Source organism: Tenrec ecaudatus, chromosome 4, assembly GCF_050624435.1.
Source record: "Tenrec ecaudatus isolate mTenEca1 chromosome 4, mTenEca1.hap1, whole genome shotgun sequence".
Classification (NCBI taxonomy): Eukaryota; Metazoa; Chordata; class Mammalia; order Afrosoricida; family Tenrecidae; genus Tenrec; species Tenrec ecaudatus.
In genome coordinates, this window is record NC_134533.1 from 169,640,709 (window position 1) to 169,784,887 (window position 144,179).

General features: G+C 46.6%; 1 protein-coding gene and 1 pseudogene across 1 annotated transcript; both read right to left on the reverse strand.

Moving 5' to 3' along the window:
- Positions 1–24,903: 24,903 nt before the first annotated feature.
- Positions 24,904–25,912, reverse strand: LOC142446117 (ELAV-like protein 2 pseudogene; annotated as a pseudogene).
- An 11,950-nt stretch (positions 25,913–37,862) lies between these two features.
- Positions 37,863–109,142, reverse strand: SLC7A14 (solute carrier family 7 member 14). Its single transcript, XM_075548912.1, has 7 exons — positions 108,839–109,142; positions 77,385–77,621; positions 74,753–74,970; positions 62,495–62,641; positions 59,527–59,735; positions 56,636–57,513; positions 37,863–38,182 (listed from the first exon to the last, which is right to left on the reverse strand). Exons 1-7 carry the CDS (start codon positions 109,140–109,142, stop codon positions 37,863–37,865), a joined length of 2,313 nt encoding a protein of 770 aa, XP_075405027.1.
- Positions 109,143–144,179: the final 35,037 nt, after the last annotated feature.

Sequence of the window (144,179 nt, forward strand, 5' to 3'; positions counted from 1 at the left end):
CTCTGTAATCAATAGATGGCTTGTGTCTGGGGGGGTCTTAAAGGCTTGTCTTCAAACAAGCAGCCATTTAAGTGAGGCATCAACATGGAAGAAGCACACCAGCCTGTGTGATCCAAGGATTGTCAATAATAAAATCCAAATCCAAAGGAGAGAATGGTAGCAGAGCTTAAATTGTGAACCTCTGATTTGCAGAAGACTATGGATATTAGTGGAATCCCCAAATCCATTTACAGGCTCTACTCATAGATTAGGCCTCTGGCGAGTCCCCTCTGACGATAGACCAGGAACATGACGAGCCTTGCTAGCAAGCAGAATGCACTGGAAAGTGGATTAGTGCAATTAGGTTAACATTTAATACCTTATGATTTGATCTCCCCCTTTTTACTTTTTAAATCATTAAAAAAATCATTTTATTGGGAGCTCTTACAGATTGATTTCCCTTGTGATCCATTTAAAAGTTATTCTAGTTTTGAATATTTTCTTTTTTCTTTTTGATTGAGGTTTTCTCTGTTTTGTTTTGTCACTGATGTTACTTGTCTGTGGTTCTTTTAAAAGTGTTTTTCTGCATATGAAATCCAGGTTAGGCAAATCTATGCAGACAGTCATTGGATTAAGGTTTTTTTGAGGCCGGGGGCCGGGAGGTTGGAGAAGTTCGGACTGAATGACACGTACAAGCGAGAAGATCGTGTTCTAAATGGATTGTGGTGACGACTGCACAAGTCGACAACAACTCTCCTTAATACGACCCAACGACTGAATTGCATAGTCTGTGAATTACATGCCAATAAAACTGTTTGGAAAAAAAAAGGACACTTGTCTTAGTATAGTTAGGGTACCTTAAAAAAAAGCATTCTCTTTGCACCATGGGAAAAATAGTTTCGATGTCAGGGATAATATAAATTTTGAAGTAAAACTGAAGCGGACACCTGAAATCACTGAAGCTTTGCAACAAGTCTATGCGAATGCCGCACCGCATAAAGCGAGCTTTTAGATGCATCAAGCGTTTAAAAGAAGATTGGGAAAACTTCAGAAATTCAAGGCACTTACGAACTCTGTTTCATCATGACAATGCAAGGGCTGGGCAGGACAGAGTGGAGCTGCCCCTGTGGATTTCTGAGACTGTAACTCTATAGGAATAGAAAGCCTCATCTCTTCCCAGGACTGGCTGCTGGCGGCTTTGAACTGCCGACCTTGCAGTTAGTAGTCCAGTGTGTAACCCACTTAGATCTTCCTTCAGTTGACTCTAGTCCAGAAGATATGAGTGTTTCTCTCCAGATGGTGTGTGAGTATGAACCTCTGGTTCTAACAGCTCCTGGCTAGGAGCGGGAAGCTAAGCATTTCTTTTATTTGCTCCCCTCATAATCTACCAAGCACAATACACCAGCATAACCTAGTGACACAAAAACACTAGCATGGTGACAAAGAAACACTTGACATGTCCCGAGCCTTCTGGACACTGTTCCTGCACTTTAGTTCGAGCATTTCCCTGGTTCCCTTGTTGCCTGGGTTTATTACTATTTAGACAAAGGCTCAGCCAAAAGCAGGCAGGAGAGGGAACTGCTTGCATGCACCGAGCAGCTCAGAGCTTATAGTGCTTCAGCTGACTCTGCTCTGGCTTCCCTGAGAGCCCGGGGTGGGTTGTCCACCATGAAGAATCGCAGTCAACCGGGTGATGCGGGCCTCCCCCTTCCATTCAGGGATGTGCCAAGCAAGCCTCCTCTCACCCGCTGGCCTTCCCCAGACGGAGCAGACAGCTGAGGCTTGCTTATCATGGTGTGTTTAAACCAGTCGCTCAGCCATCTCTGAAGTATGATGCGGGGACCACCAGCACTCATGAGTCCCAGCCCAGACTGACAAAGATTGTGCCCAGGAGTGGATCCTGACCATCTGCACGTTCAAGGACTCCCAGGCACCATTGAGTTTGAGCACCTAGGAAAACACTTCATGACGTGCATGTGGAGAAGCCAGGAAGGCACTGTGAGTCACCAAAGACCATGGTCTAGGTAGGGAATCATCCCCTCTGCCCTAAACAAAAGAAACCAAAAGCGAGACCCCAAACCCACGGCCAAATCTTCCCTTGGGCCACAGAGTAGAGCTACCCTGTGGGTTTTTCTTGGCTGTAATTTTTAAAATCGTTTTATCAGGGGCTCATACAATTCTATCAGAATCCATACATGCATCAATTGTGTAAAGCACATTTGTACATTCATTGCCCTCATCATTCTCAAAACATCCACTCTCCACCCAAGCCCCTGGCATCAGCTTCTCATTTTTTCCCCTCCCTTCCCGGTCCCCCCTCACTCATCAACCCTTGATAATTTACAAATTATTATTTTGTCATATCTTGCCTTATCCGACGTCTCCCTTCACCCACTTTTCTGTTGTCCATCCCCTAGGGAGGAGGCTATAATGTAGATCCCTGTAATCAGTTCCCCCTTTCCTACCCTCCACCCTCCAGGTATCGCCACTCTCACCACTGGTCCTGAAGGGATCATCCGCCCTGGATTCCCTGTTTCCAGTTCCTATCTGTACCAGTGTACATCCTCTGGTCTAGCCAGACTTGTAAGTTAGACTTGGGATCATGATAGTAGGGGAGGAAGAAGCATTGAGAAACTCGAGGAAAGTTGTATGTTTCATCATTGCTACATTGCACCTTGACTGGCTCGTCTCCTCCCCAAGACCCTTCTGTAAGGGGATGTCCAGTGGCCTACAGATGGGCTTTAGGTCTCCACTCCACACTCCCCCCATTCACAATGATGTGTTTTTTTGTCCGAATGATTTTGGCTGCAATTTTTATTTGAGGTCCCAAGAGGCACGACTTGCTTCAGCTACTAACAAGAGGGTTGGCAGTCTAACTCCAGCCTGGTGATGTTCCCCAAGATGAAACCTCAATCACACCAACCTCCCCGGCGTTCAGCACAACCAAGAGAATCTCGTGGCACACACAGCTCTGCTCTGAAGCACATGGATTGTCACGCGTCAAAATCAACTTGCGTTTATGGAAGCCCATGAATGGGGCCACGGAATGGGTTCCACCCGCCAGCCTTAAAGTCAGTAGGTGAGCTGAATGATTTGTATCGCTCAGGGACCTCCCTTCACCTCGATCAAATGAAGAAGCTTGTGGTATGGGGAACTCACTCCTTTGAACTTGTAATTTCATCAGGATGGGAGTGGTCCTTGTTCTCTAAAACCCAGACTTCCTGGTCTTGGGGCAGGCATCTCAGTCAAACTGGGCCAGTTGTAGCACCTCCCTGCCCAGGTGGTCAACATGTCATTCTAATTGGGCCAGAGCCTGTGCTTTGCCATTTTCTTTCCCTTCCTCATGTTGGAGTGGTGAGCAGCATACAGTCTTTCCCAGGATTCAAACTGGGAGATCTAAACTAAGATGCTCCAGCTTTGTGGAAAAGTAAATCTGAAAAGATGAGACAAATTGAGGAAGGCAAAAGAATGAAGAAAGGGTCCTTATGGGATATGAGATCCATGGTTGCTAAGCCCAGCTTCCCAAATGCCCTTTTGTTACATACACCCATTTCCCTACGCCTTTCATTTTTCTCAACTAGCTCAAGGGGGGCTTGAGCAAACGCAGTGGAAAGGATTGTGACTAGGGAGAGGCTGTGTTTATAGACACAGTCCCCACTGTCTATGTCTGCTCTCCCCTTTTCCGTGGGGGTACTGCACTGTGGGATCTGAATGGAGCCTTCACCCCACTCCATGAGCCTTTTCCTTGGCCACAATGATGGGCCCAGAAGACAAATGGGTAACCCAAGCCAGGCCCATCATGAGAACGTCCAACACACACGTGGCTTATCTTCAGGAAGGCAGAGGAACAGCAGACATGAAAGAGGGGGTGACATGGAGCCAAACAACATTCAGGTCTCTACCTCAAGGTGACCCTGGAACCAGTGTCATCTTTTTGGGTCTAAGCTCACCTAAGCTGGATTGCTGTCACTTTCAATTTCTGAGAGAGGGCCCATTTGCTGTATGTAGACCTCCAGTCTGAAAAGCTCTCCTATTTGGGCCGTTGTCTGTGATTTTTGCAGAGCAGCGGGGTCAGGTGCCATGCCTATCGTTTGAGTGGATGAGTTTGGTAATCGCAGGAAATCACTACCAAGAGATGGCGAGTACACGGGAGGAACTGGCGCTGCTGTGACCTGGAAACTGAGGCCAACTCACAGGAGCTTCCTGGTGAGGGCTGAGGCCACAGAGGGAGGGGGCTGGCCTCCCATGGGAGTTGGGACTATGACTGCAGGCCCTGCTGAAGAAACCGTCCACCTGAGGACAGAAGATGGATAAATGCCTTGGTTTCTCCGTTTCTCAATCCTTGCAGTCTCTGTCAGTGCCTGCTGTTGATTGAACTACCCAGAAGCTAAGTGGAGGTCACAGACACTTGGGAAATGTAGATAGAGCAGAGGAAGAAGAGGGTAGGTGATGGATGGATCTCAGAACACAGGGGTAAGTTCTGAGGGTGATTGAGCAGATCCAAAGATTTAAACCCAAAGCAAACCCATAGCCATTGCGTTGATTCTGAAGGTCAGTGATCCTATAGGCCAGAGTAGACCTGCCTCTTGTGATCCCAACACCTTTGTGGAAGCAGACTGCCACATCTTTCTCCCATGGAGTGGCTCTGTGGTTGGGATCAATGATCCTTTTTGGTTGGCAGCTGAGCAACTAACAACTGCTTTACCAGCGCTCTTGTACTCAAGGAGTGTGGGCCTTCAGATTCTGTTTGTACTCAAGGAGTGTGGGCCTTCAGATTCTTCAAGTCACCAAGGCCTTACTGGGTTTAAGGAGGTGCTCTCTGAGAACTTTCTTACAAATACCTTATGAGGGGGAACCCACAACAAAACCAGAATTGTGCCGGGCAGAGTGGAGCTTTTGTAGTAAGCATTTTTCCAACTAGGCGAGCATGGAGCAACTCGCTCCGAGTCAGTGCACCCAGAGGCATCACCTGGGAAGGTTCTCTCTGGTCACAGTGAATTTTTTCGTTAATGTAGTTTTGCTGGAACCTCGTTTTCCTGTGATGACCAATTTAAGAGAACAGCGTGCAGCTGTGAAATTTTATTTCCTGCTCGAGAAAAATGCCGCAGAAACTGTTGAACACAGCTTACAAGGACAGTGCTATGGGAAAAACTCAAGTGTATGAGTGGTTTCAAAAGGTGAAATATCTCGTGAGGAAGGGTGGGCGGGGCAGGGAGGAGGGAGAAATGGGGAGCTGATATCAGGGGCTCAGGTGGGAAGAGAATGCTTTGAAAATGATGGCATATGTGCAAATGTGCTCAACACACTGGATGAATGTATGAATGGATAAGAGATGTAAGAGGCCCCAATAAAAGTATTAAAAAAAGGTGAAATATCGACAAACACTCTGGATGTCCATCAACTTCATGAATAGATAAAAATGTCGACTCATAGTGCATTTGGGGTTTGTTCCACCAGGTCACACTGATAATCGAGCTTTCTATTGAGAGGTTCTGAAAAGATTTCATAACAGTGTGCAGCAAAACAGGCCTGGGACTGGTTTTGCCAACACGAACATGACAATGCACCTGCTCACGCAGCCATCTCAGTGCGCCAGTTTTTGGACCAAACAGTATGCCTCCCTTGCCCCAGGCACCTGACTCATCTGACTTCACTCTGTGCAGCTGCTTTTTATTTCTGAGCACAAAGAGGAACCTGATAGCACCGTGATTGGATGACGTAGAAGAGGTGAAGAAAAAAACGAGGGAGGACCTGTCAGCCATCTAAACAGATGAGTTTGAAAAATGTTTCCAAGCAAGGAATTGCAGATTTGACAAATGTTATTAAGTGTAATGGAGAGTACTTTGAGGGTGATAAGGTTGTTTCGTAAGAAAAAAAATTAACTACATAATTAAAAAATAATTCCAGTTTTTTTTGAGGTACCCCTTATACAAACGAGGATGCCTGGACTTGTTTAAAACATTGATTCAAAACCGACTCCCAGATCAACCTTCCCTATTGTAACTAAGGATATATTTGGTAGTACTCAGGCAGTCTGGGCCTACAATTCTCTTCCACAGGTTTAGACATGTTGCCTGGAAAATACACTAGAGCCTGGGTTCTGAACCACACCTTTCCCGCTGATAGTTCCTTGTTTGTTTATCAGGGGGGTGTAGTGAGCTGCTCATTTAGCTCCTGACGAGGGTCAGCACTTCTAATCTACCAGCCATTCTGTGGGAGTCAATTCCCATAAAGATTCAAAGTTTGGGACGCTGCCCCCCGCCCCCCGCAGATCTACTCTTGGGTAGGGTGTCTGTGAAGGGACTTGAGGGCAGTGCGGGCTTTTGTTTTTGTTGGAGGTACTCCTTAAGACTCACGCCTGTCTGCGTTTCCATGGTATCCGTATCTCCTGGAGATACTGCAGAATCTTCTTGGAAGCAGTGAGTTTGGATTCCAATTTTTGGTAAAAAATGTACTTATGGCTCCTGAACAATTTTGAAATTGTTGTGAGGGGCAGGATCGGCTCTTCTGTCTCAGAACTTTGACACCCACCTCCCCTCCCACCAACCAGATCTAGAAGAACCAGGAACCTGTCCCTGAGTCCACTGATGTTTCTAGGGAAATCAGAGCAGGCTTGAGCCACATGCTCCATCTATTGGTTGCCCATGGAATAAAGGACGTTTTAGTGCGCTCACCAAGAAAAGGAGGCATGGATTTTGAGCTTTACATTCACCCCTGTCCATGCTTACCTGTGCTCTTCTCTTTAATTCAGTCATGAATATTCTTTTACATTGGCTCCCCCATTCCCACCCCATTGTCCCATTACCTCACGCAGTCTTCTGCAGGGAATTTTATCCCTAACAAAGGACACACTATAGGAACCATATCCTGGAGAATTAATTATTATAAATGTTAATATCTTTCCCTTAGGCTATTTGTATTTTCAGTAAATATAAAAATCTATTATTAATTAAAAATTTTGCATTCTGTCTTCTGCCCAGAATGGGACAGGATTTTGAATAGGTTGGCCTTCAGGACATGGTGGCAGCTATAAAATTTATGTGAGAAATAGGTTTTTATAGCTTAGGGCTTATTATATTAATATAAAAAGGTATGCATATTATTGAAAATTTCACAGACTTTAAATGTTGGTAGTCTTAAAATGGGTTTTATGAGCATTAGCTAAAATCAAATCATTCATTGGTTCTTTTACTAATAAAACCAACATGAATGAGCACTTACTGTGGTCTAGGCCATCCAGTAGCCATTTGATGTCAAGAGAAAAAGAAAAAGCACAAGGCAGCTCCCTAATAACTCAGTCTGGTGGTGACATTTGGTACCTGATGAATAGTGAAGCTATTAGTTCTTATCATTAGAGTCATCTTTAATCTACTTTGGAAAATTACACCCTAACTGAAAGGCAAAGATGAAATACTAACCAGAGTACATCATTACATAGATTAAAGATAAGAGACTGGGATATTTGATATAATAAAGGCATGTCCTCCTTATTTCCCACAGTCTTATACCTTTTATGGTAACAAGTCAGCCAGTCCCTAAATATCCCGAAGCCCCTTAATTTAGCTTTGAGTAATCGACAAGGAACTGGCTGAGAATTGTCTTCTTCGGGCTTCTGCAGATGGCCATGTAGAGGACTCAGTGTTTCTTCTTAGGGCTGGGTTCAGTTGAAGGCCTCAAACTTGCACTAGACGGTTTTCCAACCCCCTCTCCAGGTGGCAGAGCTCAGTTCCTGTTGTGACAGGTGCAACAGCGACGCAACTGAATTTGCTGGTGCTGACATGGGCAGAGGCTGCGTGCCCATGGAGGTTAGCAGATTCAAGTGGAAAATTAAAATACCAAGCTCTTGCTGGGGACGGCTGTACCTGGTCTGAGGATACTGAGCTCTCCAAAGACAAATAGGAATCATGATTGTGGTAGTTACAGAATCTCTTGCCAATTTGAGACCATTAAGAGCGAAGGGGTGGCGTTTAGCCTGTCAGTCAGGTTGCAGCTTGATGGCCTCATTTGGAGGCACAAAGGAGATAAATAGCTCGCTGGAGGCAGGACATACAGACACTCCCTGTGAGATATTTCTGTTGACAAGACACATGGAGTTAGGCTAGAGCCACATGGAAACCTCTGCCAGCACTGAGATGCTTCCACTGCCACTGGATCCAGAAGATTTTTCCAACTACTGGTCTGAGATCTTCCTGCACTTGGTGTCATTGTATGTGTTTTGTGAGGCTGAAGAGGAATTTATAGATTGGTATTGGACATATGGGCTAATAGCAGACTTATGACTTAGATCTGGATGGGCTAGGATATTTTCTTAATGTACAATTACTCTTTGATATAAAACTCTCTCTTATACGAGGCCCCCTGGCTTTGTTTCTCTAGTCTTCCTGGACTAACACAGTAGTATTTCTTGTTATAATTGAATTAAAAACAAATGAACGAACAACAACAAAAACCTAGGCAGTTATTGAGCGATTAATACAGGCTTTTACAAGTCCGAGTAGCTCAATGGTTAGCTAACTTGGCTGCTAATCAAAAGCTTGGTGGTTTGAACTTGCCCAAGGATCCACAGCAGAAAGACACGATGCTCTGCTGCTGCAGAGATCTCAGCCTAGGAAACCCCCTGGGACAGCTCTATTCTGTGCTATTATGTTGCCAGGATTCAGAATGGCCTCCATGGCACAGGATGACCACAGTGATATGGGCTAAGTCAGCAGTTCCAAACCACCATCTGCTCTACAGGAGAATGACGAGGCTTTCTACTCCCCTAAAGAGGGACCGTCTCAGAAACCCACCGAGGCAGTTCTATCCTGACCGATAGGGTCATGGTGAGCTGGAATACACCTGATGGCGTCGAGTTTGGTTTGGGGGTTGGCTGTCACATGAACCGTTTCATAAATCCATTGCATGACATGTAAGAGTCTGGAGATTCACAGTCCAGGCCTTTGTGGCTCTGCCTCACAAAGTCTTCGGGGACCCTCGCTCCTTCCAACCCACTGCTTCATCAATCCCAGGAAGGGGGGCTCTTACACTCTTGGTCCAAGATGGCAGCACCTACCTTGCAGTGGGAGAAAGGACTGAGGAAGAAGAGCAAATAACCTGCCCACGATTGCCTGGAAAAGTTCTCTGAAGCAAGCGAAGGACGCTGCTTGAAGTAAGACACATGGCCACACCTCGTTGAAGAAAGGTCAGTCAAGGTTTCAAGACAGTGACAGCAAAGCGTTGGACCCACGGCGGGGCCCTTCGGACAGTGGGCGCCTGTGAGACTGCACAATCCCACGTCCCTGAAGCCAGCCTCGACTTTCCTTCTAGCCAGCTCTGTGCTCAGTGAAAGTTTTGATGAAGTATGGAAGAAAATGCATCCGGAGGGACACTTGACTTAGGAGGGAGGGAAAGAGGGAAAGGTGCTGCTGTCCTGGCGGCTGTGGGGCCAGTCCCTAATTCATGGGGACAACGGAATCAGACACGCTGTGATCCCGAGGGATCGCACTGACTGAGTTTCAGCACTCTGTCACAAGGCGTTTCTCAGTCTACGAGCTCCGCTGACACCTACCCAGCGTCATAGCAACACTGGACACATGGCTGACAGATGAGTGGAGGCTGCACTTGAGTTGCATTGGCCACGAAGTGACCTCAGCCTTTCTTCACGGAAAGGAAAAATGACACAGCTGAGCCACCACTGTACTCACCTAAGAGATGCAGCAGCCTCTTCTCGAGGTGAAGAGAGTGGAGTTCACAGACATAAACGAGGTATTAAGTAGCAAGCCGAAGATTTGAACCCGGGTCTTCTAGTGAAGGCCCATTCTCATGTTGCTGCAGCACATGTGGAGTTTATGGAATGAACTATCTCTCACAAAGTCCAGTGAAGTGAAAATGTCAAAAATAGACATTTCCTCCCTGGGATACCAAAAGAAGTCATTTTAAGGTACTTGAAAGGAGAATAACTAAGGTAGAATGCACCGCACAGGTCACGGATTTCATTTCACAGCCGTGCTGCAAAGTTGGGGGTTCCAGCCTGGCAGGCGTCCAGTTGGAGAACGAGGAGGCGCTCTGAGTCCATACAGATCTGTGGCCTTGCGAACCCAACTGGACACCTCTATTCTGCACTGAGCGCCTTGGCCACAGACAAGGCCCCAGGAAGCGATGGCCCACCAGCTGAAATGGTTCCTGGAAGCTCTCACTCATCCATGCCAGGAAATGTGGAAGGACAGCTCCTTGGCCAGCTGACTGGAAGAGATTCGTGTTTGTACTCATTCCAAAGAAAGGTGACCCAGCAGAATGTGAACATTATGGAACATAGCCCTGATACATTGACCGGGAGCCGCCAGAGGTTCAGGCTGGATTCAGAAGAGGATGTGGAACAAGGGACAGCATTGGTGACGGGTCTTGGCTGAAAGCAGCGAATGCCAGAAGGATGTTTACTTGTGTTTTATTGACCAGCGATGATGTTTGGCCATGTGGACCATAATAAGCTCTGGATAGCTTGAATGGAACATCCCCTCACAGAAGGGTCACAAGGAAGGAATGAGTCATCCAGTGCACAGTAGAGCTCCGACGAAGTACAATGTTCCTCTGGTCCCTTGAGGCTTCCTCACCCCCCACTATCATGACCCCAGTCCTGCCTTTCAGTTCTGGCTAGACTGGAGCATGTACACAGGTAACAGACACACAGAATCCAGGTTGAGTAAACCCCTCAGGAACAGAAATGGGAGTACCGCTACCAGGCGGAAGGGGGAAAGTGGGGAGAGGAGGGGAAGAAGGGGGAACTGATTGCAATGATCGACACAATACTCTAACCACCCCCTCCCACCCCTTGGGGGACGAACAACAGAAACTGTGGGGGGAAAGGAGACAGCTGCTGGAGTAAGATGTGAAAATTATAATTTATCAAGAGGTCACAGGGGGGAAGGGGAAGGGAGGGAAAAAGAGAAGCTGATACCAAGGGCTCACATAGAAAGTAAATGTTTAGAAAATAATGATGGCAACATATGTACAAATATGCTTGATACAACTGACGTATGGATTGTTATAAGAGCTGTAAGAGCCCCCAATAACATGATCTTTAAAAAAACATCTTCATAACTGGACCAATAGTTAACATCCTGATAATTGACACAAAGATGAAAGTTGTCAGGGATTTCATCTGGCTTGACTCCACGGCCGTTGCTCACGGAAGCTGCAGTCAAGAGGCCAGATGGCACATAGCACCGGGGCGATTTGCTGCACAAAACCTCCTTAGAGTGTCGAAAAGCAAGACTGTTACTTTTAGGCTCGCCTTGACTCAAACCATGGCATTTTCCATCACCTCAGATGCATGCGATTGTTGAATATTGAGTGAGGAAGATAGGAGAAGAGTCGATGCGTTTGAACGACAGCACCAGTGAGCGGTATTGACAGCACCATGACTGCCAGGACAGACAAATCTCTCTGGAAAGAAGGAGGGCCCGAGTGCTCCTTTGTCTCACATACTTTGGACAGAGGAGCCCTGGTGGTGTGGTGGTTGTGCACTGGACTGTGAACTGAGGGTCAGCAACTGGAAACCACCAGCCCCTGGGAGAGAGAACGACAAGGCATTCTATTCCCGTAAATGGTTCCAGCCTCAGAATCTGAACGCACAGGGGTCGCTGGGAGGTGGCCTCGGCTCAATGGCAGTGACTCTGGTTTTGAATTACTTGGGACATGTTGTGAGGAGAGAGCAGTTCTTGGGTAAGAACACCATGCTTGGTAAAGTTGAGGGCCAGGGAAAAAGATGGATTGACACAGTGGCTGCAACTGGGAGCTCAAACATAAGAACAATGGTACGCCTGGTTTTGTTCTATTGGGCATTGGGTTGCTACGAGCCGGAACCAGCTTGATGGCATCTAACAAAAACAGCAACAACAACCAGTCCAGTCCAGTAGGGAAGTTATGAGTCAGAGTGGACTTGACAGCAGTGATTTAATGGAATCATTTTATAGAGAAGAAACAGAGACACGGGGAGCATCAATCAATGGCCCTAGGAGTCTAATTCTTGCAGTCTGGTGGTATTGACCATGACTTCCTCTTTCAAGTGAACAGATTCCCCGTGCAAGTGGATTGCATCCTATGGGAAACATTGAATAAAAGGACATTTTCAAAACGGGCATAACATTCTTTGAGATACTCTATTTAAAATTTTAGTGTATGGGTAACGTTATATTATGGACTTCTCTTCAAAACAGATATTCTTAGGGACCTTTGGTCTGTAGGCAATTGAGAAATAAAGGGAGCCCAGGATTCTCTGCTCTCATACGAGGGCTATGGGATCTTTCTCTTTGGAAAGGGGAGATGCAGACTCATGTTCCCCATTCCGCCAGGAGACAAAGCAGATTAGCTCCTGAAGGAAATAAAACTTCTTGTGGGCTTTGAAGTCCTAATGAATAGCAAACATCATAAGCCGGACATTTAAAATGTTATCCGTGTTAGCCCACCTAGGATCCACTGTGTTCATACCAGCCCATGCTGCTAAAGTGCGGGTGGACAGTGGTCCTGCAGCGGGTCTATTTAGTTTGCAAACAGAATGTCAAACAAGTGAAGGACATTTTGTTTTTAGCAAAGAAATCATTGGGCTGGAAAACCTTCAAGATATCAATCAAAGCACCCTTTGAGACAACCCTGTTATGATTTTTGCACAGACCCCCTTTGAAGTTGATCTGGTTGGGGATTAAAAAGGGAAAATAAAAGGAGAGGTTAGCACGCTAGGTCAGCAGGTCTCTCTGACGGGCCCTCAGCAGCAAGGTAGGGCCTGGCTTTTGTTGACCACAGAGGTTGGGCTTCAGGATGGAAAGGAAACGGAGCCGGGGCACTTTCTGATTTCCTCGTCCTGTACTTTCCCTCCTGGCCCATGCCGAGTGGGCAGTGCCAACGTCTGGGAGGCTCTCGCAGACGCCCTCTGTGTGCTCGGCTTTGGAATTGATTTCTGATGTCATGGGAAGAACAAAAGACTCTCACACCGTGTCGGGCCTGGTAGCTGCAGTGTTCTGATGGGGACCCGGATCTTCCAGGAGCTCGGTCTCCAAAGCCGCGGGTGGTCCCCAAACAGAGCGAACTTGCATTTAATAACCCAGAGAGAGAGAGATTATTTCCTAAACCCCCGAACCCTCTTTTTTTATATGAAAACAATAATTTATCAGGGGTCCATGAAGGTTCCCCGAACCCTCTTGCACCTGCTGTATTTATGTTGCAGCCAGCACAGTCACTTGGAGTAAATGAGTTGTCGCCCACAGCAGAAGGATGTTTCCCTCATTAAAAAGAAGAGTCATTTAATTGGGGCCTCATATGTCTTATAACAATCCATACATCTATTGTAGCAAGCCCACTTGTACGTTGGATGCCATCAACCCTTTCAAAACATTTTCTTTGTACCTGGGCCCTTGGTATCAGCTCCTCATATTTTTTCTCCCCCACACCCCCCTCCTCCATGAACCCTTACTTGATCATTTATAAATTATCATTATTTTCATATCTTGAACTGACTACTGTCTCCCTTCACCTACATTTCTGTTGTTCGTCCCCCTTGGGGGGCATGTTATACATCGATCATTGTGATCGGTTCCCCTTTGTGCCCCCACCTTCCCCCTATCCTCATGGTACCGCCACTCCCATTATTGTTCCTGAGGGGTCTATCTGTCTGTTCTCAGCTTGTCTCCTGTCATTTGGTTGCTTTGCCCTAATTAGTAGTTTCTTCGACGCCACTAGATTTGCGCACTCACCTCATGAGATCACTAGAAGGATTTCCAGGGCCTAAAAAAGAGCAGGTCTTGAGAGACAAGGTTTGCCCAAGGAGGTTGGTCACGTGTGCTGCAGGTGGTGGGAGACCCAGCAAAAGGTGGATTAACTTCACGTGCATCCATCTTTGAGTCTGTTACACAGAATTGGTTGGAAGAAAACAACACGTTGTAATCTCCCTGTCACAGCACTCATTTACTATGCAATGGTAAGTGATTAAAAATGTCTCTAATTTTCTTCAGTATTTTTTTCCTAGCTGGCAGGGCATTTTCTAGAACGCAGGTGAATTCATCATCTTCATGAACTACACGTAGTGTGCTCTCAGGGAAGATACGCTAATGTGGTTTTGTTTGGCCAGGTGAATTTATTTAACAGTCAGAGCTTGAGCGTTTGCCAGAAAAAGCCACTAAACTTCAAGATGTAATTCTTCTCTAATACATTTTCTTCGCAGGAAACAGAGTTCCACATTGTTATCTTTTACTCAGTGGTGTAGCTTAACTGCGAGGTCATCACAAAATCTTCCTCTCCTTTTGATTATTAGAAAATAAACAGACCTAGAACGTTTACCTTTTCCACCTCTTCTTTCACATGCTGGGCACAGGCTTCTTGGCAAGTTTTAGGCCTGTCCGATTAAAGCTTGCCATGAGATGTTCACTTTGTGCACTTTTCATCTTCCTTCTCGGGCGTCAAATGTTTGCGTGTGTTCAGTTACATGTGCAACTGTCTTAATGTGCTATGTGCATTAGAAAGGATCACAGACATGAAAAGCATTTAAATGAGGAAATGTGAACTGTATTTTAAATGTTTGACATGCACTAGCATTAAAATGCTATTTATGAATGGTGCAGATGCCCTTTCTTCTCATTATACGAGTAATAACATTTTTGAGAAAGCTATGCGTTTGGGAAGACTTTCATATTTGGGATGAAAACATTAAAAGTCTGATTCTTAGCTCAGCTTATTTTACTAGTTAGTTTGAATGGAGGTTTGTTTGAAATATGGAGACCAGATCAAGGATGCACGTGGTTGATTTTCTTCTTAAATCACGGAATATGCTTCTGTGCCCACTTCCTTCACCAGCTTTGCCAAGATGGCTATTTAAAGCTGCCATGTGTTAAACTGTTCCTTCTCTCTCGATGTCTTTCTGTTGTTCTTGCCAACTCATCAGGATATGTTGCATTTAAAATTTTTCTAATAAGTGGCTTAAAAACCCAGGAAGGCTCATCATTTGTAAGGTTTCTTAGTCAGATTTTTAAAGATTCAAAAATTTCTGCATCTATGTTCTAAAAGTCTTTATATTTGACCCACATTATTTTCATCAAGAAAAATCACACACAATTCCAAATTTCTTTCATCATGGTCTCTGCATAGCATACATCTCCTGTGAAAAGCAATTTGATTTCTTACTGCTCGTTACAGCGTCACAGGTGAATAGTGTTTATAACGTTTTAAAACTCACTGGTCAGCACAGGTGGGAGAACGACAGGCCCTTCCTGTGAAGAGTTACGTTCTTGGAAACTCAGAGGGGCAGATCCATCCTGTCCTACAGGGTCGCGCAGAGTTGGAATCAACTCAGTGGCAGTGAGTTTGGATTTGGATTCTGGGCAGCACAGACAAGGTCGGCTAATTTGGAACACTTTCCCTTTCATACAAGAGTGAGGTATAACTCATGTTTCGGCGGAGGGCTTGGCTGTGAGCTAGATGGCAAGTCCTTGAATCGTACCACAGATTTCCAGTCACTCCCTAACTCTTTCCCAAGGTTGATTCAATTTGTATCGAACAGAATTATACTTTCACGCAAATAGCTTAAATTTTTATCAAAGTTAAAAAAATTTCTTAACAAGATGTTGGTTTCATTTCTTGGGCTGGGTAATATGCATAATGCTTCTTTTAAAGAAATGCTCGCGGGCTACTTACCCCTCAAGGGCCTTGAGTAGCTGTGGGGAAAAAAGAAAAAGAAAGCAGAGGAAAAGGAAAACTGATGTGGATTTGGAGTCTTTAGTGACGAATAAGTTCATCTAAAAAATCATATCAACCCTATTCAGGCCATGTTTAACACTTTTGGCTTCACTATTTTTGAAGCACCTTCAGGTTTCTTGGCATGAATCTTTTACACTCTGCTATTTTTGGTGGAGTTGTGGTGAGGGGTGGACAAATCCTTTCGGACTTTCAGCAACTCTACGTGCAGCAGAAGGACACACGGCCCAGGTCTGGGCCGCCTCCACGGTGGCACGGTGGTGATGTCTGAACCTGTTGATGCAGCCAGCCACTGCGTGAAGGCATCTCCGCGAGAGGCTTCGCTCTGGCCGGCTCTCTGCTCTGCTTGACCAAGCATGATGTTCTTTTTCAGGAACTGAGCTCTCCTGGTGACATGTCTGACGTCTGTGAGGCAAAGTCTCGCCCTCCTCCTCTCTTCTCAGGAGTGTTCTGACTATACCTCTTCCGAGACGGATTGCTTGCTCTTCCGGCAGTCCCTAGCACGTTCAATATTCTTTGCCAGCAGCGCAATTCAAGGGCATGCCTTCTTCTGCACTTTTCCTTAGTCCTCATTCCACTTTCACCTGCACATCAGACTGCCGAAAACGCCGTGGCTTGCATCAGGCGCATCTTAGTCCTTAAAGTGACATCCATGCTCTTCAACATTTAAGAGGCCTGGTGAGGCAGATTCGCACAGTGCAATGCGTTTGCGTCCTTGATTGTGGCTTCCATGAGCACTGATTGTAGGTTCAACCTTCTCTCCATAAGGTACAACGCCAACTGGTACTGGGATGAGGATTTGCCACGGAGTCAAGTCCAACTCGCGACAACCCTCCTATGCATCAGGGCAGAACTGGGCTCCACAGGGTTTAGACGGCTTCGTGTTCAGAAGTAGCTCTCCAGGCCTTTCCTCCGCAGCGCGCCTGGATGTTTTCCCGAAGAATCGTGAGTAGCCATGCTGCGTCAAGACTGCACCAGCTGGGATTCCACAGTATAATTTACGCCTCACATAGTCAACCTAAGATTTGGGTGCAGTAGAGCACTGACGAAGCACACAACATTCCTCTAGGTCAGTGGTTCCTGACCTTCCTCATGCCTCGACCCTTTAATACAGTTCCTCATGTGATGGTAACCCCCAAGACCATAAAATTATTTCCCTTCTACTTCATCACTGTAATTTTGCTACTGTGATGAATTGGGCGATGACTGTGAATGGGGTCATGACCCACAGGTTGAGAATTGGTGCTCTAGTTCCTGAATGCTTCCTCCCCCTGACTACCATGACCTAGTTCTACCTTACAAATTTGACTAGACTGGAGAACACACATTGATACAGATAAGACCTCTGGACACATGGGATTCGGGACAGATAAAACTCTAAGGAACAGTAGTGGCAGTAGTGATATCCTAAGGGTAGGGGATGGTGGGGGGATGCAGGGGCTGTGGGGGAAAAAAGGGAGGGCCTATCACAAGGCTGGCTAGATAGTGCCCCCTGCCAGGGGGACAAATAACAGAAATGTGTGTGAAAGGAGATGATGGACAGTGTAAGATATGAAATAACCATAATAATATATAATTGATCAGGGATTCCTGAGGGTGGGAAGGTAGGAGAGGGAGGGAGGGGGAAATGAGGAGCTGATACCAAGGGCTCAAGTAGAAAGCTAATGTTTTGAGAATAATGATGGCAACAAATGTGCTTGACACAATGGATGGATGTACAGATTGTGTAAGAGTTGTACGAGCTCCTAATAAAAGGATTAAACAAATTAAAAGAGGAGCTGATACCAAGGACTCAAGTAGAAAGTAAATGTTTTGGAAATGTTGATGGCAACATATGTACAAGGATGCTTAATACTATTGAATGATGGATTGTTAAGAGATTTGTAAGAGCCCCCAATAAAATGATTAATTAAAAAATAAGTTGATAAATGGAGAAAAGATGAAAAAATAAACCAACCAGACTTTTGTGATTCCTTTTTAGATGAAGAACATTTTAGGAAAACTGGAGTTCTACTTCGTACATATAGATTTGTCCATTACTCTGGAGGCTTCTGACCAATAGTCGGAGAGCAAGACACATAAAGAGGCGCTACATTCAGCGGGAGCTGTGGACAACACGTACCTTGCTGTATATATTTTAAAAAGAATGCTGGCGGAGCACGTGGCTGAAGAACAGAGAGTGAGACAGAGGGCACAGCCAGACAGTGCAGAGCTGTCATGCACGTGAGAAGTCCTTGAAGGACGAGCGGGGTTTGCTGAGTAGACAGGCGGTCAAGGCGCGCAGCAAAGAAAGAAGATGCAGGGACAAGAGCAGGTGCTTCGTAAGCCCTGAGGGGTTTGCCTGTTTGAACATAGGCTTAGACACGTGATGGAGAGCTGGGTGGCATGTGGCCGCCTCGGGCTTTGTTCCTCTGGCAGGAGGGAACCTGTGGACGTTTCCAGCAGAGGAGTGCCCTGAGGGAAGGGTGTGTTTCATTGATAAATAATGAATAATAGGTCCATTTTGAAAATAAGTACATTTTTGACAGGTGTGCTTGTACTTCTGTTCAAGCTTACTTAACAAAGAATTAGTGTGACCCCCAGGAACCCCAAGGCTGCCCAGAGTTTAAGTGGTAGAAGCATTAAGCTGCGCATTTACAACTCGATGCGCAGATGCTTGCATTTTTCCTTCAAAACTGCGATGCCGCTTTGAGGCCCTCGACATCCGCAACAGATTAATCCTGTTCCTCACTGCCATCTGGTTGATGCCGACTCATAGTGACCTTTTAGGACAGAGGACACCTGTCTCCGTGGCATAGAGGGTTACATGTTAGGTTGAACGTGTGGTTCAAACCCACCAGCCGTTCCTCGGGAGAAAAACGAAGCTTTTATGCTCCTGTAAAATTTTTACAGCCTAGGAAGCCCACAGGGGGCGGTTTCACTCGGCCCTTCAGGGTCTGTCTGAGTCAGAATTGACTCGGTGGTAGTGAGAAAGTGAGTCTTTATGGAGGCAACTTCAAAGAGCAGCTGGTAGGTTTGAATGAATGACCTTTCCATTGGCAGTTAACTACTGCCCCATCTTACACGTCCTTAAAGAACTTCACACCAGGACTTACTATTTAACTGTCTGTGTGCCCAACTCCCGGGCTCTGAGTCTGGCTCTTCTCTCTTGCAGGAATGTGAGCATTCTGCCCGCGGAGGTGCCCTTGTGGAGATCTTCTGTTTCTTGTGTCACTGCTTGGGCAGAGGCGGCAGAATGCCCTCTTGGTTTGATGCTGAGGGCATGGCGAGCATTTCCAGAGGTCCTTACATCATAGGAAGTCAGGACGATCACATTTTCTTCTCACTGTAGAGGTGAAGTCTGCTTTGAAGAGCATGTGGGAAAAACAGAATAGTAAAAAGAGCAAATTGGGAAACTATCTCAAATTGTACTTCTCAAAGGTAAAAAGGTCAACCCTTGATCTCTCTCTTAAAAATTTTTTTTGATATATCTTTTTCTACATCCTTTTCTTGTTACTAAAAATTTATTGCCATTGAGTTGATTTCGACTCCTAGTGACCCTTTAGGACAGGATAGATCTGTGGGTTCCCAAAACCATTGGATTCCCGAGATGGTAACTCCACAGGAGTAGAAATGCCTCAACTCTTTCCTGTGGAATGGCTGGTGGTTTCAAACTGCTGACCTTGTGGTTTGAAGCCCAATGCGTAACCCACAGCACCACCGGGGCTCTTTTCTTAATGTGAGGTGTTGTCAAACCCGTCTGACTCATGGCGGTCCTTTGTGTAACCGTGCTCAGCATGGCCCAGACCGGCACCACCATCACAATTGCTCCCGCCCCAGCAGCCATGTCAGTCCATCTCATTGGAAGCATCCCTCTTTTTCGCTGAAGCATCATGTCCTTCTCCAGAGACCGGTCCCTCGTGATAGCACATCCAAATTAGATGAGATGACAATCTTGCTTCTAAGGAGAATCCTGGTTGTACTTCTCCTGTAGCATATTTGTTTGTTTTTCTGGAGTTTATGGTAATTTCAGTACTCTTTGCCAATCCCATAATTCACAGGCATTACGTTTTCTCTGGTTCTCCTCATTCACTGTACAGCTTTCATGTGCACTATGAGGTCAATGCCAAATGCCAATGCCAGGTTGGGGTCAGGTCCACTTGAGTTCTCAAAGTTCTGTCTTTGCTCTTCAACATCTCTTCCATGCCTATGTAAAATCCATCTGCTTTAAAAAGCGAATGACATGATATTTAATTTTCATATCTTAATTTGAACATTTAACATCAATTAATGGAGACTTCCCATGTCATTAAACATTCATTGAAAACATGCTTTGAAATGGCAATTTAATATCGGTTCCCATAGTTACATCCTAATTTACTTAACCAACCTCAAGCCTGAAGTGTTAAGGTTATTTAAAACATTTTTTTGGTATTTTCTCCTGTAATTATATAGATCTATAGCTTTACATAAAGCTCTCCCCGTATCTCCATTTATTGTCATATCTCTTATTTACTTTGTTAAGAACCATCTAAAAGAGTAAGGGGGAACTTCAGCTACTCATTCGTTCCTTCAACAGATAGTTGTTGAGTACCCCTGCGGTGCAGACTGCATTAGGCGGTGGGGCTCAGCAGGAAATGTGTTCACAAGAGAGATACCTTATTACCCTGATGGTAGTGATCTGGGGAGTGAGGAATCATATGTCAACTTCTTGTTTGTAGACAAGAAAACAGAGGAAGTGGCTTGTCCATGTTGATGTCTGTTTGCAGCCCACCAACCATGTCTCCCCTCCGAGTTCCCCTTAGGGACTTCACATTGGGGCAGGCTGTCACTTGTTGCATGTAGAGCTCGCTCTAGGAAGGCCTAGATGGAGCCACTACAGGCTGGCATTCACCCCACAGCAGTGCGTTTTGCTTTTGGTTGAGGTCAATGAGGCCAACTGCATCTTTGGTTCCCAAGCCTCCCTTCTGCATTCCCTTTTTCCTCCTGGAGCACCCTGTAAACTCCTCTCAGGCTCTCCACAGACCTGACGTGGACTCATGAGGACCGTGTGTCTCCAGAGAACTAGGCTCCCTGAGGTTTCCAGGGGCTGGTTTTTTGAAAGTAGATCACTAGAACTTTCTTCATAGATGGCTATGGGTGGACTTGAACCTTAAACCTTCCAGTTAGCAGCAGAGAGCGTTACTGCTGGCACTCCCCAGGCACTCGCTCAGCCACTCAGGGACCTCATCTTCCCTCATGACTTGTTAAAACTGCCTTTCTCGGAGCAACAGACCTTAGTCAAGGCTATCTCCGTCCAGATGAGGAGCGGGGGCTGAGTTCCTTCTCCCAGGGGGAGTTAACTCTGAAGGCCCTTCCAGCCCTCCTTCTTACTGAGCAATGCCACTTTGTTTCCAGTGGGGGACTTTCAGGCACCAGGGAGGAGATAGGGCCGAGGCGCCCTTCCTCCGCCAGCTCTCAAGGTTCACTGCTGACTTAGTCTCCCACCACCATGGTTGGTTAATCCAATCTCCACTTGCAAGTTGGACAAGGCCGAGTGAGGCAGTTGCGGACATTGTATCCACCCCTCGCAGTTATTTCCAGTAGTTTAGAGGGGATGCTTTGGAAGCCCCTTCAGAGAACAGGGGAGGGTCATTATTAGAACAAAGTCTTTTCTCCTCCTCCCCACCCCTGCCCGATGAGCAGTGTCGCCACTCTAAAGGAAATTCAGTCAGAGTTTGCAAGCCACCGGAATTGAATTTGGATGGACTATTTCCTCTTTGGAATTTGTTCCAAATTGCATTCCTGTTGCTGTGTTTGAAGTTAATTAGAGTCACAAATCATTTGTATTTTCCTTCTCTGAAAGAACGCCTGCCACAGTACTTATCTCATTGGGCTAATTGAATTATAGGGAGTTCATCCCTTCCTCGGGGGAGGGGGGGCGAGGGAGGAAAGAAAAAGCCAAAATGGAAAAACCCTGTAGATGGCCCTAATGGGACATAGGAAATCAGGCACACATACATACAGCAAAAGTTTAGAGCAGTCAAAGCACCAGGCCAGAGAAATGTGAATTTGCAGTTTTGTCTCTGAGTTTGATAGCCCAGAACTGTGCTGCGCTAGATTTGAGGGAGGCCAACGTGAGACGGGAAGAACCCAGGGGACGTCAAGGAAGAGACACAGAAGAGCCGGACAGGGCTGCCAGTCAGCGGCCACTGAGAGCTGACGCAGAATCCATTTAATGTTTGCACTATGGGCTCTTCTTCCCTCTCTCCTGGGTCTGAGTTTTCCAGCTGGGTTTGATGATGACCGAAGTAGAAGGCACCTCTAAAGGAACTGAATCACTTTGTACTTCTTCTTTCTTTCTTTTTAATGAAAAGAATCATTTTAGTGGGGGCTCTTACAACTCTTATCACAATCCAACCATCAATTGAATCAAGCATATTTGTATATACGCTGCCATCATTCTTTTCTAAACATTTACTTTCTATTGAACCCTTGGTATCAATTCCTCCTCCCCCCTCTCCTTGTGACCCCTTGATAAATTATTTTCATATCTCACGCCGACTGCTGTCTCCCCATGGTTTCTGTTGTTCTTCTTCCCCCTGGAGGGTTGTGTGTGGTTAATAATTTCCTTCCCCCTACCCTTCTGGTATGGCTAGTCCCTTTCCTATTCCTGGAATCCGTGTGTCGTAAGCTCTTGTCTCATATCTAGACCTGTGTACATGCTCCAGTCTAGCCTGAAATGAGAGGCAGCACTGGGGTCCTGATAGTGGGTGGTGAGGAAGCCTCAAGGAACCAGAGGAGTATTGTGTGCTTCCTCTGTGCTTTACTCATCCTTCCCCATAGCCCTCTGTAGGGAATGTCCCATTGTCTACAGATGGGCTTTGGGTCTCTGCTCTGACCCTCTCATTCTCAACAATATTGGTTTTGTTTGTTTGTTATGGTTCTTCTGATTCCTGTTACCCAGTCCTGGTGTGCTTCTTTCATGTGGGATTGTTGCTTCTCTGCTAGATGGCCACTTGTTTAACTTCAAGCCTTTAAGACCCCAGACACTGTATCTTTTAATAGCCGGGCACCATCAGCTTTCTTCGCCACATTTGCTTATACACACATTTTGTCTTCAGCAATTATGTTGGGAGGGTGAGCACCACAGAATGCCAGTTTGATAGAACAAAGTGTTTTTTATATCTTTTAAAAGTATATATTTATTTATTTAAAAATATATTTATTTATTTTTGTTCTGGTATCTTTTTAAATACAAAGCTTAACTGATTTCTTAATTTTGTGCATGTGTGTGTGTTTGAAACTTTCATTGTGAATTAGGTGAAGGTTTATGGAGCGGATCATCAGTTTTGCATTCAACTGTTCATACACATTTTGTTTCCACTCCTTGGTTACAATACTCTTAAAGTGCGATCATTCATGTCATTTCCTCCCTGTGTTTCCTGTCCCTATTCCCCCCTTTCTCTCTTTCTTTTCTCCCCTTCAACCTTCTTTCTTGATGCACTGAATATGAGAAAGTACAGAGAATCCAAACCCCAAATAAAATATGGACAGCCTCTTAAATGCCTAACAGAATGTATATTCTATTCCAACAAATGGGAATTAGGTCATACTGTACAACTGTAGGTAACTACCAGCCTTACGCTTTATTATGTGCTCTGATTAGCACTGGTTCTCAACCTTCCTCATGCCGTGACCCTGATTTGTGGCCTGTTTTGCCACCATAGCAATGCACCTGCTCACAAATCCATCTCAGTGCACCAGTTTTTGGCAAAAAACCCCAGCATGCCTCCCTTTCCCCATGCACCTTACTCACCTGACCTTGCTTAGTTTCTGAGAACGAAGAGGAACATGAAAGTACATGACTAGGTAGACAGGCGACGAAAAAATGAGGGAGGTGCTGTCTTCATCCGAATAGATGAGTTTGAAAACTGTTTCCAGGAATGGAATAGCAGATTTGACCAATGTATTAAGTGTAATAGAGAGTACTTTGAAGGTGATAAGGTCGTTTTGTAAAAATTTTTTAAATATATAGCTTTGAAAAAAATTCTGTTTTTTTGTATCCCCTTGTACAACTCAGATCAGTCTTGCTGATCTGCTGCAGTATAAAAATCATGTGCAACATTGTTATTTTCCCCTTAAGACAAAACAATTCTTCAAACAAAACTGCAAGTACATCACCAAGCACCATGAGCTCTATCTGAGAGGATTTCTTTAGGAAGAACAGATGTTCACTCCGCCTTCATCTCATGTTAATTTAAATTGCTTGCTCTTATATATTCTTTTGTAAATTTAAAAAAATTGTTTAAAAATCACAAATCAAGGTGAGCCACCTATCACAGGATAGCCGGGATGATTAGACACTCCACTGGTGATTACAGAAATGAAACCAGCAGTGTTTCTCCCACGGGTTCCATTCCATCCATACAAAGATCTCTAAAGTGTTCTTTATTGCAGATATCTTTCTAAATTTCACAACCACTGCAAATTCCCTGGTGAATTTTGAAAGCTCACTAGGTGTCCCAGGAAAAGATTGCTCAAAGCATTCAAGTCAAAATATGTGTTTCAGGACCAACAAAAAGCTTCTCCAAATTAAAAAAAAAATAGATGTTTTTAAAAAACCCACATCAAAGTGACTTATCTCTTTGGCATGTTATTGCTTTATGAGAAGTTCTCCAGTACTCTTACAAGAAGCATTTGTAATGTAGTTTCCCCACCCCCTCTTCCCTAACCCCAACCATAGTGATAAAATAAATACTGTTTTTAACTTTATACATAAAAATAGTTTTCTTAAACAGACATGACAGCAATGCTTAAATGTAAACCAAACACAAGGCTAATCAGAGAAAGTGAAAAAAAAAAAGGGTAAAAAAGACCACCAAACAAAGCCTCAATAATATTTACTCAAAGGCAGTTAGGTTTCATTAAAAAAAAAGAAGAAAGAAGAAAAGTCTTCCGTTAACTGAAACATTTTTAAAGGCCCCACTTTCTTCAAGAAAGCTAGAGAATGCAATCTGACAGGTAAAAACCGCTGTACCCCTTGTCCATATTCAAAGAAGAAATTTAAGAAGTTTTAATTCAAATACTAGCAATAAAAATTTTCACATATTTCTTAGGATGCTACGTCATCATTTTATCCCCATCTCAACACTGACATACAGAGACATTTACGAATGTATAATGTTTTCCTTAACTTGCCTTTGTTGAGTAGTTTTCCTATATAAATGGACCAAGGACAAGAGCTCATTAGTCTTTGTGTGTTTTGTTTGTTTTCAAGGAAACCTGCGGTACAATGTCTCCCAGACAGTGTCCACTGAGGCTAGCTATTGCCATGGTAGCCTCATCATAGTTTGGCATAGTCACAAATCCCAGACCTTTGCATTTATTGGTGTTAAAGTCATGGATGATCTTCAAGTTGGTGACAGCTCCAAAGGGCCCAAACATTTGCCACAGGATACCCTCACTGCGTCAGGAGCTGTTCCTGGGTGCCCAGGGATATTCATTCCAGCCAAACTGGTCATTCTATCAATGGAGAAAACCTAAAACGCTGTGCCTGCTGAGCTCATGGTCCTGGATACTTTCTACTTGGAGACTGGCATAGCTGGGAGAGGACGGCCTGATTGGGTTTTTGACTTGGATTATTAAGCAAGCTTTATAGGGATTGGGTCTGTGGCACCTGGAGGTTTCTGGCCATTTAGGCCCTTGATAACTTTTTCTGCATCAACCCGCTGATGAAATAGAATAAATTCCACATCCCTTGAGATGCCCGTGACCTGGTCAACAAGAATACCGAAGTAATCATGTGTCTGTATTGTGAAAAAAGCTGTACCATCTTCTTCTAGGTCATTGTCTTTGGAAGTCCAGTGACATACAAATTTGCATCTCTGATAGAGATGAACTAGGGCGAGCATAGGAAACGTTTATTGTTTTGGTTTGAAGTCTCAATCCATTCAGCGTGTTGTTAACTTTCCCAGCATCCTTAGGGCCAATGTAGTTCACAAAGTCATATCCCAATCTTTGTCCTGTAATTCTATCTCTTACAAGCTGCCAGAACTCTGTCTCACCAGTGCTTCCAAAAAGACTTTACTTCCTTCTGGGTCATGTTCTGAGAAAGGTAATTGACTATGAAGTTGGTCTTGCTGTCCTCTGTGTTCCCAGAGTCAACCAGTGATGAGTAGTTGTTTGTGGTGGTTGGGCCATTGGCTATGTTGTTGAAAGTTAACCCACAGGACAGTTGTGTTTCCATGGAAGCAATGACCTGCTGCTTGGACTCAGAGGCACATCTACTAAGGCTCATGCCTCTTCCCATCAGAACAGTTGCAGTGGAGTCCCTTGGGTGTCCCCAGTGGCTCAAAGGTGGTTGTAACCTGGTGGAACCACCACTGCATGCCTGCTGTGCCAATGACTGCCCTCCTCACCTGGCCAGCTTCTGCCTCAATCTCTTTCTTATTTTCTAACCTTCTGCACCTTGTTCTTGGGTAAATGCTGCCTTTAAAATTTTTAAATGATTGATGATTCTAACACAGGGATGAATTTGGTTTCAGTCCTGAAGAATGACTAGGTTTCTATCTGATGAAGCCTGGTTTCTTTTATGGTTTTGGATTATGTCCCACATTTTCCTGCTACTTTATCTGAAAACTAAAATCAAACGTACTGACACTGAGTTGATTGCAAGTCATAGTGACCCTCTATAGACTTTCCAAGCTTGTAAAACTTCATGGAAGCAGACGGCCTCATTTTGGCCATCAGAGTGCTTGGTGGCTTTGAATTGCCAACCTTGTGGTTAGCAGCACAATGCTTATCTGACAGTGCTATGAGGGCCATCTATCCACTCTATGCAGACTATTTAAATGGGACCCTTTGCAAAGCAGTTGGTAGTGGTAGTCAGGCACCATCTAGTTCTTTAGGTCTCAGGGTTGTGAAGCTGATGTCTGCATGGTCCATTGGACTGGATATTTTCACATGCCTTTCAACTTTCTTCATTCTTTCTTCCAGATGAGGAGAAATCAATATCATCCTCTAATTTTGAAATTTAAGTAGTAAGCTTGTGTTTTGTAATATTAATCCAATTATTTTTGACTCTGAGATGGTCTACATGGAATCGGTAGCTCCAAGCACTAATGAGGGATAAGAGTGCCTTCCGAAATATCAAAAAGGTGACGCCTCTACCAGTAAGACTGAATCATGAGGCTTACTGCCTCCCAGGGAAGAGGATAGTATGCATGGAGAATCTTGTTGCCCAGGAAGAAGGGTGCTAAGGCAGCCCCAGGTGGTCCCGCTGGATGGTCAGAAGTGAAAAGAAAGGATGATGGAGGGGGCAAAAATGAATGTCTATGCTTTCCCCATTCCGTGGTAGGATATGATGGATGTTGTTTTATTTTCCTTTCTTATCCTTCTGCTAGGACTTCCAATATCATACTCAATAATAGTGATAGCATCTTTTCCTGGTTCCCATTCACAAGGGGAATGTTTTCAATTTCTCTCCAATGAGAGTAACGTTTGCTGTTGGTTTTGTGCACATGCCTTAATGACATTGAAGATTTCTTCCTATATTTTGAGCATTTTTATCAAGAATGAGTGTTGGATTTTGTCAACAGTCTTTTATGAATTTCTTGTTATAATCATGTGGTTCTTTCCTTTGCTTTTTTTAGGCGATGGTCTACATGGAATGTTTTTCTAATATGGAACTGTCTTTGCATACCTGGTATGAATCTCATTTGGTCATGACTATATCAATATATGTATGTTTATATATCAATATCTATCTATCTATCTATCTATCTATCTATCTATCTATCTATCTATGCTGTGAGGCCTATTGGCAAAGATTTTGTAGAAAATTTTACTTCTGTGTTCATTAGTGATCTTGGTCTCTCTCTATTTTTTAGATATGGTTTTGCCTGGTTTGGGTGTCAGGGTTAGCCTAGTTTCATAAATGAGCTCAGAAGTAGTCCATCCTTTTCTAAGTAAGTGCTGGAGTAGCTGGAATACAATTGGTGTCACTCTTCCAGATTCTATAGAGGTCTTTTGCAGCCGATTTTCCTCAAAGTTGGATAGTTTAACTATTATGTGCCTTGGTGACTTCTTGGGATTTAGTCTAGCTGGTGTTCTTTCAGCCTCCTAAATGGTTGTCTGGTTTTCATTCATTAAACTGGGAAAGTTTTCCTCCAAGAATTCTCTCACTATTGTTGCAGATGACTTCTTTGTTGTGTCTTCCTCCGGTAATCCAAATAATTCTAATGTTGTTCCTCTTCATAGCATCAGAAATCACTCTTAGGTTTTCTTCAGCTTCTTTGATGATCTTATTAGATTTTTGTTCATGTTTGTTAAAGTCTGCTTGGCTGTCCTCCAAGTCACTGGTGCGGTTCTCTGCTTCCTCCAGTCAACTCTCGAGGTCCGTGAGTCTGCTACTGGTTTTTGTTATCTCCTCCCTAAGCTCCTGTATTTCCCTTTGGCGTATGGACTTCATCTCCTCTATTATTTCCATCCTTTTTTGGTATTGTATCCCTCATATCCTGTATGACTCCAAGCAGCATTCTGAAAATTTCTCTCTGTGGCAGATCAATGTCTGTTTCTTCTATGCACATCGTTAGGTTCAGAACATCTTTTTCATTGAGGTCGTTGGGCCTGCTGGCTGTTTGCATTGCATTATTTTAGAGGAGCCAGGTGTCATTTTCCAGGGAGTTGAAGAGCACTGGCTCTCTCTGGGAGACTAGTAGGAATGCTTCTTCAAACTGCCTACAGCTAATTTCACTATGGAATTAGCCAACCACTTTATCCTCCTGTGATTTCCCTCTCAAGGGAGTGCCCAGGAGGCTGGTGGGTTGCTTGCTTTGGTGTTGAACACAGCGAATGGTGGGCGGAATAGCCTTGGTCACATAGATCACTGTGGAGATTGGGCAGAGGTTCCTACAGCAGCTTGGAATGTTGGTGAGTGTGGGCTGGGCTGCCTTCGCCATGTGAGGCATTAAGGTAGGTGGGAGGAAGTTCCCTCAGTCACATGGGACAACATAGGAAACATAGGGCTCCCCCAGCCACACAGGCAGGAATTCCCTGTAAGAAGTTGGGCAGAGTATCCCCTGGTGAAGGTCGGCAGGGCTTTCCCCAGCCTCGGAGCTGTGCTGCACAGTGTGGAGCTCACCTAACTAGGTGGGTGGCAGGCATAAATGCCCTTGGCTAAGGGGTGTGTCCTGGAGGTCAGCAGTGGAGTGTAAGAGAACAAGGAATAGACAAAGAGGAGAAAAAAACAAAACAAAAACTAAGCCCACTGAGACTGTGGGGGGGGGATAGAGGGGGGGGGATAGAGAGCAGAGAGGAAAACAAAAGTAACAATAAAGCTGAACCCTGATCCCTGCCCGTGGGGCTGCAAGGGTTTAATCTCTGCCCGGAGGCAGCAGCTGATTTTCCCAATGCAGTATGTCATGTGATATTTTGACTGTTGCTTCTATGGGTGCTGATTGTGTAACCAAGTAAAATAAAATTCTTGACAACTCTAATATTTTTTCTATTTATCATGGTGTTGCTCATCTAGTTGTGAGGAGTTTTGAGTGTTTATTAACTTACAAAGTATGATCGATTTAAGTATAAATGAATCAAAGCTAATTTTTAGTAGGCATCATGTTTGATCACAAAGACCCTGGTAGCACAGTGGCTACATGGTCAGCTGCTAGTCAGAAAATCAGTGGTTTGAATCCACTTGGGGCTCCATGGGAGGAAAGATGTGGCCATCCTATTCCATGACCATCACAGCCTTGAAAACCCCATGGACAGTTCTACTCTGTCCTAGAGGGCAGGCACTATGAGCTGGAATTGACTTGACAGCACCTAGCAAGAACACATTTAACAACAGGTTCACAAAACTCCTGAAAATAAGCAGTCATTATCGAAAGCAGTTGTCACCACCATGGTCAATGAGCAGTGCCCAGCAATGATAGTGTATTATTACTGCAGGCAGTGGGTGGATAATTGAACCTGAGGTGGTGCCTCTTATTTCCCAAGTCTCCGGGTGACATGCAGTGAATTCTAAAGTACAAGTGGAAGGGGACAGTGGACCAGCAAAGGCCTGGAGGGGGAAGAAAGCAGTGTCATGGAATTGGCCCTTCGTGGCTGGAGGGAAAGCTAGACCTGCAGATGTTAGATGTGATTGTCATCGTGAACTCAGTGGTTTGATGGACCAGCCCCTTTCAGTGACCACCCATCCAGGGAGCACACCAGGCAGCGATGGTGCAGTAACACTTGTTAGGGACCCACAGCACCCTAGTCTCACCGGATACCTAGCTTCCCCTGTGCCAGCTCCCCTTTCCAGCCACACACAATGTGAGGTCACAGATGCCATTTTAGATGGCAGCAGGATGAGGAGGAGGAAATGTAAAAACATTTGTCCAAAAGAAAGTCAAGAATCCAGAAGAGACAAAGCCAGAAGACAGCCCTGGTTCTGCCAGTGAACTCAGCGGGAGTTTGTTTCTCTCTCGTGCTACCCTGGCAGATGGGTGGCCCTTTGCAGGGAGATCGGAGTTGTAGAAAATAAAGATGTGACAGATCTTTGTGTTTCATAAAGCATGCACAATAGGAGACCTGCTACACTCTTTCCTCCAGTTGTCACTTGAACTGTCATCAAAAAGGGGATGAAATTAAATGAGCATGCATAACATTGCCATTGGTTTTGAGACTGTAGGCAGGCACGTTCCTTCGACTTGTCCTAAAAATGAATGGGGGCAGTGAATGGAATGCCCTTGTGTTTAAGTTTGCTTGTGTGGGGGCATCAGCAGCAAATTTGGTTGTGTGGTGTAGACTAGAGAAGGGGTGTGGCCGAGAGCTGGTCCAGGCAGCCGGGTAACTCCTGAGACAGTGTAGGGAACAAGGGCAGACGTAACCCTGCAGCCTGGTTAGAGGGAACTGGTGAGAGGTTGAGTAGTTTCCGAGGCCCCTGAAAGACCATCCAGGAGAACTTTTATGTTCTCCCTACAAGGTCGGATGGCACTGCTTTCTTCACATTTAAATTGTAATAGTCGATGACCTGTCATTTACAAAATAATTTTATTCTGAAAACAAATTTTCCACAATAATGCGAGGTGTTCCAAGATGAGCTCATTTATCTGGCTTTTCTACAAACGACGATGGAAGCACTTGAGGCAAGTTCCACTCATTCATCTCCATTTTAGAATGGAGCAAAAGCACTAGAGTACAGGTGCTAGTTAAGGGTAACAAAATGTATACGGGAAAGCTCTTTTTAAAATTTTTTCATTTTTAATGGTAGTCTCCTCTGTAAAAGCTTTACATTACTATGAATATTTTATAGTAAGACACTTTTGTTTCTGACTTTCTTTATAAACCCATTTTTAAATGTAAAGGCACACAATAAAGCTTTATGCATTTATTAAAATATACACATTTTGGTAAATTTAGTTTCCCCCCCCCTTGATAGATCGGTATATTGTCAACACCACAGTTGTTTGAAAATAAAACACACGCCATAACATAACTGCATATTATTTCTTTCTTCAGAATACACCACAACAGCCCATTGTATAGTGCACCAATGGGTATTAAAACCACAAAACGAACACATTTTAACAAATACAGCAAGTTCATACCAAGAATAAGAAACAGCCGAGAATTACACTAGAAATGACCACCTGCAAAAAGCCAGTTGTACTTCTCAAGGACCAGACACAAAAGAAACAAGTGAGTAAAATTTACAAGCTCGACTTAGAACTTTGGAACCATGACATTTGCTTTCCACAGTGAGAAGAGCTAGCGTGTGGTGCCCGGTCATCAGGTGGTGGCTACCAAACGGGAGGGATCAGGCCTCCCGCTGCTCTACGGACCCCACGCCTCCTGCCATCAGCCCAAACTGTTGAGGTATTTATGCATCTTCAACACATTAACAGTGTCTTTGTTTTGGGAAATGGTGGGTGGTGGGGTGGGAGATTAGGGTTGCCAGAGTAAAGTCTCACTTCCAGGAATGTGATTGAGACAGCTGGGTCAGCAACTGCTAAGCCCAATCAGTAGGAGTTGTGTGTGGAATCGTCTTCTCTTCATCCTATCAAAATGGACAGAATCCTTCCAAGACCAAACTTCCCCGGGAAATTCTCACAGCCCACATTAGGAAAACCAGACGGGGGTGGGAGGGCCCAGCGGGATTCCCTCGTGTAAAAACCCAAACTGACTTTTTTTGTAATCCTAATACAAGGCCACGTTCTCTCCATGGTGTTCTGCCATGCATTAAATGTTCTCAACGAGAAAGAAATGCGAGCCACCTGCTTTCTGAAGCCCTAACACCTACAGCGGTCTTTGTAATTCCATGCACGTGGGGTGTCTGCTCAATGATTTCTATTCTCTTTTAGTTGATGCTGCAGAATATGTATTTACTTTTGACGGGCTTCAAAGGTTCACTCACCCCCCTTGGGCCTTGCTGTCCTGGGGTATGGGCGGGATGGGCATTATTTTCTTAGACAAGTCATTTTGGCACAAGGCAGTTGCCTAGGCATTTCAGAAAGGTGAGCATGCCACTCAAGCAGAGGAAGAACGGGACACTTTTTAGAAAGGAAGCTGCTCCCAGGAGGACAGACTGGTGAAGACAGCCTTTTCTACAAAGTCCCAGGGAAAACAAAAGCAGGCCGCAAGAAGAATAATTCTGAGAACAAAAGGGACTTGTTGCTATCAATCACCACTCCCACAGAGGAATACGAAGTAAGCTCTTGGTGAACCAGCTCCTGCCCCTGGCTGACAGGTTGGGGAGCTGGTCTGTGGCCCATGGTTTCATCCTAAACACGGACTCCCTCTGTGGCCACCAGCCCAGCCTTGTCTCCCTGCTATGAGACTCCAAGGGCCTCTAGATGGAAGGATGGGTCTGCACCAGCAGGAGAAGCAGAGGCTCAGGGACAGTTCAGATCCAAACATCCCCCTAGCAAGTCCCATTTCACACCGCATGCATGCGAAGTGCTGGGACTGAGCCCCAGGAGTGCGTGTGGGAGTCCTGTGTTTCCTCTGCACCTCCTCCTCTCCCCCGAGTCGAGGAAATTAGGTTCTCTCTGCACAACTCAGGAGTGGCCCATTGACTGTAACCAGACCCCGTTCTGTCTTCCTATGCCATTGTCATCCAAGGAGACATTCGAATTGGAGAGCCACAATATGTGACTCTGTGGCTGCCCTGACATCTTGTTCCCCGGGCAAAACTTGGTGGGAAAGAGGACAGAAATTTCCTATAGTGTGTAGGCAGTCGTCAAGGTTGTATAACTTTGGGTTATAATTCAGAGAAGCCCCTTGTGATGCAGATTTCTAAGAAGTGTGATTTAAAGCATGTCCTATCTCAGCCTTTCTCAGGAGGATAGGAGGAAGACATTTGTTTGAAGGAACTTCTTTTTCTTTTTCCCCCTCAAATAGTTCTTGGGTCTGTGTCTGGATGGACCCATAGATTCCAGAGAAGGGCGGATCTGAAACTCAACAACGTTCCCCTGCTTCTTTAAACAGGCTCCTCACCACCATCACCGACACATTCATGAGCGCTTAGCGTGTGCCTAAACAAGAGGAAGCAGAATTTCATCCTTACCACAATTCATTCAGCTCCTTGCATGGGCTTAAAATGACCCTGATCTAAGTAAAACTTCAGATTGAGGTTCCACTGTTTAGATTTCTTTACAAAGTTGTTGGATTCGGTTGGTGTTTAAACTTCTTGTTGAAAATTTAACAGTTGCTGGAAAGGACTTTGTGTGGTTTGCCCGCGTGTTAAATGAATGCATCTTTCTCTGTTAACGATCATATCAGACAGAAGACTCGAAGGAAGAGTCATGCATTTTAAGTCTGTTTTAAGTAGGTGTGATTTTCCCTTAAAATGGTATGTCAGTGTGGAATGTGTGTGTGTGTGTGTGTAATGGTTTGTTAGCTCCTTGCACAGGCAGACAAAGTCACTGCCTAGCTTGCTTCAAGTCTAGTCGTTCCTGATATATGTCTATCATTTATCATTTTCCCAATGTGTCCTCAAGGAAAACCAGCTAGAGTTTGACATCAAAAGTTACTTATGAATGGGCCCTAACCGACCTTCCCAACATGATTCTCTTGTGTTATAAATCATGCCTACAGCATGAACTCCAACCAATGAGTTTCTTGCTTTCCCCTGAAGAAGCACAACACACACACACAAAAAGGACGGGACTTAGACCCAGCCTCAGTGCAGATCTTACACACGCCGATCCCTCTACTTGGTCTCCCTGGCCCCCGTCTCTTCCTGACAGAAGTCTGCTCAACCCATCAGCTCAACCCAGTGCTGTCTCTTCTACGCTGAAGGAGGTGGGAGGAGGTGTCTTTCCACAGCTGAACGCCCACAGCCCATTGATGGCTCCCACCTCGCCTTCACCTGCACCATTCTGCTTTATCTAGTCTTTGCTCCTATTTCTTAGAGGGCTGGGGTCGGTCTGTTATGGTGTCGTTGGATACCATGCCACATGACAGCCACTCCACAAAGCATCGAATGAATATGATTTCCTTTTTTTCCCTAGCCCCAGCCAAGAGGTCACCCACTCATCCGATATTCATTGAACACCTCCTGTAGCCAGACCCATGCCCGCTGGTAACAACGGGTTGAGTGCTTGCCTGTGGGTTCCACCGACCTGTGCTGTCGCTGCCTTCCTGTCTCATGGGGAAAGATTTATGCCCAGAAGTAGCTCTTTGCTGTATTTGCCAATTCCTCCTTTCTCAGGATGTCCCTTCCTCTTGGGCACATGTCACAACGCATAGGGACATTTATGCATCTTGTACACCGACCACCTGTTTAGATTTGTTTATTCTTTCTATTTTTATCAAGTTGCTGCCTTAAATTTTTGATTTGTATGATGAGCATTTTTAGCGACTCCCTTGAGTCCCTTTGAATGGAAGCTCAGCACCAGGAGTCGGGAATCCCAGGGGTGCGGAGGGTAAGCACGGATCTGCTCGCTGAAAGGTGGGGGGTTTGGGACCCGCCAGCTGCCCCTGAGGAGAATGACTTGGTCTTGGAAACCCCACGGCACAGTTCTACGATGCCCTGTAGGATCACCATGGATCGCAATGGCCTCAATGGGGTTGGTTTTCTTTTTCTTAACTGACAAAAAAATAGAATAGACTTAAAAAAATAAAATAAAACAGTTATCTCCCAAGTACAGATTCACACCATGAAGTTGCTGAAGAGCCCTTGCTATGGAGAAGAATGACGTGAGGCTCTTCCTGGGGCCCTGTCCAAGGAGACCCCGAAGGGGTTATGATTACTTACAAGATGGTCTTATGTCTCGTGTGGCCTCAGAGAAAACGGTATAGGGGATGCTGCTCTATTCCTTCCAGCGGGGGATGACCTTCGAAAACAAAACTGCCTTGTGAGATCTGGACAAAGTTTCGCATCTGATAGCGAGGCTCCCTGGGAGACATGGTTCCTGAAATGAGAGTGCTTTGTAGAACTGTGCACCCACGCACATGTGTATTCTTGGACGCTACAGAAGGACACTAACCTGCCAACTGGCCACTCTTCAGCGAGTACCTAGGCCTCACCACTAAAAGATTGGACCGTTTTGAACGACTGCGTGCTCTTTGACGATTTCTAATGAATTCAGTCTAACCTATGTCTGCAGGGCTTCTCAAACTCGGGGTGCTGTGAGCCAATCTGACTCACACGGGCCCTGCAGGACAGAGCGGAACTGCCTGATAATGGTCCCAAGGTTGCAGCCTTATGGAAACACATCTCTGGCCCTTTCTCCTGATGAGCTGCTGGGGGGTTCGAGCTACTGACTCGTGGGCAGGCCGCTCACTTCTAGGTGGGGCGGGTTCTATTTAAACCAGGCAGATTTGTTGAGTCCTAAGACCAGTTCTAATGTTCCCCCGGGAGACGACTAAGAATGAATTGAAATTAATTCCAAAAGATAGATTTCCTAGGCTAGGCTCTGCGTCTTTATGGTGAAATGTAGGAAGCAGAAAACACAATCGCCAATCATGACATTCCAACGGCAAACTCCCGGTCACAAACAAAAACAAAAACAAAACTCAAATGTACTGCCATCAGGTTGAATCTGACTCATAGTTTCTGAGGCTGCAAACCTTTATGAGAGCAGAAAGCTTCTCCTTTCTCCCAAAGAGCAGCTGATGGATTTGAACCCTTGAGTTTGTGGAGCATAGTATAACTCATAATACACTGTGCCACCAGGGATCCTTAAAATCAGCTTTCTAAAGAATCTGAATCCACCACAAGCAGTGTTGGGGCCTGGCCTCCGACCATGGTACCTGGAAGTGCCAGTAGAGCGCTGGGCTCCAGAACATAGCCAAGGGCCGATTTTTCAGAAGTAGATCCTGAGACTTTTCATGCAAGGCACCCCTGGGTGGCCTTGAACCCCCAATCTTTCAGTTAGCAGCTGAAGACATTAACCGTTCACACCACTGAGGCCGTCCAAACAACTGATAAAGAGGAATAAAAAAAAGATCTATAAAAAAGTAGTTATAGGAAGTTAACCGTGTACCTTGGCTATGGGTGTGATATGCAGTTTAGTTAAAAGCATATATTAAGCAAACAAACAAACAACCAGTTTCCATGGGTGGTGTTGTAGTAGGTTAAGCTCCAGTGTGTCTGCTGTGAGGATTTGTCAAGCTTGGTTGTTTCGTTCACACTAACCAGGCGCTAGGGCTGCACCACTCCTGGGCAGTGAATTCTCCAGGGCAGATGCTGCTCACCTTCATATTCCCACCACTTAACCCAGGACAGGTGCTCAGCGTCTGTTGACTGAAAGGACGGACCCTTCCCTACTCTCCATCGTCCTAAAGTCTGCCCAGGTGTCTGATGTGATACTAGATCTAGGAGAGAGAAGGCAAGCGATTTGCTATTTTGCTCCCCTTTCAGGAATTTCTCACAAAGTTGAGCTTGATCTGAATTATGCCTTCCCATACATGCCTACCTCTGGAATCCCTGTAGTCCAAGGATAGCTAGACAACGTGTTTTCCCCCTCATCTACCTGTTTCTGAGAATATTTCTCTTGAAGAGCCCCACCCACGATTTAGCCCTTACCAGGTAGACGTTAGCCTGGGGCTTCACTGAGTGGCTCTGAAGCTGCCGCAGAGGACAAGCGCTCTTGGTGAAATTCAATCTCATGGAATGCAATGACCTCATGAGCTGGCCTCCTGTCTCTTTGTTTTCTGAACAGCACCCACCTATTGCTTGCCTAGCCTTAAAAAACTCCAGGATTTATAATTTCAGCAATATGAAATAAAATTTGCAATGTGATCTGTGTGGCTGGGTCACTTCTCCTGTTAAAGATTTTTTTTTATTGGATTATAGAACAAATGGCCTACTTCTTCCAGGCATATTAGGCCCATGAAATCATGCTCCCCCTTTGCCCCCTGTCATCGTTATCAGCAGGAGCTTAGAGTCTGGATAAGAGAAGGCACGGCAGAGAGGCAACGTCTGCCAATGCCCTTCTGGCCTTCCCGGTAAGAAGTGACCATTTCATCTTTCCTAGGCATTGAAGCTGAGCGTTGTTGGTGCTTTTGGCCACGTTACTGGATTTGCTTCTCCGTGTGTCTGAAACCTTTGGGGACAGTGCATGGAGAGAAGCATGTATCTTCTCCATGAATTTGTCTTTTTGGGGGATTGAGACCAAATGTTGCTTGCTGAGGAAGTGCCCACTCCAACTTGGGCCTAGGGGAGCAGCTCCCAGTCCCCAATACTGGGACCAGAGCTTGGCTCTTGTGGTCACAGGTGGTGGGGATGCTGTCTGCACATGCCATGTATGCGTTCTTTCTCTCTCTCTCTCTTACACACACACACACACACACACACACACACACACACACACACACACACGATTCCCAGAGGAGCTGCAGCCTCAGTGTGATCCAGGATACCTGCTTCTTGCATCTTGGGAGCCTCAGTAAGAAGCAGAAAGATCCAACCAGCAAAGCTAAGAGCTAGGGAACATTTGCTACCATCAGCTCTGATGGTTGCATCTAAGAGAATTACCTGTAGCCTCTTGTTTAGTTTTTCGTAAGGGAACCAATTATGGAAGCCAGGGCCCACCCTTCAACCCAACCCTCCTAAAGAGCAGCCAGTAGCAAATGACAGGCTAGGCCAGGGGCCTGCTTTGAGGGGAGGCTGGGTTTGTGAAATGAGAGCCACAACAAAGGTTTCACATTCTAGCCCACAGACTAAATGACTGAAAAGAAATCGCCATCATCTCCACTCTCCTGTGCGTTTACTCTTATTCTGGAGAGTAATCTAACTCATCATTTTCAATCAGGGCCTCTGAGTTCTGTTTGTGCTTGCTTTTGCTCTTCGCTTTGCTACTTGTCCAGCTGTTTGCCTTCGCATGTGACATCTGTTGGGAAGAGAAGCCTTTATCTTCGGCTGGCCTGCCCCAGTCCTCCTGGCCGTCGCCCTCTGTGGCGTAGGAGAAGGGGTCCCCTGAGAAGGGGTCATCCACATCGTAGCGCTGGTACGTGCTTTGGTGCAGGGCCTCTTCTCGCGCACTGATTTCTAGGGTGCTGTTCCAGATGCCGTACCCAAAGTAAATGAGCATACCTGCAGGGGAGGAAGGGCACAGGTGAGTGGGAGGGAGCTTTGGGGCCTGGGGCTCAGCGGGGAGGTCATTGTCAATGGTGAGCGGGACGTAGGTGTGCTTACTTGGTCTACATGCGTTCTGAAAAGGCTGCTTCGATGCATGTAAGAGCGGGGAGATCTTGGGGTAAACAACCCATTCCTTCCGGCTTGCCCTAAAGAAAGCCACAGGCTCTGACAACATGGCACCACACACCTATGTCACAGTGATGGGGTGGAGGTGAGAGGAACTGACCCTTTAGCGAGGATGGCGCTCTCTTGGTTGCCACAGTCCCCACCTCCCCTATTGACATTGGTGCATGACACTTCTGCAGAGACAGCCGGAGGCTGCATTCACTAATCAGCTGCCCAGAGTCAGCTCTGAATCACGGAGACCTCCTGTGTGCGGCAGAGTAGAACTGAGTTCCACAGGGCCTTTGATGCTGGCATTTCAGAAGTGGATCACCAGGCCTTTCTTCCAAGGTACCTCTGGGTCACTTGAACCCTCACACTTTTGGTTAGCAGCCCAAGTGCATTAATTTCTTCTAACACCTAGGGCCTCCTTGCATTTTTCCTAACCTTGGGTTACATATTTGCAGGTGGCTAACGGTGTATTCCCAACGTTCTCCCATGGCTTTATCATTACATTTCTCCACTTAGGGGTGCCTGCCTCTCATAGGCACCAAGCAACACACATTTGTAGTTGATGGTTTTTCCTTGTCATTTTTCACTCACGCTTGCCCGCCTGCTTCTTCCGGTGATCTCCAAGTGCACGCTACAGTTAAGGCTCTTAGCACATCTGACCTGGGGCGATCTGTTTACCTGTCTCTGCAAATCACAAAATAACTGCAGACGACCGGTCCTTACCCAGTTTGTTCAATGAATAAATAAGGACCCCTAATGAGCATGGAAAGACCAATGCAATCTTTTCCGGGTCGATGTTATTATTACTATTGTTAAAACAGCTCTCATACCCAAGCCTCATCCCTGATGATTTGCTTTCATCGGTCTGCAGTCAGAGTCAAGGATAGGTGTATTTTTGAAGCTTCTTCGGAGAATCCAGTGGTCAGCCTAGGCCGAGAACCCCTGAGATCAGGAACATAAAGGACCTGCTTCCTGTGCACCTGCTGGGGATGCCTGGACCGGCTCACCGACTAGACTGCACTCCTCCCAGGCCCCCGACTCTCCTTCCTGAATGCCATCAGTCTCTGGCTTTGCTAAACTGGCAGGCATCTGTGGGACTGTGGGCTTAGAACCACAAGTCCAGCCTGCTTCGCTAGATGCCCTGCTTGTTTCTGAATTCAAAGTGTGTCTTTTTAAGCTTTCGTTAGAAGGGTCTCACATGGGACCCTTCTAACCCTAACCACCCCACCCTGACCCAGGGAGATCAACTTTCCAGGAGCCAAAGTAAGCAGAGCTGTATAGCCTTATTGGTAATAAATCCTAGAGTTAATCATTTGCAGCTGTAGTGATTACGTCTCAAACGGTGACTTCATCTTTTTGAGCCTTTGCTCTGTCTTATCTGGGGGTGGGAGGGGGAGCTTGGCCATGGGGGATCATTTGGACCTCTGTGTAGAATCAAGCATCAAGTCAGGGATTTTTTGCCCCCTAAAAGGGCCGGAATGCTGGTTGGTGGAGCATGTCGGTGTCGCAGCATGTTTGGGACCTGAGAATGGATTTCAGGTGGCCTAGGGCGTCTGCAGACACATTTCCTTTGGCCAGCCCAGCCTTATCTTGGGGATCGGGCCTCCTCAACTTGCAGGCAGGGGCCGAGTCTTGCCTCCTTCCTCCTCCAGCTTTGGTGTCTACCAAGCCAAGTGTTTCCTCTCGGATTCTCTGCTTGGCGCCTATTAATCAGTGGCCTATTTCCCAATAGAATGCAATTCTCCATTCCCCTTCCTCCCTTTTATCCCCAACTCTCCTCCTTTGCCACCACACGGGTCATTGCTCAAGCTCTGCTATGACATCTGTTCTAACACACCTTCCCCGGCCGCCCTAACCAGGTATTGGGGTATCAGAGAGAGTCACAGTGATGGACCTTCTCAGAACCGTGGATGTTAGGAGCTGGGAAAGGCTCTATTGATTATCATCTGTTCCAATCTCTCCATGACACTGAGGAAGAATGAGAAGCTGTTCTATATGCAGAGAGGACAATCTCTTCTGGATGGAATCCATCATTCTCCCTCCAGCAGGCTAGTTTATAGCCCAAACCAAATCCGTTGTCCCTGGGTCTCTTCTGCGTCACAGTGACCCTGTGGGTCAGAGGGGAACTGCCCTAAAGGGGCCCTAAGCTTTGAATCTTTACAGACGCTGACGGCCACAGCTTTCTCCTGCAGGGAGACTGGCACCTGAGATCGAAACCACTGCTCCACCAGGGCTCTTTGGCTGGGTTGTAGGTGATGCTGAGTGCAGTATATATTCAGTAAGCGGCTGGGTTTCTGTTTGTTTTTTGGGCATGGCCAGGCCTGGAATGCGAGTGAGTGTGTGCACATCAACTATGATGACCTTGGGCGAGGAAGCAATGGAAACCGGCCACATCAATATTTATGGGCCCTTGCATATTTGCTTTGAGCCCCCTGCTGTTTCAAAGGTGTGGCAGGCACCCCATCTTCAAAAACACATTTCCACTCTGGATGCTGTGAACCAAGAAGCGATTGTGTGCACGCAGCCGGGGGAACAGCCAGCTCGTACGGCAGCCTTCTCTCAGGTCTTGGCACTCTGCTTTGCGTTTGTTCTTTCTGCTGGCCCTTGAGTCCACTCTGGAAAAGTGGAGCTGGGCAGAGGAGGAGCAGGGAAAGGAGAAATAGAGGGAGACAAAGAGCCAGAGAGAGACAAAGGAAGGGAGGCAGGGAGCGAGGAGAATCAGGTCCTCCCATCTGTCACACATACACAAGGGCTTTGTGCCGGAGGAGTAAACAGAGCTGCTCAAAGCCTCCTGTGTCGAAGAAGGGCAGCCTGTCTCTGCCCCCTCTCTCAGTTGGCTGCGAGAACCAAGTATGAGGTAGTTTCTGAGAAATCTGCGGGATTCTGGGAATCCTGAACCCTCTAAAGGAGCCTTCACACAACCCCACGCACGGTGGGGCGGGGTCCTAACAGAATGCTTCTTTCCTGGTGCACCCCTCCTCTGAGGGGCTCAGAATGCCATGCACCTGTGGTCTGGCTTAGGCCCCCTCTTAGCCTGCTTGGGTAGCTTGGGGAGGAGTGTGCGTGTGTGTGTGTGTATTATGAGACTATGTTTTTCACAGAAAGGCAATTCGCCCATGGTAACACAGATAACGGTTGGCCAGAGAACCTTCTAGGTCTCTCCACACCCTTCTCCGGGGCTTTCCCACTCCTCTCATGTGTGAGGGATGGCTACGAGGGACAGGCTGATTTGGAAACTTTTTGCCTCCCTTTTCCTTTATCATGAGCGCTTCGATCTTGCTCCAGGTGGACGTGTTTCAGCATGGATTTCTAAGACGGTGTGAGAGCCTGTGCAGTGGAGGCCGACTCACGGCGCCCCTTGTGTGCACGTAGCACTGCGCCATCAGGTTTTCAAGGCTCCGAGCTCCCTGTTTGTCCTCAGAGCAGACAGCCTGGCCGTCCTTAGTGCACCTTTGGGTGGGTTTGGATCATTGACCTTTTGGTTAATTAGCCACGTGGCTAATAACCACGTGTGCTAATAACCCAAGAAAGGTCCCTTAGGACCCACAGGAGTCACTTGACTGACTACTAGCTGAGAGGTGGGCTGTTTGCACCCACCTAGAGGAGCCTCCAAAGGCAGGCTGCGTGATTTGTTTCTGAAAGGTCATAGACTTGACAGCCCCGAGGAGCAGTTCTTCTTGGCATACCCGGGTGGCCATGAGTCAGGGTCCATTCAGGGGCAGCCACCACCAGCGCATTTCTAACATCAAGGCTCCCGTGAGAAATGTAGCCTAGCGTGTCACAAGTAAAGGTTAGCAATAGTTCCTCAATGCCATCTGATATCTTAACAACAACAACAACAACAACAAACAACCCTCTGAATTCACTGCTACTGTGTCAACGTGACTCACAGTGACCCTGCAGGAGAGGGCAGAGCTGCGCCTGTGGGTTTCCGGGACTGTAATCGTCTCTCTCCTGCAGGGCAGCTGGTGGTCTCAAACCACTTACCTTCCAGCCAGCAGTCCAACCTGTGATCGCCATGCCATCTGATATCCGTCAGTATTAAACATTTCTGTGTCATTGCTCAGGTGGGGGAACGTTCTCAAAAGTGGTCACAACAGGAGACTACATTTTATTCCAATGAGGATACATGGCTTGCAATCATTCTTTCAGAGAATGTTATTTAAAATTATAATGGGTGGCCAACCGTGTGTCAAGCTTTATAGATGGCTAAGTTTAATCTCCAGAGGGGAATTGACTTTGGCATAAGCCTAAAGTCCTTTTGAAGCAGGCCTCAAGAGTAAGCTCGCCACCCCATGTTCAATGCAAACAGACATCAACCAAGTAAGAAATCAATCTGTACAAGTAACGACTCCGGGATCACAGCTGGTGGAAGGACTATTCTCAAATAAATTTCTCACATCAGCAGTACCTTAAATTCTATAACACTGGATAAATTACTGATGGATGTTATCAATGCAATTGCCTTATAACCCATGGGGATGATTGACAATATTTTTCTTGTTTGTTTCTTTTGTTTTGTTAGGGTGTTTTTTTCCCCTTTTCTGTTTGTTTTTGTTTTCTTTGACTGTTATGGTTTTTGTTTTTGCTGTAATATGACCACCAAAGTAAACCAGACTTGCTCATAACACATGGGCAAGCAGATGGAGTCTGGGATCCCACTTACTTTGAGCCCCAATCCAAGAACAGTCAGCTCTTAATAACATGGCTCTGCTCGATGCTCACCTTCATAAAGACATCACTGAAGTTAAAGGGTGTGACAATAAAGGAGGGTGAAGAAAACTGATGGTGCCCAGCTATCAACAGGAATACTGTCTGGGGTCTTAGGGGCTTGTATTCAAACAAGGAGCCATTGAAATGAACCATCAACTAAGTCCACACTGAAGAAGCACTTCAGCCCATGTGAGCCAAAGATGACGATAACAACATCCAGATACCATGAAGGGAAAAGTTCTGAAGCTTAAATTGTGAACACCCGATTTGAGGAAGGATAGGGAGGGCAGCGGTAGCCCCCAATCCATCTGCAGAGTACCTAGTTAGACGAAACCGCAGACAGATCCCCTTTGGCCACAGGCAAGGGTCTCGAACAGCTTTCTTATCAGAGCTTACTACTGTAAGCTTAATTATGGTGGATTGAACCATGGCATAATATGACACGTGGTCAGTTGATATCTCTCTACCAACCTGGATTTGTTCTAAGCTTAAATACTGTCGCTTATTCCACGGCAGAATTTCTTCCCCGACTTTTAAACAATGTTCTTTTACTTATTACTCTTTATTTTATTTTAATCTTTACATTATTCATATTTTCTTCTTTTTTATTGCTTATGTTGAGTGTCCCGGTTTTTATGAAGCATAGAAGGAGTGGGTGCAGAGAGACAGTAACTGATGTGATTGGTTATCAGGGATGGGGATGGGGTTAGGGGGACGGGGAGCAAACAATGAGGGGGAGGGAGCACTAGAACTGCTTGTGATGATGTAAATACAGCTGCTTTTCTGTGGTGTGTGAATTTTATATCAAGTAAACGACTAAGCAAGAGAACGTTCACTGATGCTACCATGGGCGAAGGAAAGCATCTTTACTCAGCAGGCACTGGGTCTGGGTTAGTGGTGGGGAAGGATAACTGGTCTGGGTGAGTGGTGGGGGAGGATAACTGGGTCTGGGTGAGTGGTGGGGGAGGATAACTGGTCTGGGTGAGTGGTGGGGAAGGATAACTGGGTCTGGGTGAGTGGTGGGGGAGGATAACTTGGTCTGGGTGAGTGGTGGGGGAGGATAACTTGGTCTGGGTGAGTGGTGGGGGAGGATAACTTGGTCTGGGTGAGTGGTGGGGGAGGATAACTGGGTCTGGGTGAGTGGTGGGGGAGGATAACTGGGAAAAGGGCATCTACACCAGCTGCACAGCAGAGTGTCATCCCTGGCACAGAAGCGCACACAGAGAAGGGTTGAATTAGAGAATGTTTTGCTGTGTATACCTTTCTGTGCACAATTAATTAGCTTTAATTGTGCTGTGTCACAGCTTAAAAAACCTTACACATAACAAACACAAGAAAGAAGAAAATGTTCTGAAATGGACTGTGGTTGATGACTGTACAACTCTTCTTGAGGTGGTTCAACTATTGAACTGTACGGTATGTGGAAGAAGCGCCAATCAAACTGGAAAAGAAAAATGAAAAACTAAAACAAAACCACACACACACACACACACACACAAACATAAGAGTCGGCTCTCTAATGAGTAAAGAGATACCGTGGATTCTATGTGGACTATCAATTCTGCCAGCCCACAGGCACTTCGTTCCATGGCTTTGCAGTCACACACCATGTATCTGTGGCAGATTAGTTAGAGACTGCTGTGAGCGTCTACACCGCCAGGCACTTGGAGGCCCCAGCTGGGCCGTGCTGGAGTGGTGAGGGGCACTAGGACACAGGTGGCATGTGGCCAGGGGAGTAGGGGACACTGTGGGGGTTGGGTTGGGCAGCGATTTAGGCACAGAAGCATCACTAGGTTCCTAACAGCTATGGCTGTGCATGGGAGAAGGATGGGGCTTTCTGCTCCCGGAGGAGTTGCAGGCTCAGAGCCCCCGGGGCAGTTCTGTCCCATCTTATAGGATGACTATGAGTTAGAATCGCCTTGACGGCAGTGAGCTTGATCTCCAGCTGTACAATGGAGGCACGTGCTGGGGAAGCTGGTTCTCGGGAAATGCTCACAAGGGGAGGATCTAGCTTCTTTTCCGGACAGACGGTTCCCCGGGGCAGAACATGCCTACGGCAGTTCTGACAGAACGGGATGGGGACTCACGCCTTTAGCACCTGACAAGGCTCTCTTGCATCACAAACCACCATGCGGCCGTCCACTCGTTTACACCAAGGGCGCGACCTCAGCCATCATCCTGCAGAACTGAAGGAACGGGGCAGTCAAGTCATGATGAGAGTGGTCACACGAACTCGAAACCGGGGCAATTCCCATGCCACCCGGGGTACCCAGGGAAGGCTCAGACACACCACTCCTGCTTCTGCCTCTGAAAAAACACCCGCCCACTCATTGAAAATTAAGCAAATGGCCCCAAATGTAGAAGCGGGAGGGGTGGGGAGAGGTGGGTATCTGATCATATGAGAGCAAAGCAGGAATGAACTCTTCCTGGGACTCAACTCCCTGGGGCGACCCCATGGCTGGTGGGTGCCTGGGAGCAGACTTCCAGCCCTCAGGCGCCAACCGTGGGTGAGGAGCAGGCTGCTAATCTGTAGGGTCCCCTGCATTTCCTGTCCTCTGCGTGCAGCGCCAAACTGGGCCAAGGGCACGAGCCCCCTGACCTCAGTCAGGTGGAGCTGCTGCTTCCGGGGGCACCCTTTCCAGCAGGAAGCCCTGCCCGCTGCAGATAACTGAGGCTCTTTGTTATGCTCAGGGCCTCTTTGATTTTTATTACTCTGGGACCAAATTTCCGAAACAGCTGCTGGCTGACGCAGAAATGGAGACTGGATGGCATTGAGATGTCCCCTCTCCGCCCACTGCAAACACTGCCAACTCCCACTTTTATGAGTGATTATTGTTCGTATCACCACAAGCCACTTAACCATGATGACACTCAGGTTCGTTGCGTGTGGTGTGGCTGGGAAGGACAGGGGTAGGCTGGAAGGTGGGGAGCTTCTCTCGCTGGCCAGGCAACGCATCGAATGTGAAGGCACTTCCGTTTATGCCTCGGTTTCCCATGTGTGAAATGGAGTTGGGGGCCATTTATTGGAGAATGGCCATGGATGTAATTCAATCTCCCTGAGGAAGTTTGAAACAATCGAGTGTCCTCCCAAATTTAGCAATTCCACCTTCAACTTCACGGCCAGCCAACAGAAACATTGTCTGGGTGTCCACCCCGAAATAGGCATGCAAAGTTCACAACCGCTCTATTTGTCATAGAAATAGCCCAAGGGAAGCAACCCAGACGCCAATGGGCAATGCAGGGGCTGCCTCCCGCGGGGCATGGATGTCGTTTCGTGCCAGGCAGCAAAGAGGAGAAACAAAGTAAAGCTCTAAGCAATGGCACGATGGGTTTTCCCAAATATTAAGAAGACCCAATGCCAAGGCCGTAATTCTGTTCAATGGGGTTCTTCTTCGTTGGGCTGCCTTTTTGATGGAAGCAGATCTTCAGGCCTTTTGGCATGATGCTTATGGGAGGGTGCCCTGCACTGAGCTCTGTGGCCTTCCTTTTGGTGGTAACCCCCCCCTGCTCTCTGAATTCTGAACTGTTCAGAAGGGGACCTTCAGGTAAGGCTGTGGGCTAGCTGGTCTACCAAGTGATTCATTTGTAATGAACGCCCCAAGGGAACAGCAGACCTGGACCAAAAACCTGGCCTGGGAATGATCATGGGACGGCGTTCTCACCGCGTCCTTCTATCATGATCCTGACTCCCCCCCCCCCCCCCCCGGGCCTAACTCCTGGAAATGAGCTGTTATACAAATGTATCCATAAAGGGAGAAGAAATATGAAGGATGCCTTGTGCTTATCTTGTTGGGCTGAATTTGGCTATTTGTATTCGTTCTCTTATCTGGAGGCAGAGAAACAAGTCCCAGATCATCTTGTTGCGACTGGTGTCTCATTTTTCTCTGTGAATTGTGTTCTTTTGAAGGTCAAAAGCTTAGCAAGGCATTGTGACAAAAATGTTTTACTTAAGATTTGTTTAGAGAAAGTTGGGTATAAAACTCTGCCTAAGACCCCCCTGCCTGACCCCATGCAGGGGGATGAACAACAGAAATGTGGGTGAAGGGAGACAGCAGATGGTGTAAGATATGAAAATAATAATAATTTATAAATTATCCAGGGTTCAAGAGGGTGGGAGGGTGGGCGATGGAGAGAAGGAGAAAAGGAGCTGATTCCTAGGGCTCAAGTAGAAAGAAAATGTTTTGAAAATGATGGTTCCAATCCTTAGAAACAGAGACGTGGGGTATTGATTTTACTTGCTCTATCATTATGACATCATATTATAAGTCAAGTTGGAGTTTTGGGATGGTTTGGATATAGAAGATAGGAATTCTACTTGATGTTTCTTGAAAAAAACAACCCTATTTTTCCCACGAACTTTTCGAAGCTGCCTTGTGTTTACGCGACATTAAGCCATGTGTCCTGCTTGTGCACCACTCGTCTGTCAGTCGGTTGTGCCATGGTGGCTTGTGCATTGCTGTGCTGGTGGCATAGCTGCCACCAGCACTTCAAATGGCAGCCAGGGCACTGCAGGGAATTCAAGCAGATTCAGAAGAGGCGATGAAACAAGAGGTATCACCGCTGATGTCAGATGGATTTTGGAGGAAATCAGAGAGGCTGCCAGAATGATGATGACCTATGTTCACTGTGCAAACACATCCGACCTCTGTGGAGTAGAACAAATTAGCAACAGCACTGCAAAGGATGGGAATCCCAGAACACTTAGTTGTGTTCATGTGAACTCTGTAAATAAACCAGGAGGCGGTTGTTTGAACAGAACAAGGGGATACCGCCTGGTTTAAAATCAGGAGAAGTGTGTGTTCAGTTTGCATCCTGTCACCATACTCATTCAATCTGTGTGCCGAGTGAATAGTCCAAGAAGCTGAAAGATACAAGGAAGAACCTGGCATCAAGATGACAGGAAGGCTCATCAACAACCTTCGAGAAACAGACAACACAGCCTTCCTTGCTGACTGGGAAGCGGACTTGAAGCAGTTGTTGATGAAGATCAAAGACTACAGTCTTCAGGACATACTCCATTTCAATATAAAGACAGCAAAAATCCTCACAACTGGACCAATAAGCAACACCATGAGAAACAGAAAAAGGATGGACGTTGTCAATGGCCATATTGTATTGGGCAAATCTGCTGCAAAAGAGCTCTTTGAAATGTTTAAAAACCAAGAGGCCATTTTGAAGACTAAAGTACCTCTGACCAAAGCCTAGGTTGTTTGCTTTTTAAAATTTTTAACAGTTTTATTGACATATAATTCACCTATCATACAATTCAATAGTTGTATACATGCAAAACTTGGACAAAGAATATGGAAGATTAGATGCCTTCGAATTATGGCATTGGCAAAGAATATTGAGTCAGACTCTCAGAAGAATGAATGAATTTGTCTTGGAAGAAGTGCAGCCAATGTTCTCTTTAGAAGGGAAGATGTGAGTCTTACATACACTGGAATCAATATCAGTAGGGACCAGTCTTTGAAGAAGGACATCATGCTTGGTCGAATAGTTGTTGTTAGGGGCCACTGAGTTGGTTCTGGCCCATAGCGACTCTCTGCACAACAGAACAAAACAGAGCCCGGTCCTGCCCCATCCTCACAATTGTTACGCTTCAGCCCATTGTTGCATCCTCTGTGTCCATCCATCTCACTGAGAGCTTTTCTCTCTTCTACTGTCCCACTATTTTACCAAGCATGATGTCCTTCTTCAGGGACTGGTCTCTTCTGAAAACATACCCAAAGTAGGCAAGACAAGGTCTTGCCATCCTTGCCTTAAGGAGCGCTCTAGTCTTACTTCTTCCAACACAGATTTCTTTGTCCTTTTAGAAGTTCTTGATACTCAATATTCTTCTCCAGCGCCACAATTCAAAGGCATCAATTTTCCTTTGGTCTTCCTTATTCAATGTCCAACTTTCACAGGCATATGAAGTGATAGGAAATACCATGGCTTGGCTCAGGTGCATCATTGTCTTCAAAATAACACTCTTGCATTTCAATACTCTAAAGAGGTCTGTGCAGACGTTTGCCCAATGTAGAGTCACCCAATCCTTGAAGTTGTCAGTCAATACTCACGGAAGCAGCAGTCAAGAGATCAAAAGATATGTTGCATTGGTAAAACAGGGATGAGCAAAAAGATGAAGATCCTCAATGATGATTGACATAGTGGCTGCAACATGAGCTCAACTAGAGCGACCGTTGTGAGGATGCTGTAGGACTAGGCAGTGTCTCATTATATTGTACTTAGAGTCACTATCAATTGGCAGTGACTGGAAGGTACCTAACAACAACAGCCCTGCTTGTTAATCTCTTATCTTCCTCTCTAAATTAGTAGAACAATTATGTATCAGGATGATACGGAGGGTTTGTTAAAAACATAAATTGCTCTTAGAGACTGAGTTGGTTGGTCTAGGCATCTTAGAAACCCTGGTAGCATAGTGAGCTATGTGGTGGGTTAATCAGAAGGTCAGTGGTTCAAACCCACCAGTGGCTCCAAGAGAGAAAGGCGAGGCTTGCTGCTCTGATGAAGATTTAGAGCTTTAGAAATTCACAGGGGGGCAGCTCTACTCTACTCAATTGGGTCACTATGAGTTGGCATCAACTTGATGACTGTGAGTTTTGAATACGGGTTCCAAAATTGCCATCCAATTACTTCTCAGGTGACACTGATTCTGCTGGTCCAAGGACTGCACTTTGATAACCCGAATAAATGTAAACCTGGAGGTATATTGGGATTTCCTAGGCAGGGGAGCTTTCAAATCTACGAAGTGCTTGACCACATCAGGTCCAGTGACTCAGAAAATCTTTGGTTTTCTGGGGTCTAGGTCTTGTGAAAGGTACCCTGCTGGCACAGTGGCTCAAGCATTGGTCAGCTAACAGCCAAGTTGGAGGTTCAAATTCACCAGTCTCTGTGGGAGAATGATGAGGCTGCTTGGTCCTATAATTCTACTTTGTCCTATAGGGTTGAATGATTTGAATCATTCAAATGAGTTGAATTAATTCAATGGCAGTGGGTTTGCCAGGTTTGAGCACAGCATGTTTCAGAAGCAACACCTACTGCCATTGAGTCAATTCTGATTTATAGTAGTCCTATAGGAAAAATAGGACTTCCCTTTTGGGTTTTCAAGATGATAAACTTTTATGGGAGCAGAAGCCTCATCTTATCCCCAACTGAGTGCCAGGTGGGTTCACACTGCTGGCCCTGTGGTGCATAGGCCAACGCGTAACCCACCCCTCCACCAGGGCACCCTCAGGAGCAACCCAGGTGAGTTGCATGTGCAGCTGGCATTGAGAATCTGGCCATTTAAATGAGACCTGCACCGATCAGGTTGCAGTTAGCGGTAGCCGCCAGACATCCTCGCCATCCTTCTCAAGTGTGGCCTGAGGGCTGCACACTGAGGTCACCTGAGTGCTCACCGAGTCACAGGCCCTTCTGCCTTCTGCTCTGGGCTTCTTGGGGCTGCAGGCTGGCACCTCCCGTGCCAGCGAGTGGCAGTTCTCGAGAGGAGTGTGGAATGTGTGCTATCAGCAAGGTTACAAAAGGTTCTCAGGGAGTTTCCTGCTGCTTGATAACTGGAAGGGCAGCCTGAATCAGAGCAGGTTCACATCATCGTTTGGCATGTAAGAGTTGGCTTGTTCATCCTGGACGAAGCTGAGGACAAGAAGTCTAATTGTTTTTCTTCACTTTTCAAAAGAATGGCAGAAAACACATCGCTCACATTGATTCCTCCAAAATTCCTTGAATCCATAAAGAGCAGTCAGTTTAAGGCTGGGCCCTGGCTGGTGTGAGTGGTTAAGCACTACACTCCTATTGTAAAGGCTGGAGTCTACTCAGAAGGCACCTGGGAAGAAAGGCCTGCTGGTGAGTGTACTTCCAATAAAGGAGCCATTGGAAACGTCACGGGGAACAGCTCTCTCCATGGGGTTGCCGTGAGCTGGACTCAACTCTGTGGCAATTGGTTTTTGATTTCACAGAACAGTCAATTGAAGCCCAAATGAAGCTGAACACCTTTCCTAAGGTTTAAGACATGGAGGTGGCAGAACTGTGACTTGAACTTGGTAGCTGCTTCACTTCACAGGTGAAGGCTCCAGCTGTTCCCCCCTCCCCCCGTCCTGTCCCCCACCTTGGCACTGCACAAATGATACAGGCTGCCCAACTTACAGGGCCCCGAGGACACCACCAATGTGGGGTGAAGCATTATGAAAACATTAAGAATTTCAAGATGGCAACAGCAGAACATAATACCAAGTGGGGGGTGGGGCACACAGGGTCCTGTGCGATGGCACAGGAGGTGCACCCAGAACGCAAGGTGAATACTATGTGTTAGTCCACACCAAACGGTTTGATCAAACATGACACGCTGCTCGGAGGCATGAGGAGCTCCAGGCCTAGACCTGGGTGTTTGGTTTCTAGCAACAGCTCTGAAACTTCCTGTTGACCTTGAGCATATACTTAACATTTCAGAAGTCCAGCTTTCCTCCTCGGAGAAATTTAGAGAGGGAGGAGTGGGGAGAGTGTAGAACATGCCAATGTCTCCTGAACTCTACGGATTTGCTTATCAGTTTCCTAATAGAGTAGCTACACGTCATGGATTCTAGACTCACACTACCGGAGTTCTCATCTTGGCTCGGCTATATCCCAGCGATGTGACCTCGGGAAAGCTACTTAACCTTTCTGTGCTTTGGTTTCCTTTTACACGAAATGAAAATTGCTGTGTCGGTTAAGTAAATCATTGTAAGCAAGCCCTTGGAATCATGGCTGACACGTGGCGAGTGCTATACAGGTGTTAGTGATTGCAATGAATCAGCCATGTTTTTTCTTTCATTTGGCTTACTTTAAAGCTAACACGTTATGTATGGTCTCTTCCCAAGCATGTAGAGGCCGGTGACATGGTGTGGGTGTGCGTTTTCCTTCTAATACAAGTGAGAGAATATAATGACAATATGGTATTACCACTCCTTGCCTCCCAGCTTCTCCTATCTCGGTGGCTCATCATAAAACAAAACAAAATAACGAAAAACAAAAACAAAACGAGCAGGAAAGAAAAGACCAAAATGAATTTCAGAAGAGACTCTGAAACTCGCTCTTGAAGGGAGGGTGGCTAAAGCTAAGGGAAGCAGTGATGAATTCAGGGGACTGAAAAGGCAGGGTTCCAAGGGTGGCCTGAGGAGACAAAGCAGAGTCTTCTAATGAAAGGTGCCAAGAGCTGCAACTAGAAAACCCCAAGGGAAGAACAGGCTCAGCCTTTCTCAAGACGGAGGAAGTAAAGAAAAACCCCAGGCCTCGAGTGACGATGTTGAAGGACCCTGTGGGCACAATCCTGACTGATGTGAGGAACACCAAAAGAATGTGGAAAGCAGTATATCAGAGCCCCCGTCCCCAAAGAGGAGGTTGGCACCCAACTATTCCAGGAGGCAGCACATCACCAAGAAGGCCAAGCTGTTCTGCAGTCATTGGATAAAAACAACACTTCAAGAATCGATGAACTTGATGCTCACTTTCCCAGCACAACTGCTGAAGACAAACGGGTGCGTAAGCAAATGTGGTGAAGAAAGCTGATGGAGCCCGGCTATCAAAAGAGATAGCATCCGGGGTCTTAAAGGCTTGAAGGTATACAAGCGGCCATCTAGCTAGAAGCAACAAAGCCCACATGGAAGAAGCACACCAGCCTGTGTGACCATGAGGTGTCAAAGGGATCAGTTATCAGGCATCAAAGAACAAAGAATTATATCATTGTGAATGAGGCAGGGAATGCAGAGTGGGGACCCAAAGCCCATCTGTAGGCAACTGGACAACCCCTTACAGAAGGGTCACGTGCAGGAGATGAGCCAGTCAGGATACACTGTAGCAACAATGAAACATATAACTTTCTTCTAGTTCCTAAATACTTCCTCCCCCCCACTATCATGATCCCAATTCTACCATACAAATCTGGCTACACCAGAGGATGTACACTGGTATAGATAGGAATTGGAAACACAGGGAATCTAGGATGGATGATCCCTTCAGGACCAGTGGTAAGAGTGGCAATATCTGGTGGGTGGGGGGAGGGTGGGGTAGAAATGGGGAATAGATTACAAGGATCTACATATAACCTCCTCCCTGGGGGATAGACAGCAGAAAAGTGGGTGAAGGGAGACATTAGACAGTGTAATATGTGACAAAATAATAATTTATAAATTATCAAGGGTTCATGAAGGATAGGGAGCAGGGAGGGAGGGGGAAAATGAGGAGCTGATGCCAGGGGGTGGAGAGCAAATGTTTTGAGAATGATGAAGGTAATGAATGTACAAATGTGCTTTATACAATTGATGTGTGTATGGATTGTGATAAGAGTTGTATGAGCCCCCAACAAAATGATTAAAATAAAAGAATTGATGAAGTACCCACTGAGATGTTTTGAAAAATGGATGGAATGTTTTGGAAATAGCACTTCATCTTCTATGTGAAGAAATTTGCAAGATGGTTTCTTGGTCAGCTGCCTGGAAGAGATCCATATTTTATACGTGCCAAAGAAAGAGGATTAAAAAAGGCAGAAATTACTTTTAAACTATCACTAATATAACACGTCAGTAATATTTTGCTGAAGAGAACGGAAAGTGGGGTCGTGGCAGTACATTGGCAGGGAACTCCCAGAAAGTCAAGTCCGAATCTGAAGAGGAGGTAGAATGAGGGATATCATGGTCATTGTCAGATGGATCCTATCTGAAAGCAGTTCTTGTCTCCAACCAGAAAATCTCTCCCTGTGCTTGTTACTGGCCATGAAAAGACTATGTAGTTCATAGTAATTTATGGATAACATTGCAAAGAATAAGAATTCCATCACACTTGATTGTGTTTATGCAGAACCTGTACGTAGACCCAGAGACAATATACATGTGGTTTAGAGTCAGGACAGTTTTGTATCCAGGTTGTATTTTTCACCACACTTATCCAATTTGGATGCTGACCAAAGAATGAGAGAACCCAGAGTACCGGAAGGAAGCATGCAGCATTATGGGGGAGGAAGGCTCACTAGCAACCAGTGAGTGATAGGCAGATGACACACTTTGCTCGCGGAAAGTTGGGAGGCCTTGAAGAACTCACTGATGAAGATCAAAGGCCACAGCCTTTATGTAGTACGGGTTATATCTCAACCTAAAGAAGACAACAACCCTCAGTCGTGGACTCAAAGCAACACTATGATAAATGGAGAGAAGATGGAGATTGTCAAGGATTTCACTTCACTTGGCTCCACCCGCCATGGCCATCAACGTCGCAGTCAAGGACGCCAAGGGGCGGTCAGCCCCAAACAATGCAGGTACCGACACACTGGGAGGAACACAAGGACCATCGGCAACATGTGTAAGTGCTGAGATATTACCGTACACACAATCCTATTGCAACAGGAGCCCACAAGTGGGTGCGCAGATAGACATGGGAACTCATCAGGAGTGGGAGGGTGAGTGGATGCACATATATATCCATGAATATACAAGGGGCTTAAAGAAGTTTCCGAGGCATTTTTGAAGCACCTTGGTATATAAGTTTGCCAGAGGAAATGCCAACAGATGTACTTAATGTGTGTTTCAAATAAACCCACAAATGTTGTATCCCATACAGGGGCAAAACTCTGGAAACTTCTGAAGCATAAACAAACATTCAGAGGCAATGAGTCACTGAGCCTGGAGCTGAGGGCTATAATCTCAAGGGACACTAAGGTCAGTTGGCTTAACATAGGCCTCAAAGACGATATTCTACCCCTTCCTTTGGGGAGTAGCAACTGGGGTCTTCAAAGCTTGTGAACAGTCATCTGCGGTGCACCTAGTGGTCTCTTCCCATGCGGAGCAGAGGGAAGTGGAGACAATGAGAGGCATGCGAAAACACGTAGTTCAAGGTTAGGAAGCCAGTCATAAAACACCATGTACTGCATGACTCTGCAATGCCCATCACATTTTAAAATCAGAAAGTAGAGAAGTTGTTTCCTCGGGTGAGGGTGGGGAGGTGATTTACGAAGGGAGTGAATGCTAATGTGTAATTAAAATGTTATTTTAGTGATGCTGACCCGGTTCCGTGACTAGGCTAAACTCACCGGTATGTCCGCTGTAAGGAGGTAAGCTCTACGGTGTTCAAGGATCTCAGAGACGGTGTTATTTTTTAAAGGAGGGTGTGTTGCTGGTTACTAGCTCTGGTCACCGTGGTCTCCTCCTACAATCCACAGAGGTCTCGATTCACGCTGCAAACTGAATTTCAGTAGCACCCGGCACGTTCGGAAAGGCCTCTGTGTGTGACAGGAGGGTGCAGGGAGTAGGAGAGCTGGCTCTACCGTGGAAGAGAGTGCAGGTGCCAGCCTGCCCCTGTCGTTCACCCGCTCTGGGGCCTTGGCCCTGAGAGACGGCCTGAGAAACCACAGGAGCAGTTAGTTCCACCCTGTCCTACAGGGTCGCTATGGGTCAGCATAGACTCTGTGGCAGTGAGTTTGGCTTTGGTGATCGGGCACTTGGCTGAACCACTTCACTGCTTTTTTGTAAAAATGAGAACACAATACTTCCTCTCTGTGAGTTATTGCGACTCTGTAGTAAGCACATAATATATACTGCTTGTTATTAAAAAATTAATAAAACACCACAGCCCACAGGATTAATGGACTACGTGAACCCGAGTCTCGATGACCTGAAGACTTGAAGTAGGCCTCTGGGGCCGCTCTGAACGGCTCACCGCCAGAGTCCGAAATAGAGGGGGAGGAGAAGGTGGAATGAGACTCAACTTGTAATTCTAAATCTGGGAAAGGTTTGGGAACTGCTCGAAGTCAAAGGAAGTGAGAGCACACTCAAAGCGGCGGCACTGTGGGGCTCGGAGAGAGTCACAGCCGTCATTCGGGGAAGCAGAAGCGACCAGCACGGAGGCTGACATGACGCGGGTTCTTCAGAAGAGAAGGGAAAGCCCTTGGGAAAACAAACAAGGAACCAGGGAAACCCTGGACTTTTATGTCAATGGTGAAGGGAAGAGTGTTAAATGGTGCTGCGGTGCAGATTTGTCAGAAAAATATGCTGAACCCCCCCTACACACACACACACACACACACACACACACACACACACACACACACACCCTTTAGTCCTACTTTGCTCATTTTGTAAATGAGAGCGTGGTTGCAATTTTAATTGAATTTTGTCAAAAGCAACAATGATTTTTAAACATCATTTCCCAGAGAGATTGCCAATCAATTTCTCTCCCCTGCTCTGATTGTGCTGCTTTGGTTCCCTTTTTAAGTGGATTCACTTTAAGTGGTCTCCCTGCACCCCCCCCCCCCCCCGCCCCCGGCCGATTATCCTAGGACTAGTGATCCTAATGTCAGAAGAACTTCCAACAACAGCACTCAGTGAAGTGATGGATTGACCAGCATAATTCTTCCAGAGCCAGTGGCTGGGGCCCTACCGGGCAGAAAGGGGAACCTATTTCTTATTGATTCCAATGTAGAAAGCAAGGTCCACAGAACCAACCAGATTTCTCTTAGAACAGAGCTGCCTAGTCAGGCTGGGACCCAATTATTTGGGACCAGCCTGCCCAAGGCCTTGAAAGGGAAGTCCCAAGGTTCCAAAGGAAGTTGCTTACCCACAAAGCACCAGACCGCGAACCGGATCCATGTGATGGTGGAGAGCTTTAGCATGAGATAGATGTTCACCAGCATGGCAAAGGCAGGCACAAAGGGAAGGCAAGGGGCCATGTAGGGCAGCTTCTTGGGGTTCTCTGGCTGCTGCAGGATCACAAACACCAGAGCGCAGATCAGCAGCACCATCACAACAACCAGAAGGACGGCCCACCAGCTCTGCTCTGAGATGTATTCGGAGCCAAAGATGATGAAGGCGCAGAAGATGAACATGAGGACGAAGAGCAGGAGCACGCAGACGGTCACTGTGTGCCCTGTGGCCGCTGTGGGCCGGTCCATTTTGCCCGGGAGGCCCAGCCGGATCCTCATGGTGTAGTAACGGGGCCCGATCAATTTCTTCAACTTGATGAGATAAATGTTTTCGGATTCATCGGCTTCTATGCCCGTGGTCATGTCCACAGTGCCATAGTTGGGGTGGTTGACATTGTAGGCCGACTTGTCCGATTTCCCTATGAGCATCTCGTTGTCTCCCAAGGACGGCAAGTTCTTTGCCCCACACGTGTTGGTGGCTGGACCCGAACACTCTTCCCCTTCACTCACGGGAGAACAAACCTCCTTCTCACAGTCTGCCAGAACCCCCTCCTTCTTCTTCGCGTGCTCCTCAGACAGGAACTTGACAAAACCATCAATGTTACTCTCTGGCTGGTATCGGAGGAGCAGGACACAGACAGACACCAAGGTGTAGGCGAGGAGGGTGCCGATGGACATCATCTCGATCAAGTCTCTTAGACTGACCAACAGTGAAAGGAGCGCTGCCAGGAACCCCGACACAATGCAGGCCACCATGGGTGTCTCCGTGTAGGAGCTGACGTGAGCCAGGAACCTGGAGAGAGGCGCGAGAAGAAGGCAAATGGCAATTGATCCCAATATGGCTTAACTTGAGGTCCCTTCTCCAATTCACTTCTGAAGCCACTGCCTTCAATGCAGTAGCTTTCCTAGCCTAGGACTTGGTTCCTGGAAGGACACGAGGTTTAATAATATAATTTAAAGACAATATGCTGTTGTTCCCTGGCTTGGGGGCAAGCTTTTAAATGGATGCCCCTACGTCCCTAGGTGGTATGAAAGATGGATGAAATCTACGAGATATGTCAGCGATCTCAATGGAAGTCCCAGCTTTGCCATGAATAAGTGATGGCCCCCCAACCTGCGTGGGGGTCTGCTAGACACGTGCTGTCCAAAGAAGGCCAGCAGCATCGTCAACATCTGAGGGGGCTTGTTAGAATTATGGATTCTCTGCTTTCACCCCATGTGCACCACATCAGACAGACAGCAAGCTTTAGAAGAACTGCAGGGGATTCGGAGGCTTCTACAGCTTGAACATCACTGACCTACAGCAAAATTAAAATGATTTAGCTGACAAAATATCCCAGCCATAAAACAACAAAAAGCCATCTGCTTATAGAGGCAAGTTCAAGGCCAGTGAATTACCAAGGGAAGAAGAGACAACCGGTACAGATGATTACGTGGTAGGGACTTCTTAAAACAGTTCTAGGAGGCTGCAAGTACGCCCCGTCTCCTCCTGGCCTCTTCCTTTCTATTCATGGATTATTTTTCCTGATTCCCACAGGGTCACAAGCTCTGCTAAGAGCACCCGTATCTTTTCACATCATTTTCTTTGACAGCAGGAAGACCTTTTGGGTGTGTGTGAAATAGTCACACTTCCCGACGGTCACCTTTTTATGATCTGTCTACTTCCCCAAACAGAAGAGCTCTGGGCTGGTGGCGACTTCCGGGTGTGTGGGAATAATATTACCGCAGAGGAAACGGAGCAGAGGTGACAGTTCAGAGATAAATCCCTTGAATAGGCGCACTCTGCATCCTTAAGCCCATTGACGTCCATGGTTCACTTCTTGCTCTGGGCACTAACAGAATGCCTTTCCTGCAAGCCCTGCTCAAGATCGGAGGCCACATGCTCTGCATATCTCTCATGGGTACGTCGGTCACTTCTGCCTAATGCCGCGGGCTGGAACTGTTGATTTCGTGATATGGTTAAAATAGGGCCAGGAGCTTGGATCGTTGACTTGGTAAGAAGTTTAATCTTTGGAATCAGCCAGTTCTGGGTACAAATCTTGGCCTGCCATGCAGCAGTTGGGGGACTTGAAACAATTAAAAAAAATCTCCCTGAGCCCTAGTTTGCTCAGCTGCAAAATGGACCTACCATCAGGCCCAAGTGGAATTCTGTATACAAAGCACCCAGCACACACCAATGTTCAACAGATGGCGCCATCACGACAGTGGCACAGGATCAGGCGACGATTTGGTTGGCTTTACACAAAGTTCCCATGAGTCAAAGCTGACTCAATGACAGCTGGCAACAACACTGTTGCTACTACTATTACTTTCTGTTCAGGGACCCTTGTGTTTCATGGTTGCTTTGAGCAGTTCCATCCCAGAGAGGCCGGGCAAGTCTAAGGAATCCTGGGATGGGTCCTTTCATCCAGAGACCACGGTGCTGCTAAGCACAAGGTCAGCAGTTCAAAACCACTAATTGCACCTCGGGAGAAAGACGAGGCTTTCTGCTCCTGTAAAGCCTTTGAAATCCACAAGGCAGTTCTACTCTCTCCCCGAGATTTGTCAGGAGTTGGCATTGACTCAATGGTCCAGCAGGAGGAAAGGGAGCAGTTGGGGGAAGGATCAGTTTGTGTTGAACTGAGGGCAGTTGAGTCAAACCAAGGTGATATTGCAAGAATCTGAGCTCACTTCTCTCAAATGCTTTGGCAGGATAGAAAGAAACATGCCCAGTGGCCTAACAGGTGATTGTCAGACTACCAACAGGTGACGCCTCCATTGGAAGGAACCGCAGAGCAGAACAAATCCCACAGAGCACAGTTCTTACCTGAAAAGGAGCCCATCGCCAGCCATGGCATAAATGACCCTCGGCATGGGGAAGAGGGAGCCCAGCAAGCTGACTGTCAGTCCTGCCACCGACCCAATGGCCACCACAAATTTTGCAGCATAGAACCCATGCGCTACAAACATCTCCATGAGGGGGGATTCCGTGTCAATGGCATAATACGGCACCATCAGAGTTAAGATCATGCTCACCTGTTAAAACAAGAGAAGACATGGCTGGAGGAAAGGAGACCCACAGTGTGGAGGGGAGGACAGAGCTCTGGACCTGGAATCAGAGACCCACAGGGCGGCTTGAACCAAATACTTCCTGGTATTTGCTTTAATGTAGATCAGCTCTTTGGTCCCAGTATTTTCTTCCTGGGTGGGAATTTAATAGACTGGACCATGAAAATCTCTAGTACGCATCTCTTTCCTATCTGAGAACTAAATCGGAAGGCGCCTCAGTCCTGTAAAAGCAGAGCGAGGCTGACAGTTTGTAGGTGAGCTGAAAGTAGGTGGTCAAGGGAGCTGTCGCCAGTGACACCAGGGGCATGGCATAGCCTGGTAGTGCCACAAGCACCCCACTCACAGGGATGACACTGTCATTTGTCTTTCACTTTCAGGATCCCACCAGGTCTTAGCTGTCTGTATTCGTTCCCATTCTGAAGATCAGAGACCCAAAGTCCCCATCTCAGTGCTTCGGTGGCCCAAGGAATGGTGGTGGGGTCCAAATAAGGAACCCCATTTCCTTTTTATCCTGGAAGTTCCATCCAGGGAGCCAAGCAGGCTACCAAATAAATTATGGCTTCAGCTTGGAATCTAGTCCGACTCTGGGTAGAGTCGGCTAGAACTCTGTGGCTGTCTTCCACCAGAGTCACTGCTCCCAGCTCCCAGGATCTCTTCATACTTCATAGATCTAGTTCAATATCCCTCCCCTCAAACTTGGTCTAGATGAGTCATGGAAAAACCAGTCAGCTGGGGCTCCGCCAGGTCTTCGATGGCCATTCTTGGTCTTCTAATCAAGATGGACATCCAGAGCCTGAAGGGGAGAGGGTGGTGCCATCCTACAGCCCAATCTTGCTTATTTCTCAAGAGTCAAAATCCTCCAGTGAAGCTGTAGACTTCTAGTAAGAAGTGCCACCTCCCCAGCAACTGGGCTCTTCTCAGGAAGGCTCTTTTTGGAGCACCCAGTCCCTGAGGTTTGGGAATCTCAAGAGGAATGTCTCCCAGCAACTTTATCACTTGCAACTCCATTCTTGCAGGTGGTCTGGAGGAGGATGAGATGGAGTCTCACAGCACCCGGCCCACACGGGTTCAAGATGGGGAAAGGCTGCTGAGTACAGGGAAGCACCTTGCAGGCTAAAGGATCCTGTGCTGCTGTCAGTGAGGCCCTGGCCTGCTACCCCCAAGGTTAGTGGTTCAAATCACCAGCCACTGCTCTGAAGAAAGATAAGGCTGTCTGCTCCCCGATATATGTACAGCCTTAGGACCCTATAGGGGGTCAGAATAGGCTTGATGGCAGTGGATTTGGATTTGGAGGACTCTATAGTCTGTAAAACAGCATTTGAAGGAAGAATTTTGACCATGAGTTTTGTTGTGTGAGCAGAGAGGGTCACCTTCCTAGAAAAGCCAGGGGAAGGAGTCTTGGCCAAAGTGCCTCTGCTGCTCCTGGGCAGGCCCGCCTCCCTGCCGCCCCATCCCCACCCCCCACCACAGAGATGACCAGCTCTGGATGCGATGCGTCCTTCGCATGGAAGGACATAAAAGCTAAACTCACTGCCATCGAGTCGATTCTGACTCATAGTGACCTTATAAGACAGGGTAGAACTGCTCCTATGATTTCCGAGCTGGTAACTCTTCATGGCAGCAGAAAGCCTCGTCTTTCTCCGGCAGAGCCGACTCCTGCTTTCAAACTACTGACCTTGCGTTGAGCAGCACAATGCATACCCACTCTGCCACCAGGGCACCCATGGAGGTGCACAAAAATAACCGACTCTCAGCAGAAAGCTGGGAAGGCAACTGGATTTCTACAAACTACGCCTCAGGCTTTCCGCTGGCTTCTGGAACAGTCCTGCTTTGCAACTTGACTTAAAGAGCAGTTGGCCTATTTTCTTTAGGTGATGGTTAAAAATGCTTAAAAAAATTGGGTGGGAGGGGGAAGGAGTGGGGGTGGGGTGCCTCCACCCCCCCCCCCCCAGCTGCTGGCTCTTCCCTAATGATGGTGCCTGGATCAGAGGTGGGCCTTCAGGGTGTAGGGTTATTTGTGTAACCACAGGCCGGCCTACTAGTGGGTTCTCTCTACTGCCAGAGGCTGAGAGGGATGTCGGCCAGCCGTGGGTGGCTGAGTTATTTCTGAGACAGGGCTTGGAGAGTGGGGGATGTGAGATCAAAAGCGTGGGGGGTGCTTCAGGGGCACAACCCAGGGGAGACAAGCCAGAAGGCTTCCTTCTGAGGGTTCCTCTTAGAAGGGAAACCCGCAGAAGGGGTGAGTCTGGGCCCTGACAGCCAAAGGAGCAACAGCTGAGAGAAATTGCTCTTGTTCCCCTGACTCCCTGGAAGACAATGCAGTCTTCTCCCGCCTTTGCCAGAGCCCGGCCTCTGCCCGGCAGGCAGGGAGCGCTCAGAAGACAGAGGGGCATTGAGGAGGGCGCACAGAGACCCACACTGCCCCAGCTCGCACACCCACCCGTTACTGCCAGCCTATGAGCTGGGTGCCTTGGCCGGCGGCCCACTCTCTGCACTCTGGTCCCCAGGGCAGCAATGGACATTGAGATGGGGGCCTGGGCTTTTCCCAGGCTCCAGTCTGGGGTCCTCAGCCTGTGGCTGTAGAGAGCCTGAGACACATGTCTGCCAGCCCCCACAAGGACACAGCAAAGGACCAGTTCCTTAAGGAGACGGGAGCCGCATTTTAAGGTTAAGCGTAAAGTGTCCAGAGGCGGATCCTGGGTGGTTTCTAAGCCCTGGGTACTTACAGATACGTATGCTGTCAGGCAGATGACCAGGGAGGCGGTGATGGCGTAGGGGATGGACGTGTTGGGGTTCTTGGCTTCTTCTCCGGTGGTGGCAATGATGTCAAAGCCAATGAAAGCGTAGAAACACGTGGCTGCTCCTTGAAGCACCTGTATGGAGACAGCATTTGGCAGATTCCGAATGTCAGGACATCCTGAAATGTGGTCCCCACAATTGCCTGATGTCCCGCTGACCTGACTGGTGGCAGGGCGGTGCCACAGGCTAACACAGCACCACAGTGCCTAACGCCTCGGTTCTAGTTGCTTCAGCTGTCTAGCTATTAAAACACCCAACAGAGAAACCAAACTCAGGTCCTTCTAGTCACTTCCGACTTATCATAGCCCCACAGGACAGGCTAGAATGCCCCCCTAGGTTTCTGAGACTGGGACTCTTTACGGGAGTTTTGTAGCGGGTGGTTTTGAACGGCTGACCTTGAGGCTAGCAGCCCAATGAGTAACCACTATGGCAGCAGGGATACCTTTCTACCTCTGGCGCTGGATAACTCCCAGGTTTGTATAATGGCAATAAAAAGAATTATGCCCCAATCCAAACTGAGTCATTCAACAAAGCACTGCTCTACTCCGATTGGCCTCAGCGCCCCTCCCTTCCAGAGCTGCAGTGCAGTAAAAACTTCTAGCTCTTCAGAGGGTCCACTGTCTCTCAGGAGAACACAGGGGTTTGGTTTTCCCTGCTCTCTCGCAGTGGCTTATGCATTGGCCTCACCGTGAGGTCAGCAGTTTGAAACCATTTGAGTGAGGATGGGCTTGACGGGAGTGCCTTTGGTTGGGCTGGGTTGGTGCAGCAGGGAGGTCCAGCATCCAGTCACCTCTGCCTGCCTGTCTGTCTGTCTAACAAGGGTTAGACAGACGATTCCAGGCGTGGCTTGGACTTTAAAAGACATCTTTTGTTTTCCCTTTTAACTCATTCTTTTAAAAAATCATTTTATTGGGGACTCATACAACTCTTATCACAATCCATTAATTGTATAAAGCACATTTGTACATTCATCACCCTCATCATTCTCAAAACATTTGCTTTCCACGTAAGCCCGTGGCATCAGCTCATTTTCCCCTCCCTCCCTGCTCCCCGCTCCCTCATGAACCCTTGATAGTTTATAAATTATTATTTTGTCATATCTTGCTCTGTCCGACATCTTCCATCACCCACTTTTCTGTTGTCCGTCCCCCAGGGAGGAGGTTATATGTTGATCCCTGTAATCGGTTTCCCCTTTCCAACCCACCCTCCCTCCACCCTCCCAGTATCACCACTCTCACCACTGGTCCTGAAGGGATCATTTGTCCTAGATTCCCTGTGTTTCCAGTTCCTATCTGTACCAGTGTACATCCTCTGGTCTAGCCAGATTTGTAAGGTAGAATTGGAATCATGATAGTGGGGGTGGGTGGGAGGAAGTATTTTGGAACTAGAGGAAAGTTGTATGTTTCATCGTTGCTATACTGCACCCTGACTGGTTCATCTCTTCCCCAAGACCCGTAAGGGAGTGTCCAGTTGCCTACAGATGGGCTTTGGGTCCACACTCTCCCTCATTCACAGTGATAAGATTTTTTTGTCCTTTGATGCCTGATTCCTGATCCCTTCGACACCTCGTGATCGCACAGGCTGATGTGCTTCTTCCATGTGGGCGTTGTTGCTTCTCAGCTAGATGGCCAGTTGTTTACCTTCAAGCCTTTAAGATTCCTGATGCTACCTTTTAACCCATTCTTAATTTAAAAAAATTCTCTCATTTCTTTTAGATTGGAAAAAAAAGGAACCACAGTCCCTGAGCAAGTTGTATAGAGACTGTCTGACAACCTCTCTTCTGTGTCACGTTTCACCTAGAACACAATCAAACTGTATTTTAAAAATGTCAAAAACTCGGTGAAAACCTGGGATTGAGGGCTATATTGCTTTCTTCCCGAGAATGCACAGACATTTAAATGAGGTGTCTCCTCAGTGGCAGGCTCACCGGCCACTGAAAACTTGAAAAGGTGCCTCTTTGGCCATCTAGGGCAGGGGTTGGCAAACTTTTGAAGAGACAATCCTGTCCCTCCCAACAATTTAAAAGTCATTTGAGCGCTATAATTATATTTTTATAAACAAATGAAATCCTCATTGTCAGAATAATACCCTTTCCAATTTTCCTTCAGAACCACGCATACATACTAAAAGAACCCCATCTGGCTCAAGACACAGTTTGCCGTCCTGAACTGTAGGGGATGACGGAAGACACATTTGGGAACCTGAGCATGCTGGCTGAAGGAGCTCTCCCCCGGGGCCGGGCAGGGCTCATTGGAGAGTGTGGGCCCCGTTTTCTCCTTTCTCCCCACGACTGGTTTATAAATGAGGAAATTCAAAGCATGTAACCCCCAAATTTCACCCCCCCAAATTTCACTCTTACCATCCCCGCTGATTTAAATAATAATACCCACATAGGAAATATTAGAATCAGCAGAAGGCACCCTGGTAGCAGAGTGTCACTCACTGAGAATCCGCTGAGCTACGTACGACAAACTCAGAAATCCCAGAACTTCCAAAGCCGGTGAGCTCATCCGCCCAGTCCTGTTTCCTTGGGCTGCATTCCCTTCTGGCAGGGAGTCTGACAGGTGCCTTGAAAGCAGGCGCTCTGTGAAAGGTGCTAGGGAAACATTGTATCTTTAGGTTCTCTTCAGTTATGACCGTAGGTGACAGCTTCTGTGACTGTCATCTAGTTAGTTAGAGGCCCTCATGTCGTACCTTGCAGACATCTAGCAAGAACGATGCACATGGCTACTTCCAAATTAAAGTAGCAATTAGACATAGATCTTAATATTTGATAAACTAATGAAGAGGCACCCAATAGTGTGTTATATCACAATTTAAAATATTTTGCTAACTGTACTTCCATAGACTTGATTCCTTTGTAAATTCAGTTGTCTCCCAGTGCTTACTTAACCCCTCAGTTCTGGTCTCCTCTGCTGTCTAGCTATGGGCTGCATCATTCTTGTGTGCATCCCACGGCGATAAAAGAATTATGCTCAAATAAAAACGCAGTCCTCCACAGAACTGTACTGCCCCACAAGCCATTCACGCCCCTAACTTCCAGAGCTAGAATCATATAAAATCCTTTGAGATCTACAGATTGTCTATTGCCTTTAATGAGACATGATTTAATAATTAAGTTTTTCCATTAAAATATGGCTATCAAACGGGGGTCTCTAGGTTTGAGCCGATTGCCACGTGGCTCATCGTAGGAAACATTTAAGCCCTCGGGTCTGTTTTAGGAACTGGAGTGGAAAGGGATTCTCAAACAGAAGCAGCTCCTTCGGCTGTAGGCTGCGTTCACTCGTACAGAGCCCTTCATTTCAGGGCGTGGATGGGATGACTCGCCTACAGACGAGGAGACAAGACAGAGCGCACCTCAGTGCACCTGGAGGTTCAGGAAGCGTGTTTGTTTTTCACTTGGCTAGAAAATGCTTCTGGTCTTCAAGACTGGACAGATTGCTGGCACTTAACTGTCTTGATTAAGAAATGCCTTGCTTAAAGACAGATTCCAGAAAAGATGTTGTTTTTTCCTTGAAAGCGCGCCGCGCATGCGCGCACACACACCCCTCTTCTACATCATCCAGTGACCGGAATAAAGCCGTCTCACTGTCAATTTGAGATGACCCAGGGCTACAGCCCATACTGATTTGTTGAAGTTAGTGCTGCATGGAACTCACTGCCGAGGACAGGAGTGTCGGAGGGCTTTTCAGAAGCACTCCGAAGAAAATCTACCTTCAAAAAGGGGACATGTCTCTGAGCCATTCCATGTGAGGAACGGCTGGGACCTGGGGGTGTTTAATTGGAAGGAGAGAAGACGCAGTAGAGGCTGTGGAGGACACAGTCAGGCATCTGAGGGAGTGACCCTGGAAGTGGAGGCCCCCTGGGAGTGGCAGAGGGTATCCCAGAGCAGGTGTATACACGGGCCTGGTGGTGCTTGCGAGTGTAGACTTTGTGGCTTCATAGACCCAGGCTGCTTCTGCCATGCACTGGCTGGGTGACCCAGGACAAGGCCCTAACCTCTTGGATCCTCAGTTTAGTATTTAAAAGGAGATACTAATAACACTTAGCTTATAGGCTCTTATAGGGATCAGATGAAATCATACAGTAAACTGCAGCCCTTAGAATACAGGAGAGGTTCAGTAAGAGCTAGTTCTTGTCATAATGATGATGTGTTTTTCCAGGTTTGAAGAAGCAAAATTTCTTGCATATTATTCTTATTATTGAACCAACACATAGTTTCTAAGTGCTACCATGTGCCAGGAATTGTGCTTAACAATGTCGGAATTTATGACGAGCAAAGCTTGACCTCCTGGGGTTTGGAATCTGGAAACTATTGGAAAACCCCACATGTAAGCTGGACTGTGGTAATATGCAGCCCAAGATGATCCATGTCTGTATTGCCTGCAAAACCACCAATGGAGAGTCATTTTCTAAATGAGTAAAAGAAGAGACGGCAATTAGTGATAATGACTAGATACCAGAAAACGGACTGTGATCAAAGTGGAGAGAGAAAGACTAGTTTTGCAAAGAGAAAGCCTGCTAGCGGAATGTGGGGCTTGGCAAGCATTTATGGTTGGAGCAAGACTGGCGAGATCGAAGGCAGGCAGGCAGAGGTTCTGTGGTTCTACTCCATTCAGCAGGAAGCAGAATCCACTGAAACGATTTCAGTGAGGGTACGCTAGGCAGGGAGAGCGAGAGGGCTAGGCGAGAGTTCAGGGAGTCAAGGAAGGGACATGGGGGTGTGAGCAACTGGTACCAATGCCGAGTCACCTGAGTAGTCCCTGGCCTACAGGTAAAGCGTGGAATGGTTGAGTCCAGTGGGCCCTGGAAGTGTGGAGCAGGGCCTGCTCCGAAGGAGGTGCATTTGTAGAAGGATCTAGCTCGTGCCAGAGACTTGGTGTTGAGGCCAGTAGGGACAAAGAAGAAAGACTTTGACCTTTCTCTCGTCTTACTTTCTCATTTATTGTTAGTATCTCCTGTGAGCTCAGGCCACCAGGAAGGAAGCAGCTCTGGGTCTTTGAGAGACGAAAACAGGGCATAAAGATGCGGGGTAGAGGCAAGCGCAGAGTCACTACTGACCGCGGGCAAACGGAGCCCAGACTGGCAAGTCACGGATCAAACCAGCAGATCAAAGAGAAGATGATACAATTGGCAAAAGCAGTGAAACAAAGCCAAACCACCAGTCTGTTTGTGTGAGTTGGACAGTTTTCCCTCCTTGCAAGCAAATGATCCCCGATTGGCCATATTGCGAAAGAGCTACCAGGAGACACCATGGCTTTCCACTTCGGTCTAGCCAGCTCGCAGGTCCGGCCACTGGTATCTCTTGATCATGAGACTCTGCTGGCCATGGGAGCGTGTGCAAGGCGAGGATCTGTGAACGAGACTGCTGGCTAAAATGTGCTTGTGTGCCTGGTGTCTGCGTTCATTGTGCATGATGCTCATGGCCACTTACTGTCTCACAGTCGTCAAAAAAGAGCATTGCCTGTTTAATTTGGTGACGCAAGCAGAACTTCCTTCCCAAAGCAGTGCTGCTGCGGCTCCTCAAAGGAGTGGTCCGGCCCTTCCCTGCGTGAAGGGGCAGTGCTCCTCCGTGGCTCGAGGGCAGCTGCTTAATTAGTTGTCAAAAGCCATGTCCCTGGTGGCCTGCTCCTCAGTGTGTGAGGTCCCTACAAGCTGCCCTCCCCCCTTCCCCGTCCTTCCCACGGCTACTGATGTCTGAAAGGCATTTGGATGAAGCCGTTTGCCCGTGTTTTGCTTTGGCCAGCCTGCCAGATGCCTAGGAGATAATTAAGCCCTTTTATACAATTCGCTTCCAAGGTAACAAGACACAACTCCGACTTCAATAGACTTTTCTACCCGCCTCCTGTCCCAGCTCTCTTAGCAGCCCGTCCAGAGTGTCACAGACAGGGGAAGGTGCGAATGGCTTCCAACCAGTGGATTCAGATGTGGACAACATGAAAAACAACATTTTCCCTGGGAGGCTGTCGGCATTCCCTTCAAATGCTTGCGACAGTCCGTTTTCCCGGGGGCTATTTGTGCTGGTGGAGTATCATGTTTGGTTAGAGAAAAACCATAAGATATCATCAAGAACAAATAATATAAAGGGAGTACACATCCAACACCGCGCAGGGGCTGAGGCCCTGCAGATGGACGCCGGTTCAGCCGCGGGCCAGCAGTTACTTGATATAGGGGAGAATGCTTGTTTTTCTTAAGCTCTTGGAGACCAAAGAAATAGTTGACCCAGAACCTGTAAGTGAGTAAACCATTCCTTAAGACATTTTCTTTGGAAACAAAGGATTGGGACAGGGGGAAACGGAGGGCTTTTGAGAGGCCCACAGCCAGAGGACACGTTAACCCTTGCTTAAGACTCCAGAATTGTGCTTATAAATCACTCCCGAGATGTTCTCTCACTCACTGCCATCGAGTCAGTGCTGACTCAGAGCGGCCCATGGAGCATTTCTGATGCTGTCTCTGCTTACTCGAGTAGAAAGCCTAGTCTTTCTGAGGAGCTGATGGTGGTTTTGAACTGTCGACCATGCAGATAGCAGCCCAGTGTGTAACCAATACACCAGCAGGGCTTATAAAGCATCGCCAACAGTTAAAGGTCTACACAATGGGTTCCTCCACCCTATCTACTTAAAGGAGGCTAAAGAGTAAAGTGGATTTGAACTCCTTACTAGCCCCCTTGTTCAGGGGTAGGGGTCAAGTTCCCTACGGAGGGAAGCAATTCATGCCATGCCACCAAGGGGGCAGCATGCTTTTGTGGACTGTTGCTAGGTAACAGCGTGGGGAGTGTGTTTATGACCCGGATGGAGGACATGCTCATGGGAGGACATTAAAACAAGAGCTACACGCACAGTGACTGTGCTGTGCCAGACGGGGCAGGGGCCCTATAAACAAACTTGAGAAGGAACGGGCTCAGGCCAGTTCACTAGGGAGAGATGTACTGTTAGGCAGCTTAGCCTAGGGAAGTGGGAAGTCCATTGACGCATGCCCAGGAGAGCCAGCAAAGGACAAAAGCTGGATTTTCCCGCCGGTGGGTTTGGATGGGCGTTATACCTGGAGCAGCCCACCTGGACCGGGTGATTGCAGTTCAGCCAATGGGATCGACCTGGGGTCGTTCACCACGCCTCCCCCCCAGGAACCCTTGAAAAGGCAGGGACCGAGAGGGAGAGGGGTCTTTGTCTTGGCTTGCTTGTGCGGTCTGGTCGTCTTCGTGGGAGGGGAGAGATCCTTGTGTGTCCGGAGCAGTCTCTGCCAGGCCGCATGGTCAAAGGAATCCTATGGGTGCCGCGTAAAACCTGATACTTCTTTGAACTTTCATTAAATTCACTTGGATCACGAGCCCGGCTTCGGCGTGAAATCTTTCTCGCGTGGAGCCAAGGACTGAGGTTGGAATTTAGGCCGGAGAGCGAGACCTTACAGTACTATGCAGAAATCCAAGGCGTGTCAGGTAGAAAAAGAATAACTCAAACAAAAAATAATCTGCATCGTCACACTAGGCTCAGATGATACTTTGGGTCGCACCCACCAGGACACACATTTTGAGTTTACCGCAGTGATGCCAGGTCTATGACACGCACCTCCCCAAATGTTCAAAATCCCAGCTAAGCTGTCTTGACCAAAGACGAGCCTCCTCCGAGTGGTGGGTTTGGGTTGGAGGGAGGTCACTGGGCCCACTCTGACCCTGGGGAGCAGTAGAGTAAATACAGGCTTGGGCTCACTCAGGACCGGGGCTGGATTCTGGCTCTATTAAACAGGAGCTGGATCTGTGACCTTAATTTTCAGCTGTTTTGATGTCAATGTGGAGATCGCTGTAGTTATCCTGCAGTGCTGTTTGTGAGGATGACATGGAAAATACACGTGAAAGAGCACATCATCAGGGGAACGTGAAATACCAGTCAGGAGGGCAGCCTTCCTTTCTTCTCCTGTCTTTTCTATGAAAAGCTACTGAGAACTCGGGGTGGTGCAGAAACCAGGAATCCTTAGGGCTTCGCTGGTTTGCTCCTCCCTCTGTGAGGTGAACCCCTAACCGACAAGAGATGGGGAGCCCCCGAAGAGGAAGAGATCTGCAAAGACAACAGAGTCTTCAGAACAAAATACAAGGCGAGAGGCGATCAGTCTTGGGCAAGGTTTTCAGGACAGGTGAAGGACATAGCCCACGGCACACACGAACTCTTTCCTGTCTTGACGTGGGCCTACAGGGGAGAACATGCCATCAAGGTGAGCCGTTGGGAGGATTTTGGAAATGAAACAGGAACTGAGTCATTCTTAGAAGCTGTCACCTCGCTTCGACAGGATGTCTTATCAAAATCTACTCAGGCTAACCCATGTGTACTCCACTCGCGCTGGGCCAGGCACATTACACAACGGAGCTTCAAAATGTTCCTGGAAAATTGCCATTTTCTTTTTCTTTTCCTCCCTCATTATTTTTTAACCCCTTTTTCCCACGAAGCTGCCCCCTCTTTCCTTCTAAGGGAAAGAGAATAGACCAGCTCTTCCTGCTCCTCCAGCTATGAGGTACTCTGACTTGTTAAAAATGGAAACATCCTATCAATTACCCTGCTATTCTTTTTCCTTAAAAAAAGAAAGCCTCAAAAGGGATTGGTCGGGACACAAGGTACTCAGGGCAGGGGGAGCACCAGGTTACACTGCCCTGGGCAGGAATTTCAGCCTTGCCTTTGGCCAGCTGAGCGATGCCGATGCCGGGTACAATTATCCAACCCTCTGAATATTAGCTTCTCCTTTGTAAGTTGGGGATAACAACACTTGCCTTCAAATTTTATTATCAGAACTGAATGAGATGATTGCCATGAGGCAAGCAATTAATCAGCACCAGCTATTACCAACCATGACAACATGTACCGAAAAAGGCCACAAATGCATTGTTCTGTGCAAACATTTGGTGCAATTCGTTTTCCTACGTGATAGATGAGAAAACCGAAAAGCATAGAAGTTGACCAATGGCCGAAGTATTCACAGTAAGTTCATGACTCACTAGATTTTCATATTGTGAGGAAAATGGTGAGAATATTTTTGTGTACTCAGATGAAAACTCAGTTGAGTTTCGGGAAAATGTTCTTTTTTTTTCAGTCTGATAATTTGTTATTTTTCTGATGTGATAGGAAAGGAACAATTTGTATCACAAGAAACACAGACTTGCGGATTCAGAACGGGGTCAACAGTATTTCTTTGTCTCTTCTGGTTTGAACCAGTTTCAGCATTTATTTATTTCAAGGAGAAGGGATGAACTTGGTTCTATGGAATTCTTAACAGATAAGCAGAAGACTAGCAATCTTTGTGCTTATTTTTCTGCATTGAACAGTGTGGCTTGGTTCAGAATAAACAGAAGTTATTTTGAGTGTTCTCCAAGATTGATTTCTGATCCCTGGATATCTTGGAGGAAAACCAGTCTAAGCAAAAGCTAAAAATGCAGAACTGATTCAGTTTTGAACTTACTTTCTGCTACCAGTCTCCGCAGGCTCTCCTCTCTGGGCCTGCATGTCTTCATCTGTTAGTGAGGGGACAGGATAGATGACCTTGACTTCTAAGATCCCTCCCTGCTCTAATTATCTGATTTATGTTCTACCATTTAAAGAGAGAGAGAGAGAGAGAGAGAGAGAGAGAGAGAGAGAGAGAGAGAGAGAGAGAGAGAGAGAGAGAGAGAGAAAGGATGGGCTGATGAATTCTCGCAAGGATTTTTAGCTCTTGTAGAGGAAAAAAACAAAACAGGTGAAATTTAGACCCACTTTTCAGTGGAAGTGATTTGCACCCGTGGCTTCCCTGATTTTCTTCAGCATAAACGGCACCTCTGGGAGGGCTTCTCCACCGGTTCCTCTGGTCCCTCTCACTCTTTTGCCAACCCCTGGACCAGGGCTGGGCAACTTTTTAATTTAATTTTTTTTTCTGCCAAGAGCTGTTTGGATATTTATAGCATCATTTGTAGGTCAGACAAAACGGTCAACTTAAAAAATAGCACTGCTTCCCTTTGAGGAGGCACGTGACCTGAGCTGGCACTGATGGTTTCAAGGGCCCTCTCAGGTCCACAGGAGGCCTGTGGTGGAGTGGGTTACTCGTTGGGCTGCTAACCCCAAGGTCAGCAGTTTGAAACCACCAGGCTCTCCTCGAGAGAAAGAGGAAGCTTTCTACTTTCATCAAGAGCTACAGCTTGGGAAGTCCACGGGGCTGGTCTCTCCTATCGGGTTGCCATGAGTAGAAATCAACTCTAGGGCAGGGACTTGGAGTTTGGGTTATAAGGCCCCCAGGTTGGATGTTCCTCACCCTGGTACTCGACCCTGCGAGGCAGATTTCTCTGCCACTGATCATACCCTTAGAATGGGGTTTATGGCCAGCCCTCAACTCTGCCCACTCAACTGCCCGCAGACCTGGCAGCGCCAGGAACCTTGGTTCAAATGTTACAGTACAAAACAAACAGATAAACAAACAAACTCAGTGTCTTAGAGCGGATTCTTACTCATAGTGACCCTGTAGGGTAAGGTGGATCCGCTTCATTAAATTTCCCAGGCTATAAATCTTTAAGGAAGCAGACTGCCTCATCTTTCTGTGGCGGAGTGGCTGGTGGGTCCAAACTGCCGACCTTTCGAATGGCAGTCAACTGCTTCACCCATTGCACCACAAGGGCTCCTAACCACGAAACGTTGTTCTCTCCCTGCTTCCATATGCTGACACCACTCACCATTCCTCACTCACGTACTCTCCTGCCTCCTTTACAGTCTTGTCCATTAGCCTGTCTCTCCTGATGGACTATGGCGGCAGGCCTGGCTTTGGGCCCTGACTCCATCACTTATGTCGGGTGCTTCATAGCAAATCATCTGACCTCTCTGACTGTGAGCTTCTTCATCTGTAAAACTGGAGTGTAAATATCTTCCTCTCAAGGTTATTGGATGATTAGAGGAGATACAATTGACCCCAGCCAGGCCTCATGTATGTGGAGGTTGGGCATCGAAGAAGGAAGATCAAAGAAGACTCAATGCTTTTGAACGATGGCGTAGATAAGGAATATCGAAAGTACCATGGACGGCCGGAGAGACAAATCTGTTTTGGAAGAAGGCCGGCAAGACTTCACCTCATGTCTGAAGTACATGAGATTTCATCTCATGCAAAGTGCATGCACCCTCCTGCCTCCTTCAGGAGAGGCAAATCTCTGGAGAAGGACATCATGCTTGCGAAAGTAGAGGGACATCGAGAAAGAGAAATACCTTCAACAAGATGGATTGATGCAGTGACTGTAACAATGCGCTCAAACTTAGGGACAATTGTGAGGAGGGCACCGGACCGGGCAGGGTTTCGCTGTGTTGTACAAAGGGGTCGCCATGAGCCAGCACCTACTTGACGACACTCAACCACACCACAACAAAGGAGATGTTACACACAAAGCACTGAACTCAGCGTCCGGCTTATTGAACGTGGCCCAAACAATGAATTGATTATTGTTATTTGTACACAAAGGTTCTTGACAACTAGGGCCACTGTCCCAGAACATGCCGATGAAATTAACATCAAAGAATAACGAAGAGGAGGTTGCCATGGCGTTATGGGACAGAGTGGCCTTGTTGGAAACAATCACTTTCCTGTGACAAGGTGAACAACAGAGCAGACAACAGGTTGAACCAACCCAAACCAAAACTCACTGCTGGTCTGACTCACAGAATAGCACTGTACAGTTTTGAACCAGGGACCTTGAGGTTCCTAGTCCTGTGAGTAACCACTACGCAACCAGGGCTCTCTTGCACTGTACATTTCTATGGGAGCACAAAGCCTCCATCTCCCCTCCCCGCTGGACCTTGTAGTTAGCAGCCCAGCGTGTAACCCATGGTGCCACCAGGACTCCTAACAGCTAAAGCAGCAGGGGCGTCCTGGATACCTGGGCCATCTCTAAGTTGTGCCCTTCCCCATGGGATCGAGTTTCAAGATAAGTCCATGTTGTCAGTGGAGCCATGTCAGCAGAAAAGCCTCTCCCCTGTGGTCTGGCCACCCAACCAGGGGCCTTCAACATGTGGCACCTCTTGCCCTTGTTCATCCTTTCAGCTCCACCCTCGCTGTGCCTGTGGATGTCCCGGGCCAGGCCAGGTGAACAGGAGTTGCTCAGCAGCACCCTCCTCCCAGGTGACTTCCGGGGCACATGCCACAGCTGGCCTGCCTTAGCCCTACCTCTGTCTGCCAGGCTACAGGAAGGCACTCACCCCTGACCAGCCGTGGGGCAGGAACTGGCCCTCAGCCCAGTATTTCCCATTGATGAAGAAGAGGCCGGCGATCATGATGAACACCCACACTGCCAGGTTGAGCACGTTGAGGACGTTGTTGAAGCCCACGGAGTTCTTGACCCCCAGAGCGACGATGATGGTCACAATGACGGCGATCATCAGAGCCAGAAGGTCCGGGTATGACTCTTCCCCTTTCCCTAAGGGGACAGAGATAAGTTAATATTTCCCCGGGGGAAATCTCCCCCTCCCACATACAGTCCCCCCAATGAAAATGCCTCATTCTACTCTGAGAAGAGTAGTCAGCCAGTCATACAGAAGGGAGAAGCTAGTGTGTGTACGTGTGTGTATACATGCCTTTGTGGTGTGTGTGCACGGGGCATGCATGCGTATGCTGTAGTCCATGAACAGATAAAAGTGTGTCTTTTCAAATGGGGAGGTATTGCTACAAAGCCAAGGTGACCTGAGAGCCAGAGCCCAATGCTGGGCTAGATGATGCAACCAGGACAACCGTACCTATGGAACAAATTGACTTTGACATCAGGATTACCTGGGGACATTTGGTTGGCTATTTGAAAACCCCTTTATGCTTATGATGGTTAATTTTAAAATCAATGAAATGACCGTTTCATTTTAACAATCTTTTCTGTCTTAGAAATCTTAAGAATTTTTATCTCTGAAAACGATCACGAGGGGGGGGTTGTCTCCTCTTCCCCATTTAAGTCTCCTTGGTTGTGGAGAGAAAATGACTCGTGATTGCACCCCCTGGCCCCATCCCAGCTTGCTGGGTCTTGTTCATTGGCCAGTGGACTCCTGCCCTCTAGAGAGTGGAAAAGGCACTGCCTTGCTGTACTGAATCTCAGTTGTATTTTGCCAGGTGGCTCCCCTGGGCAAGTCTTCTTTCTCATAACTCTGGACCTTACCTGTGGAAGAAGTTGGGCTGCCTGACTCTGGACGACCCTTTAACACCTAAATTTTGATGGAATCAGCACCTGACTAGTGTGGGCTTCATATTTTTCATTTCATCATTGTGCCTGGGAGCTCAGTGTTTCTGCCAGTTCCTCTGAGAGAGGGACACGGGAGTCAGATGACTCGCACACAGTTAGAGAGGCAGAGCTTGGAAGTGGAGGGTGCAAGACTTCAAAGCTCCTTCAACTATCGTTTAGGGTCCCTGACGTCAAAGGATAAAGTCCGACGAGATGGCAAGTGGGTAGTAAATGATGGGTGCAGTCTGAAGCCTCATGGCACCAGCTTCTGATAGTTTAACATTCATTTAATATTGATTAATATTCATTTTGTTGTATTACCACTCCTCCACCTCTTAAGGATCCCCGATGGTACTGAGAGTGAGAGGTTGTGTTGCTAACTAGGTTGGTGGTTCTAAACCACCAGCCTCTTCCAGGGAGAGTGCTCTCTTCAACATTAACAGCCTCAGAAATGCTGTACAGGGTCGCAGTGAGAGGATGTTTGCTAAACTGACATTCATTTTGTTCATCTTAAAATACATCTATTTGAAAGTCAGCACAGTTCATGAATACCGATTTATGAAGAATGTAAAGCATCTTCTGATGAAACTGCCAGAGAAGTTTCATGTACTTTCTCCCTCTTGCACTGATTTTACTTCGCACAGTTAGCATGATGCCTATGTAAATTGTATCCTGTGCCACATGACAGTGCATCAAAAATAGTTCCCGTGTTTTTACATTAACCTCCCAAATCATCCTGTTCATTGCCAGCCACCTGACCCCAAACCAAATCCACAGTTGATTCCAACTCATAACCCCTGATAAGAGAGAGGAGAACTGCTCCACAGAGTTTCAATCCTCAGGATCTTTCTGGAAGCTGACCACTACATCTTTCTCCCGAGAAGTGGCTGATAGGTCCCAGCCACCCATCTATAGGAGCCACCAAGCCCTTTGACCAAAGCCTCATAGGGCCCCAGCTGCATAACGTGTCTACACAGTGGATCGTTTGCTCTGCTGTGGAATGCGTAGACAGCTTGCCATAAAGTGCGGTTCTACAGAAGGGTGTGACGACCATCCTTTGGATAAAACCTTGGGAGGAATGAGAATGCATCCCTTAGGGCAGAGGATGGACTTCGGTTAAAATGCAGTGCCTTATCCTTTGATCTTCTTTTGGGCCCATTTTAAAGTCATTTCCGTTTTTACTAGTTTTTCTGCTTTCTTTTTGATGGAGGGTGTTCTATGCTTTGTCTAGTCATCGCTGTGCGTGTTTTGTATGGCTTTTCTGGACATGAAATCCAGAACAGGTAGATCCATCTCTAGAGACAGTCCCTGGGTTGATTACTGCGTAGGGGCCTGGCAGGGCAGGCTGTGGGGGAAGGGGAAGCTAGCAATGGTGAGCAGGAGGAGAGAACACTCTGAACTTGATCGTGGCAACAACCAGACAACTCTGTGGAGTAGGACCGAGTGATTGAGTTGGATGATACGTGAAGCACATGCCAATAAAATGATCTTTTGGGGAAAGAACTGAAGACCTACAGAAAGACATTCCTGGCCTCTGGATGTCGATTCCCAAGCTGCCTGGTTGACAAGGAGGAGTCCCTTGATTTGGCTCGGCCGGTTTCCCTGTCAGGGCAAGAGGGTGGTCTCACCTAGGCCGCTGAGCGTCCCCACAGTGTCCACCATCCAGCGGCTGATGGTGTGGTTGGCCAGCGAGTCGAGCATGCTGCTCAGAGCACTGGCTCCAGCCGCAGTGCCGATCAGGTACTCCAGGATCAGGTTCCAGCCGATGACAAAGGCCACAAACTCCCCCACCGTGACGTAGCTGTAGGTGTAGGCCGAGCCTGTTGTCTTGGGGACACGGACTCCAAACTCCGCGTAGCAGACACCTGCATGGGACAAGCACACACAGGGGGTGGGGGTGTCAGGAGAGGCGTGAACCTCTTGGCGCCAACCACCTTGGGGAGAGAACACTGGGAATCTCTGGGATCTTAGGATAGATCCACAAAGATTCAGAGCCAATTCTCTCTTCCAAATCTCACTTCTGGAAAACCAGCAAACAAGCAAACAGACAACCTACACTTGGAATGCCTGGAAGACTATCAGAACCATGTCGACTGGGCGATCAGAAATGGATATGCCTCATTTCGGACACGGTCCACTTGTGCGTGGCTCAGCTTTATTGATTCCTCTTAGGTTTCAGGGACTCTGAGCGAGCTTGGGCCGAATTCAGGATGATCCTGCGCACGGGGAGGCCCGTGTAATCCAATACCCTAGTTTTCTTTGTCTTCACTTTTTAGGTAGTACGGAAGGTCCTTCTCATTTGAAAGGGATGTTTCCAAGTGACCCGTGCAAATGCCGTCTTGTATCTAGATCGTGAGATCATGCAAATATAAACACGTTATGGGTGAGTAACAAGGAAGCTTAGCATGTGCAAAAATAGCTTAATGAACAATTTTAGAGTGTTCTCAAGGCGCTTAATCGAGCTACTAAATGACAGGTTGCTAAATGCTGAGAATGAAACCAAACAAGACATGCCCCCCTGTAGTCAAGGGAAGAGACATCAGAAAATCAACGCCTAGAAGCTGCTCAGTGTAGAAATGTATCGGAGCTCTCACCAGCCGGGGCTGTGTGAAGACTGCATCAGGTAAAGAAGCTGGGGCGTCAGGCCAGGCACGATGGAGAGAGGCAGGAGGAAGCACCGGGGTGGAGGGGAGCAGGCAGGGGCTGGTAGGAGAGGAGGCCAGAGAGGTAAGCAGAAGCCAGGTACTTTGCAAGGTGGGTTCAAGGGCCCACTTCTATCTTCTTCCCCTGTCCTCCGCTCAGCGGGTGGGAACCAGGAATTCCATTTTTAACCAGCTTCTTGGATGAATGCTTATGCCCACTTATATTCGAAGGCACTGGTGTATTACTGCCTCATTCTTAGGAGATGGGGCATTTCCTCTCCGTGCTAAGAATGGTGGAGGGGGGAGCAATGGGTAAGGAGACCAGTGAGAGGACAGACGGAGGACAGCTTGGAGGAAGCACACTGGGAGGGAGGGGAAAGAATGGTGGAGGGAGCGCAAAGCCAAGCCTACTTTTAGTTCCCACCTTGTCAAGGGCCAACCCTGAGGTTCTCCCGCTACCACGTACTAGGGAACGACAGGTGCACTCCGGAGTGAAGAAAGAGAGCAGGTTTCTGCAGGGTGAAATCAGTGCAGGCAAGCTAAAAATAGAGATGCCCAAAGCGGCGACACAGCAGATGATTAAAAGTGATGCTCAATCTTGTTTCCTTCCCTTCAGTCGCTTCAGCAGCGAAGCTGTCTGTATGCAAAGCGGCTGGGCTCCTGCCGCAACACCCCCTCCAATTGGCCATGTAAAACTGGACAACCTGTGCTACATCTTTACGTCCAGTTTCCATGTTGAAAGACGTCAAGAACTTAGACTGGGTATCACGGGCATCGTCTGTTAGATTGCATTTTGTTGCTACAGAATCGATTCAGCACAGTGCAAGCTTTCATGTCCGTTACCACATTGTCCCGTAGTGTGAAGATGCTCCCAAGGGCTACGGAAGCCATCGGTGCCCGTGGCTCAGGTTAACACGTTCTTTTGAGTTCCTCCAGCCACACGCCCCCACTCGGTAAAATAGACTTCCGCCCCCCTCCTTGATATCAGACTGTCAGTTCCTGAGGCTGGCTGCTGTCCTGGCTTCTCTTGAGCAGAACACCTCTTGTCCTAAATTGTTGCCTCCGACTGCCGAGAAGTGGGCCCCACCCTGAGAAGGGATAGCCTCTGAAAGAAATCCTGAAGAGGTCTCCCTGAGGAGAATGGAGGGGTAACCCTTGAGGCTGCGGATCGGATCATGTTGCCTCCACGTGCTGAGGACTTCGGTGTTTTCCTCAGCGTTCTTGCCAGAATGTAGCAGGTTGCTCTTTGAACGCAGTGTGAGGGAGGATTACTGCGTTCACGTGTAGGCTCCACAGCTCTCATTTCATTAATTCCTCTGTTCCACGAGCTTCTCTTCATCCTTCTTTTGGCCCCTGATAGGGTAAGAGGTTTATAAGTAAAAGCTTTCCAAGCCAGGCTTTTGAAACAGGCATCCGTTTGATTGCAAACTTAATGTGGACAATCAATATCGTGGACACTGTGCAATTAAATCTTAAAGCAGCCAATTAAAACAAAAGACAAAACGAAATCCCCCAAGCCTAAAACTCAATTCCTCACCATTGTCCGCCAACTTGCCAAGGATAATGAGCAAATGGCTAAGTTTTCACTGCGTTTTGTGAAGGGACCAGCCCTTTGCTGTCCTGAGTCAGACAGAGGTCTCTGCTGTACATGGTGTTAAGAGCATGCAGAATCTTAGTAATTCATTCGTTTGGATCTTTATGACTGTAGTTTGGATAACCAGTGGGATAATCAATCAGCTACTAACCAACTACAAAATTACAATTTCTGACTACTGTTCCAAGATGTTCTTTGGGCTCCATTCTCCTTGCTGACCTATGGTATTCTTGCATTCTCTTGGTTTGCTTTTACACAGGAGTCCAGGATTTCATTGGGAACTAGAAAGTACCTAACCTGATACCGAGGCTAAAAGCCAAAACAAAACTGGAGGATGTGGCCAATAACCCAACTCTTTTCAAGCATCGCATTGTGTGTGAGAGACGCATTCTGGGTATCTTTCAGATGGTATCAATACAAAATAAGAACCATGGACTGGGGAATACCAGTTTTTATCCCAGATTATCTAGTAATGGAATGTGCACATCACTAACACTTGCAATGATAAAATGAGGAGATCAACTAGATAAGTACTAGTGTCCCTTCTAGGGATCATCCTTTGGTTTCAAAATCCAGCCATCTGCATCAAGGGGGAACAGATTACTATTAAAATGCCACAATCAAATGATTTTCAATCGAAACGGCACTCCCATTCAGCAGGCATTTTGGAAATCTGTGGAGGTGTCGAGGACCCTCACGATGATTTGGAGCATTGTGGTTTTGAATGGGTAGGAGCCTGGGAGAGTGGACATGCTGCAATGTGTGGGGATGGCCTACAAAATGCAGCACTGTCTGGGGCCTCTATGATGTCGGAAAGTCCCAGTGGGCATCGATGTAAGTAAAAATCTGTGTACAGTTTACCTAAACCTGAGTATGCTTTCACTTAATATAAAAACAAGAGCTTCTCCCTCCTCGCTCTCCCCAGCTCCTGGAATGGCTTTAAATACATTGAATCCCCAGGACTTCATTCAGTGGGTAAATTGAGGGATAATTGTATTTGTCTTGTTTGGAATTTACTACAAGTTGTTCATCATTTTGGAAAACCACGTTTTCAACACCAACCTCACTCATGCTCTTTGAGGCACCAAGAAGCATTTGTAGCTGCTGCATTTGCGGCGGGTCTATAGTTGGCTGCATAAGGTGGCAACCACATTCTGCTAACTCATTCCTTGCCCTCCAACATTCATCGCAATACCTGTTTTTTATTTAAAATCATCTTCCTTTTATTGATCTCTCATACTGTTCGGTAGTTTAGCTTAGGGACTGGGAAATCCATTACACATGCTCAGAGGTCTGAACTACTGGCCAAGAAGGAGTGGTACACTGAGCATGCTCAGAGGTTCAGGCTTCCGGCCAGGAAGTCTAGGGACACCTGGGTGGGCGCTGCACTTGGACTGGCCCACCTAGGACAGGTAAATTCAATTCACCAATGGGGTCGACCAGGGTCGTCCACCACACCTCCCACGGACTAATTGAAAAGGCAGGAGCCCAGAGCGGATTTCATAACTTTCGGAGCAGCTTCTAGGGAGGCTGCATGGGGTGAGGGGCCCTGTGGGTGACTGTGTAAACCTGAAATTTCTTCTAACTCTCACAAAACTCACTTGGATCACAAACCAGGCTTCCGCGTGAATTCTTTCTCATGTGGAGCCAAGGACCGAGGTAGATCTGTCCCCTGAGAGATCTAACAATACCACAACCTTTAAAAATATTAGATAAGTAGGAAGATGAGACTACTCTTGGCTTTCCCTTCAGAACAGTAAAGGAAACATTACAAAATACTATCAAATATTGATTTGGCTCTTGTGGCGTGTGGTATGGAAAAACCACTGCTTTGAATGAGTGGATTTATAGTTAATCTTGATTTAACTGTGCAATATCCTTAAAGAATTCTCACAGCAGCATTGCCTGGCTACTGCAGCGGCCTTAGGGTATCCAGGAGCGCTGTCTACACAGCGTGTTAAGCTCTGGGCCACCAGCCTCTTCCTGGGAGAAAGGTGAGGCTCTTTGCTCCTGTAAACATGTGTTGGTGTTAAGTGCTGTTGAGTCCATTCTAACCCATAGTGAGCCTGGACACAACAGAACGAACCACTGCCCCGTCTTGTGCTCTCCTCATAATTGCTGTTGTGTTTAGCCCATTGCTAAAACCACCATGTCAATCATCTCCTGAAGGGCCTTCCTTTATTTTTCAATGACTCTTTACTTTATCAAGCATGATGTCCTTTTCCAGAGACTAGTCCTTCTTGATAACATGTCCAAAGGATGTGAGACAAGGTCTCACCATCCTTGCTTGTAAGAAGCACCTGGTTATACTTCCTCTAAGACTGATGTGATGATGGTACTTTCCAAGTTCTTCACCAACGCCATAATTGTGATGTATCAACTCGTCTGCAGTCTTCTATTTATTGTCCACCTTTCACATGAATATGAGGTGATCAAAAGTTCTATGGCTTGAGCTAGCCACCTCTTAGTCTCAAAGTGGCACGTCTGATCTTTGACACTATAAAGCGGTCTGGTGCAGCAGATTTGCCCAATGTGCTATGTTTTATTTCTTAACTACTGATTCCATGAGTATTGGTTGTGGATGCAAGCAAAATGAAATCATTGACAATTTAATCATTTTTCTGTTTATCAGGTCCTGTTGGTTCCTTTACAGGGAGTTCTAATCCGTATGGAAGGCTGACGTCTTGGATCTTCACTCACCAGCAAATGCCTCAAGGCCTTCTCACTTTCAGCAAACACGTTTGTGTCTCCTTCATGTACAAGGTGGTTTTTGAGACTTCCTCCAGTCTGAATGTGTTGTTCTTCATCATAGAGTCCAGCGTACTGGATTATTTACTCAGTATAAAGTTTAAGTATAGGGTGTAGGGCTTCCACAAACCTAGTCCTCAGAATTTATGCTCTAATACAAAATAAACCATACAAGTAAATGTACCAAAATACTTATGCTCATATTTTATTTAGAAATGATTTTTGTCTTCCGTTAAGTCCATCTCCAAAGAAAACATGTCAACACTGAATCTTTTCATGAGCAACAAGCTTCAAAGATAATTTAATAAAATGTTTTAAGGAAAATGAATAAAATAAAGTTTATGGTAAAGGATACAACTCTGACACACATCTTTTTAAATTTTAAACCATTAAGTATTCCCTTGTTCCATTGAAACAACTGTTTTGTGTTAGTCTGGGTAGACTAGAGAAACAAATTCATAGACACACTCATATGTGTATAAGAAAGATATTTATATATAAGAGCAATTGAATATTGAGAAAACATCCCAGCCCAGGCCAGATCAAGTTCATAAGTTTGTCTGATACCAATCTATAAATTCCTCTTCAGACTCATGAAACAGAAGCAATGATGCCGAATGCAGGAAGATCACTGGCAGGAAGGCTGGTGGGTGGGAAGTCTTATGGATCCAGTGGCAGTGGAAGCATCTCAGTGCTGGCAGGGGTCTCCACGTGGCTTCTCTGGCTCCAGAGGTCTGGCTCCATAAGCCTCTCTCCATGTATCTTCTCCACAGGGATGTTTTGCAGAGAGTGAAACCATGTGCTGCCTCCAGTGAGCTATTTATCTCCTTAGTGCCTCCAAATGAGGTCATCAAGCTACTACCTGATTGACAGGCTGGACTCCATCCCTTCACTCTGACTCCTCAAATTGACACCAGATTATTTACCTACCACATGCCTCTTGGTCTAAGTATAGGTTCTGCATGAGCACAATTCAGTGTTCTGGAATGCTCTCTTCAAAATATTATCCATAGTATGTTATAATCCATACAGTCAAATGCTTCTGCAAAGTCAATAAAACAGAAGTTAACATCTTTTGGGAATTCTCTGCTTTCAGCCAGGATTAATCTGATATCAGTAATGGTAATCCTTCTTCTATATCCTCTTCTGAATCCAGCTTGAATTTTTGAGCTCCTTGTTGATGCACTGCTGCAACCATTTCTGAAGGATCTTAAATAAAATTTGACTTGCATGTGATATTGTTCAATAATTTTCACATTTTGTTGGGTCACCTTTCTTTTCAATGGGAATAAATATGGATTTCTTCCAGTGAGGTGCTCAGGGAGCCCTCTTCCAAATTCCTTAGCAGATACACACGAATTCTTCCAGAGCTGCGTCTGTTTGTTGACACATTTTAACTGACATTCCATCAATTCCTGCTTGTTTTTCACCAGTGCCGTCAGTGCAGTTTGGAATTCTCCCTTCAATACCATGAAGTCTTGAACTTCTAACAATTCTTTTTGGTATAAAGACTATGCGTATTTGTTCCATCATCTTTGGATGTTCCTGCGTTATTCAACACGTTGAGCATGGAGTCCTTCAATATTGCAATTGTAGACTTTAATTGCTTCTTCATTTATTTCGGCAGGAGAAATGCTGAGTGTGTTCTTTCTCTCTGACTCTCTAGCTGCAGGCCTCGACACCTTTCATCATACTACTTTACTTTGGCATCTCAAGCTGCCCTCGGAAGTGGTCTGGTCAGCTCTTTGACTTCATCATTTCTTCCATTCACGTTAGCTACTCTACTTTCCAGAGAACGTTTTAGAGTCTTTTTGTTGGACGTCCTCTAGCTTCTCTTCCTTGCCTGTCTTTCATGGATGATGCCCTAAAGATCATCCCCCCAGTCCGTTTGATCTCCGGTCCTTAGTGTTCATTGTGTCAAATCTGACCCTGATATGCTCTCTAACTTCAGATGGGATGTACTCAAGGTGGTATTTTGACTCTTGTGGATGGTTTTACCTTTTTTCACCTCCACCCTGAACTTACATATGAAAAACTGGTGATCTGTTCCACAGTTGTCTGCTAGTCTTGTTTTGACTGATGATATTAAACTTCATTATCTCTTCCCACTGATGTAGTCAATTTGATTCTTGTGTGTTCCATCTTTGAGATTCATGTGCATAGTCACTATTTCTATTGTGGAAAAAATCCATTTTCAAGGGAGAACTCATTGCTCTTGCAAAATTCTATCATGTGATCTCCAACTTTGTTTCTATCACCAAGACCATACTTTACAACTACTGATCCCTCCTCTATTTCTAATTTTGAATTCCAATGACTAGCCATTATAAATAGACCTTGAGTGCCTTCCAACCTGTGGGGCTCATCTCCCAGCTATAAGATTTCAGTGACTAATCTCTCAGAAGGGGATCTCCGATTCCTTCTTCCTAGGCTGTCTTAGTCTGTAAGTTCTGTTGAAACCTGTCCACCATGACTGACCATGCTGGTATTTGAAACACTCGTGGCTTAGCTTCCAGCTTTACAGCAACACACAAGCCACCAAAGTTTAGCAAACTGACAGCCAAGTGGTAGTCCACAAGATTCCCAGTTTCAGAAACCCTAAGGAGCTGTAGGAAATCAATAGAGTACAAAGGGTGGGGGCAGTCGGCCATCAGTGGTGAGTGTCGACTGTAGACCATAGGGTGGGTCTTTTCCCCACTAGAGCTATTCAGAGATGGAGAAGGTAGATCCCTGAGAAATACAAAGGGCTCATTTTAGCAGCACGTAGGGGAGTAGGAAGGAGCCTGGGTGGCAACATGGTTCATCTGAAAAGGTAGCAGTTCAAACCCACCTAGTAGCTCAGCAGGAGAAAGCGATGTGATCTGTTCCCTTACAGAGTACAGCCTAGGAAATACTATGGGTCTCCAAGAGTCAACATGGATGTGGTGGCTCATATCCACCCATCTGTTTCAGGATTGCTCCGATGCTCTTTATAACCATCCTTCTTCTGAGGGTATGATAAACAGATTCCTCCTTTAGTTTTGGCCTATTCTTGGTGCTTTATTTATACAGGAGCCACGAGTGGGTTCTGACCATAGTCACCCCACGCACAAGAGACAGACACACTGTATGGTCCTTCGCCATCCTTGCAACGGCTCCTGAAAGCGTTGATGCAGCCACGATGTCAATGCATCTCCTCAAGGGCCTTCCTCTTTTTCACTGCCCCTCCACTTTACCAAACCTGATGCCCTTCTCCAGGAGCTGGTCTCTCCTGACAATATGTTCAAAGTGTTTGTGATGGAGTCTTGCCGTCCTTCTCCCTAAGGAGCATTCTGGTTGCATTTCTTCAGACTGATGGGTTTGTCTTTTTAGCAGTCTACGGTGCTTTCAGAAGCACTGCAATTCAAATGCATCAATCCTTCTTTGTTCTTACTTACTGGATGCTCAACTTTGACATGCATATGAGGCAATGGAAAATTGCCTTGGCTGGGGTCAGGCACACCTTTGCCCTCAAAATAAGACCCTTGTTTTTCCATACTCTAAAGAGGGCTTGTGTGGAAGATTTACCTAACATAATGTGTCTTTTGATCTCTTGACTGATGCTTCAGTGAACATTGTTTGTGGATCCAAGCAAGACAAAATCCTAGATACCTTCACCCTGTTCTAGGGTGAGTTAAATTGATGAATTGCCAGCCTATCGAAAAGAGACCAGGATGAGGTGTCGGGAGAGTCTGTATTTGAAAGTGCTGTGTCAATGGACTCCCTAAACATGTCCCAGAGATGAGCATTTAGGATTCAGAAAAATACGGTCCTTTTCAATGTGAACTTATTTCCGACAGAGAGCCGCTGGCACTAGCACCTAGGCAGGAAGGGCTGGCTCTGGTTACATGTTCACAGACATGCATAATGTTGAGTTTGTCAAATTATGCCTAATCCAGTGTTGCTCGTAGCAGTAATCACTGATGCCCCACTTCCAAGTTCAAGTTTATCACCTCACTCACAGGCTTGCTTTGGCTCCCTGTTACCTTCTTAGAACAAGGTGGCAAAGCTTCTCCAAGCTAAGAGGGCACGGAGGAGGAAAACACAATCAGCATTAGCTGTACAGAGCAGAGTTTTAGCACTTAAGACATATGTGTTCCCTCCGTACTCCACCAAAGAAACCCAGCAGATCATCAAGGTTTTTTTTTTTTGTGTGTGTGTAGTTTCACCTGGAATAATTAAATCAAGTGCTCTCCTCAGATAAACAGAAGTCTTCCACTAACATGTAGTTTGCCTTACTACAACTCATTTCCTTACCTATTTATCAACTCATGGACCAATTTCAGAATTAACTTCTAGCTTAATTTCCTTCCTTGGTGGAGACAATGGTAAATTCCTGCTAAGTCAGACTCTGCACAGAATACCAGAGACTAAAGGTAAGGAAGGCAGGCTCCCTGATGGGGAAGCATCTAATCAGGAGGAATAAACAAACACATGGTCATTCCTCATTAATTATCGTCCTTAGGCAGTGCTTACCCGGGATGTGGGGTGTGGGGTGAACACAGCTCTTTGGGAAGGAAGAAGGGATGTGCTGGAGCTGGATCTAGAAGGGTGGGGAAGGCTTTGTCTGATAGTTTCAGGCGGATGGAGGAGCATATTTGGACTGGCCCAGGTGGGTTACCGGGGTAGTCGGAAGTCTGCAGAGGTGTGATCTCAAGCAAGTGATACAGGGGAGGGAGGGACCGTTATTGGTAGACTATCTCAAAAGGACTGTGCAGTTCATCTATTTCTATAGTTTTCAAGCTTTGTTTTGGTGGTTGACCCCGTTTTCCCGAACAAAGTCTTACTAGAGATCTTGGTACTTAAGTACATGGAGGCAGCAGCTGCTTCTGTTGGGAGAAAGGGTGGCCTGCTCAGACTCTGCCTCTCCTCCTCCAAGATCCCGGGCCCTCCTCTGTGAACCCCCAGGGCCAGACTGAGAAAGTGAGTGGGAGGGAGCTTCAGGTGGACCCCCACGGCTATCTGAGAACAAAGGTAGGACGGAGTATCATCTCATCAGAATCATCTCATCATCTCAGCCTTTATCCTTACTTCATACATAAGGTTCCTGAGTCTTAGACCTGAAATCACATATTCAAGTGATGGCCGAGCCAGGGGCTAGAACCAAAGTTTCCCAATCTCAGGAGTTTTCCAATTCCTTTATCCAAAAGCGTGTATAAGGCATCATCTCTGTACTGTGTACCCACTGCCGTCAGCCAATTCTGACTTAAAGGGATCCTCTGATAGGGTTTCTGAGACATCTTTACGTGAGCAGACAGCTGCATAGGTCATACAGTATGGTACAGGAGATGGACCTGAAAACCAAAGCCTGCAGTAAGACAAGAAAGGAGAAATCGGTTGAGGCCAGGGAGACGGCTACATTGGCTGCTTTAAGTAAGGCTGCCATTGAGTTTGGCAGTCTCAAGGCAGTACAGGCACGAGGAGCTGTGGAGGGAATCGAGGAGAGGGAAAGGCTGCTCAAGAAAACAGTTTGCCGGCTCTTCAGTTTTCTTCCGACGTTTGGGATCAGCAGCATCTTGAGCACCGCTCAGAGGGCTGGCCGTGCTGCCCTGGTGAAGGTCCACAGGCCCCTGGCAGCTGCCTGGTAGGTTGTTTTGAATCTACCGTATCTGTTCTACTCCACGCTGCAGAGGGAGGGAGGCTGGAGGGGCTGATGCAGGAAATAGACGAAGCCAGTGATTTCTTGTCCATGAATTGGTTCCTCCCTATCCTCCACCTCTCAGCCTCAGACTAGCATCAGCCCCGGGACTGTACACGTGTAAATCATCCTTTAAAGTCCTTGCCCAAGATAGCATATTTTTTTTTGTCCTTACTAACCTATGCTTATTCTCTTAGTTCTCTTAAACTGTCTCTGCTCCTGTCTGAATTCCCAGCAGGGCTAAGCCATCTCGACATTGCTATGGCAGCGAGACTGCTTAGATGTGGATTGGGGTGGGAAGCAAGGGGAATCACAGGGTGATGGAGAGAAATAGAGTGTGACTTCTCTGGGAAATGGTGCTTTCCTTTGTGACACCGAGTTCCAGGTGGCGGGTAATGAGATGTCCCTGTCACTGTTGCTTCCCTGGAGAAGTGGGTTGCTGGATTTAGAGGAACATCTATTCAGTGCCCTGTCATGTGTGACGGGATCCAGCGATCCTGCACTGATGCTCCCTTCCCAAGGCTCTTGGCTAAACAAACAAATTGCGGGGTTCTTTTTCAGGCCCGTCCTCTGTCTGCCTTGCACCTTACTGCTGCTCTTCCTTCTGCTCCAGCAACCTCGGCCACTCCGTCACCTGTCAGGGACGCCCAGCCAACTTTTACAAATGTGTCTGGAAGGGAAGCAATTTGTCTGGGAATGCCTATATTTCTTTGCGTCGAAGAAGAGACTTGTAATTTCTCTGCCAAAACGGGCCCCAGGTGGACAACGACAGCCCAGGTGAGGGCTTGGGCAGCAGCATCAGTCAGGGAGTGTGTGACACCATCAGCTACAGAACTGGACAGAGTTCCAGTTAAAGTTGGACCCCAGGGAGCAGAGCGAACCTCTGGACCACAGCACCCATCCATCAACACATAAACAGGAACAGAGGAAACTGTCCTCAGCAGAGTGCTGACCCCTCCGCAGGCCAACATTCTCGAATGATTTCCTGATTAAATGTCATCAGACTACCTGTCCCTATCTGCGTACCTTCATGTCTACAGCTCCCTCTCCGTGTTAGGCTGGGTAGACTAGAGAAACAAATCCAGAGACACTCTTGTATGTAAGAGAGAGCTTTATCTAAAAGCAATTGTACACTGGAGACTCAATGTCGGGACAGGCCCGGACTGACCCCACGACACCGAGGCAAAACACTAAAGGCCTGCGGCAGAGCAACCGGGGGAGCAGAGCAGGGAGCTCCCGGGGGAGTACAAAGGACAGACTCTGGGGCCAGAGCGTGGCACTCCATCGGACTTGACTGGAGGACACGCCTAGAGTTCAAAAATCAGACCTTGATCTATTTACAGGTTTTTTCCTTTAAAAATTTTTTCTTTTTCTTTTAATTAATTTATTCTTTTATGGGTCATTAATTTTCTTTTTTGTTGTCATTGCTGTGTTCTCATTTGTCACCTATCTTTCTATGCCTTGTTTTTTGGTGCATATTATCATCTCTACAGATCTATCTAGATAAGATAGGCTGGATGAACAGTCTGGAGGAGAAAACAACAGGACCAATGGTTCCGGGGGACATGGGAGATGGGAAAGCGGGAGTAAGGAAGTGGTGTTGACCAACCCAGGGACAGGGGAACAACAAGTGATCCAAAATTAGTGGCAAGGTGGGTGTGAGAGGCCTGGTAGGGATTCAGCAAGGGCAATGTAACTGAGAGAAATTACTGAAACCCGAATGAAGGCTGAGCATGATAGTGGGACAAGAGGAAAGTAAAAGGAAATAGAGGTAAGAACTAAGTAACAATGGGTATTTATAGAGGTCTAAATACAGACATGTAAATATGTAAATATATTTATATAGGATGGTGGGAAAATAGATCTACATGCATATATTTATAGGTTTAGTATTAAGGCAACAGATGGATATTGGACCTCCTCTCAAATACTTACTCAATGCAAGAAGACGTTGTTCTATTAAATTGGCATTCCATGATGCACACCTTCCCAACACGATTGCTGAAGATAAATGTGGGCATAAGCAAATGTGGTGAAGAAAGCTGATGGTGCCCGGCTATCAAAAAATATAGTGTCTGGGGTCTTAAAGACTTGCAGATAAACAAGTGGCTATCTAACTCAGAAGCATCAAAGCCCACATGGAAGAAGCACACCAGCCTGTGTGACCATGAAGTGTAGAAGGGACAAGGTATCAGACATCAAAGAACAAAAAATCATATCAGTGGGTGCCCACCTTCCCGATATGATCACTGAAGACAAATGTGGTGAAGAAAGCTGATGGTGCCTGGCTATCAAAAGATATAGTGTCTGGGGTCTTAAAAGATTGAAGATAAACAAGTAGCCAGCCATCTAGCTCAGAAGCAACAAAGCCCACATGGAAGAAGCACACCAGCCTGTGTGACTATGAGGTGTTGAAGGGATCAGGCATGAGGCATCAAAGAACAAAAAAATCATATCATTGTAAATAGGGGTGAGTGCAGAGTGGAGACTCAAAGCCCATTGGCAGGCAACTGGACACCCCCTTACTGAAGGGTTGTAGGGAGAAGATGAGCCAGTCAGGGTGCAGGGTAGCAACGATGAAATATATAAGTTTCCTCTAGTTCTTAAATGCTTCCTCCCTGCCTCCCCCCACACTGTCATGATCCCAATTCTACCTTACAAATCTGGCTAGACCAGAGGATGTACATTGCTACAGCAACTGGAAATACAGGGAACCCAGGACAGATGACCCCTTCAGGACCAGTGGTGAGAGTGGAAATGCCTGGAGGGTGAAGGGAATGTGGGGTGGAAAGGGGGAACTGATTATAAGAATCTATGTATAACCTCCTACCTGGGGGATGGACAACAGCGAAGTGGGTGAGGGTGGACTTCAGACAGTGTAAGATATGACAAAAATAATTTATGAATTATGAAGGGTTCATGAGGGAGGAGGGAGTGGGGAGGGAGAGGGAAAATGAGGAGCCGATATTAAGGGCTCAAGTAGAAGGCAAATTTTTTGAGAATGATGATGGCAACAAATATACATATGTGTTTGACACAATGGATGTATGTATGGATTGTGATACGAATTGTACGAGCCCCCAATAAAATGATTAAAAAAAAGCAATTGTATATTGAGAAAACATCCCAGCCCCGTCTATATCAAGTCCATAAGTTGATATTAACCCATATGTCTGATACTGGTCCACCAATCACTCTTCAGACTCAGGTAGTACATGCAATGATGCCGAATGCAGGAAGATCACAGGCTGGTGGATGAAAAGTCTTGTGGATCCAGTGGCGGTGGAAGAATCTCAGTGCTGCCGTGATGCTCCTCCAGCTCTCTGAGTGAGTCTCCTCAACAGAAAGGTGAAACAGAGAGAGAGAGACTGTGTCCCACCTCCCAGGGAGAAGGAGAGAAGTTCCCAGGATCCTCATGCGAAGGTCATGCCCACCAGGAGGCACCATCAGGCTGTGACCTGATTGATAGGCTTGACATGAAATTATGTAACCACTACACTCTTTGAAAACATTTGGAAGATAACCGGAACTCCAGGAACCCCTGGAGGTTCAAAACGATCAAGTGACAACTAGCTGGAAGGTTGGCAGTTGAAACCCACCTAAAGGCACCGAGCAAGATAAAGCTCGGGAAACCCTATGGAATCCTTCTACCCTACACACGTGGGGTGGCCACAAGTTGGGATCAGTTTGAAGACAACAATGTCCACAAATTCAAACAGTCTGGTCAGGTCAGTGCTAATTAATGACTGTGCATTATTTTACTTTATCAAATGATACTGACAATGATAAAAATAATGCCGATAATGCTTATGGGTTTGTTTTCAACTAAAGAATTCACAGGATTAACTCTTCCCTGAACCATTCTTCTGGCTCAGATGGATCCTCCGTTACTAGGGGAGAAGGGGCATGTGGGACGGAACTGCCCCCTTCCCTGTTCTTAGCATATACGTGCATGTAGGGGACCTCAGATGAACATCAAAGGCATCTTGGAGGAGAAGAGATGTTAAAAAGAGGAAGCTGAAGCCGCGCATCATCTTGGCATGTACCCGTGCTCTGCAGACAGCCCTTTGTTGATGGCTCCCCCTTTGGTGCTCGGCTAAGCTGTGAGGAGGGAATGGGGAGTTCGCCATTATCTTTCTCTCTTTGCTTTAAGAGAGGGATGAAGTGGTAAGAAGCCTGACCCAGAGAGTGGCTTGACCACTAAGTGAGCAAATGCCCATCTATCACTTTGCCTAGGGCCTGGCACATAGTAAGTGCTCAATAGATGGCCACTGAAATAGCTACTCATTGTGGCCATGAGCAAGTTATTCAATTCCCCGAGTCTCAGTTTCCCTGCTTGGAAAATGACAGTGATGATATCTACTGAGCATGGTGCTATGGAGATTGAATAGAAAAAAAGTACATTCGTGGCATGTACTAGGGACTCCATCAGTGGGTCCCTGGATATTATTCACAGGTCAGGAAAAGGAGTCTCCCGAGAGCCTTACTCAATACTAGGCTCTAGACTGTTTATACAAGGAACCGTTGTAAACGGGTTGGAAGCATGGCATCGGCAGGGATATTGAAATTGCTTACAGTATAGACCAATTCACTTCTGAAACAGGGCCTAGCAGGGTTTCTTCTGTGGTTTTCAAGTTTTAATCTATTGTTCTTTAACTTCAATTAGAAATTATGGAAGTACAAAAAAATTCCCACCTTCTTGCTCAACCTCTTCAGATGAAAGCCACTGTCTCTCTGCTAGGGGACTGACAAACAAGGGGGGTCAGACAAGCTCTGTGCAGAGGGGAGCGGGGGAGCAGGCGCCGAAGTGACAACCAGCTCTTCCCTCTCACCCTAGTGCTTTTCAGCTCACCACACTTAAGGAGCAGACAGTGCCCCGTTTCTGACATGGATAAATGAGGCACTGACAAATCTAAGACCCAACGAGCTCCTATGAGGGGACCTGACCAACAACCTCTCGACTCAAGAATGATAGGTGCTAGGAGGATGTCCCTTAGCTGGTAAGGTCCCACTGGGATGAGAGGCATTCTCGGCATATGACCGGGAGGGTGAAAGAGAGAATCCTTCTCTCAAGGATCTTCCCCAAGAGACACTGTGGTACTCACATGATCTGGTGTCAACTTGAGAAGGGGGTGGAGTCTAGCCTGTCAATCAGCTCGCAGCTTGATGACCTCATTTGGAGGTGCCATGGAGATAAATAGCTCACTGGAGACTAGATACAGTTAGACTCTCTGCTTCGTCTTCCTGATGACAAGAGCTGGAGGAGCCACATGGAGACCCATGCAAGCACTGAGGTGTTTCCACCACCACTGGATCCACAAGACTTTCCACCCACTGACCTGTGATCTTCCTGCATTCAGCGTCATTGCATGTGTTGGATGGGTCTGAAGAGGAAGTTACAGACTGGTATTGGACATACGGGCTAATATTGGACTTATGGACCTGATCTGGACTGGGATGTTTTCTTAATGTACACTTACTCTTTATATAAAGCTCTTTCCTATACACATATGAGTGTCAATGAAATTTGTTCTCTAGTCTACCTGGACTAATATACACACAAACCCTTCATAACAGGGACACCACCTTCCCTTTCTTCCAAATTGGACCAATGGACAGGATGGAGAAGATCAAGGTCAGAGACCCAAGCTTTAGGAAATGTGTTGGAAGGAACATGGTGATAGTTCCTAGCTTTTGTTTCTTCCCTCTGTGATCCAAACACCTGCCACATTCACCCTCTTCCTCCACCTCCCTCTTTCTACTTACCCTCAAACTCTAGGAGAACGTCCGTGGTGAATAATAAATTCAATAGTGTTAAATTGGCATTTTAAGGACTGTTTCTTCCACTTTGATGACGATAGGAGGGCGAAATGTGCTTATAAATAGAGGCCAGAGGACCTTCTGTGCACTGCAGACAGGACCTGCGGCTTCCTATCTGTGATAGCTATACTTATGTGTCAACTTGGCTTTACTGTAGTATGCCGATCTCTCACTTTTAGATATTTAATATCTAATATTAAATCACTAACCTAAGTGGTGCCGAGAGGCATTTTGTCAATGTACTTAACATCTAATATCAGTTAACTGTACATAGAGATTACCCTTGATTACGTAGCTGTACTTCATCCAATCAGTTGAAAGTATAGTGCAAACATGGCTTGGCTGGTGTCTGATTTGCTCAAGCTTCAGAAGGCGAATTCTAGATCAATCCAGGCTGATTTCTATAATGCAATGCAAAGCATGCCTCTTCTCTCCAAACTTTTACCAGTTTGGACACAAACCCACTTCTTCCACAGCACTCTCACTTCTCTGCTGGGTTCTAGAACTCGCAGACACCACTTATGATTACAGGGTTTATCAGAGAAGTGCCAGGGTATGATTTAAGATCAGGAAAGACTCAGGATACAGCTCTTCCATCAGGACAGTTTCTCAGCTGTGCCCAGAGACAGGCCTTTCCCTAACCCTTGGTCCCTTTTGTCTCTTGGACCAACCCTGTTTCTAACATGCTTGGGAAACACTCCACTCTGTCAATTAGCCTCCATTCTAAGATGCTCAGCTCTCTAGGTCTGTGGGTGAGTTGGTAAGGTTAATCCTGGCAAGCACCTGGAGACACCCTACTGTGTTGGTAAACCTCCTGTCTGAAGGTGCTCAGCTTTTCTGCTTCATAGACCAGGAAGCTCCGTGCTGCGCATGGCCTGTCTTCTGGTTCCCTGGTCTCTGCTGCTTCTTGTAAAACTCTTCCTCTCCTGGGACAGTCAAGTTTAAATGATGCATCCGGCCACAGTCTGTTTCTTGGGGTAAGGAGGTTCTTCATTTCCATAAGCCTAGTGGGATGGCAAAAGTGATTCACCAGTTCCTGCGTTAGGATCTCATACACCTGATTGGCATGGTCCCATCCCATCAGGGTGCCATGCGCCTTATTTATGAAAACATTAGCAGGCTTTGCAACCCTCTTGGTGAGCTCCAGCACCTTATTGGCACTGTCCCCTCCTGTCATTTGGTGAGGCTGCTGTTAAGAGCTATGGAGTTGGTCCTGACTCAGAAACCGATGTCCAGCAGAAAAGCGTCGGCTAGGGGGGCCAGATTAAGTACTTCACTGCGCTGCCCTTTAGGAGCTAAAACACGCTTCCTAAAGAAGAAACTCTGCCTCCATGCTCTAGCGTCAAATCCTTGCCTGACTTTCCAGCCTGCTGATTTGTCCGATAGATTTCAGCCTGCAGACTACAGCACCAGCTGGTCTGTGAGCATCTAGCCTGCTAGCCGGCCGTGTGAATTTTGGGTTTGCCAAGCCTCACAATCGTGGGAGCCAGCTTCTTAAAATGAATCCCTTCAGGTGGGTGTGTATGTTAGCTTCTGTGCAGCCACTTCCGGCTCCCCAGCCCCTGCCTGCCCTCCCCCCGCCCCTTCACACCCAGTTTGTTTCTGTTTCTCTAGAGAACACTGACTGGCACATTGTTTTCCCTAAGAGTCTCCCCTCAAGGGCCCTAAAGGACACCCTCTTCATGTCCGGGTATAAAAATTGTCCTTCCGTTGGTTCTCCTCCTACCTCTCCTTCTTCTTTATCTTATCCGCCATTGCTTCTTACTGCTCTGTCCAACCCGTGTGCAAGGCATCTCCCAGGGTTCTTCCACGAGCTCTTTCCTCCCCCGATCTCCTTGGCTTTGTTGACCCCCTTGCCAGGGGTCCTCTCATTTCCATAGGTAGATGTGGTTCCTTTGCACCAGCTTCTGTGCACTGGCAATGCAAGGGGTCGAAACGAGGTGGCCTGGTATGTACAGAGCTGCTAAGTGGCCTTGGCCAGCCAATGAGATGCTAGGCACCAGGTTCAGCTAGGCACCAGATGCTGCCTTCCACCAGGCTCCCCTACTGAGGGCTGGTGATTGGTATAACTCCTCTCCAGGCGTTTCCATCCGCACTCCCGTGTCAGGCCATTATCGCACGGTGGTCAGGAGGCATCGTGTCTTACCTGCCTCTGCACCTGCTGCGCCTCTTTCAGGGCATGGAGTGGAGGCTGTTGATGAAGGGATGGATCGATGAATCACATGTTAGCGACTAGTTCATCTCTGAGGCACTTCCTCATAGAGAACGCCTGTCTCTTCCCTCCAGATCCATTTCATGCCGCTCTTCAGCATGTACTGGGCACACGAGTCTCCTTTCAGTTCACAGCATGGCATTTTCCTCCTTACCACGGGCCTTTGCACATATGGTTCCTTCTCTTTTATCCACCACCCGGCTCTTCCGATGGCCGGTCCCTCTAATCGCTCTTGTCTCAGGTAAACATTGACTTGGTTACGGTGACATGTTTGTTTTCCTGCCAGCACGCGTCACAGTCGGTAGCCATTATATGTACGTATTTATGCTTATTTGGCTTTCGGGGCATAGCCTATCGGTGTATCTTGAAGCACGGCCTTTTGAAACAGGGTCCCCATAGACATAAAATCCCCTCTTCCTCTTGGAATTCTTCCTGGGCAAATGCCTTCAGAGCCAAAGCCTGCCGTGGCACCAGGTTCATCTGGAGAAAGGGTGAGTGCCAGGGAAGGATGCTGTCTCTTTCGCAGATCATGAACAGAAGGGGAGTCGGAATCGGAAGCAGAAGTATTTCTGCTCATTTGAATTCAGAAGGAACACAGGCTTGTTAGCTTGGAGATCATAGGGATAGTAGAGATGATGATCATAAGAAGGAAAATTACTAAGAGTTTATTATGGGCTGGTGGCTATCTAAATGTCTGATGTTCATAGCCTTAAGCCTCACAAGATAATTAAGATGTAGGCACAAAGATTATTTCCATTTACAGATGGTGAATCCAAGACCCGGACAGGTTATTAGGACTTTCCAAACTTTTTCCTCCATAGGAAATAATTCAAAAATGGTCATCTTTGGAGGGATATGGGAAGGAGGTGATGTGGATTGACGAGGCATCTGTGACTAGCCTGGTGACTCTACCACCTGCTCAGTGACCCCAAAGGGCTTTGGAATCCACACCTTGGCACCTCTGTAACTCTCAGTAGCCTCTTTGGGACGTTCGACATTAATGAAATCTCTTTTCACATAAGTATTACATGGCAGGGAAGGGCTTGAACCTAGTAAGTTCCGCCCCAGGTACACACTGAATCTGACGCTCTGATGTTAGCTGCTGTGTCCTGGGTAGTTGAGACACTGGACTTTGCTGTACGTCCTTTTCTTCTCTGGACTCTTTTTCATTCTAACTCGTGAAATAGACACTCGAATGGGGAGACAGGCATGGCTTGCCTAGGGCCCTGCCTCGCTGAGGGGCAGAGCTGAACACAGGCCTCCGGTTTGCTGACTTCTCATCGGGAGCTATTGGTTAATCAATTGGCTAATTGCAGTTTTCCCGAGTGTGAGTCCCAGGTCTATGCATGTCCACCTTTGCCTCGGAGTTCTCTGCTGTCTCTCTTGCCTCCACTGCTGCTGCCGTGCGGAGCCCAGTCCCTTCTCAGGGCCACTCTCTGGGCCCTTGGCCTGCATGTCCACTCTATAAGGCACTCACAAGGTGAAAAAGTTGCTCAGGTTTTCCTGGGTTTGCTGAGGGAACTCATTCTCTCAACCAGAAGTTTGAGAAACTTGCAAATCTGTGTTAAAGTGCACCCACCTTCTCTGAACTAGTAACTGACATCCTTCCTACGGGGCTGTCAATCTCACCCATATCTACCAGGGCGACATGCAGTTCAGGAGACTCTTCTCCTCACGGCTGACAGGTGACAGTCAGAGAGACACTTCCACGACCCGATTTACCTCGGGGTTGATCTAGGCAATGACTCTCATAATTAGTAAGATGGCTGGAGGTAAAGCTCTCCCCCAAATAAGGATGAAAATTGGCTTGATCTATTGTATTCTCTTGGGCAAGTCTTCTAATTTTGGGAGAGAACGTCTACACAAAGTGTCTTGGGGTCACAGGTCTTGGAGTTGGGCAGAATCAGACTTTGACTCGGCTTTTGCCTCATGGCCCTGGGCAAGCCAGCTCCAGTTTGTTATCTTTCAATGAGTATATAATAATGGCATCTACGAGGAGGGGTTTGTTGGGAGGATTATGCAAATAGTATTCAGCCAGTGCTAGGCACTTAGTAAGTCTTCATCCCCTTAGCCACTATGATTAGCCATGCAATGGGAACATCGATATTCCCCCTAGGAGGTGGTGGCCTTTGGAGCCCTGGTGGCTTAGTGGTAATGCGTTGGGTTGCCACTCACAAGGCCAGCAGTTTGAAACCACTCTATGGGAAAAAAGATGGACCTTCCTACTTCTGTCAACAGTCACAGTCTTGGGAACTCACAGGGGCAGTTCCACTCTGTCCCAAAGAGTCACTAGGAGTCGTCATTGACTGGAGGCCAAAAGTAAAAAAACAATGGGTGTGGTTAGGGTTGAATGCGGTGTGGATAATCACCTGGGCCTAATAACGAGACGGCATGGACTCGATGCCAGCGAGGGCTTGCGGTGGCTGTCGTTTGGAACAGTAATAGGAAGGATGACAGCCAACATGTACCAACTGCTACCAGTTTATATCGTATGCCTTTTATAAACATCAGGAGTTGCTATCATCATCATTCATATTTATATATAGACCTGAGCCCCCAGTACCTGTGAATGTGACCTGGTCTGGAAAGAAATAAGGTCTTTGAAGTTGTGAGGTCCTACTGGAGTAAGGTGGGCCCACCCCTAAAGAGAGAAGAGGAGACACAGAGAAGCCAAAGGATGCAGATGCTGTGCTATGGAAGACAGGGGTCAGCAGTATTATACTATACTATACTATACTATACTATACTATACTATACTATACTATACAAGAGATGCCTGAGGCTACTAGAAGCTGGAAAATTCAGGAAGGTTCTTCCTCCTAGAGTAAGGTGACTAGATTTTAACATTGGTAAAGCGGGACACCAGCGGGACACCATTGATAAAACTCATATCCTGGTGAAATAGCCACACGGCAGCTGAAAATCGTACACCCTAGCTTGTCGTGCATTCTTTAAAAAAATTGGGACTTTTAAAAATCGCCGTGGGACACGGGAAAAATTCTTAAAAATTGGAATTGTCCCGCCAAAAGCGGCATGTCTGGTCACTTTACCCTAGAGTGTTCAGTGGGCCCTGTTAACACCATGACTTAGGGAGTCTAGCCTTCTGGACTGACAGAGAGTCCATTTCTATTGTTAGGAGCCACCACATGGCGATATTTTGTTACAGAAGCCCCAGGAAACTGAAGCATTCTGTATTTGAACAAGGAATCCCGGTGTGGGGCAAAAGGTTACCATCTTCAGCTACTAACTGTGATTGGCAGTTCAAGTTTACCCAGCAGTGTCTTGGAAGAAAGGTCTGGCGAACTCCTTCCCAAACATTGGTCATTGGAAACCTTATACACGTTTCTACTCTGGCACACACGGGCCACCAGGAGTCAGCATTCTTTTACTGGCAACTGGTTGGTTGTGTTTGGGACCAGGATTTTGAGGAGAGGGGTGTATTTGTTTGTCTTGGCATTTCACCCCATCTTCTCAGCTTCCTTACTGCTCCCTCCCGCCCAGTTGCTGGTTGAGAGTAGTTCCAAAGGATGTGTAGGACAACAAATGAACCCATGTGGGTGCACTGAGTGACTCAGCATCTCGGAAAAGGGTTGCAAAAGATTCTACCCTCTTGTGATCACGCCTCATCTCATGCCTGGCTTTAGCTTGAGGAGGGAAAATGTTTTTGTTTTTTTAAAAAACAGAACAATGTCACATTGACTATGGCAACTCAGAAGGCTAAGCAGGAAACCTAGGGGGCACAAATTCAGGGCAGAGAGAGACTTTGGAGAAGGAACGGGGTTTAGGGAGGAAGTGCTGCTGTAACAGGCGTACTGCGAGTTGGAACTCCATGGACGACAGTGGAAATCCCCAATCCAGTTATGGGGCCGCACATGGATTAAGTCTCCCTTGGATGCCCTCTGACCACAGTCAGGGATGTGGCTAGCCTTACTGCCAACAGAGAGCATGTGAAGTGGAGTTTGACCAAATGTAACACCTTACCATTTGGTGTTCCTTTGGAACCATTTAAAATTTGTTCTGGTTTTTAAAGTGTTCTTTGCTTTGTTTTTGATCGAGGCTTGACTTGGCTTTTTGGTTCGGCCTTTGCTGTGTATGTTTTTCCGTATCGTAGGGCTAGGATAGATCAATCTTTAGAGACTGTTACTGGACTGATGGTTTCCCAGGGGCATGGCAGGGGAGGCTGGGGGAAAACGGGGAGCTAACAGTGAGTATGAGAAAGAAAAAAGTTCTGAAATGGATTGTGCTGATGATTGCAAACTCTTTAAAAAATATGATTGAACTATCAAATTGTATGATAGGTGAATTATATCGCAATGAAACTACTAAAATATACTGCAAGTGGGTGGCTTTAGCAAACGGATTTGTTAAAAGTTCAAATGCAGGGTATCAGTTTGTGGGAAGACTTTCTCTCTCCGTTGGCTCTGGGGAAAGGTCTTTGTCACCTCAGGAGCTGCAGATCAGACATTCCTTTGGAGATCTCCATGTATGTCAGTGTCAATCTTCTCCTGGGTCTAGGAGTTCTCGGCACAGGGACTCTGGGCCCCAGAGACACGTTCCACTTTCAGCTCGTCTTTCTTGGTGGTAGGCAGGCCTCTCTCCTCCCTGCTGACCTCTCATCCTTTTATCGCTTGCAAAATAAAAGGCATAGCTAGGAGTCAAAGGGCATTCATGGAGGTCTAGACAAAGACATGTACATGCAAATATATATAGGAGGATGGGGAAATAGATCTATGTGTCTATATTTATAGGTCAAGTATTAAGGTGGCGGAAGGACCTTGGGCCTCTACTCAAACACTCCCTCAATGCATGAATACCTTCTTTTATTAAATTGGAACTCTATGATGCTCACTCTCCCGACACAACGGCTGGAGCCAAAGTGGGTGAACAAGTAAATGTGGTGAAGAAAGCTGATGGCAGACCAGCTATCAAAAGAGATAGTGACTGGGGTCTTAAAGGCTTGAAGATAAACAAGCGGCCATCTAGCTCAGAAGCAACAAAGTCCACATGGAAGAACACACCAGCCTGTGTGATCGAGTGGTCCCAAAGGGATCAGTTACCAGGCATCAAAGAACAAAAAATCATATCATTGACTGCACACCTCCATGATAGGATCGCTGAAGACAAATGGGTGCATAAGCAAATGTGGTGAAGAAAGCCGATGGTGCCCGGCTATCAAAAGAGATAGTGTCTGGGGTCTTAAAGGCTTGAAGGTGAACAAGCGGCCATCTAGCTCAGAAGCAAATAAGCCCACATGGAAGAAGCACACGGGCCAGTGCGATCACGAGGTGCCCAAGGGACCAGATATAAGGCATCATGCAAAAAAAAAAAGATATAAGTGTGTGTATGTATGTGTATATATGTGTATATGTATATATGTATGTGTATATATGTATGCATATATCATATTAAATAAAGGGGGAAGTGCAGAGTGGAGACCCAAGGCCCAAGTGTTGGCCAATGGAGATCCCCTCATAGAGGGGTTTAGGAGAGGAGATGGGTTAATTAGGGTGTGAGGTATTATCGATGAAGAACACAGCTTTCCCCCAGATCCTGGATGCTTCCTCCCCCCAACTACCATGATCCGAATTCTACCTTGCAGGGCTGGATAGGACAGAGGCTGTACACTGGTACATATGAGGGTTGGAGGTACAGGGAATCCAGGGTGGATGATACCTTCAGGACCAAGGGTGTGAGGGACGATGCTGGGAGAGTGGAGGGTGAGTGGGTTGGAAAGGGGGAACTGATTACAAGGATCCACATGTGACCTCTTCCCTGGGAGAGGGACAGCAGAGAAGGGGGGAAGGGAGACTCCGGATAGGGCAAGATATGACAAAATAACGAGGTATAAATTACCAAGGGCATATGAGGGAGGGGGAAATGGGGAGGGAGGGGGGGGGAAAGAGGACCTGATGCAAGGGGCTTAAGTGGAGAGCAAATGCCTTGAGAATGATTGGGGCAGGGAATGTATGGATGTGCTTTATACAATTGATGTATGTATATGTATGGATTGTGGTAAGAGTTGTTTGAGTCCCTAATAAAATGTAAAAGAAGAAAAGAGAAAAAATGATTAGGGCAAAAAATGTACAGATGTGCTTTATACAATTGATGTATGTATATGTATGAACTGTGAAAAGAATTGTATCAGCCCCAATAAATTGTTAAAAAAAATTAAAAAAAAAAGGCATAGCGCAAGCAAGGGTGTTACGTAAATAAGGGAAGGACTTTAGGCCATAGCTTGTCATAAGGTTGTGACTGAAGATACTACTGACCCTAATCCCACCTCCTTCACACAAAGAGTAGAATTTATATCCCCAAACCAAACACAAACCACTGCCTTCAAGGGGATTCTGGCTCAGAGGGATCCAATAGGACTGAATAGAACTGCCCCATGGGGTCTCCAAAGCTACACACAGGATTTCCAAGGCTGAAAAAAAAATACCGACTTGGTGTGTGTTCTGCTCTGTATAGTCTCAACGAGAACAAAAATAAAATAGATGTAAAAACAAACAAACACACAAAGCAAAAGGAACTCATTAGAAGATTTAAATAGATTGAGAATTTGGGCAATCTTGCCCCAGTCAAGAAAACTGAACCCCAGATGGAAGCTAGAAAGCAGGTCCTCTGCCTGAGCTTCACCGAGGTCTCCAGACCCAGCCAGGGACGGGGCTTGGACCGTTTGTTTGTGGGAAAGGACTTGTGAGTGACAGACTGCTCCCCTTGTGCCTCCCCAGCGCTTCTGTCCCCCCAGGGTTGGCCTGACAGTAGGTCAGTGATGCTAAAGAGCAAAGCGTCTGCAGGAAGCACACATTCGAAGCCTCCCATGCGCAATCAAAAGCCAAGAGTGCTGAGAAAAAGCACTGCTCAGCAGGATGGCCCTGTATTGCCTTTTAGACCCTCTTGTTGATTGCAATTTATGAATACACATCTAATGAGACTGATTTGGGGCTTCAGTGATCTCAGAGGTGGCTGGCTAAGATGAGAGAGCATGAGTCTTGGCCTCCAACTGTCTGAAGATGTGCATTCTGGCTCCACTTTTAATTCTCTCTGTGCCTCTAGAAGTTGCTTTAATCTCTGTCTCTCTGGCTCCTCACCCATCAGAAAGGACTGAAGTCACCCTCTTCCTCCAGTGGGCGGGGAGGGCCCCCGAGAGGCTCTGCCTGGGGTCCTGCTGGAGCAGGCTGGTTCTGTGGCGGCTTCCTTGGTTAGGGTTTTCCCGTGTTTCTTTCTACTCTCACTTTCGGTCATCAGGATCGGGCGGGAAACTACATGGCTCTGATGACATTGCTCCCACATCATTCTCATGGACGACCTGTCCTCTCGTCCCGAAAGCCTTTTGCCCTGTCATCTCCTGTATGCCCAGGTCAAATCTTTTCTGCTTCAAGCTTTGTTCTGACCTCCACGCTCAGGGCCGAAATCCTCATCGTCCCTTGCCGGGTCTGGACACCGCGTGTGACCTATGTCCGCGTTCTCCTCCGTAATAGATTAATTATGGTGCCTATTGTGTAGGCTGTGGCCAGGACTAAATGAGATCCTATGCTAAAGCATGTAGCATCTGTTTGGTACCTACTCGGTGCTCAGTGAACGGCAGCGGCCGCTGCTGCCATGACTGCTCTCACCAACATGCTGCCTTTGACACAGGCACGCTATCGGATTTGATGTCTTCCTTCTTCAGTAAGCAACGAGTCCTTTAAAGTTATGTATGTTGGGTCTTGTCCCAGGATTGGCACGTGTGGAGGGCACACAATACATTTTTATTGAGCCACAAACAGTAAAACTCCCAAAAGAGAAACAAAGCAGGATAGAAAATTGGCAAGACTGCACCCTGTCAAAGGTGGAAAACCTGTGAGACCCAGAAAAAAGAAGGCAGTCCTGTTGGCTTCCTGCTCCTCACCAGTTTCACGGTACAATTAGATGGTTGCCAACCATTTCTTATGAAATGTAAAAAAAGAAAAAAGAAAGAAAGAAAATAATCACTGGTTCATGTACCAGGCAGAGGACTAATGTGTATGCTTACTGCCACCCCTAAACACAGCGGTTCTCAACCTGTGGGTCGCGACCCCTTTGGGGGGCTGTCAAATGATCCTTTCACAGGGTCGCTGATTCATAACAGTAGCAAAATTATAGTTATAAAGTAGCAACAAAAATAATTTTATAGTGTTGGGGTCACCACCACATGAGGAATTCTATGAGAGGGTCGCGGCATTAGGAAGGTTGAGAACCACTGACTTAACAAAACTATTTGAGATTTGGGGTTGAAGAATTACTATATAAAAAAAGTAGTATATGAGTAAGAGTCATTCATCGTACCAAACCTGTGGTCCTTCCCTCATTCAGGTTCCCAGGGCAGGTGGTGTACACTGGCCAGCTGCTGGTCCTAAGGCTTTGTTTGTCCCCAGATGAGTAAAAAAGTCACTGAAACCCATCCTTCCCTGGTCCCTCCATCTCAACAAAGCTGCATGTGAGCACCCAGGAAGAAGAACTGTTTTCCCATATTGGTGTATACAAAGCGGTTTCTAAGGTTTGGCAGGGGCACAAGGTCCGGCTGTGACCGATTGCATAATGAAAAAGAAGGTGTGACTTGTCAGGAGCAGGGGCAAAGCTGGCCGTGCAGCTTTTTCCTGTGAGAAGCCTCTCTCCATCTGAGATGGGGTGCTGGGCTGTTAGGGTATTGGGAGGAAGGGGTAGGAGGGCGTGGGGAAGTTTTTGTGACTTGTCAAATTGTAGAGAAAGTGGTTCTCTCTTCTGAGTCATATGTGTCTCACCAGCTGGTTTGCATGACTTTGGAGGATGCCAAAAGACCAAGAAAATCTCTCAAAATTCCGCTGGCCAGGTAGTTCCTATCTTAATGCGTGCTGGCTCTTCTTGCAGGCCAGGGGCAGCAGAAGGTCGATGCTAATTCTTTTCACACAGCAGTGATCAACTGTGGCTGTCTGTTGGAATCCCCTGGGAAATTAAAAGCAAAACAAGCAAACAAACAAAATTTGTCCCCTGGCTCCACCCTTGTCCAATTGTGTTAGAATCTATGAAGGTGGGACCTGGACAGCAAGACCTTTTCAAAAGAAATACACAGACATTAAAAGAAAAGAAAAGGCATGCCACAAATGGGAAGAAGAGATTTGAAAAACACCACAGGGGCTTGTATGCAGGATTTATAAAGAGCTCTTAACATTTTGATAGTATGGACACACAAAAAAATCCAATTCTTAAAATGGGCAAAATATCTGAACAGAGACTGCGAATACAAGATAAATGCATAAGAAGATAAGCAACATTGTTCGTGATTAGAAAAACACAAATTAAAACCACACTGAGCTCTAACTGTGTTCCTTTAGGAATGGAAAACAAACAAAACAGTGACAACAAATGCCGAACCACAACCCAAAGCAAACCCATTGCTGCCACGTGGAGTCCCACTCAGAGATCCGAACTCTGTAAAACAGACACGAAGGGCCTCACACGGGCTCCGAGGTTGTAAATCTTTAGGGAGGGAGACAAGGAACAGAGGACTGAACGTAACATGTGAGCCTCCATATTTAGCTGCTGAAAATGAAAGATGCTATAGCCACGTGGGAAACGTTTATCGTAAAGGGACGACACACTGAGTGCGAAAAGCCAGTCACAAAAGGAAAAGGAGTGTGTGGCCTCACTTACAGAAAGACGAGAAAAGACAAGTGTATCCAGAACAAAGCCGATCAGTCATTCCCAGGGGTGAGAGGAGGAGAAATGGGGAAGGGGTCCTACAGTGCAGGAAATAGTATGTTGACTAAGGGTAGGATTGCATTGCCTAATATTGTAATTTCTGTCAATAAGCTGAACACCTGAACTGGTTAAAGTTGTATGATAAGTACATTTGCAATGATTGAAAAAGGTTAGTAGCTGAGGCTGCTTAGATACAACCAAAAACCTCATGGGATTTGGTTTCTTGGTTTGGAGGTTTCAGGTCATAGCTTAACACGCATTCCAGTTAATTTGCCTAATAATATGTTTAGTGCCTCTGTTCTCCTTCCTAGTTTGTTGCGTAGTGTCTTACAAACAAACAGCCATCTAGGACACACCAACTTCTATTTGCCTTCAACCACAGACCAAGAAGGAGAGTCAGGAATAGGCGGGTATGGAATGACACCTAATTGCCTCCACGAGCAGCTGTCTCTTTTGCCATAAGACCAAAAGAATTGGATGGTGCCCGGGCTACCATTTCAAAACATTTCGATTAAAGATTACATAGAAACCTCTTGACCCAAAGGAGGGAAATATCGAGCAGAATTCCCAATTCCGATGTTCTCCAGACTTCCTGGATCACTGGAGGGAGAGGCCTGGATGAAGAAACGACCTCCAATAGCCCAACTGGCGCAGCTTCCTTTGGTCCTGGTCCTGGTGGGGTCTCCAGGCAGATTCTAGCAGATTCCTGTGTGGAGGAGAGTCAGCCCCAAGGTGTTGAGAATTGTCAAGGATGTGACCCCAAGGGGGGACATGGGGTCCACAATTCAGGTAAAAGCATAGTGGGGCACTCTTCTGGCTCAGGGGTGGAGCATTTGTCAATCCCCCTGGAGGAAATACTCCTACTGTAGCCAGTTGCAAGTAAACGATATGCACCTTCAGGGCTTTGGGCAGCTGGTGTGAGCTGATTCCGCCACAAAACTGGTTGAACTGTTCTTCGACCCTCCATCGGAGCAGCAGAAAAATCTAGATGATCTAATGGCCATGACACTGTGGTCATGGAGGTGGGACTCACAAATTTATCAGGAACAGTTCTGGGCCTTGTTCTGATTTTGAGATGTAACACAGACCTGTGGGTGATCCATTCATAGACTCACCGTGGTCTAGGAAACACAGTATAATGAGACGGGGCAAGAGGACACTGTGCAGTCTGCATCAAGGAGCAAGACCCTTAGGCATCTGCCCTACGGCCTCTGTGGGCGCCTTGGGTGATATGCATGCTTTGGTCCTACCTCTCCTATTCTGTTCTCTACGAGGAGAACATGTTTAGATTTACAAATGTTTGGTGAGCAAGAATCCGGCACTTCCCCCCAAGAAATTTCTTTGTCAAATACATTTGGAAATGGATGCAATCAGGTTAATAGAATTTCAAGTACCTAAGAAACTCACCCATGTGAATAATTTATTTTTATCTATAAGGAAAAAAAACCCCTTCTGTTCTGCAGGCACCTCAATTATTAGGCTATTTATGAATATGAGAAGACAACTTCAGGAAAAAAATAAAACCCACACACAGTGGTAAAACCAACCAGATGAGCCATGGCAGGAGATCAAGAAACTCAACCTGGAAATTCTGTCCTCATCAAATGAAAATGATGGTAAATATGCACCGAAGGGAAGTTCGTTGTGCACACCTGGTGTGTGCACCCACATGAATGAAGATGGTTTCATCTGCCTGTACTACATCAATGGATTCTTTCTTGTGATGGAATGCTTTAGCACCAGGATTCCCAAGGTGTTAGGCGGCCCCCTCCTGACACATTTGAGAAGATCAAGACCTTCATGGGTAGTAAGTGGGCTGACCCACACGGACTGCCATCAGAAGTCCCAGCAAAGCCTCACCGTAGGACACAGGCATCCAACAAGCAAACAAACCACACCGAGAGACACAGTGTTTTCTTTCTCTCTCAAATGGTCCAGTGTTCTATTCTCAGGAGATGCGGCGAATAACAACCCCAAGAAGGCAAGCCAACTTCCTCTACTGCTTTGGTGAACAAGAAAGAGTATGAGGAAATAGGAGAGCCACTACACAATTTATGACATACAATTTCTGATAGCTCATTTAAAAAATAGTTTATGACTCTTTCTCAAGGATAGAGAAGTAGCTCATTGAGCTAGCTCGGTGGAATATCAATCTGTTGAAGTGCTTGTGGCAGATGGTGACTCGTGATTCTCAGAATGGTCTTAAATCTCCTAGCCCGGCTCCCTCCTGCTTGGGGCTTACACTGCCAGCTTGAGGCTTGTCAAATCCCAATCATAGCAGATGTGTTGATTTGTCTGTTTGTTACTCTGCTGATTCTTTGTTTATTATTTATATCCTAGCGTCATCTACCCCTTGCACCCCACCCTCACCTGCATCCCCAACCCCCAAGAGTCTGAGCCATCTTCCAATGAAAGGAAGAGCGATAATAAAAACAGCACTATTAGAATATGGGTGGAGATGAGAAGATGGCAGAAGTAGGGGCACCAGAATATTACGTATATGAAAAAGTCAAAGAAAGGGGAAAGCTACTGTAACTGGGACAAAATTTAGCCTGAGATCCTTGGCAGCCAACACAACAAGGGAGCTGGCTGAGCCAGTCCTCTGTGACTCCACGTATTTCACCAGTAGCGACTCCAGAAGGGTAGGATGACCAGTAACGTGCCATTCGAGCACGCTTTCCTCGGGCCTTGCCCTGCCCCGAGTCACCTACCTGATAAGATGGATGCAACCGCTGCAATGATGAAGGACACGATGACCCCGGGGCCTGCCATTTCCTTGGCCACCAGTCCAGATACCACGTACATACCCGTGCCCACGCAGCTGCCAACACCAAGAGAGATGAGGTCCACGGTGGTGAGCACCTGGGCTAGCTTGGTGCCCTGTGCCGTGGTGGTCCCGGTTCCCTCCAGCATGGACTCCACTGGTTTGGTGCGCAGAATCCTGGAGTGCAGAGCATACCAGGCAGCCCCCCACTGCACCCGCCGGGGGTCCAGGGAAGTGAGGAAGCCACTCATCTTGAGTGATAGGGTGGTGTTGAAGGTCAGCTGAAGGAAGCGCTCTGTAGAAGTCTTAGTAGGTAGGTCTGGAATTCATCTAATGAACAGGGTTCTCTCTCTTAGGAAAGGTCCAGAGGGACCCACCGCAGCCTTGTCCTGGGCATGAACGCCTGCAGGTGAAACACAAGAAAGGAGAGGATGAGACTAAGTGGGAAACAAATCATGATCGGGCGGTCATACACCCAAACTAAACTTGCTGCCGTTGAGTCAGTGCGGATTCATAGTGACCCTATAGGACAGGGTAGAATTGCCCCTGCGGAGTTCCCAGACTGTCACTCTCTAACCAAACAAAGCACTCACTGCCATCGAGTCAATTCAGACAGGGGCAGTTCTACCTTGCCCTGTAGGGGCGCCACGAGTCATGAAATTCTTTACAGAAGCAGAAAGCCCTGTCTGTCTCCCAAGGAGTAGCTAGTGGCTTTGAACTGCTGACCTTGCAGTTGGCAGTCCAATGTGTCACCAATACGCCACCACAGCTAAGAGACTGAACTGGTAGAGGTCTATCTTATGTGTTTGTAACATGAGAAGGATATATTTTTAAAGTACTGTACAGCTGAATATTCCAAGTAGTGCTGATACGCTCAGGACATTTCTATGAAGCATTGCCCATGAAATCTAGTAATGTTATTAATTAATAGTGCTTAGCCCTTAATCTGACACTTGTCTGCCTCCAAAGGCTTTGGAAACATTAATGAGAGGACTCTGGTGAAATGTGGCAGGTTGGTTCAGAGGGGCTGGGTGGCAGTCCCACGGGCTGCCCTTCCTCCCCGATTTGACAGTGTCACCTTGGGCTGTGTTTTGATTCTTGACTCTGCTGAGTGGCACCACGGATGGATAGTGCCCCGGTACCTGCCAGAGCCACTCACAAGCCAATAGTGTCTGCCTTTATTTCCTATTCATATCTGTGAGAAAAATGGGCCACATGCAGGGATGAATGAACTTACAGACTTAATGGACTTCTATACCTAATTCTAATCAGACTAGCATACATTGATCATGCATTAGGTACCACGAATCATGGTCAACGAGGGAATGCCTGGCCTCATGGAGCTTTCATTCAGAACTGGAGCTGATAAAGCATCAAATCACTGAGTGAGAGAGGTGGTTTTTCTGTCCCCTGTAAAGTTTGTATTTTATTATTTTTCTTATTTCAAAAGCACAGCATGCCAAAAACAAAACAAGAAACAAACAGACCATATAAACAGTAAATAAAAATGCGAATAAGCAAAATCCTCACCACCGACTGGGAATCCATCGACACCACACTTGATTTTAGCCCACGTCCTCACAATCCCTCAAGACCTTAACCAAAGTGTTCATTCTTACATGTGACCCATTTTCTAAAAAATGGGTAACATCAGGATAAATGAAGAAAAGGTGGAAGTTGTCAAGGATTTTTATCTCGCTTGGATCCACAATCAGTGCTCGTGGAAGCAGCAGTCAAGAGCTGAAAAGAGACATTGCATAAAGTCCATCTGCTGCACAAGACCTCTTTAGAGCCCTGAAAAGCAAGGACGTTGCTTTGAAAACTAAGGTGCGCCTTTCCTTTGCGCATGTGCATGTGAGAGTGGGACAGTGAATAAGGAAGACGGAAGAAGAACCACGCATCTGAATTGTGGTGCTGGAGAAGAATATTGAAGATGCCATGGACCGCCGGGAGGATAAACCAATCTGTCTTGGAAGAAGTATGGCCAGCGTGCTCCTTGGAGAAAAGGATGGAGAGACTTTGTCTTACATACTTTGGACATGCGGTGAGGAGAGATTAGTCCTCGGAGAAGGACATCATGCTCAGGAAAGTGGAGGGATACAGATTCACACGTTGGCTGTAACAATGAGCTCAGACTTAGGAACGATGGTGAGGCTGGCACAGGCCTGGGTAGTGTTTCATTCTGTGGTGCATAGGGTTGCTATGGGTTACAGCTGACTAGATGGTACCTACCACCACCACCACCACCACCAAGTGATCCATAATTAAAGCCTGATGTATATATTTTAGATCCTTTTCTATAGATCCAAAGGGGTTTCAAAAAGTTTGTGGAAAAGTCCCTTAACTTTCAAGACCATTTTCCCACAATATTTTTGGGAAGCGTCAGCCTATGTCCGGATTCCCCAGCACGCGTAGTGTGAGAGCCAGTACTTGGTGGGACTGCCTCCCCTTTGCTAGTTCCAGTGGAAAACGCTGAGTCTTCCTTTCCACACACTGGGGCTTTTTCGGATTGTCCTGTATTTAAAGATGGGATTATACCTTGGATTCGGATCTGAAACTTCTTCATTTTGCTGAAGAATATATTTGAATCTTTTAAATGTATCTCATTAAACTATGCTATCTATGGTACGCACTGACGACATTTAAAATAACTCAGTAGCCACTGTATCTTGTGGCTTCAGGCCGTAGCACAACATTAGCTTGTGGCTTTCGATTGAGTTCAGTTGTTGGTTCATCACTGCATCATTCAAGAAAACGTGCACACCCTCGTCTCTGGGCCAGGCCAGCCTGCGGCAGGGGGTGCTGCAGGGACTGAATGTCCAGGTCCCTGCTGGCACTGGGCTGACACTCGGGGAGGAAAGCCAAACCAACAGGTCAGCAAATGAAGCCAAATCACCCAAGAGAGGGACAAGGGGAAGAAAAAGCGGGCGAGGTCCATGTGGCTTCTCCAGCTCAGGGCACTAGAGTAATTCCATGTGTCTTGTCAACTGCAAAGTCTTCCAGGGTGTGGCAGAGAGAAAAGTGTGTCCCGCCTCCAAGGAGGAAATACCAGATTTCCCAGAATCCTCAGGAGAAAGCCATGCCCACACAGAGACCTCATTGGCTATGATCTAATTGACAAGCTAGACTCCACCCCTACACTCTTAATCCTCAAATTGACAAACCATTAGCTATCTGCCACACCCACCACGCCCCGGATTGCAGTTAAGTGAGTCCCTGAACGGAGGTCCAAGGTAAGAGAGAGGTGTGGCCTTGCAGCCGAGGGAGGCAAAGAAACTTCGAGATTCCGCAGCTGGCCAGTGCCTGCACATCAGCCTACACACCACAGCTGGAGGCTGTCCTGGGATCAGGGAGGAGCTCACAGGCCACTCGCTGTTAGAAACGACAGAGCGTGGTAGAGGTCTGTGTGGGTAGGCTTCCTGTCGTGTGTGTGTGTGTGTGTGTGTGTGTGTGTGTGTGTGTGTGTGTGTGTGTGAAAGGGTTTTCTGGGTCTCAGAGTCCCTGGGTCAACACGTCTCTATCCTGGCCACACATGGGGATGACCTGGGAGCTTTCGAGAACACTGATGACCGGAGTCCACCTCTGCAGTTCTGATCTCATTGGTCGGGGGCTTGGCCTGGACACAGGGATGTAGGAAAACTCCCTGGGCGATCCTAGTGCACAGCGGAACAGCCAAGGACTGCCCTATGCCCCAAGCGAAAGGAAGACTCCAAGTGGAGAGGGGTGTGAGCTGAGAACGCAGCCAGCACCATGAGCCTCCTCAACAAGCTCAACAATGCGATGACCCCGGAGGAACTGCAGAGGGAGATGGGAAGTTCCGCGCGCAAGGTCTCTGTCGCTGCTCGCGGCGTCTGACCACACCCGGGCGCTCATCAATGGTCGCTACAGCAGGAAGCTTCTGGGCAGGTGAAGGCCTTGAACATGCACCACTGGAACAGGGTGCTGGGGCACATGAAGGAGACGCGGACCGAGGTCCCCAAGAGTGAGCAGGGTGAGAAGAAGCCCAAGCCATCCACAGGGACCGCCAACAAGGACCGCTGAATCTCCAAGACGTTCCTGCCAGGGGACGGGACCCCACTCATCCCCAGGAAGCGGGGCCACAGCACCACCCTGGGAAGCCCTACCCCGTGGATCCAGAAGACAAAGATATTCAGTGTTTTTGTAAAAAAAATAAAAGTCAGTGCTAGATGTGGAAAACCAGATATCACCATTTTTCACAGGGGCCTCCGAAGCTGACAGGTGGGTTGGTTCTGGGGCAGGTGGGTGGGTTCCGGGGCAGGTGGGTGGGTTCCGGGGCAGGTGGGTAGGTTCCGGGGCAGGTGGGTGGTTTCCTTGACAGCTCTTTTTTGCAGGTCAGGACTCTGGATGCTGCACTGCCTGGAGACTCACGTCTGGGATTCATGCCTTGGTCCGGCCTTGACCAGAAACGGTCTGTCACCAGGACGGGACATCTGAACCAAGCTCCTTAGGGAAGTAGCAGCTTCCACCTACCCTCCTGATTCCTGGTGATTTGAGATCACGGTGAAGACTTAGAGACTCTTCTAGAACAAACGTTCCAGTGACAAGAATGCCTTCCTGGCTCTATTCCCCTGGCGCAGTTCCTGGGAATGCTGCACACAGGGGCTTGGGGCATTTCCTTTCTTGGTTGGAAAGTTACTGGGACAGAACAAAACATGCAACAGAAGACCTGCTTCTAAATGACTATTGACAGTATCCATATTCATCACCCCCAGATTATGCTAATCAGGATGGTTTTGGAAGCTCGCTGCTGTTGTGTTTCCAAGATGAACAGTAAGAGTGTGTTGTGCTTTCTCTAGCACGTTCATTCATGTTTCGCCAAATGCTTCACAGCTATGACCGAGGCAGGCTTACCGAGCCTCTGGGAGTGGAGCATCCTCATGATGGTGTTTGCTGGCGCGCTTGAGGGTTCAGCGGGCTTCAAGTGCAATGAGGGTAAGAGCAGGCATGTTTAAAGATGAGCTAATAATGGTTGAGGAATTTCATTTGAATAGGTAGGCTTAGCAAATGAGGTTAGAGCCTGCTTTCGGAGGTGAAAGCAAAGGCCCAAACTGTACACAACCCACACCGGTTCCTGTCTAATTTTGCAAATACATGAGGGGATTACTGAAATCCTTTTGTGACCTTCACCATGGACAGCTGTGCTGGCAGACAGCTGGTTGGCAGCTAGGAAGGTAGTAAAATTATTCTAATCAATGCCCCTGCCCCAACAGTCTGTGTGTGTGTGTGTGTGGGGGGGAGTTTACAGTTAAAGTCGTCTGATTTGATAGCCCTGTCTGAGACTCCAGGATAAGAGTGCTCCCTCGGAGGCCCTCCACACCTCTGTGTCCCTGTCCTGCACCAACCCTCCTCTCCACTAGCCCCACTGCTTCGCAGACTCTAGGAGGGGCTCTTGACCAAGAACACAACTCAAGGGCCAAACTCCTGGGTTCAAATCCTGGCTCTACCCCTCGCTAGCTATGTGACTTTGGAGGATACCTCTCGATGCCTCCGTTTTGCCTTCTGTAAAACACGGTAGCAAGGGAAGCTACACAGGCTTGTTGTGAGGATTGAAGGGTTGATACCAATGAGCATTTAGCACCATGCCTGGCATACCGTGAGTGCTATTAGCACTCTGCTCTGGCCATGGCCAGGTCTTTGTCCCCTACCGATGATATCTCCCATCACCACCTCGACCTTCCTGGGCACCTCTCAGGGAGCCCCCGGGGGCTGCTCCCAGTCTATAGCAATGAGATGCCTCTGCCACAACCCTGCTGGGCTTCTTACTGATGAATATTGTGTACCGTGGTACTCTCCCTCCCTTGTATTTGTGCTTCTGTTCTCTCGTGCAGAGAACGGCTTTCTTCTTTCTGGTGTTTCCTGTTCTGAAGGGGCCTCCAGCACATTGATTCTCTTACACCCCGACTTCCCTCCTCAAGATGCAAACACAATGTGAATGGCTAGCATGATGGATTAATGAAGTCAACGCCCTGCACCTGAAAACACAAAGCCCTCCTGTCCTTTACATTCATGACTTACTATGGCTCACGCAGGCAGTCATTTATGGCCATTTCTCTCCTGAGGTCCTTGCTTTTGCTTCTTTTTGATTCCTTCTAAGCTTACCAGGATGGCAGCATGTTTGCACCCCATCTACATGTGCCCCACCTCGGTTACTAGGTTTTCTACTGGGTGGCCAGCTACAAGTCAGATAGAGCGTCCGCTCATCCAGAGATCGCTTGACAATGTTCCCTTGTCGTGAGCTTGGCTTACTGTGGCTATACAGATCACAGCTAATCTGTCTACAGCATACATCTTCACTTTTGAGAGTAACTAATTTGGAAGGTAATCTCTCTGGAGTCTTATCCTCCCTAGACTAAACACCTTCAATTTCTTCAGTGATCAGCAGTGTCTCACATGTTACAGCTTCCAGATCAGTCACATTCTGATTGTATGTACCTCCTGGACAGCCTGCAGCTCATCATGGCTGATGTGTGTTTTTTTTTACCATGACAGAGTGGTAGAACAGTCAGGCCCTTTGTATGTGTGTGCGTGTGTGTGTATCCTTAATCATACATTACTGTTTCTGGACAAATTCACGAAGACACACATTTGTCTATGAAACCTGGGTTGCCGATTTAGGGATCGTTAATCTTTCCACTGATGTCATTGCAAAGTGTTTGGTTGACCAAATTTACTTCCAACTATTTTTCGATCACCTACCCTATTACATCAAGAGTGCTAGCACATTTGTATTGTATCTTAGATACAATTAGATTTATTTTGCCTAATACGTCTTTAAAAGGGAGTTGGGATCTATGACAACTATCAAGAAAATAGGTTGTAATGATTGAGCTTTCTTTTCAAAATTAGCTATTTCCTTTTCTGCTTGGAAAAAGCGATTGCGTGTTATCAATCAGCCTCAAATTTCGGTTTCTCACAATAGTAACGTTTGTCTCTGGCTGTGGCACCTTTCCAGGCTGTGGGTTTGCCCTGGGTCTTCTTCCTCCCTCTGGACTGTCAGTCTGTCTGCTCTGCTTGCCTCCTCTCTTTGGGATTGAGGTTGAAGAAGCGGTCTTTCTCTGACATAAGCTTTTCTCTGGGCATAGTCCAAGAACAAGGGAGTACAGAAATTTGAAATAACTCTTGAGCATCTATTGAAACTGGTAGCTCCCTCTACTTTACACTGGCTCTAGTAAGTCACGTAACCAAGGTCAAAGGCGTGGATGTGCACTCCTCCCACAGGAGGTAGGGAGGTCACCTGGCATAGGAGGTCACTTGGCATATGTCACCTGGTGGTAGGCATGCTCTTCTTACAAAGGAGAATGTAGGTAGCTGTGATGATAACGTAATTGATCTTAGTGAATCCCTACTATGAAGCAAAACAGCGGTGCTTTCCTTTTGAGGTTGCTTTCGCTTGAATGAGCACAAGTGTGTACACCTGAGGTGTAAGCTTAAAGAGACTTTGATGAATCAATTCTTGCGCTCCTACAATTACTTCCTGAAAGCCATATGTACCGTTCTATTGCAACCCCGATATTGATCCAGAATTCATTAGGCAAAGCAAAACAATGCAAAACAAGTTTCATTTGGTTTGTTTGGAAACAAACAAATCTTTCTTCTACGTTAATTAATTCCTATAAGGATAACTAGGAGCCCTGGGGAGGTGTTGGTTACACATTGAATTGCTAACTGCAGGACCAGCAGTTGAAACCACCAGACCCTCTTAAGATCAAAAGACGGGCCTTTCTACTCCCATAAAGAGTTACAATCTCAGAAACCCACAGGGGCAGTTCTACCCTGTTCTCTAGGGTCGCTATGGGTTGGCATCGACTCAGTGGCAGTAAGTAGAGTAGTCTAAGAATACCTGTTATTGATTCAGCGGGGATTATACTACTTTGGGAAAAAAGTTTCCTACTCCGCTGCGCTGCTGTCAACAGTCCAGGGACTGTGAATGTGACTTGTGAACATATTCAGCAGAAAGTCATGAAAACATTCTCACGAGAATGTCTGGCATCCATGTAGTGGGAGGGATGAGGGGTGGGGATGTGCAGTGGCCATGGCTATTTCGGAGGTTATATTGTGCAGCTTTGAGACATGGCCCCTCTCTTCTAGGGTCCACATCAAGGGAGATATCTCTGCTCAGCCTCACTTCCATCCTTTGCTCCTACAGGTCCCAGGCCTGGGCCTTCTGATCTCTCTGCTCTTGGGCTGCACGTCCTTCACTGTGCATATTACAACTTACACAAAACCAGAACCCATTGACATGAAAATAGAAGAACACTAAACCAAACCATCCCACTGTCTGCCACATGGGGTCTTCACTGAGAAATCCTTCTTTTTGAAGGGACAAATGATAGCATAAATCAGTTAATTTCTTTTTATAATCATTTTATTAGGGGTCCATATAACTCTTATCACAATCCATACATATATCAATTGTGTAAAGCACATTTGTACATTCATTGCCCTCATCATTCTCAAAACATTTGCTCTCCACTTAAGCCCCTGGCATCAGCTCCTCATTTCCCCCCCTCCCCACTGCCCCTTCCCTCATGAGCACTTGATAATTTATAAATTATTATTTTATCATATCTTATACTATCTGACGTCTCCCTTCACCCACTTTTCTCGGTTCCCCCTTTTCAACGCACCCTCCCTCCATGCTCCCAGTATTGCCACTCACACCACTGGTTCTGAGGGGATCATCCACCCTGGATTTTCTGTGTTTCCAGTTCCTAACTGTACCAGTGTACATCCTCTGGTCTAGCCATATTTGTAAAGTAGAACTGAGATCATGATAGTGGGGACAGGGGTATGGGGAGGAAGCATTTAGGAACTAGAGGAAAGTTGTATGTTTCATCATTGCTACATTGCACCCTGACTGGCTCGTCTTCTCCCCGAGACCTTCTATAAGGGGGTGTCCAGTGGCCTACAAAGGGGCTTTGAGTCTTCACTCCCCACTCCCCTCCTCATTCACTATGATATGATTTTTGTTCTGATGATGCCTGATACCTGATCCCTTTGACACCTGTGATCTCACAGGCTGGTGTGCTTCTTCCATGTGGGCTTTGTTGCTCCTGAGCTAGACAGCCGCTTGTTTACCTTCAAGCCTTTAAGACCCCAGACACTATATCTTTTGATAGCCAGGCACCTTCAGCTTTCTTCACATTTGCTTATGCACCCATTTGTCTTCAGTGATCGTATCATGGAGGTGAGCACACAATGATATGATTTTTTGTTCTTTGATGCCTGATAACTGATCCTTTCAACACCTCATGATCACACAGGCTGGTGTGCTTCTTCCATGTGGGCTTGGTTGCTTCTGAGCTAGATGGCTGTTTGTTTACCTTCAAGCCTTTAAGACCTCAGGTGCTATTTCTTTTAATAGCCGGGCACCATCAGCTTTCTTCACCACATTTGCTTATTCACCCTCTTTGTCTTCAGCGGTTGTGTCGGGAAGGTGAGCATCATAGAATGCCACTTTAATAGAAGAAAGTATTCTTGCATTGAGGGAGTACTTGAGTGGAGGCCCAATTTCCTTCTGCTACCTTAATACTAAACCTATAAATATATGCACATAGATATATTTCCCCATCCTAATATAGAAATGTATTTACATATGTACATGTCTTTATCTAGACCTCTATAAATGCCCTCTGCCCCTCAGCTCTTTCCTCTATTTCCTTTGACTTTCCTCCTGTCCCACTATCATGCTCAGTCCCCACTAGGGTTTCAGCAATTCCTCTTGGTTACATTACCCTTGATCATGCCCTACCAGGTCTCCCACACCCTCCTCACCACTGTTTTGGGTCATTGTTGTTCCCTTGTCCCTGAGTTTGTTAACACCATTCCCTTTCCCCCTACTCCCCCTCTCCCATGTCCCCCTGGAACTGTCGGTCCTGTTGTTTTCTCCTCCAGATTGTTCATCCCGCCTATTTTATTTAGATAGACCTGTGGAGATAATAACTTGCACAGAAACAAGACAGAGCTAAACCAAGCGACAATATACAACAAAACAGAAATAACAAACCAATGACAACAAAACAAAACAAAACACAACAAGAAAGAAAAGCTTGTAGTTAGTTCAAGGACTGTTTGTTGGCCTTTAGGAGTGTTTTCCAGTCCAGTCTGTTGGGGCACCATGCCCTGGCTCCAAAGCCCACCTTCAGCATTCCCTGGGGACTTCGCTGCTCCGTTCCCTTGCTGTTCTGTTGCACCCCCTTAGTGTTTGGCCTCGGTTTTGTGGGAACAGATGAGGCACAAGTCCCACTCTGTGTCTCTGGTGTTGGCCCCTGTCGGGCTATGGGTCAGTGAATGACCCATATGGGTCAGTCTCATAGTGGGCCCGGCCATGTAGTCCTCTCTGTGGACTTGCTGCTCTAATTGGGAACATCATCCTCAAGGCCCACTGGGCCAGGATGTGCTCCACTCTCTCCTCCTCCCCTTTCACCTGCTCCCGTGTGCTCTGATCAGATATGCCCCTCTCCCAGAGCTGCAGATTCAGTGCCGTCCTTTGAAATAAATTCTTCTGGGGGGTGGGGCAGGTGTCCATGTAGTAGTTGGGATTGGGGCTTGCCAAAATCAGTTAATTTCTAAAGTAATCCCTAGAGAAAAGTATTTAATACATTTTTACTGCATGGTTCACTCCATGGCTGCCGCTACAACCTAAAGAAATGGCTCATCAGACACAGACTCTCAGGAATTAGGCAAGAAGCAGCATCAAGGGGTTCAGGGGTCTGCTGTTTACCCTCCCAGCTTCTCTCCTCCTGAGTCTGTGCCTGGGGGAGCTGACACGCATGTGGCACACTGAAGGCTGCTGTGACCCCTGCGGGGCTGACTCATGGGAGGAGGGGGAGTATGAGTTGACCGGGTCCATCCCCGAGAGACCATAACTCCTCCCAGGAAGCCCTCTAAACCCAACTCTCTTCAAGAGTTCTGATGACTTTTCCCTCCTTTGTCCCTTCGGGCATAGGGTGGTGGTGCCCCTATCTCTAGAGCCCAGAATTGTACTTGGCCTTGTGATTTCCCGTGCGCTGTCCGTACCTTTATATATAGTTCTCTTCATTAAACTCTTCTCCAAGTGCCAGGCATGAGAATGTACAGGATGAGCTGGATTATCATGAGCTGCTGCACTGGACCCAGCCAGCAACACTGGGGATGGCTGGCACAGGCACCGCTTTGCTTTGTTGCGCACACGGCTGTCAGGGGTTGGAGCTGTGTCAACCAGCAGCAGTAACGGATTGTCTCCTGATTGGACTTTGACTGCTGCATGGTTAGATCCTGGGTCTGGGTGGGATTCAAGACCATCGAGCACATGGGGTGTCTCCAGACACCATTGGCTGTGGAGTCAAACACTGAGGTCAGGGCTGTGCCTTGCAGGCGTTTGGGTGTCTCGAAACATTTCTGGGCTATCGTGCTTTTTCACTTGGACGGTATGATAACAGTTCCTTTGTGGGGTTGCCATGAGGATTCAATGCAAGGAGGCTTGCGTAGGCAGCTAGAAAGCAGCCCACACAGTGTGGGCTTCATCGATGCCCCCCCGTGGTGGCTGAGATACAGGGAGAACCTTAGTGATTAGCAAAGATAGGCCAATCTCTGCTTGTCATGGTCCTCTTACCAAAGGTAGGGTAGGGAGCCATTCTAATTTAGAAACCTTTGAATAGAAAGCCTGGTTCAGCAACGCTTTTATTTTTTTTCTCTTCTAGCTAACATTTGGTTAGTCAGAAAAGTTAATTAGCAGGGCCCGCCTTCCCCAGCATCTCAGTTACTTGGTATTTCAGTGCATGCAACAGTTACTGGGCAATATGGTCAGCGCACAGGTAATATCTAAAACGTGGAGATTATTTTCACGCCTTAAAAAGTGAGAGCTCATTATCATACCATGGGAACATACACCAGGACTGTGAATGATGAGGCATTAGAGCGCAGCCCTGCGACTAGCTACTGGTAAACCACAGCCCAGCATAGATTTCTTTTTGTTTCTTGTGAAAATGTTGATAGTGGTTAATTTCTTAACATCACACCATTGGTTGCAAAGTGCATTCAGAGATGGTCCTTAGAGAAGCGGTTGGAGTAAAAATTGGGCTCTTCCCACCCCAAATGCGATTTGAGAGTCATTCCGAAATAATCAAATCATAGGATGCTTGTGTTGGAGATGAGACAGCCCAGTCCTATGGGGCCATCTGTAATCTGAATGTTGTTGAGCCTTCACAAGCCAAGCTGCTTCTGTCTGGGCTGGAGCCCATTTCAGCATGTGCTCCCAGCCAAGCGAGGAACCCTGCCTTAGGTAAAGCATGCTGCTCTCACAGGAATGCCACCTGGGGCGGCTTTACAAGACAGGCAATGAGTCCTTCACAAATTAGACGAGAAGCCTGAGACGAGAGCACTGACGCTTGAGAAAGGCCTTCTCTCTGTTGGCTCTGAAAGGAAGCTGTTATCTACGTTCATCATGCCCGGGCCCTACATGCCTCGGAAATCTGTGCTTGTCTTGGTATGGGTCTTCTCTTGGGTCTAAGAGGTTCTCAGCACAGGGATCCTTAGGTTCAAAGACTCATTCCACTGCCGGCTTTCCTTCTTTGGTTGTCATTACATCCCTCCTTCCCTGCTCATTTCTGCTCTTTTCCTCATAAGATTAAATAAAGCTGGTGCAGACCACTCCCCATGGGAACTTTTTACATGGGATCAGGCGGCAATATGAGTAAAAGTGTTGGGTCACAATTGATGGGCTAACCACATGAGATTACATCACAGGGGATGATTACATCGTTATGTAATTGCCAAATTGCATCCTTGCACACCTGCCGAACCACTGAGACTCATGGCCCAGGCAAGTTGACACATCTTTTTGAGGGACACAATTCAATCCATGACAAACTCCAGCGGGACTGGAAACTAGACACTACTAAAGGCTCCCTGACAAAATAGAGCACCACCGTCATCTATTGCCCAGAAAAGCGTTACTGGTTAGTTTTCTATTGCTCTGTAACAAATGGACTCAAACAGAATTGCTGAAAACAATGCGATTGTATTATTTTACACCTCTGGGTTCACTAGGAGTCTTGGTGGCATAGGAGGTTACAAATTTGGTTATTAATCATATCAGCCAGCAATTCAACTCTCCCCCACCCCCTAGCTGCTCCAGGTAGAAAGATGAAATTTTCTACCCTTGCCAAGTGGGGAACTCACAGGGGCAGTTCTATCCTGTCACGGAGGGTCACTAAGAATGGGCATGGCCTTGATGGTGGTGAGGTGGGGTTCACAGGACTGTCTCCATTTTGCAGGCTCTAAAGGGAGATTCTAGCTCCTTGCCTTTTCCCGCATCTAGAGGTCACCTCCCTTCCTGGTTTGTGCTTACTTTCTCTGTCTGGAAAGTCAGCAGCATGCATCTTCTATCCTCCCTGACCGCCCCTCTTCCTTTTATGAGGACCTTCGTGGTTACATGAGACCCATCTGGAGAGTGCAGAATAACCTCCCCATTTGGGGACCCCCTGTTGAATGTATTTTCAACATTCTTTTTATCCAGTCAGGTAACATAGTCACAATTCTGGGAGGTTAGATTGTGGGCATCTCTGGGGAGGATATTGTTCACTGTCTCAACACTCCTCTCCAGATAGCTCATTCATCATTCATTTTATTTCATATGAGACAGCACACTGCCACCTCTCTACTCGCTTTTCCTGAAAACAAGCCAAACAAACAAACAAACAAACAAAAACAAACCCCCCAGCTCTGCTTTTTTCCCCTATGTTCTTTCCAAAATGCTGTCCCTAAATCAAACAAAATGTAACCCAAACTGTCTGACGAGGCTTCCAAAAGTTCATGGGAAAATAGAATGAGAAGACAATGGAGTTTCCCCACCAGCCTTTGGATGCGCTCTCATATCCACTACCATCTTTAAGGTCCTTGGGTAGAGCGAGTCACTTCGCTACTTTGAGAGAAGAAACATCAGAGCCGGAGCACTGAGAAGACTATTCCATGGCCAGCCTGTGTGTGTTAGACAGGGTTCTCTAGAGAGATAAAACCAGATTGCTGATAATTTTATATATTTTTTATAAAGATAGATGGATATGTAACACAAGAAATGAACCGCCAAATTATATACAGATAGATATATAATACAAGAAATGAACAGTTAAATTATAAAGCAGTACAAATGGCTCAGTGCAACTCACTCCCGTGAGAGAGTTGTGAGACACTGGAAGTCCTTCAAGTCTTGAGGGCTGCCAGGTAGTCCTTTGTAGACAGAGCTAGGCTATCCCAGCACAGGCAGCAAGGCAGGTCACCAACAGTCAGTCCCCAATTCCAGAGATGTACATTCCAATTCTCTGGCGAGGCAAGTCTTAAGGGGACCTCAAATTACAGTGACACAGTTCACAGGTTAGGTGTCCCACAGGTAGTGTAGCTTGCAAATTGAGGCACAGAATAAGTAAGACAGCCTCACGCTGGTTGGATGATCAAAGAGCGAGAGACATGAAAGGCGAGGCTCACCAAGCCATTTATCTCTCCGCCCTTCAATTAATGTGTTTATCGGCCAGGCTGGCACAATAAACTATCTCACTGTGTAACCAACTCTGACCTCCAGGCCAGCATTTTCCCCTATTGTTCCAGGTCAGGAAAGGTGACCAAATCTGTCCATGTTTTCTTTGGATGACATCACTCTCATGCTGTGCTCGAGATGATTCCCAAAGGTAAACCAGGCATTTCTCAGAGTCATGGTATTTTCAGTTGGCTCAGATGTATATGAAAGCTGGAAAATGAATAAGGAAGACCCGAGGAGAATGGATGCAGGGGGATTCTGCTGTTGGCGAAGAACAGCAAAAGTGTCCCGGACTGTCAGAAGAAGTACAGCCAAAAGGTTCCGGAGAAGTGAGGGTGGTGAGACTTCACACATGTAGTCAGGAAATCCCAGTGCCCAGACATCCTGCTGGGTAAAATACCATGGAGGTCCAGGTGAAAGAGGAAGGCCCCCAGGAGCTGGGTGGCCATGATGGCTGCCACAACGGGCTGGCTCATAAGGACAGTCATGAGGATGGTGCAGGACGGGGCAGGGTTTGTACTGTTGTCCATAGAGTTGCTGTAAGTCAGAATCTACTCCACAACAACCACAATCTTGTTAGGTCCCCTTTTAATCTATTTTTCCCTAGGAGCCAAGGAAGGGAAGGAAAAAAGGTGATTTTCATGTTCCTTAAACTCTTCCTAGTGACTTAGCCTCAGTGGGATTTTCCTCCTCTCATTTTAAAGAAGTACAACTCTAGCAGGAGTCTTCTAAATGCCTCTGTTTATTAACCAGCTGGCTTCCCCCAGGGTTGCTCAGGAAGATCTTAAGTAGATAAATCCCTGCAGCTACTCTCCCTAGATACATTAAACAGAGTTGCGTCTCTGAGAAGCTCCCTGGCAATCAATAATGTACACAGTCAATTTGGATAACGGACTTTGTGCCTTTGGGTTTGAGCTCATAGTTGGAATGACTATTTGTTTTCTCTATCCCCTCTACCTTAGCCCATAGCCAGACCTGTTGCTCTAGAGTCTGCTGCCTGGCTCTTGAGGGGCCTCCCAGGGACCTCCCAAAGAGAATTTCTAGAATTCCAAACAGTCTGCATTTTTAACTCAAATCATTTCAAGCAGATCCAGGAAAATTCGAGCATGGATGTTTTGATATGATACAACAATAAACTGCCAGATGAACAGAATCCTTATTTCATTAAGTTTACCTACCTCCAGCCTGGCCTCACCTCACCCAGGCCCACTCTACTCTTAGTTTTTACTGTTCTCCATATACACCACCTGCTTTAATCAACTCAGAGGATTTGAGCAAATATTTACAGAGTACCCAGTGAATGTTTGTCATTGTATGTCCAGGATTCAGACACAGAAAGGGGTAAAAGATAACCTCCATCCTCCCAGAGCTCCCAGGCTGACTGGAAAGACAGATATGGTACTGAAGTAGCTATCTACTGTGGTACAGGAAGGTACCCCCACTGGCTTGGGCATATCCCACTTCTTAGCCTCTGCTTGCGTTGTTTCTAACCTTCTTTCCAGAACCTGTCTGTATTTCATGTTTCCTTGAGATGCAGCTCATATCCCACCTGTCATTAACTGTGTATTGACCACTTGAACCTTCTTTTCTTTGATCTCCACCGTCCCTAACATCACACACTGTATTCTTAGGTTGCTTGCATATATTTAAACACCAGGGGCTCTCTCTTAATGGTTTTGCATAGTAAGCAAAAGGAAATCCAAACTTCTTCCGAAAATAATTTTTTAAAGTTGTGACTTGGGTAGAGGTCTACAGAGCAAATCACTTTTCCATCCAACAATTCGTGTACATGTTGTTTCATGTCATTGATTGCAATCCCTCAAATGCACCATCGCTTATCCAACTTCCTCTCTTTGTTTCTTGTTTCCAATTTTTCTTCTTTCCTAACCCTTGGGTAAAGGTTGTCCTTTTAATCTCAAATTGTTGATAAATAGAAAGTGTGCATACATCCCTACTGTTATGGTTTACCTTATAGACCTGTCTATTTTTTACTGAAAACTGAGCCATGACGTCTTCCCCCACCCTTCTCAAAGCCCTTTAAGGCTCACAGAGGAGTGGGGAAAGAAAAAAAATGGCATTAAGGGAACAGGCATTAATCCACCCAAGGGGAGTGTATGGTTTATGTCTTCACAGGAAAGGGAGACTGAGAGTGGACCTCATTCCAGTGTGCCAATTCTTGAGGATGGTGTTCCTGCTTGGAGAAGCTAGATCCCAGAGATGACTGCAGGGTTGACCTAAGCTAGAGATACAGAGGATGGCCCTGAAGATATAATTCAAGGAGAGCAGCCAGTTTGCCATGCACGCATGGAGGCAAAGCAAGAGGAAAGCACAACAGATCAGTGATGGGAACAAAGCATGTAAGTCCCCGAGAAATCCCAATTATAGACGTCTGACTCTGGGGGCAGTACTTGGCACCTCACCAGATCGGGTTGGGGGTTTCTCACAAGGGCACCACCCTGAAAGTCTAATGGTGTAATGGGCTGGGGATGGGGCGGGGGTGTCACTAGACAGCTCTATCCATGACTGCAGGAAGAGAAATAGGGACCTGTGGGATGAGTGCCTTTTGGACAGGAAGGCTGAGGTCTAAAAGGGTATCAGTGCTTTGAGGTTTGCGGGTCCCAGAGAAGGAATCCTGAAAGAAAAGGGAATTGGGCAGAGGGATTATAACACGTCTGGCTCACTGTATAGCAGAGAGATATTCATCTACTCTGGGTCAGGATACCAGTTAGACTTGGAACTATTTGTATGGTCTTTCTCCTTTTTTATTTATTTAAAATTAAAAAATTATTTTAATTAATTAATTTTTTCTTTTGGTATCTATATAAGATAGGCAGGATAAGCAACCCCATGGAGACAGTGACGGGACTGACAGTTCCAGTGGGGGGGGGGTATGGGAGGAGAGGAAGTGGGTGGAAGTGAGTGGTGCGCCAACTATGACAGGGTCAGGAGGGGAAGAGCAAGGGTTATATAATGGCCAGTGAGGAGGGTGGATATTCCTGGGAGTGTTTGATCAATTGAACAGTGTCTGAGAGGAATGACTGAGAGGTGAATGATGGATAAGCATGATAGTGAGGCAGGAGGAAAGAAAAAAAATAAGGAAAGAAGAAGAATGCAAAAAATTTATATACATAGGGATAAACAGATAAATATGTAAATATATATTTATATAAATATAGGTGTATTTGTCGATACATGTATGTAAATTCAATAAGGAAGCAGATGGACTTTGAGCTTCTACTAAAATCTCACTTAAGTCCAAGAAAGATTTGTTCTAATAATGTGGCAAGGTATGATAATCACCTTCCCAACATGATTACTGAAGACAAAATGGGTGCATAAGCAAATGCGGTGAAGAAAGCTGATGGTGCCCGGCTATTGAAAAATATAGTTCTGGGGTCTTAAAGGCTTGTAGTCAAACAAGCAGCCATGGAGCAGGGAAGCAACAAAGCCCACATGGAAGAAGCACACCAGTCTGTGCGATTATGAGGTATTGACGGGAATAGGTATCAGAAGTTCAAAAGCAAGCCATCAAATAGAAGTGAAGGAGGGTGGACAAAGTGGAGACCCAAAACCCACCTGCAAGACATTTGAACAGGCCCTGACAGAGGGACCATGTGGTGGGATGAGGAGTTTAGGCTGCGGTATAGCACTGATGAAGCCCATAATACTCCTTTGGTTCTATAATCCCCTTACTATCAAGGCTTATGTTTTACTTCACTAATACTGTATGTCATGGGCATAGTTAAGATCGTTTGATGCAGGAATGCCAGGATAGACCCTTCAGAAACATCAACAGGAGTAATGATTCCCTGAAGATACAGGAAGACAAGGGGCGGGGGAAAGGGGAGCTGATAGCAATGATGACTGTATAACCCCAATCAAGGGGTGAATGGATATATTGGATGGGGTAAGATACGAATATCTTAATCCATATCTTAATATATAATAATAATATATAACAATAACAACAAGGGTTCCAGTGGGGGAGGGTGGGGGGGAGGAGATAAAGGAGAGCTGATATCAAAGAGTTCCAGAAGGAAAAAAAATTTTTGACATTGATTGTTGTAGCAATTGTACAATTATTCATGGTCTATTCAATTTATGGACTGTTATGACATCGGTAAGAACTCCCAATACAATGATAAATAATAAAAAAAAACCCTGGCCATGAGACTGAATTCCGTTCCAGTCTGCAGAATGGCTATGAGTCAGTCTTGTCTGCTTTTCTGAATGAAAATTCCAACTTCTTAGAATGGCCTAGAATTTCTCTACAATCTGCTGTCTACATGCGTCTGAGTTAATTTCCTGCCACCATCCCCACTGGGTCAGCCACACTGACCCCTTCCTATTCTTGAAACACAAGCAGTCAGTATTTTAAGGCCTTTACACTTGCTTCCTGTGCCAGGAACCTGTGGCCTTGGATCTTTGTGTGGCGCTCTCCTCCGCATTCTGCTCTCAGCTGATGTGCTGCCCCTCCAGGGCGGAAGTTCCCAGATCACTTGAGCTGAAAGTAGCTCTGGTCTCTCATCATTTCCCTTATTTTGTTTTCTTTGAGTATTTGTTCTCTATTTTATATTTACTTATTTATGGTTGTATTGTCTGTTTTCTTCCTCTAGACTACCAACTCCTTAAAGGGTGGAATTTCGTCTCTCTTTTCTGATTCCCAATGACAAAAGGAGCCCCTGGATGGTGCAGTTATTGGGTTTAGCTGATAACCTAACGGTTGGACGTTTCAGTCCATCCTGAAGCATCAAGGGAAATTTTCTGATAATCTATTTCCAAAAATTGAGCCATTGGAAATGCCACGGAGTACAGCTCTACTGTGACACATGTGAATGACCGTGAGGTGGAATCAATTCAGCAGCAACTGGTCAGTTTTTTTTTTGATAGTTTGTTAAATGATTGGGCCTATCACAATGCTTAAAAGAGTGTTTGACACAAAGTTTTTCTTAATAAAAAATATAAGATTCAATAGCAATCTGTAACAATCCCAGTTATCCTAAGACAGCTATTGAAAATGTAACTTCTGTGTTAAATATTCTTTGTATATGAATTCACAAACCTTAGAGAAAGTCTAGTTAGTGCAAATTTTATTCAACTTGACACATTAACCACTAAAGCTAGTGCTGAAGAAATTGAAAAATCCTAGGGAACTTCTTTAGTCCAAAATAGATGAAATGCACAATAAAGATACATTGGTAATTGTGGCATGTGATTGGATTGTAAAAGCTGGAAACAAAGCAGAAGGAACAGAAGAGGGAAAATATGACCTTGGGGATAGAAATGAAGTTGGAGATCAAGTGGTGGAATTTTGTAAGACCAATGACTAATTCATTGCAAAAACCCATTTTCCAACCACGCAACTGGCAAATATACACATGGACCTTGCCAGATTGAATACACAGGAGTCAAGTTGACTACATCTTTGGAAAGGGATGATGGGAAAGCTCAATATCATCAGCCAAATCAAGGCCAGGCATCAAATGTGGAACAGATCAGTAATTGCTCAAATTGCTCAAATGGAAGATGAAGAAAATTAGAACAAGTCCATAAGGGTCAAAATATGACCTTGAGTATATCCCACCTGAATTTGGAGAACATCTCCAGAAGAGATTTGCTTCACCAAACACTACTAACCATTGTGGAATGGCATCAAGAATGTCATACTTGAAAGAAACAAAAGGCCACTTAAAAGACAGGCAGCAAAAAATGAAGAAAATGTTAGCACCTTATGCCTGCCCTGCAACATCCCAGGCCCCACGTTGTGTTGTAGTGGGTTACGCATCGGGCTGCTAACCACAGGTCATTTGTCCAACCTTCCAATCCTTGGAGGGAAAACGAGGCTTTTGTGCCCATAATGATTTACAGCCCGGGAAACCTGTAGGGGCAGTTCTACTCTGTCCTATAGGTTAACTCTGAGTCAGAATTGACTCAGTGGCAGGGAGTTTGGGATTGGTATGGACACCATATTGAATGGTGCAGGAGCATCCAAAGAAGGTGGAAGGAAGGCAGAGCCCCTGTGCCCAAAGAATCGGTTAACGTTCAGTCATTTCAAGAGGTAGCATATGATCCAGAACCAATGGCATTGAAGGGAGAAGTTCAAGTTGCTAAAGGCATTATTGAAAAACAAGGTGCCAGGAATAGACGGAATATCAATGGAAATGTTTCAGCAGCTGGTACGGCACAGGAAACACTCATCAGTCCATGCAAAGAAATTTAGAAGATAGCTCCCTATCAATATCATTAACACCACATGCAAGATAATTTTAAAATGACTACAGGAGTTCATCAAAGAGCTGCGAGAAATTCAAGCTGGATTCAGAAGAAAACTTAGGAAGAGGGATATCCTTGCTAAGGTAAGATGGCTCTTGGCTGAAATCGGAGAATACCCAAAAGCTGTTTAGTTGTGTTTTATTGACTGTGCAAAGACACTGACTGTACGGATCATACCAAACTGTGGATAACATTGGGAAGAATGGGAATTTCAGAACACTTCATTGTGTTCCTTCAGAACTTGGACACAGACCGAAAGGCAGTCACTGGAACAGTACAAGGGAATACTACACAGTTTAAAATCAGGAAAGGTGTGTGTCAGGGTTGTATCTTTACACTGTATTTACTCATTTGCATGGTGAGCAGAGAATCAGAGAAGCAGCATCAGGATTGGATGAAGGCTTATTAGCAACCTTCAAGATGCATATGATACAACCTTGCTTGCTAAACGTGAGGAGGACTTGAAGCACTTCCGAAGAACAGCAAGAGACTGCAGCCTTCATATGGATTGCAACTCAGTGAATGAAAACAGAAATTCTCACAACTGGACCTGCAAGCAACATCGTGATATACAGAGGAAGTAGTGAATTTGTCAAGGACTTCATTTTACTTGCATCCACAGTCAATGCTCACGGAAGCAATAGTTGAAAAAAGAGAAACCTCGTATTGCGTTGGGCAAATCTGATGCAAACGATCTCTTTAAAGTATTAAACAGAAAAGATGCCGCTTGAAGACTAGGGGCACTGGTCCTCGGTCATGGTGTTTTCAAGGGCCTCAAATGCATGTGAAAGCTGGATCAAGGAGAAGAGTTTGACTTGGGGTGCTGGGGGGGGGGATACTTAAAATACCACGAGCTGCCAGAAGAACAAACAAATCAGTCTGGGAGAAGCACAGCCAGAAGACTCTTCAGAATCAAGAGGAAACTTCATCTCACACACTTCGCAGAGACTAGTCTCTGGAAAAGGCATCGTGCTTGGTAGAGTGGAGGCCCTGGGTGAGATGGACTGACAGAGTGCCTTCAATAGTGGGCTCACATACAACCACTGTGCGCAGGGTGCAGGACTGGGCCGTGTTCTGCTTTGCTGTGCAGAGGGTCACCAAAAGTCACAATCGACTGGACAGCACCGACCAGCAAGCACCGTGCTGACCACGTTATCTACAAGTCTGTTTGTTATGCTTTATGTTCATTATGAAAAGGGCAGACAGAACTAAACATTCACAGTTTTATATTCAAATGAAACCCAAGAGTTGGGTTCAGAGTTGAACTTTTTGATGCGGAAGTACTTTATCACTCCCAGGTGACCACAGACACTCTTTCAGCAAAGCAGAGCCGTCAAATCCTCACAAACCATTGAGTGTGGCTTGAAGAGAAGACAGCTCCTTTCATTGCTATCTCGCTTCATTTTTTTCTTCTTCTAAGGAAAATAGTCGAAACTTTTGCCAATCTTGGAACTTTTTGAAAAATAAAGAGAAGCTTAGTCCTGTAGGGACACAGTTCATGCGCTCCCACAGCCCCCATCGAGACTGGCCCCTGTATCTGGCTCATGAGTCTACAGCCCTCAGGCTATGCAGTGGATACACAATGAAATCCTCTCTGCTGGCATGCTCTTTTCCAGACTCCTCATGTCGCTCCATTAGGAAACCGGAAAGCTAGGAGAGGGAGCTATCTTCCAACATCGCTAGGTAGCCGTAGCTCACAGAGCACTGCCAGATTGCAGTTGGTGACTTTCCAATTCTTTTCTAAGCTACATGCTATTCAACTCGAAAAGTGCTTGCTTCCAAAATATTGAGTTAATCGTTTCCACACTTGGAAAGGGAGCACATCAGCGCAGCAAGGGGAGCAAAGCAAGGAAGTACCAGAGGAATCCAGAAAATAGACCTTGGGATTGGTGGGCGGGGCATGGCCTTTCACTGGATCTGATCGGAAAACAATCAGAAGGGTCAGCAGGCATACCTGGAACTATTTATTGGGTTCCCTCTGCCCTATTTTTCTCCTGTTTTGTTTCTCTTTTCTTTTTCTCATGTCTATACATATAGGATAGGCAGGATAATTAATCCTGAGGAGAAAACAATGGGACCAAGGGCTCCAGGGAGTTGGGGTGGGGTGGGCACAAAGGCGAGGAGGATCTGGAAGAAAGGGAGGGGGAGCCAACAAACCCAGGGACAAGGGAACAATCATAGATCTAACATCAACGGTGAGGAGCGTGTAGAATGCCTGATAGTGTTTGATCAAGTGCAATGTAGCCGAGAGAAAGTACTGAGAGTCGAATGAAGGTCAAACATGATGGTGGGACAGGAGGGAAGTAAAAAGAAATAGAGTAATGAACTGGGAGGCAAAAGACATTTATAGAGGTCTAAATACAGCTTTGCACATATGTAAATATATGTACAACAATAGGGACATAGGTCTATGTACATATATTTAAAGGTTAAGTATTAAGGCAGCAGACAGACATTAGGTCTCTTGCTCTCAAGTACTCCCTCTACACAAGAACACTTTGTTCTAATAACCTGGGATTCTGTGGTGCTCACCTTCCAGACAGGATCGCTGAAGTTAAATGGATGCGTAAGCAAATGTGGTGAAGAACACTGATGGTGCCCAGCCATGAACAGATTTAACATCTGGGATCTTAAAGGCTTGAAGTTAAACAAGCAATCATCTAACAGGGAAGCAACAAAGTCCACATGGAAGAAGCACACCAGTCTATGTAATCATGAGGTGCTGACAGGATCAGGTATCAGGCATCAGAGGATCCCAAACAAACAAATATATCCATGCAAATGATGGGGGTAAGAGTGGAGACCCAAAGCCTATCTGTAGAAAATTGGACACTCCCTCGCAGGAAGGGTCATAAAGAAAGAACAAGTCAGCCAGGGTGTAGCACAGCACCGATGGAACACACACCTTTCCTCTAGTTCCTTAATGCTTCCTCTCCCCCCCCCCCCCATCATGACCCAGTTCTACCTTACAAATCTGGCTAGACCGGAACGTGGACACTGGTACAGATAAGAGTGGACACATGGAACCCAGGACAGATAAACCCCTCAGGAACAGTAATGGGAGTAGCAATACCATGAGGGTAGGGGGAAGACGGGGGGATAAGGGGGAGAAACGGTGAACCAACTACAATGATCAATGTATTAATCCCCCCACCCCCACCATGGGACAAGCAACAGAAACGTGGGTGAAGGGAGATAGTGGATGGTGTAAGAAATGAAAATAATAATTTATAATTTATCAGGGATCCACAGGGGTGGAAGGGAAAAAAAGGGACTGATATTAAGGGTTCAAGCAGAAAGAAAATGTTTTGAAAATGATGATGGCAACATGTATGCAAATGTGTACATTTGTATGGATTGTCAGAAGAGCTTTAAGAGTCCCAAATAAAATGATTTATTAAAAAAATTGTTTCCAGACTATAAGTTCTTTGGCTATGTTATCAGGAGAGACCAGTCTCTGGACAAGGATATTATACTTGGTACAGAAAAGATCAGCAAAGAAGAACAGAATCGAGTGACACAGTGGCCACAACACTGGGCTTCAACATAGGAACCATTGTGAGGATGGCGCAGGACTGGGCGGGGTTTAGTCCTGTTGTGCATAGGGTCAGGGTCATAGGGTCAGGGTCACTAACAACAACAAGAAGTTCCTAAGTTCAGAGTATATTCCTCATAGTGCACAGTAAGAATCAATTGTTAATTCAAATAAAAATATTCAATTATATAAGAACACGACCAGTATTGGGGAAAATGGAAAAGAAAAAGAAGCTATTTCATTAACATGACAAAGAAAAAGAAGCTATTTCATTAACACGACAAAGGAAAGACCCAGTTGCTGATGAAGGGAATGTAAACTGGTGTAAATGTCTTTGGAAAGGCACTCTGTCATGTGGAAATAATGCAGTACACACACAGATTTATTTTCAAGGGCATCCACTGAAGTCTTATTTATAGCAGTAAAAATCAGAGACAAACCAAATGTCCAAACATAGCCTCTGTTAGGCCTACTCTAATATGGGGCAACCCACATTCAGCAGACTGGAAATTGCCCAGTCTGGAGCCACCTGGTATCATTGGTCTGCTTGAGTCCTTTGTTGTGGTCACAGCGTATTTTGAGTTCTTCCAATCTAGGGAGCACATGGGTCAGCACTACACTGGATAACATTCGGTTGTGATGCATAGTTTTCATTGGCTAAATTTTGGGAATACTTCCAGGGCTTTCCTCCTATGATGGCTTCATCTGTAAGCAATCCTGAAGCCTATCCGCCATGGGTGACCCTCCTGGTGTTCGAAACACTCGTGGCATTTTTTTTAGTTTCATAGTAATATACAAACCACCACAATATACTAAACTGAGAGCTGGGCGCCGATACAAATATAGGGTCATGGTTAAACAAATTATGTGACATTCAAATAATAAATCTATTACCGTATATACTTGAATATAAACCAACCCGAAGATCAACTGAGGCACCTCATATCACCACAAAAGCTGCATTAAGAATGTGCTGAAGAACTCGGCTTATACACGAGTATGTATTTAAACTATGTTCTAAAATAATAAGGAATGATGTGAAAAGGATGCAGGGTAGCCTCGATTTTTCACACAACAACTACAAAGGGGGCACAACTGTATGTAGAGTGTGATCTGAATTCATTCTCTCCTTTGAAAGACGTTGCACTAAAATGTTAGATTTGGAAAACTAGAGGAGGTGGGATTAGAAGTGATTTAAATTTCCATCTTCTCTGTAGGTCAGCAAAAAAAAAAAGAAAAAAAAGAAAAAGCTAATCAGAAAAAATTAATTAAAAACCAAATAAGAGGCCAGAATAATGAGCTCACTCCTCCTAACTGCAGGCCGTGAAGCATATCCTTGGTTTTGCAGGTAGGCTTCTATGTGTCTGCTTTAAGGGCTGTGCCACGGGATCAGATTAGGCAACATACTTGTCCTCATTCTTTTCTCATTTCTTCTGGAGGTAATAATGTTTAGACCCAAGGAAAACTCTGACTTGGTCGCAGAGTCAGCCTTACACTCCTGTGGCACTTACAGAACCTGTGTCAACCTGAGGATTAAGTGTGCAGGGGTTGGGGGGAGTCTAGCCTGTCAATCAGGGTATAGCCAACGAGGCCTCTGTGTGGGCACGGCCTTCACCTGAGGATTCTGGGAACTCCTGCCTTCCTCCTCAAGGTGGGAGACACTCTCTATGCTCACTCCCTGTGAGACTTCCCTTTGGAGAAGACATGGAGAGAAGCTGATGGAGCCAGACCTCTGGAGCCAGAGAAGCCATGTGGAGACCCCTGCCAGCACTGAGATGCTTACACTGCCACTGGATCCACAAGACTTCCCACCCACTGGCCTGTGATCTTCCCACATTTGCTGTAATTGCATGTGTTTCATTAGTCAGAAGAGAACTTTATAGATTGATATCAGACATATGGGCTGATATTGGACTTAGGGTCTTGATCTGGACTGGGCTGGGATGTTTTCTCAATATTCAATTGCTCTTGCATATACAGTTCTTTCTTATACACATATGCATGTTTGTGAATTTATTTCTCTAGTCTACCCAGACTAACACACACTCCTGATTCAAATTCCTGGGATCTTGGGATCAGGGCTCTCCTGGTGGCTACCACAAGCTCAGGTCAACATTTCTGCTGTGAAGATAGATTCAGTGCCTGAAGCAAAGACCTCAGTTCTATGCCCTTGCTTTTTCGTAGCCTGGCTTTCTCTTTTTCAATGCTGACCATCCCTGCCCCAACGCCCCAGGCCCCCTCAAAAGGAAACTAATTCTGATAGTTTCATGGACTTTGCTAAGAACTCAATTCTCAACAGATCCATCATAAAAACAATACTGTAAAAGCACCCTTCCAAAGGCCACACCCCTCTTTATCACCCCACTTGTCCCACTTGTATACAAACGTTATGAGGTAGTTGGCCTATACACTGTCTCCACTCCCTCATATCTTGCCATTGACGGCCTTCTCCATTCTTCCGTAACCCCTAAACTCCCGTTGAAATTATCCATGGCCCCCATGTTTCTAGAGTTCAGTGGACTTACTTTAGCTTCATCTCCCTCACTGGGCCTGTCAAAAGCATTCCACACAGTTGTAAAAGTCCTCCTCCTCAAAGCATGGAGCTCTGGTGGCACAGATGTCACACGGAGGCTGGTGACATAGTAGGTCATGCATTTGGCTGCAAACAAGGTTTGAAACCATGAGCTGCTCTGAGGGAAAAAGACAAAACCTTCCCCCCTCATTAAAATTTATAGCCCCAGACACCCACAGTTCCACTCTGTCCTACAGGGTCACTGTGAGTCGTCATCGACTCCATGGCAGTGGGTTTGGTGTTCTGGCTTATCTATCTTCTCAGGTAAAGGCTTGTAAGAGTGAGTTCATGTCCAAACATAGTGAGTTCTTAACTAAAGGACTTGGAGTTCATGTTACAGCAGCGAGAACCGGGGATTAAGGGTGTGTTCATGGGCAAACTTGACCATGACTTCTTTTGGGACTAAATAATTACAGCCCTTCAGGATAATGGGCTTGAAAAGGTCTCAAGAGCATACTCCAGATAATTTTTATTTTGCTCCAGTTTAAGTCCTTATTATGGATAGTATCTGCTAGTAAATGGAACTGCAGGATTATATTTAGAGGTAAATACGTATTGGACAGTGTGAGTCAAATCACTCTCATGATTGCAGAAATGTCTTTGCAGGAGGAATGGTCTAGAAGGAGGAGAATAAGACAAAACTCACTTCCCTCAGTTGATTCTGACCCACAGCAAGCCTATAGGACAGTGTAGACTGCCTTTGAGGCTGTAAATCTTTGTGGGAGCAGAAAGCTTCATCTTTTCCCATTAGAGAGCCGGTGGTTTTGAACTGCTGACCTTGCAGTTTCAGTCTAATGCGTGACCTACTATGTCACCAGGGCTCTTAGAAAGAGGCTATTTCAATGTTCTTCGTTTCAGCATGAAAAAGAAGCTGTTTGATAGTCATCAAAGAGTAATAATCCTTGAGGTACAGAGTCAGATATCTGGTTTATGAACGCTCAGCTTGATCTGGACACTTGGGCCATCTTTGTACCTGGCTTATGTTTGAGCTGACCTGTCTTCTTCTCTGAGATCTACAGTTTAGACTGAAGGTGTAAAGTCCCTTGCCTTGGTGCCTCTGATGAAGACCTCTACACTGCCCACCCCCGGCCCCGCCGAGAAGACCGCAGCCCAAATATAAGTTTATTCTTATATGCTTCCTCCTAAAGTGAAACGAGTGATGCCCATGCCAGTCCCAGAGAGCTCAGTCTACATTGGTCTGCATCAGTGCGATCCATGAGCTCACGGCCCCGGTCTGTGAGCGCACCGTTTCCCTAGAGCTCAGAGGGTGGTAGAGAGGGATGGACCAAACTGCTTTTCATGTTTTGACACCTAAAGTGGGTTCCAACAAACGAACCTCTATTTTCAGAGTCTGGTGGTGAGAAGCCTTAATTTTCTCTTCCTGACTGAGGGTAACTCAGAAAGGTAAGAGTTGAGAGTCTCTGTCCTTCCTACCTGTGGTTTGTGTCTGACCAGGACCCTTATTCTATTTAGTTGTCCCCAAATCTCCAAGTACAAAGCGGTGCTTGCCCTTTGGGACATATCACAGGGTTGAAAAGTCTCTTATTTTAAACTCTGTTTTTAAATGTTGGTTCTCATTGACTCATTGCCAAACTCTGTTGCAAGAAATTAAGGGACTGTGTTAGTCCGGGTAGACTAGAGAAACAAATTCATAGACACTCCTAAAGAGCTCTATATACATGTGTGTGTATGTGTGTGTGTGTGTGTGTGTGTGTGTATACCATATTGAATGAAGGGGGAAGTGCAGAGTGGAGACCCAAGGCCCAAGTGTCGGCCACTGGAGATCCCCCCATAGGGGGGTTTTGGAGAGGAGATGGGTCAGTCAGGGTGCGAGGTAGTACCAATGAAGAACACGGCTTTCCCCCAGGTCCTGGATGCTTCCTCCCCCCGACTACCATGATCCGAATTCTACCTTGCAGGGCTGGATAGGGCAGAGGTTGTGCACTGGTACATATGGGGGCTGGAGGCACAGGGAATCCAGGGTGGATGATACCTTCAGGACCAAGGGTGTGAGGGGCGATGCTGGGAAAGTGGAGGGTGGGTGGGTTGGAGGGGGGGAACTGATTACAGGGATCCACATGTGACCTCCTCCCTGGGAGATGGACGGCAGGGAAGGGGGGTAGGGGAGACTCGGGATAGGGCAAGATATGACAAAGTAACAATGTATAAATTACCAAGGGCACATGGGGGAGGGGGGAAAAGGGAGGAAGGGGGAAAAAAAGAGGACCTGATGTAAAGGGCTTGGGTGGAGAGCAAATGCTTTGAGAATGATTGGGGTGGGGAATATGCAGATGTGCTTTATACAATTGATGTATGTATATGTATGGATTGTGATAAGAGTTGTATGAGCCCCTAATAAAATGTTTAAAAAAAAAAGAGTTGTATGATCCCCTAATAAAATAATTTTGAAAAAAAAAGCTCTATATACAAGAGCAATTGAATATGAGAAAACATCCCAGCCCAGTCCAGATCAAATCCATAAGTCCAATATTATCCTATATGTCCAATACCAATCTATAAAGCCCTCTTCAGACTCATGAAACACATACAATGACACCGAATGCAGGAAGATCACACGCCAGTGGGTAGGAAGTCTTATGGATCCAGTGGTGGCGTAAACACCTCAGCACTGGCAGGGATCTCTACGTGGTTCCTTCATCTCCCAGGGACTAGCGTAGTTCCATGTGTCTTGTCAGCCTCAAAGTCTCTCAGGGAGTGAGCCGAGAGAGAGTGTCTCCCGCCTCCAGGGAGGAAGACAGGAGATCCCAGAATCCGCAGGAGAAGGCCATGCCCACACAGAGGCCTCATTGGCTATACCCTGATTAACATGCTAGACTCCACCCCTGCACTTAAACCCCAAAATGACACCAGATTATATAACTACCTTAAGGCATACAGTTTTTTAAAAAAATTCTCTCTTATAATAAGGCTAAAACTGAGAGGTTAAATGGCTATCTGTATAAAATGCAAATCATATTGCTGTATAAAATGCAAATCATTGTTTAAAAAAAGAGGGATTTCCTTTCCTGTTTCGTATGTTTTCACACTTTAAAAAGAGCTGTTGAGTCCCTGCTATGTGTGAGATGTTTCACCCAGCTTATCTTGGGTAACTCTCCTAACAATTAGCACCACTTATATGGTGCTTACTACGTACCAGGAAGAGTTTTGACTGATTTCTATATACTGGTTCTTTTAACAACCTGACAATATAACAACTATTATTTTTTCGGTCTTTTTTCTATTAAAAGATCATTTTACTGGGGGCTATTGCAACTTATAACAATTTGTACATCAAGTGTATCAAGCATATTTGTACATATGTCGCCATCATTCTTTTCCAAACATTTACATTCTATTGAACCCTTGGTATCATCTCCTCTCTTCCCCCTACTTGTGACCCCTTGATAAATGATAAATGATTATTATTTTCATATCTTATACCGACCGCGGACTCCCTTCCCCAAAAGTTTCTGTTGTTTGTCCCCCTGGAGAGAGGGGGTGGGGCAACTATTTTTAATTACTACCAAGTTAATGATGAGGAAACTCAGCTACAGAGAAGTGAAGGCATTTGTTCCAAGTGACACAGCTGTATGAGGCAGAGCTGGGACTGGAGCGTCTGGAGCCAGAGTGCAGCTCTTGAAGAACAGCATTGTCCTGCAGACCTTTCTGTGATCACGACAGTGACTAGTCCAAACGAGCAACAGATTTTCAAGTTTACTTAATGTCAATTAAAATAGCCACATGTGGCGAGAGGCTATTATATTGGCAAGCACAACCACCGAGTCTGCAGTTAAGATCTTCAGAAATAACAATCAGAACAGTGGCCTGCTTTGTGGAAGAGGATGCGGAGTGTCTAGGCAACTAGGGCATCTGTCAGAGGCTTTGGCGCCTGCATGAGGTCAGTCTGCTGCACAGACCTCTGTAAAATGTTGAGAAGCAAGGGTGCTACTTTGAGGACTAAGTTGCCCCCGACCAAGCCCTGGCATAATCCACTGCTTCATATGCCCATGGAAGTTGGACACTGCATAAGGAAGACCGAAGCAAAATCAATGCGTTCGAATCTATGGTGCTGGTGACGAATATTGTCACACCACGGACTACCAAGAGAACGAACAGATCAGTCTTGGAAGAAGTACAGCCGGGATGATCCCTAGAGGCAAGGATGGCAAGGCTTTGTCTCATGTACTTTGGATATATTATCAGGAGAGAGCAGTCCCTGGAGGAGGCCATCGTGCTTGGTAAAGTAGAGGGGCAGCAAAACAGAGGAAGGCCCTTGGCAAGATGGATGGACACTGTGGCTCCAACATAAGCACAGCTGTGAGAGCGGTGCAGGACCTGGTGGCCTTCTGTTCTGTTGCACACAGGGTCACCAGGAATCAGACCGATGGACAGAATCTAGGAACAGCAACAACAGCCGAAGCTGGGTAGAAGCACCAGCACATCAGCCTCTAAGCCACATGCTCTGGCCCCTTAACGACGTTCCTCCTCTGAGCTACTCCCTGACTCTTCCTCTCTTTCCAACTAGGACCTGGAGGTGTATCTTTTCTCCTTCACTCTTATCTAAGGGTCTCTGTTTCCCTTCCTTTTGTATTAATGAGGTAATAGTAGAACAGCATTTTGTGACAGAACATCTTGCTGAAGGCGTGGGCAGGGGCGATGGGGCAGTTAAACCCAATTGTAGGTGGCGTGCTCATTCTCAACATCCTCCTGGGTTTACCACAAAGCATTCACTTCTTGTCTCTGTCTTATTGATTATTCTCCCTTCACTCAACTCCGATTCTTTCATCACTGGTGCCACATATGTGCTGCAAAATCCAAACAGCCTTTGGCCAAAAGCACTAACTAAAGTTATAACTATCTGAAACTTTGTGATTTAATTGGAATGATCTCCATCAAAAAAACCAAACAACAAAAATCAACACCTTTCATTTAGGGGTTCACATGAGTAATATTATTAACGACATATGTGATTGCTTATGGTTTAGGGGACAGCTCACTTTTCTTAAGCACAGTCGATGAAGCAATGCTCATGAATCACTATTACACTAACTCACAGGGAGCCAAACACAGTGCCTGGTTTAACCAGTAGTGTCTCACTGGTTTACCTTCCTCACGCCTTTGTTACCGACGCAGCACTTGGCTGGACTGGAAATCTCACTTTTCCCACTGGGCATGAACAGAGGAAACAGAACTCAGTGGAAAAAGAAGGGTGGAATTCACATATTGGTGCAGCCATGCTTGAAGCATGCAGGCCGTCCCTTTTGGCATGAGAAAAGAAGAAATTCTGTTCACTCCACCTGCCTATCTGATCGCAAAGAGGCGGCTGCTCTCTTATCTGCAGACAAAGGCTCACTCATTTCCCCCGGCAGCCGGAGGCCGAGTCTAATGTTACCTGGGGATGGGGGATTAGAGGCAGTATTTCCAGTGACCTGGAAAGTGGGAGTCTGTCGGAAAGCAGCTGAGAGACTGGGTTGGACACCTTGGGCGGGTGGGGAGACTATTGGGCCTGGGTCTGCCAGGATGCTTCCTGTCCCAGTGCAGCAGACCTCGAGTTTGGTGGGGCTCAAATGATGACCTGTGTCAGGACAGCCAGCTGGCCCGTGCTTGTGCAATCCACCACAAGGACAGGGAATGGGAGTTCCCACTGTGCCTGAGACACTTAGAGGGAATGGGTTCACCTGGGGCTGTAAGCAGAGGAGACGGGGGTGAGGGACTGTATAATTTATCAAGGCATGACATCGTTGGCCCCAACCATGGACACCCAAACCGCTTCCTGGAGACATCTCACTGTCAAACCAGGTGTGTTCCCTGGTGCTCCCCCTTAAAAAGCAATCGGAGGGGCAGTCCCGCCCGCTGGTGGACAGCTGGCTTTAGAAGGTAGTTGGGAGCAGCCTCTCCCCTCCCCTTCAGGCTGGACTGGAGCTGGTTCTAATGGTGGACGCTGTCGCACAAGAAGGACACAGCATGCCGGGATGGTGCATGGAGCCCCTGGCCTTTCAGGTTCAACTCCCCGGGATCCTCAGCCCGCTTCACATGAGAAACATTGGCGAATAAGGGTACGGAATCATGGCCCTCTTCATTCCAAGAGGCTTATTTTCCACTGGACTGAGATGGGCATTTGGTATCCATGAAGGTGGAACGCTCCCAGGTGATTCCAATGTGAAGGGGACTCCAGTGTGGTGGGGAGGGTGAGGGGGCTTGCCCACCTGCCTCTCCTGCCTCTCCTCTTCTGCAATTCCGCCTCCTCTCTCCTGGTCAAGAGTTGGTCTCATGAGTGGGGTGGATTTGTAAATGCATGAAACGAAAGTGCTGTCTTCTATAAACAAGAGATTCTTTGGAAATGACTTTACAGAGATCTAAAAGAGAAAGTGAAACTCCTTCCACCAGCATGGCCAGGCTCTCTCTCCCCTTGTCTCCCTGTTGGGCCTCCACAAGAACAGGCCCCTTCCCTTGCTCCTTGTCCCCAGACAAGGCTGTACACCGAAATCACTGGGGACACCGAAAAACGTGAAAAATCCAAAGCGCTTGTTATCTCACCTGTCTTAATGAGATAGACATGCCGAGGCAATAATGAGCACACAAATAAGACAAAACAAAACAGAACAAAAGAAAGCCAAAAGCAAAACAATACGATCTGTAAGAGCCCCCGATAACATGATTAAAAAATAAAAATCAAAAGAGCAAACACAGCTCCCTGCCTCCTCCACAGAGTTACTGAATCCACGTCTCTGGGCGCAAGGTCCCAAACCCACTGCTTTCCAGTGGATTTGCTTCAGCTGACAGCACCCCTCCAGGACAGAGCAGGATTGCCCTGCAGAGTTTTTAAGACTGCACATCCTTCTGGAAGACCATGGCCTTTCCTGATTTGAACTGCTGACCTTACATTTAGTAGTCTGATGCTTAACCTATTGTGTCACTAGGGCTCCTTATGCCAGGCCTCCAAACCAATCACTATCACTAGTCAATACTGCCTAGTAGTGACCTATAGGAGGGGTCAAGCTGCTCCTATGACTTGCGAGATTGTCACTTGAGAGTAGAAGCCCCATCTTTCTCCTGAGGAGTGGCTGGTGGTTTTGAACTGCTGATCCTTAGGTCAGTGGCCCAACACATAACCACTACGACATCAGGGCTCCTCCATGTGGGGCCCCGGCATTGGTATATTAGTGAAAATCGCCAGGCCAAATTCCTAGACTGCTGCTTCGGCTTTTCCCACCGACCCTTTAGGCCTCACCTTGAACTTGACTTGCGCAGAGAAGCTGTCTCCAAGCTCAGACAATTTTAGATCCCGTCCCACCATTATAAGCCTTTATAGCTCCCTGCAGGCCTCCTTCAGAGCACTTACTGAACTTGATGAATTAATCTTGGACTTACTTCTTGAGAGGCTGTGTCCCTTCTCGTGCCTGCATTCTGTGAGGGGAGAGCTGGGTCTGTTTGGAGCGCCATGATCTCCTTGGCCGGTACACAGGGGCTGCTGGCAAGCAGGGGCTACTCAGGATAGAACAAAAACTGAGCCCCAATCCACTGCCATCGAGTCAGTGCCAACTCATAGAGACCCCGTATGGAAGAAAATGGGAATATCTGCCCAAGCACTGTGTCAGCAGCGTGCTGTTCAGTTGCCATGTGCCAGGAAGCACAAGTGTCAATGTCTTCACTGCATCAATGAAAAGAGCGAGGCTTGGAGGGATTCAGTGACTCGTTCCGTTACAGCCCAGCAGGAGCCCGGGGTTGGATGCTGGCCTCCTGAGTCCCAGAGCTGTCCCCTGCCACCACGCCAGGCTGCTCCTCTGCAGCTGCTCTGCTCAGCCCAACCAGAGGACTTTTGTCCCAAGGCCCCTAATGTGACACTTACTATGACCTCAGAAATTGAAAGTGCTAATGGTTGTGTCTACCTCATGTCCCGAGAGAGGCACTTAGCTTGAACAAGTGACACCAGGACATCCTTCTTTAAAAATGAAGAGATCATTCCCTGGCCACCTCCATGGTGTGTGTGTGTATGTGTGTTAAATGTAAGCAGAGGAGAAACTTAACTCTATCAGTTAGTGAAACATCGCCATCCCCCAAACCCATAGAAGTGTGGGGACTCTAAGAAGATATGAAACTGATTTAAATTCTTTATAAGGAAATGTTATTAGTTCAGAGGCAGGGCTGATGGGGAAAGTCTTGATGTTAGGGAAATGCCAAAGACTGGGGAGCCCTGATGGCATAGTGGGCACTCCCTGTGCTGCTACCTGCAAGGTCAGCAGTTTGAAACCACGAGCTGCTTCCCGTAGATAGTGAAAGTCTCAGGAACCCACATGGGCAGCAGTACCCTGTCCTATCCAGGGGCTGTGAGTCAGAATTGACTAGATGGCAGAGAGACTGGGGGAAGAAGATGG

Coding starts and splice junctions, on each gene's coding strand:
- SLC7A14 (XM_075548912.1), bottom strand. CDS start 109,142: ATGAGTGGCTTCCTCACTTCCCTGGACCCCCGGCGGGTGCAGTGGGGG. Junction 62,642..74,752: donor TGCCCCACGGCTGGTCAGGG/GTGAGTGCCTTC, acceptor GTCTCCATACAG/GTGCTTCAAGGAGCAGCCAC. Junction 57,514..59,526: donor GGCGATGGGCTCCTTTTCAG/GTAAGAACTGTG, acceptor GCCTCTCTCCAG/GTTCCTGGCTCACGTCAGCT.